This window comes from Staurois parvus, unplaced genomic scaffold (assembly GCF_062004578.1).
Source record: "Staurois parvus isolate SC_StPar_1 unplaced genomic scaffold, SC_StPar_1.0 ptg000017l, whole genome shotgun sequence".
Lineage (NCBI taxonomy): Eukaryota > Metazoa > Chordata > Amphibia > Anura > Ranidae > Staurois > Staurois parvus.
In genome coordinates, this window is record NW_028317813.1 from 17589203 (window position 1) to 17733381 (window position 144179).

At 42.4% G+C, this 144179-nt stretch overlaps 1 protein-coding gene across 1 annotated transcript; it reads right to left on the minus strand.

The window, feature by feature from the left end:
- Positions 1-2284: 2284 nt before the first annotated feature.
- On the minus strand, positions 2285-108241 carry TAC3 (tachykinin precursor 3). The gene is made up of 7 exons (XM_089681032.1): positions 108079-108241; positions 80743-80884; positions 18930-19032; positions 17138-17170; positions 11919-11972; positions 11759-11822; positions 2285-2987 (listed from the first exon to the last, which is right to left on the minus strand). The coding sequence occupies exons 2-7, from the start codon at positions 80851-80853 to the stop codon at positions 2969-2971; spliced, it is 384 nt and encodes a 127-aa protein (XP_089537158.1). The 5' UTR covers positions 80854-80884; positions 108079-108241; the 3' UTR covers positions 2285-2968.
- Positions 108242-144179: the final 35938 nt, after the last annotated feature.

The window sequence follows — 144179 nt, forward strand, 5'->3', positions numbered from 1 at the left end:
TTACCGGATGCTGTCCTTGCTGGGGCGAGGATGACATCACTCCCGCACATGTGTGGGAGTTCAGTCAGATTTGACATTGCTGAATTTGTACAGTGAGTTGTGCATACATGGCTCACTGTACAGGGGCGGACAGGCAGGTAAGTAACTTCAATGCAGAAGAGACAAAGCATGTCTCTTCTACATTAAAATTCCTGCCTGTTCTCCATTTTTCTTTTTTTACCTAAAGTTCCACTTTAATGGTGACCTTTTATTTGGAGAATAATTGAATAGCCATAACATCCCTTCCAATCGATTTAGTCTCATTTTTTAATTGGAATTACAAAACTGAGTTGATGGAGCAGGGAGTAAACTTACTGAACATTTTGCATCATCTGGCAGTACTGAGATGTGTTGGTCATGAATGTAATTGTAGTTCGAACAATCAGATTATGAATATGCATGTTGAATGCAGAGATACAATCGATAACACTGTTGAACAGGTAAAAAGTTTTGGGCATAAAATTAGCTAATCTTACATAATTTTGGGGTGCTGAAAACGAAAATGACCCTAAAAAATGTTGATTGGCTCTAGTTTCCATGATATATTCACCCATCTAATGACGTAAGCCATTCAAAATTATGATGCAACTTCAGCTGCATATTGCGCAATTGATACTGGTGACCAATAGAAAATTGCATGTATACTGAGATGATGCAATATTAGCCTTTAATTGCATCACTTCACTGCATAAAAGCTGCAGTATCTGTAGCTGATTGTAGTTCGACAGCGTCTTTACATTTCGTTTTATGCTTATATAGGCTACTCAGTAATGCCTCGAACTTGTGTGAATAAAGCAGATAATTTCTGCTATATCTGCGGTGAAATAACTTTTATCTCACAAAAAAGGAGGATAACAGGAATGATTAAGAAAGCCTACAACTTGTATTTTGGCTGCAAGATAGGAGACCAGGACAAGAGCTGGGCACCACATATATGCTGCAATTCTTGTGGGACGGCACTGGAGCAATGGTTGAATGGAAAAAAGGCATCTATGCCTTTCGCTGTGCCAATGATTTGGAGAGAACCAACAGATCATGTTAGTAATTGTTACTTTTGTATGGTGCCTCCAATTGTAAAAGGGCTAAATAAGAAGAAAAAGTTATCTGTGCACTATCCAAATATTCCATCGGCAATACGTCCAGTTCCTCATGGAGAGGGGCTACCAATTCCTAAAGCACCAGAATCCTTCGTGGTTGAGTCAAGTGAGGAAGAACCTGAAGCGTGTAGTCACGTGCAGTTGTAAGAGATAGCCCTTTCCTCGAATACAAGAGAAAAGCCAAGAGAAGCAAAACCGACACAAACTGAAGACAAAACTAGTGAGAATCCTAAGTATTAAAATGATTCAACTTAGCTTATGGCTATAATTTTTCTTGGTAATCCTATGCAATATATTATGCCATTTAGGTTTTGTTATGTAGTCAATATCACTTGCTTTATATTTGTGGAAAGACATCTATCTATATAATTATTGTGCATTATGTAGTCATTACGCCTATAGTAGAAAACTTTCCGTTTACAGAAAAACTAGAGCCAATTGACAAATTTCATTGTTATATTTGAACTCAGAATGTGAAATTCATTAAGAAATGGATCCTTTTGTTTCCAAAACTGGCAAAAAATAAAAATTTGTTGAACAGTGTAATGTACAGTTGTACCTTCCAGCTATTGCTGGAAAGCCCTTTCCCTGTGTGTGGCATATTGATAAATTGGGTTGTTGACTACAAAGTGATTATTCCTGTCAGGAGAGATTGATCAGAAAAGAAATTGATCATTTATAAATGTATATATGTCTACCAGATCAAGACCAATATCTCTTTTGTGGCATATTTGTTTACATCTCTCATAGGACCCTATCACATCAAGCATCAATGGGACCAAAACACTGGTTAAACTTCACAACAATCAATATCAATGCAGTTTTTGCAAAAAATAAAGGGGCACCCTGAGTTTTATCTGCAGTACTATATGTTGTTTTCAGAGTTCAGACAGTCACATACAACGATTCTTTACAAAATCTTTGTTTATGGGGAGCACATCCATGTTACTTTATGAGGGTATCAAATATAAATGGGATTTCACCTTTTTTAGGTCTCCATGACTGCTGTAATTTACAGTGAATTGTAGTAAGAAATCATTAAAGGATACACAAAATATGCACACTTTGTGTTCCAGTATGAAAATATATTATTATATGGCAGAAGACACACATCATTTGCTTTACAAAAGAGCAGTTTTATACCTCTGAACATTTAATCCATTTTAATTGTGTCATTATAGCTTCAGTGTTACTTTATATAACAAAAGATACATCATACTAGCTGAAAAAGACTCAACAACACACAAGATCATATGTAAAAATATTGTTATTATTTGATGTGATTGTTTTATCTTTAGCTACATTGTTGGGTTGAAGCTTGGCTGGTAAGGTGATAGGCACAAGATTATTGGTGACACTTAAGGGTACAATGTAGGACGTCATCTTTCACATGGAAATCCAAGCCTTTATTCTCTTTACAGTTTACATATGTTTACCATTTGTAAGCCTTTATTCTTCTTGTCTGATTAAATCTGGTCTTATACTCAGCCATATGGATGACAAAACCTACAAAGGAAAGGACTCAGTGGCACAATTGCCAAATTGTTTAACAAAATTAGTTGGCAATATTCAAATAGACCAAAAGAAAATATTTCTGTGGAATCAATAATTTATAGCTATGGACAACTATAATTCTGATGACGTTCACTTGTCATTTTCGTTTGACAAATGATATTGTAATGAACAGGATGATGGAGAGAAATGTGAAAATATATTTCAATGTAAGTGGGGCTTTTCATCCGTGGTATGAAATAAAAAATCCAGTGTGTTTGGCATTTGAAAGGTAATGTTTCTGCTCAGAAGATCTTCTAGGACCTTCAATGTTGCCCATCTTAAACTGAACGCCTGAACCTGTAGCAACAAAGAAAAAGAAAGTCAGCTACCAATATGAAGGTTATATGTCTGGTAGCAATATATTTTTCAGATGATACATTCAGAAAATAATTTCACCCAAACAGAAAACTCGAGAAAGTTGACTTATGTAAGCTCCTTTTTTCTTTATTGCAGTGCTTCCTAAAGAGAGCTAAACGTTCAAGGTCATCCTTAATATAAGTATTTTGTTTATATTCCCATTCATACAGATCACAAGATTCACAAACTTTCACTGACTTCATTAGTTCTAATGTAAACATCGGGGACTAGACGTTTAGTGATTATAGTGTAAAGTAAATCTGAAATCATGCTTTAAAACACTAGACTAGAACATTGACAATCTCTTAAAGTGGAGTTCCACCCAAAAGTGGAAGCTCTGCTTATCTGCCTCCTCTCCCCTCTGCTGCCACATTTTGCACCTTTTGTGAGGGAGCGGGTACCTGGTTTTGACAGGTACCCGCACCCACTTTCCCCTGCAGCCCTCTTGGAAACTCATCAAGTCCCATAGGACTATGGCCCATTCACAAAGCACAGTGCACTCTGCGCATGCACAGTAGGCTTTACTGCTAGTTTCCCTTAGTCAAGATGGCGGCACCAGCACCAGCACCAAAAAAGCCGATTGAGGAATCGGCTTGGGGTGAGGAAAGCACTGAATGCCTTGAAAATTTACTTTTTGTATACAATTCCTTTTAACAAATAGCATTTGCCCTTCTGTGCATAGGCCCTTGTGTGCTTTGAGCTGACTGTGACTGCTTGTCTCACAAAACCTAGAGAAAATTTGGTGCTATCACTACTGTGCTGCTCAATGTTCTTCTTGCTGAACAGAAATCTGTACCTGAAGACCAGCAATGCTAGGATTTCCCAGCTTCTGCCTCATTCTGTGGATCTGTGCTTTCTCCAACTCTCCTACTGCTGCTTGATTATATCAGTCATCATTCCACCAGGCGCAGGAAGAGCAGCACTGACATGAGGAAGCAAAGCCCTACCACGATGCCTTCCTTCACATAGAGTGTGTTAATAGTAAGTAAAGACGGCAATAGATGATGTGATTTTCTTTCCTGCAACCACAGGTTGCAGAAAAGAAAATAATTTGATTTTCCCATCAATACAGTCAGTGTTGATATGGGAATCTTTCCCATGGAGCTATTGTGTTCTCCTGGCAGGGATGGGGGGAGGGAAGCTGTCCCTGCCTGGAGAACACAGTGATTATTACCAGCGGCTTTAGCCACTGGCAATAATCACACGAAAAATCTGACAGGCTAGTTATAACCTAGTTGTACAGCAATCCATTTGAGTACAATCAGCCTGCTCAAAGATGGTTCGAATCTTGGCTGGTCCTTGCTGAATCATGGCTGACTTAAGTAATGAGGAAACATTACCTGCATGGAGATCAGATGCAATACCGGTGACTAGCGTTTTGTCTTTTATTTGCACAGCTTCCACAGTTCAGACCCTTTTCAGTTTTATAAATCAAACATTTACTCCCCAAAAAGTCATCATTTTTAACCCTTTTGTCGATCCAGGTGGACGTTATATGCCATCCTCCTGGATCGTCACCTCACATGCCCACAGTGCCCCGCTGCGGTGAGATCTGTCACCGGCTGTGTCCATTGTATGACTGATCTGTGTACTGGCCCGTTGCCTGTATCATGTGACAGCTGTGACCTGTCACAGCAGGTCACATGACAATTGTAAACAGCGGACGGCTTCCTTTCATGCCATCTATTGGACACAATTGTGTTGCTAGCTGTGATTGGTCACAGTAATCGCATGGTGCAGACTGGGCCAATCACAGCCCATCTGTGTGATTGGCTGTGGCCAATTACAGCTAATCACAACAAAACAAACTGAATGATTTCATTCAGTAAAATGCTTGTTTATAGCAATGAAATTCATTCCTCTCCAAAACCAAGCTCCTAGTCTTGCCCCCAGCCCGCGCACCCCCCCTACTGACTTCTCCATCACATCCAACAATGCCACTATCAGGCCCACCCTGCAGGCCAGAGTACTTGGTGTCATTCTAGACTCCAACCTATCCTTCCAGCCCCAAGTCCAATCATTAACAATCATTAACAAACTTATGCAGACTCCACCTCCGCAACATTGCCAAAATCTGCACGTTCCTAACCCCAGAAACCACAAAACAGCTCATCCACTCCCTCATCATATCACAACTCCATTACTGCGACTCCCTCCTCACTGGCCTGCCTCGCCACAGGCTATCCCCACTTCAGTCGATCCTGAATACGGCAGCCAGACTCATTCACCTTACCAACCGCTCCGTTTCCGCCACCCCCCTCTGCCAATCCCTCCACTGGCTTCCGATTGCGCAACGGATCAAATTCAAAATCCTAACACTGACGTACAAAGCTGTCCACCATACTGCCGCAAATTACATCACCAACCTAATATCCAAGTACCACCCAACACGCACACTCCGCTCCTCACAAGACCTCCTTCTCTCTAGTTCCCTGGTCTCCTCCTCCCATGCCTGCCTCCAGGATTTCTCCAGGGTGTCACCCATCCTCTGGAACTCCCTGCCCCAACTCATCAGACTATCACCTACTCTCCTCTCCTTTAGGCATACCCTGAAAACCCACCTCTTCAGGGAAGCCTACCCCACCCCCTGCTAATTCCCGACCTCCTCCACTCTTCCTACCACTCCATCCCCCACAGCTATTTCCTCCTGTACCACTATCCCCTCCCTCCTAGATTGTAAGCTCGAAAGAGCAGGGCCCTCAATCCCCTCATGTATTGCATTGTATTGCTACTGTACTGTCGCATGTTCTGTCCCCCTTTGTAATATACAGCGCTGAGTGAACTGTTGGCGCTTTATAAATACTGTATAATAATAATAATTTGCAAAATGACAGAAACAAAAAAAACTTTTTTTTTCAAACCTTTCAGTCTTTTTTCATTTACTCAGTAAAAAATAAAGAAACCAGTGGTGATCAAATACCACTAAAAGAACACTCTAGTTATGTGAACAAAATGATAAAATTTTAGTTTGGGTACTGTGTTGCATGACCACGCAATTGTCATTCAAAGTGCGACAGCGCTGAAAGCTGGAAATTAGCCTGGGCAGGAAGGGGGTAAAGGTGCCCGGTATTAAAGTGGTTAATATACTTATTTTAACAAAAAGTAAGAATTTTTTTGCCTTGTGTGATTCTGCTCTTTGTTTGAGTACAGATGAAATATGCCCAGAAATAATATCTTAGCTGATGTATTTTTAAACTCAACGGAGTCTAAACTTTTGCAATCTATCTGATGTATTGAATGTTAGTATAGGTCCTTTGTGGAAGGTGAGTATCATCCTAAAGGGAGCGGATCCTGGAGAGAAGGCAGAAATGGATTGGTGGACACTGTGTGGACAGTATTGTTTAGAATCATAACATGTGGAGATCATGAGTGGATATAAATGGACACTTTTTGAACATAATGGGGACAATTCACAAAGTAATATCCTATAACATCCAAGTATGTAGTAAGATACAGAACAACGTTTTTCAAAACATTTGTTGGCATTCACTAAAAAACACTACAAATATACTGCATGAGTTATTTTATGAAGTCTTGCTGTATTTTACTACTGAAAACATGCGGTAATGTAACGCCTGGTGGTAGCTGGCATACAGTGGGTATAGAAAAGAATCACTCCCCTTTAAAATATTCACATTTTGTTGCTTTGCAGCCAGAAATGAAGACAGACATAGTTTATGTTTTATCCAGCTGTATTTACTCAGCGCAATTATAACATCCAAGTGAAAGCTATAACACCAACATGTCAAAAAACAATTAAAAACATTTCAAAAACAGAATCACTGAGTTGGAAAAAGAATCACCCCCTTGTGTCAGTATTGTGTTGGACCACGTTTTGCTTTAATTACAGCCTTGCAGAACTGCTCAAGTTCACTTAAATTTCATGGTGACCATTTGTGGACTGCAGTCTTCAAGTAATTCTACAGATTTTCAATGGGGTTCAAGTCTGGGCTCTGACTAGTCCATGCAAAGACATTCACCCTTTTCTCCTGCAACCACTGTGTGGTCAATTTTGCTGTATGCTTTGGGTCATTGTCATTGTAAGCCGTGTTTCGGGGTGGGCTCCCCAGGATACAGTGAAGTCATGAACGAGGAAGGCAACCCCAACACCAGCTTTGGCCACAACAGAATTTTACTTAGATGTGGCAAATAAACACAACCGCAAATGCTGGAAACATACAATAAATTTACATACACCCAACCCAAAGGCTGAGACCCTTGTGTTGCACAGCACGGCACCTTCTGATGGATGAAGGTAGAAAGTGTAGTAATTTACCTACTGGCGGGCACAAATAAGCTGCCACACCTTACCTGTTATTACCCTAAAAGAGCAGGAATCAGTGTATGGGTGTATGGTATGGGCTAGCCTGCGGTGCAGCACAACAGCTTACAATCTTACACAAATCTACAGTATTCCCTCTCCCATAACTGGTCCTGCAGCACGTGCCTGAGTATTCCTTCTGAGCAAAATGCCAGTCTGGCTTGAGTTTGTGGGATTTTATCAGCTCTCCAATGTGAAATGTCACTTTAAGTTATGGAGTCCTTCCAATAATCAGTAACAACACTTGTGGCCTGACACAAACAGAGACCCTAACTAACTATCTATAGGCCTGGACTCAGTCTCAAGGTGCCAACACTGAAATGAGGTGCATGCACGATCTTACGACCCGGGTCTGCGTTGCATCCGCTGGTGACTCTGAATAGAACAAATGTCTCTCCAACAAGCATGCGGTATCGCAGTATATGCTGCTTAGTTCCTCTGCTCTCATCAGCATTCCTGGCAGCAATCTTCCTTTCTCTGAACAGGATCAGGGTCTTGGAAATGATCAGCTTCACTTCACTGCAGCTCTGGTTACTGAGGGATGTTCTCACACCTGGATGCCATCAGGTTCTCTGCTCACATGGCTCCTTCAGTCACCATCCTCTAAACATGGCTTCTCTCTCTTCTTCCTGTTCTCTCTAAACTGTGTGAAAACCCCACCTCTTCATGAATATAGAAATATCTATGTAGTCTGAGGCTGTGTTAGAAAAACAGTGACATCTTGGAGCTAAACCGCAGAATGTCAGTCAAAACATTTAATTTACTCCACACAAACAGTGTTCAAACAATGAGAGCTGTTTCCCCATCTCACATCATGTTGGAAGGTAAACCTTCTTCCCATTGACAACTTTCTGGCAGAAGGCTGCAGTTCCTCAGGAATGTGACAGTATTTTACCCCGTCCATTTCGCCTTCTATCCTGACAAGTGCTCCAGTCCCTGCTGCAGAAAAACATCTCTATAACAGGATATTACCACCTCCATGCTTTACTGTAGGAATGGTGTTATTTGGATGGTGAGCTCTATTGGATTTCCACCAGACATATATTTTAGTGTTGAGGCCAAATCATTGAATTTCAGTCTCATCTGACCATAACACCTTTTTCCATGTGGACTCAGAATCTTCAAGGTGCATTTTGGCAAAGCTCAGTCATGACTGCAAGTGGCCTTTCTTGAGGAGTGGCTTTTTTTTGCAACCCTCCCATACAAACTACATTTGTGGAGAATTTGTGATATTGTTGTCACATCCATACAATGACCACTCTTTGTCATACATTCCTTCAACTGCTTCAGAGTTGCTGTAGGCCTCTTGATAGCCTCTCTGACCTGTTTCCTCCTGATTCTTTCATCCAGTTTGGAGCGACATCCTGGTCCAGGGAGGGTCTGTGTTGTACCAAACATCTTCCACTGCTTAACAATAGACTTCACTGTGCTCTCACGTATTGATAAAGCATTTGCAATATTTTTGTATCCATCTCCTGACTTGTGAGATCTTTTGACAGTGCCTTGCCACCCATAATTGGTTGTTTGCTTCAGCTCCACTATCAGAGAAATGCTCCAGGAAAGTGCTTTCATGCTAATCTAATCAAAATGACAACAGTTGATCACAGCTGAAAGTCAAATGGTTTTCTGTGCCATTGAGAAAGTACACCTGATTGAGTTTACAAGTCATTTTTAGGAGGGGGGGGGGGTAATCCTTTTTCCTACTCAGTGATTTTGTTTTTGAGTTTTAAAAAAAAAATTCTGACTTGTCGGTATTATGTCTTTCACTTGGATGTCAAAAAAAATGCAGTAAGTATAATGAGTAAATACAGCTGGATAAAACAAAAACTGGGTTTGCCTTCATTTCATCCTGCAAAGCAACAACATCTGTTTAATTTAAAGGAGGGTGATTCTTTTCTATACCCACTGTATTTATTAATAGTAGTAATTACCGATTGTGAAGGAGTGGGTGGCCACTGGCGTCCTTAACAACCGATAAGCCATCAGCTGTCATCTGAAAATTGCTGGCAAAGGAAAATTAAGAAAAAAATGGAGTGGGCCCCCCTCCCCCCCAACCCCCAGTCCATACCATACCAAGTCAGGGAAGGGTTGAACCATACCAGGCCACATGTCCTCAACATGGGGGGGGCAAGGGCCTCTTCCCCACATCCCTGGCTGGTGGTTGTGGAGGTTTATCAGAATATGGGAGTCCCTTGTAACAAGGGGGCCCCAAGATCCACCCCCCATATGAACATGGTACCCCTACTCATTCACCAAAAAAAAGTAGTATAAAAAAACACAGGAGGCAATTTTTGACGAGTCCTTTACTAAAAAAAAAAAATATAAAAAGGTTCCCTGGTGTAGATCCATCGTCAATCACGATGTCCATGTCACTACCGACCCGAAAAAAAAAGAGCTCCACCCCCGACGAAGGCTCCCGCCATTTGACAGTTCCACCTTCTGACAATTCTTAAATAACTAAGGGGCGAGAGCCACCCGATGATGTCACAGGGGGGTGCCCCCCCATTTCCTGTCCTGCCGTGCTGAATGCTCAGCTTAGGGTCTGGTATGGATTTTGGAGGGGAACCCGACGCCATTTTTTAAAAACATTTTTAATTGTCAGCAATTCTTTTTTTACATTCAGCTGTCAGCAGGGAAGCCCACTGACAGCTGATGAGTCATCGGTTGTTAAGGACAAGGTGGCCGCCCGCTCTTTGCCAAAAAAAAGTCCTTTTTATGCGTTATTTATCAAGCGTTTTTGCTATTTGCAGTAAATACCGTATACCAACAATAGTGAATTGACATTGTCACGTGACCAACATAACGCATGCGATAAATTTTAGTGAATTGTTCTCATAGGGATTAATTTACTAAAGGCAAATAGACTGTGCACTTTGCAAGTGCAGTTGCACCAATTTTCTCTAGAGCTTGGTGAATGTGGTGAAGCTCTGCCCATTTCCATGATTCAATCATGTTCAAGCAAAAATGCTATTTTTATTTTCCTTGCTCCTGATTTGGTATTCTTTACAAAGTGTAGCTTTAGCACATTCATTAAACTCTGGTGAAAATGACTGCAACGGCATATGCAGAGTGCACAGTCTATTTGACTTTAGTAAATCAACCCCATTGTATATGTGCAGCCAATATTTGGTCATCATTTTGTTTTTTTGTGACACTGGTGTAGAATTATCTGCACTAGTAATGCGTATGGACACATAGTTAAGTTCACTGGTATATTGATGTTTGGTCACACATTGATGTAATAGCAGCCACTTGATCACTACTACACCCACCCGTCCCATCGGAGGACTTGTCGTGGCCCATGCTATCACAGGGGATGTTTCTCCTTGTGATAGCGAAAAAGTTGATCAAAAATTAAAGGGACAGTGTAAAAAACTTAATAAAAAATAAATATAAAATAAAAATGTAAAGTGCCCCCGTCCCCCCCATGCTCATATGGAAATGCGAATGCTTATGTAAGTCCTGCACATATGTAAACAGTGATCATACCACACATGTGAGGTATTGTCTCAAACATCAAAGTGAAAGCATTCATTCTAGCACCAGATCTCCTGTGTAACTCTAAACTGGTAACCTGTAAAGGCTTTTAATGCCACACCTATGGAGATTTTTAGGTAACGTAGTTTGGCATCATTCCACAGACGTATGCAATAATAAAGTGTGACATGTTAGGTATCTATTTACTTGGCGCAACATAATCTTTTATATTATACCAAAGAAATGAGTATTATGTTGTGTTTGTGTTCACTAAAATTAATTCAAATGTATATTTTCCCACCATTTTATTTTCTAGGGCCTCTGCTTAAAAATATATATATAAACTGAATTTCATATGTATGTGAGAAGTGTCAGAACTGGCCTGGTATTGAAGTAGTTAACAGGTGCAGCTGAATATCTTCTGACCTACACTTGACATGATTTGAGCTTACTTTGAAATCCTGTAAACGTGTATAGTGAGTAAAGTAGTTCTGACCCATAGACAAGCCTGTCAACACAGGCCTTAATATTGTTTATAAAGAAAAGGGCAGTCAAAGCTTTTTTGGCTATGCTTCTTTGGGTCACAGATGTGCATTTATTTCTGTACTCCTGTGACCCAGAATCAGAGGCTGACACCACAGAGCTGCTCCAGGCTCTGGAAAGATCCCGACAGTAATGTCAGGATCCACCTAGATGCCAGTTGCTCCTGCACCCTCCCCAGCCTAGCTCTTCAGTGAGCTCTGGAGGGGCAGAGCAGAGAGCAGTGACTGACAGTCACTGCTCTCTGCTTTGGGAAGACCAAGAACTGCACGATCAGCAGTCATGTGATCAATGAGTTCTTGGACTTAGAGCTGATGGGAAACAGCTGCAGCATAACCCAAACTTCTCCTTTGATGATTCACGATGAACTTACTTTCTGCATTTTGTTGGGTACCTGGAATCCGGTTCAACTTCCTTTTCTTCACTTGCAAAGTTTCCTTAAGAAAGACAATTTTAAAAAATTGATCTGTATTAATGACATAGAGTAAAGCAAGGGGTCAGGTTGTGTTATATGGGAAAGCATACTGACATACCTGTTTGTAAATTCCTCTTTCCCATTAAACCAACAAAGAAGTCATGCATGTCTCCTGTAAATTTATCAGTAAGAAACAATTATTCCCATGATAACTGCAGATATTCTATTGATAAAAAAGGACAGAATAGGATAAAGTCTAATGTTTTAAAACATTAAAAACAAATTTTAACCAGTGATTTCCACACTCCTTTTCCATTGCAATATGGCATTTTAAATCTGAACTCCAGGCAAAAATAAATACCAAAAATGCCAAAGGATTTGTAGTTCTTTTGAGCAAGTTTTGTAATCCAGGCAGCCCTTTTTGGACAGGATAGTTAGGTCCTGCTTGCCTGTGACGTCCCTGCAAACTGAAACTAAGGAGCTCATTTAGGAGGTAAACTGGGATCTTCTGCCTTTATAGATTTTTCTTCCAACACATCACTGTGCTTTATAAATGTGCACTGTTTTTTTCTTTTTAATTAATGAATTTCTTTTTTGCAGCCCTACCACTGTTTTTCTGAGCCCATAAGCAATAAGGGAGCAGTAATACACTGATTAGGTCATCATTCTACTGTGTTGAACCTCCCGGGGTTGGACAGCACTGTACAATGCAGTAAAGTTTGATTTGGCCAGCATTAATAGACCCAGCAGCTGCCAGCAACAATAGATCCCTCCCTCTCAGCAACATAAGACCCCATCAACAATAGACCCCACTGTCAACAACAGATTACCCCTCAGCAACATTAGATCCCCCAGCGAGGAATCAATGGACCCTCCAGCACACCCCAGGACCCTTATCATTACATTCCTTCAGTGCTGGAGGTGCCGGAACTGCAGTCCCCCACGTTCATACTAAAAAAAGCCCTGTGTTTTAAAATATCCCCCTCCTCTAACAATATTGGAAGTTCTTTTTTTTTTTGGAGGGGGGGAGCGGGTACCTACCAAAACTACCCATTTTGATGGAATTGCCTAGGCAATTCTACCAGAATTTTTTTGCCCTCCCTGCCCGCAACAGCTTGGGATGCATTACAGGACCCAAGAGGCTGCAAGACCATTCACAAAGTGCAGAGTGGCTTGCACATGTGCCGTGGGAAGCTGTCTGTGAAGCTACAAGGAGACACAGTCGGCTTCCCTTACTAGACATGTCCAGCAAAGAACTGACTTGGGTGAAGACGGCACTGGATCCCTGGACAGGAAAGTGTCCTTATATTAAAAGTAAGCAGCTACAGTATTTGTAGCGGCTGACTTTCAATTTTTTCTAAAGACTGAAGAACCACTTTAATGAACACAGAGCAACATTAATTTGTGTCCTTTATTTCAACCCAGAGTTGAGCTTTACCATAAGTAAATAAAACATAATCATTAAAGTACATGAAAAGACAAAATAAAAAACATATTTAATGAATCCCTGGAATACATGAATATTTGCACATTTCCCCATGGTTTATCCCTTTAAACATGCAGCATGTTAATGTGCCAGAAGTATAGTGTGCTCCTACCTTCTTCTTTGACATTTAGAATTTTTAAATATTTGTTAGCCCCGCTCAAACAATTTCTGATGGAGTATAAAAATACTGACCTCTTCTTATCCCAATAACTCCTCTTTGTGCTTCTATCTAAATTTAGTGTGAGTTGCGGTTGGGCTGTATATCCAGCCTGACTTATTGTTTACCTTTTCTGGGTTCTGTAGGTTTTCCCTAAGCCTGGTGGGTCAGTTGCTTCTGCCTTTTGCTGGAAGGAAGTTCCAGTAATCAGTATGGGAAGGATTAACCACTAGGTCATAAATATTTATCTGAGCCAATTCCTGATGATGTTGTTCAGAAGTATGGTCTATGGAGAGAATAAATGTTTGGGAGCACCCAAACTTAAGAGTAGCATCTTTGAGCGTCTTTCATGCGTTTTCATGCAGTGTTTTTTAAGCATTTGGCGTTTTTTTTTAATTTTTGTTAGTCCATAGAGAAAAATATAATCTGTTGCAACATTTGTTGCTAGGTTTTTCAGCTTTTTTAGCTTTTCCATCCGTTTTTATTTATTTGTTATTTATTTATTGTTAGGGTAAGGGGTTGGAGTTAAGGTTAGGTTAGGTTTAGGATTAGGGGTTGGCGGTAGGGTTTGAGTTAGGGTTAGGGGTTACATGTTAGGCTTAGTGGTTAAAGTGTTACTAAACCCACAACAGTAAAATCAGTCTGTATATGCAGTAAAATATACTTGTTATACTCACTGTGGAACATAAGGGGTTAATCCTCTGCATTGTGTAAAAAGGCCATTTGATCCTGTCTTCTCTGATCCTTCTCTTCTTCTACTGTCCCCAATCCATCTGCTGATAGTACAGAGCTCTAGGAGTCACTCTGCACATGCTCAGTTTAGTGTGTATTGCCAGAGAGTTTTGTTTTCTTTGGGAGAGTACATTTGATCAGCACAGGGCCAGTCAGCACTGTCCAGACAGAGAATCAGGGGTTATGCAGTCTCATAGGACAGTCAGAGGAGAATGAAAACAACTCCTACAAGCTTTAACCAGTGCTGGACACTGATAGAAGTCACAAGACTGCTATATATTGCTGATGAGGAAAGGTATTTAGCAGTTTATATTTACTATAATAATTGCATTTCCATGTTCTGTGTACTGTGGGAGACCAGATATAGTGAATGCAGTGTCCTGGGTTTAGTAACACTAAACTCATGTTAAGTAATTATAAATCTGATGTGATCACGTGGATGCATGTAAAAAATGTATTTACACAGCAGTTTGTGATAAAGGGCATGCAAGGCCATGCAGAGATAAGGAGAGGGAATATTATAATAGTTTTTTTGATAGTTAACCTTTCCTTCTCTTATAAGTACAGTTGCAAGAAAAAGTATGTGAACCCCTTGGGATTACGTGGAGTTTTGCATGAATTGGGCATAAAATGTGCTCTGAACGTCATCTAAGTCACAACAATAGAAGAACACAGTCTGCTGAACATAATACTACACAAACATTAGATGTTGCCATGGTTTAATTGCACATAACATGTAAACATTCACAGTGCAGGGAGGAAAAAGTATGTGAGGCCCTAGCTTAATGACTTCTCCCAGAGCTAATTGGAGCCAGGAGTGAGCCAACCTTGACTCCAATCAGTGTGATGATATTGGATGTGTTGCTGACAGCTGTCCTGCCCTTAAAAAACACACACCTGTTTTGGGTTTACTGGTTTCAAGAAGCACTGTCTGATGTGAACCATGCCTCGCAGAAAAGAGCTCTCAGAAGACCTACCATCAAGAATTGTTGACTTGCATGAAGCTGGAAAGGGTTACAAAAGTATCTCCAAAAGCCTTGATGTTCATGTGTCCATGGTAAGACAGACTGTCTACAAATGGAGAAAGTTTAGCACTGTTGCTACTCTCCCTAGGCGTGGTCGTCCTGTAAAAATGACTGCAAGAGCACAGCACAGAATGCTGCATGAGGTAAAGAAGAATCCCAGAGTGTCAGCTAAAGACCTACAGAAATCTCTGGCACATGCTAACACTTTTGTTGACACATCTACAATAAGGAAAACATTAAACAAGAATGGAGTACATGGGAGGACACCACGGAGGAAGCCATTGCTTTCCAAAAAGAATATTGCAGGACGTTTGAAGTTTGCAAAAGAGCACCTGGATGTTCCACAGCACTACTGGCAAAATATACTGTGGACAGATGAAACCAAGATTGAGTTATTTGGGAAGGACACACAACACTATGTGTGGAGAAAAAAAGGCACAGCACACCAACATCAAAACCTCATCCCCACTGTGAAACATGGCGGAGGGAGCATCATGGTTTGGGGCTGCTTTGCTGCCTCAGGGCCTGGATGGATTGTTGTCTTTGATGGGAAAATGAATTCCAGAGTTTATCAAGACATTTTGCAGGAAAACGTACGACCATCTGTCCGCCAACTGAAGCTCCGCAGAGGATGGGTGATGCAACAGGACAATGACCCAAAGCATACAAGTAATTCAACAAAACAATGGCTGCAACAGCACAGAATACGCCTTCTGGAGTGGCCCAGTCAGAGTCCTGACCTCAACCCAATTGAAATGCTGTGGCATGACCTTAAGAGAGAGATTCACACCAGACATTCTAAGAATATTGTTACACTGAAACAGTTTTGTGAAGAGGAGTGGTCCAAAATGACTCCAGATCGTTGTGCAGGTCTGATCTGCAACTACAGGAAACGTTTGGTTGAGGTTATTGCTGCCAAAGGAGAGTCAACCAGTTATTAAGTCCAAAGGTTCACATACTTTTTCCTCCCTGCACTGTGAATGTTTACATGTTATGTGCAATTAAACCATGGCAACATCTAATGTTTGTGTAGTATTATGTTCAGCAGACTGTGTTCTTCTATTGTTGTGACTTAGATGACGTTCAGAGCACATTTTATGCCCAATTCATGCAAAACTCCACGTAATCCCAAGGGGTTCACATACTTTTTCTTGCAACTGTATATAGCCACGGGGTAAAGCATTGCAAGTTTCATATGACCATATTACTATATTATCATAAAGCAGGGTCCTGGGTTTAGTAACACTTTACGATTAGGGGTTAGGGGTTAATATTTTATTTACTATCTTCTTATTTTTTATTTGGATGTCAATTTATTATTGTTATTAATATCAGCATTTATTTCTTAGGGTTAGGGTGTTTATTATTATTTTATTATTATTATTTTATAGAGTTAGGGGGTTAAGGTTAGGGGTTAATTATACATTTACATTTTTTTAATTTGAACAGCGGTTTGGAGCTTCGAGTTGGAGTTGGAGTTTGGAGCTTCAAGTGCGAATGGGGCCTAAAGTACATTCATACATATATTAGAGCCAATTTACCCACCAAGAAGTCTTTGGAGCATGGGAGGAAAACCATGTAAGTACAGGGAGAACATGCAAATTGCAGGCAGGTTGTGCTTTGAATCAACAAGCCTAGGGCTCCCAGACAGAAGTGCTAACCCCTTAGCCATTGTGGTATTCTGCCTCCAGAAGCCTTCTCTCCAGTTAGAGTACTGCAATAAATGGCTAAATAGACCCTAGTGACTGGACCAAATCATTGTCAGAGGTTGTCAACAGTTAATTATTGGATCCAGATACAGGGCAGGTAAACACATATTTCCAGCAGCTCCTTAGGAAGTCATTGCTATACTTGCTTCCTATATAAATATTTTTTTTTTTTATTTATTAAACATTTGGCTTCACTCATCATTTAAAATTAATGTGGATCTTACTTACTTTTTAAAGGCAATGAGGAGAATTCCTTAGAATCTGGAAAAGAGAAAATTATTTAAATTCACCGGTTATCCTTATGCTCTTTGCTGTGGATTTCAACATGATAGGGTCAATATGAAATAGGTAAAATGTATTGCCATGTTTCTTTACTGCACCTGCTGCTGCTGACATCTGCTTCCTGCCTGACTGCTCTTTATCCCTTCTACACATTGCTATCTATTATGTATAAATGTTACTTGTACTGCGTTTCCATGCCCCATTACCCTGCACCTCCATCTCCTTTGACATTTTATAAATAAACTAAAATAATAGGATTATTAATAACACATGCAACTCTTGTTTACCAGGGTGGTCACTCTACAACCAAGCTAGCTTTAGGTGTAAATTTTGATAAATGTCATTTTATATTTAAGGAAATGTTGTGTTTCCATAAATGCAGATTCAATTGGAACATTTTTTTACCTTAATGCATTCCCAGCATTAAGGTAAAACATGTTCCAGTCGACGTATCCCCCCTCACGCCCCCCCCCCCTTTCTCGATCCAGCGCTGTTCCCACCTGCAACGGTACTGGTGTGTCTCTCTCTCTCTCTCCTTATCTCTCTCCCCCTCTCTCTCTCCTCTCTCCCCCCTTCTCTCTCCCCCGCTCTCTCCCCTCTTTCTCTCTCCCCTCTCTCTCCTCTCTCTCTCTTCTCTCTCCCCCTCTCTCCCTCTTTCTCTCTCTCTTCCCCCCCCTCTCTCTCCCTCTCACCTATCTCTCCCCCTCTCTTCCTCTCTCCCCTCTCTCCCTCTCTCTCTCCCCCTCTCTCTCCTCTCTCCCCCCTCTCTCTCGCCTCTCTCCCTCTCACCTATCTCTCCCCCTCTCTTCCCCTCTCCCTCTCTCCCCCCCCTCTCCCCCATCTCTCTCCCCTCCCCCCTCTCTCTCCTCTCTCCCCCCTCTCTCTCTCCTCTCTCTCCCCTCTCTCCCCTCCCTACTGTAGATGTTGACTGCATAACTTGAGAAAATGCACAATGAAATGGACATATATGCATAAAAACACGTGCTGAAAAGTACTCGAAACAACACAAAAGCTTATAGGTCTGATGCCAGCCTTTCATTTTTAGAAGTTTAGTTCATTTTATCTTCCCCTTCCAGCAGTGACATGGCAGCCTGCCAGCCTTTTAATTTTAAATATAAACACAGAGCAGGAGCTTTGGGAGGGGAGAGGGCAGAGTGCTGAGAACCGACTTAATGACGTCACTGCTACTTTTGTGAACTGTGAGGATGAATTACTCCACAATACCTGCAGTTACAGATGTCAAGGTTGCCTTCTTTTAAAGCTAATTTACTTAGGAATATGTAAATGTTAGAAGGCTCATGGCCTGGACACAGATTCATTTTAAAGGAAGCCTCGAGTCAAAAAACCATAAAAACTACTATTGCTGACTTCTTTTTTAAACATGTTTATTGCCTGATTATCTTGCCCCCCCCCCCCCTCCGCCATCCACAACGCAGTGCTTAGTATGTGAAAAACATATTGCTATACCCAAGCAACCATAAACAAAAGAACCTTTGCCCACAGAAAATGAAAATGAAACAAGGAACCCATATGGTCACCATGGATAACTGCTCTATTTTTGGTTCTATCATAGTTTTTCTAGTTTCTAAACACAGGTTCCTATCCTCATGCTTTGACTACCATACGGAAGAGTAGAAACCACATTTGCAGTGGCACTTAAACCATGTTATATGGTTTCTGCTAGTTGGCAATACTGAGCCCTGGTGAATTTATGGTGCATTATTGCATGTTAATTTACCTGAATTTCTCCTTCCCATAAGCCCAACAAAGCCATCATATGAATCATCATCATAGAACCGCTTCAAGAGTGATGCTGGAAGTTTATAAATGTCTGAAGTTTTCTGCAAAAAGAGGAAACGAATAAATACTTCCATTACCTACATATATTTAAGTAGATCATCTTTTTAAATACCTATTTACATTTCATATCATATTCTTAAATATGTCAGTCTAATCAGTATCAAGCTAAGCTCCAGGCAGATGAAAAATTAGGTGTATTTTTAAAAACAACTATAATAAGCACCTAAATTTGACTTGATATTGGCCTTCTAATATTCCCTGTACAGAAGAGTATGAATGGGAGGCTCAGTACTAAAAGCCAATCAGACATGCTGCAATGTGCTGACATTAAACATGCTCATAGGAGGAGAGAGCAGGGTAAGCAGAGAGAATAACTTCATCAGTGTACTTCACTCTCCATTAACAGACTGCAGGTGGGAACATTACCTAGACATATTGCTTAACCAGAGTACCGAAAATTTAGGTCACCAACCACTGACTGTGCTGTCTGGCAGGACTGTGCAAGTCTAAGAAATGAATGATCAAAAATACAAAGTTTTTGGTAGGTAAAACAACAATCCTTTCTGTAATTCATCTGTGTAGTTATGTAAGGGAATTCCCGTGAGACGGCTGGCAAATAGACGTGCACATGCGCACAAAAATGCACGATCACGCACACACACGCACATGTGCACACGCTTGGCGAAGATTGGTGCCAGATGGACTATTTAAAAGGTGCCTCTGCCTGTGCTGAGTGCTGACTGGTCTTCTGCTGTTCCCCGTTTCCTGCTCGTTCCTGTGCGATTTCCTTGTTGCTGACCCGGCTTGTTCCTGACCTGACTCTGATTACTCTCCTGCTTGATACTGGTTCCTGACTTCGGCTCTGCTCCTGAGTTTGGCTTGCTTATGATTTGGTACCTCGCTGTCCGCCCGTTGATGACCGTGGCTATTCCTATGACATTGCTCCTGTCTCCCATCCCAGCTTCCTGCCTTGCTCTGGTGCACACCTGGCAACCTACCATACCAGCTCTGCATATCACTACTGTGCCTGAATCGGAGGTTCATCAGTCTTTCAAAGTCTCCAACTGCAAGAGCTGCAAACAACATCTGCTAGCGCTCTTGTCCCCCTGGTCCCTAGACACCCTCTGTTCCACTTCCAATGGGGTCAGGGCTATTGACACAAGTGAGGCCGACCTCGTCATTTCAGTCTTCAATCAGGTACGTGACAAGTTAGCTGTTTGCCTGGATTTCAGCTTAAAGCTTTCTCTTCAGCCAGATAGTCATTTCACTTCAGCCATTATCTAAACTCCAACACTTACTGATTCAAAAAATTAGGCTTTCCTAATCATACATAACAGAACACAGGATGGTTAAATCTTAGGCAATTGGAATAGGGAGGGCTCAAAAAGCAAACTCATTTGAGGCAAATGAATCCTCTGAAGACTTAGTTCTCTAATGTGTCTTCATCGCAACAGTCCATAGTAAGTTTTCTCACAGAGGTGGTCCATAAGAACTTTAAGCTGTTGCTACCTTCGGGGGCCCAAGGTGTCATGGTTGGGGTCCTTTCCATTGCATCCTTTTACTGAAGAGGATATGTACAAGGAATGGGCCCATATAAGCAGGGTATTTGCATCCCCTAAGTTATTTACACAACAATACCCAATGGAAGAGAGTTTCATGAAAATGTGGATGGTCCCTGCTGTGAACCTTGAGGTGTCTTACTTAATTAAGACCCTTACTGCACTCATGAATGATGTACTAGTGTTAAGGACCCTGCACACAAAAATTTGAGTCCCTTTTAACTGGATCTTTTTCCATGGCCAGTGCTGCATTGTAACCCACCATTGCATGCAAAGGTTGTTTTTTCAGGCTTTGTTACGGTAGGGTGAAAAGACATGGAACATTTTGGTCCAGTTCATCTACTAGTCAGCATTTGGATCTCTCTTCTAAAGCATTGTACTACTGCGTGGACAGACTAGGAGATTCTTTCTGGCAAGTCTCTCATTTGGGGCTTTTGTCAGTGCAAATGAGAGTGTTGTTGTTTAAATACTAGTCAGCCAAGATCCCTGCAAGCTGATGACTATAGAAGGTCAGGTTTCTGCCTTGGTAGTGCTCTTTTAGAGAGCACAGAACTCCAACTGTTTGGTCAGAGCCTTCGTGCCAGAGGGGGCTCAAATTATTACACTCCCTGCTAACTCCATGGACCCTTAATCTTTAGAGATCATTGTTTGAACCCATTTGGGATATCTCTCTCCCTCTCCTATCACACAAGGATGCCTTTGGTGTGGCTATCACCTCAATTGGTAAGGTGTCTAAGCATATGGCTTTATCCTTAAGCTTTTTCTTGTGCTTCACAAAGAAAAAGGTGGTGTTGAGACCAGGTACTTCTGTCCTACCTAAGGTGGTCTTGTCATTTCATGTAAATCAGGACATTACATTGCTTTCCTTTTGTCCAGCTCGAAAACATCCTAAGGATATTGTTCGCCACTACTTGGATGAGGGTAGGGCTGTGCAAGTCTATCTCACAGCCATGGCCTTGATTCTTCAATCTGATGCCCTGTTTGTGTTGCTTGAAGGCTTCTGAAATGGATAGGCTGTGAGTCAATCCACAATTGCAAGATGGATCGGGCAACTCATTATTCAGATTTACAATCTGACAGGTAGGATCACTGATTTTCTTGTGAAGGCCCACTCTACCATAAGTGTTGGTGCTTTGTTGGATTTTCAACATTAGGCCTCAGTTTCCCAGGTCTGTAAGGCAATCAGCTGGTTTTCTGCTCATACATTCACTAAGTTTTAAAAGGTGGATGTTCAGGCCTTGGCAGACACCAGCCTTGCTAGGAAAGTCCTCATTGGAGCCCTGTGAGAACCTTGTCAGTTATTCCTCTTCCTGTTCTGTTAAAAGAAACATTACTGTTGGGCCTCTTTGCAGTTTCCTGCCCCTAATGAGATTGCTTTTGGACATCCAATAGTCTAAGAATTACCTCTCCTGTATCCTGTGATGTACGATTAGGAAAATGGGATATTTTATTTACCTATAATATCCCCTTCCCTTGGGTTTCATTCCAAGATTGCTTGCTGAGAAAACTGTAGCAATGGTGTGGTTGGCTTATGCTGGGTATTGTCAAGCTTTCCAGTTTGCCAGTGTCCAATCATATGGACAATAACTCAATAATCCAAGCATCAACTCGCCTGTGTTCTGTGATGTACTTCAAGAAAGGGATTTTACAATTAAGTCATAAATCCTGTTACTTTGGCAAACTGGCAATTTGTTTCATGCCCGAGTATTTTGTAGATGATAGATTCTCTTTGTAGCATTATTTTCCAAATATATTTCTATGCCATTTAAAAGTAAATCAGCAATGATTTGAAGTTCATTTTCTGCAGGAATACTTTATCTATTAACATTTTAACTTTGCATTTATCTACTTTGAATATCTTTTGCTTTGGATTTATGTTCACATGGTTATTGTATTGGAAGCTGTATACTATTCACAGGACTATTATTACTTTTATAATAAAAGACAACTGTCTATGATTCATCCTTCGTTACAGCTGCTGTGTACCAAGAAAAATTGAGTAATCTTGGGCACAATTACAGAACAGCATTCACTTCTTCTCTTCGGATATAAACACCAATTTATCTGCAGCTCATGATGGTTTGGGATTAATGCTGGGCAAGCTAGCATTCATTTCAGTAAACTTTTATCTTCCAAACATTACAGATTCAGAGCCGTTTTTCCCACAAGACTCTTTAGTGGTTAGATTGCAATTCTTAATCAGTTATTTGGAAGACACATATGGATCTTGATGTTTTATATGCTCTTTGCATGTTCCCAGAACCTGTGTATTTAATCTACTACTGAATCATACATGCCGAATGCCCAGAAGCAGTTGCTTAATGTACATCTTTTCCTTAAAATATTTAACACTATTGTGTTTATTTAAGTATTATATTTTTTCTGTGTGGCATGGCTTATCAGAACTTGTTCCTGCATCTGACAAAGGTTTTGGACATCTAGTCTATGCTACTGGGTAAGGATGTAGGGGCTACACCATGGACTAACATGTATGCCCTGTTTTTGAATTTTCCCCTTGTTCCAAATAGACAAATTGACTGGAATAAAGATGATCAAGGCACAAGCCCAAATTGAGTTTTATATGTTATTATTTTAGACCCATATTTTAAAAGCAAAACTTACCAGCAGGTTTTGGATAAGTTTGTTGGATCAAAAAATAAAATGCTAAGGTCTGGACAGTAGTCCAGCACAAAGACTAATGCACAAGTGCACTAGAACTCTGTCACCAACTATGAGCCATCTGTTAAAACCAAAGCTTGTGAATAATGGCAAAACCAAACTGCAGAGGAATCAAAGCTGGCAAGAAGTTTACTATAATAGGCCATTCAAGGATCTAACTAAACTTCAGAGAAACAATACTGTTCAGCTAATGGACAATAATAACATGCAATGGCAAAATGCAATAGATGTGTTTAAACAAGGTCCTCTGAAGAAGTAACAGAGGAAGGAAGAAAGTTGAGAATAAATCATAGCCATCTAAATAAGACAGAAGAAAGAGTCAGAATAAGGCCAAAGACCAATGGCAACATTCCCATCACACACGTTCCTAGAGTATGCTTAAAGATGGCAGGTGCTGCAGCAACAACCAGCTGGAGCCTGGTAACGTCACAGATCAATGTACAGTACATATTTGCCAGTATACCAAGGAACTTCAAATACCGTCCAAAGGTTGTATTCAAAGTGATCACATCACAGCAGAAGAGTGCAATGTTTTAGGGCCACGTAGGATCTCTTTGTCAACTTGCTTGATGAAGGGGTGCTGCACAGCACTGAAATGTTGCAATCTTCTGCTGTGAGATGATCACTTTCTGTAAAAGACAAAGGATGTAGCCAGGGCTACCAATAAGGATGTTAACAAAGAAGTGGGGCTGGGGGGGGGGTGAATTACTAATACTGATTCACCTGCAGCAGCTAAAATCCAGCTTATACTCCTCTCCTGCCCAGGCTTTCAGCTGCTATAGGGGAATTGGCTCCAGTAATTGCCCCTCTTGCTGTACCGTTCACCCTCTTTATGCATATCCATTTCCCCATGCTTCCCGGGCCCCTTGCCATGTGTCCCTTCCCCCCTGCTGCGCTTTCAGCTTCCCTAATTTCCCTCCTGCTGGATGTGCACAGCATTCATGGTACAGAGGGGGTTGTTTCAGGATGAAGATCAGGGGAAGGGGCCAGGACCTTTTCTAAATGAAGAGTGAGTGATTGGTACTGACCACTCCCTGTGTTTATGCATAACTGAAGCATAGTAAACTGTATGTAGTATGCTTTATTTTGTGAATGAATAGGAGCCTCTGTACAGAGATCTTCCTGTTATTTCATCTTGCAATGCAGCTAAAGCTACAGAGAAATGATTGGGGATCTATGTCTTCAGTTCTCTTCTTCAAAAGTGAGGCATCAAACATTTGAGAGTGTGCAATACCTTTTAGCAAGAGCAACTGTCTAAACCAGGGTTTCTCAACCAGGGGTCCGTACAACCTAGAGTTTCCCGGGAAGTCCCCAGGTGTTCTGCCACAATCTACCTATGAATTGCAGACATCTGATAGGTAGATTGCATCCCAAATAAGATAAACTATAGGAGACGGGAACGCCACGGACCTCTATAGCCAATGCAGGACAGATTATAGAGCAGTGGTTCTTAACCTGGGTTCGATCGAACCCCAGGGGTTCGGTGAGTCAGTCTCGCGGGTTCGGCGGAGGTGAAGACCCACACCCGACTCATATGATTCGTGATGACATGCCCCGCTTGTCCATCATTGGCTGCAGGTGGTCACGCAACATCGCTTAGCCCAGTGGTCGGCAAGCCGCGGCTCGCGAGCCACATGCGGCTCTTTACACGCTTTAATGCGGCTCTTGTGTGCCGGGCGCCCGCTCCCCTCCCTCTTCTCAGGCGGCAGGGACTCTGCAGCGTGATCCAAAAAAAAAACAGCCAGGGCAGCGCGCTCAAATGCAATGATTGGCCAGTCTCGCTGCCACTCACATCCTGATAGCCAGTGATTGGCTGTCAGGATGTGTGTAGGCGGGGCAGCGTGACGAACGTGAGAGGAGCTAGGCTCCTCTCACAGTCCGCCCTGAAGACCGGAACGGCGCGGGAATACGGCGAGAGGAACGCGCGGAGCAAAGGTAAGTGAATTGACACAGGGGGGACTTGGCTTACTACTTGCTACTTACTTACTACTACTATATAAGGGATGAATTAATATGGGGGATGAATTACTATAGGGGGGATGAATTACTATATGGGGGATGAATTACTATATGGGGGATGTATTACTATATGGGGGATGAATTACTATATGGGGGATGAATTACTATAGGGGGGATGAATTACTATATGGGGGATGAATTACTATGGGGGATGAATTACTATACGGGGGGATGTATTACTATACGGGGGATGAATTACTATACGGGGGATGAATTACTATACGGGGGATGAATTACTATATGGGGGATGAATTACTATGGGGGATGAATTACTATAGGGGGGATGAATTACTATATGGGGGATGAATTACTATATGGGGGATGAATTACTATATGGGGGATGTATTACTATGGGGGATGAATTACTATATGGGGGATGAATTACTATATGGGGGATGAATTACTATGGGGGATGAATTACTATATGGGGGATGAATTACTATATGGGGGATGTATTACTATGGGGGATGAATTACTATATGGGGGATGAATTACTATGGGGGATGAATTACTATGGGGGATGAATTACTATATGGGGGATGAATTACTATGGGGGATGAATTACTATATGGGGGATATATTACTATGGGGGATGAATTACTGTATGGGGGATGAATTACTATATGGGGGATGAATTACTATATGGGGGATGAATTACTGTATGGGGGATGAATTACTATGGGGGATGAATTACTATGAGGGATGAATTACTATGAGGGATGAATTACTATGGGGGATGAATTACTATATGGGGGATGAATTACTATGGGGGATGAATTACTATATGGGGGATGAATTACTATGGGGGATGAATTACTATGGGGGATGAATTACTACAGTGGTTCTTAACCTGGGTTTGATCGAACCCCAGGGGTTCGGTGAGTCAGTCTCGCGGGTTCGGCGGAGGTGAAGACCCACACCCGACTCATATGATTCGTGCAGTAAATATTCATTATTATGTTTTTGTTTTTGTGTGAAAATCATGTTTTAATGGTTTTGTTCTTTGTCCTTAACGGTTTTGTTCATTTTGTGCACCAATGTATAAATATATACCTAAATATATACCTATGTTTTGAATTTTAAAAATCATATTTTATTTTTCCAATTAAGAAGGGTTCGGTGAATGCGCATATGAAACTGGTGGGGTTCAGTACCTCCAACAAGGTTAAGAACCACTGTTATAGAGTATACATAATCCTGCATGTGAAGGCTGCCAAATGCTTGCTGACTCCACCTTAGGTAAATAAATAACTTGGGTGTAGTCACCGAAACTTTTTTATATCCTCAATTCCATTTGATCCATCTATTCCCATGTATGTATGTGTGCGGTTGGATGAGCAGCTGCCTGATTGACTGAATAACGTTGTCTTTTTATTTTAGTGAAGTGTCGGTGGTGGTTGTTTACTTTGTATGTTATCTGTGCAACTTTTTTAAAACTTTTCTAATAAAGAAGCCAATTTTTGATAAAGCTGCATGGTCCCTTATGAAACTTTCTTTTGGAGTATTTTCTATTTTCCCCTTTCTTTTACTATGTAGATTGCATCCCCACTTAGAAGACTCTCCTATACTCTCACCTGCTTGCAGAGTGGCGCAGGGAAGCAACAAGTGTTTCCACTCTTCCCCTCGACCTCTCTTCCCTTCCTGTCCATCCCAAGTGCTGACATGTGACATCAAATGGAATGGACAAGAGAGAAGGGCGATTGGGGAACAGCTCGCAACAACGGGACCTGCTTCTGCACCACTCTGTATGTAAAAGAAACCCCTATCATAAAGTGCCCTGGTGTGCCCCATAATATGCCCTGCTGTGCCCCATAATGCACCCTCTTGCCCACATGTAAAGAGCCCTGCTGTGTCCCATAATGTTTCCTGCTGTGCCCCTGTAATGTTCCCAGCTTTGCCTCATAATGTGCCTTACTGCCCCCATTGTAGTGTTCCCTGCAGTGCCCTATAATGTGCCCTACTGCCCCCCATGGGATCTCTATTTCAAATTTGAGTATTAGACATTAACCACTTATTTAACATTTTAGGTGACTTTTAAATTAACATTTCATTTCTTTTAATTTACACAGCAATAGAGATGCATTATTTTAAGACAGTGAGCCAAACTATGGCACAGTATGGTACAAGGAAAAAGTTAAGATTTTTGTACATTTTATAGATTTTTGACTTTGCAAAGTAAGGAAGGAAAGCAGAAACATTACAAAAGAAATTGTCAGCAAAGCTGACATCTGAACAAGTTCCTCCACCTGTTGGTATACTGAGGAGTGACTGAAGGAGCAGCTGATTTATTTTGTGTTAATGGAGTGACAGCTACCGCTGTTTTCTCTTCTTTACCAGCACAAGAAGATGTATTGATATGTGCAACAACTACACCACAGTGGAAGTCTTGTAGGCAGTAAATAGCTTCTTTTGGGGTTGATATATAAACCTGAATAAATACCCCTATGCTGTCAAGGTAGCTGGTGAAATACATTATTTTATTTAATTCCTTAAAGCTGTAATATTTATTTTATTTATTTATTTCAGGTACGCAGCGGTTTACATATATATATAGTACATTCACATCAGTCCCTAACCCTCAAGGGGCGTACAATATAAGGTCCCTAACTTACATTCATACATACACATACTAGGGACAATTTAGACAGGAGCCAATTAACTTACCAATATGACTTGTTTCTGTGGTCAATTAATACACATTTTTATGAAGCAGTTTTCAGCAGAAGTTTCTGAAAGGCCACTTTCATATGTGCTGATTGTACAGCATACATGAAAGTGATGTATTTTGTAAGCAGAAATAATATTGGCTATATAATCCAAAAAGGTATGTTTTATGCACTGTAGCACAGTACCCAGGTGCTCAACATACAGTAATTACTTATCTATGAGTGTACCATTTACTGGGTAGAAAATTAGGTTACAATGTAAAGGGATATAATATTAAATCAAACAGGTAATGTAATCTGACTGTTGACAGACAACCTTGGAAGGCAATTTTCACAGACGTTTGAAGGAAAATAATCTCCATTGATTTAATCATTGCTGCTTTTCTGCGTTGCTGGGCTTCTTGTTCAAATAGTGCTATTAAGATGATTACCTTCTGAGCAAATTCTGTAAGACACACATACCCAAGACAAGAAATGTGTTCGGTGATATCAAGATACTGTATGCAGTGTAAAGGTAGCAATGTTCCATATTGTAGGCAGCATCTTCAGAGGCAAACAGCTCACCACTCCTGGTGCTCTACAATCCTTTCCTTTGGTCTCTCATTGTCACTCCTGTCTGCATTCAACGAAATTGATAAAAATAGAGGCAGTGTGGTTTCATTACCAAAGTAATTAGCCTTGGTGTAAAAAAAAAAAAAAAAGGATCACTTTATTCCTATACATTACTAATAGCATTGCCTGCTAGGAGAAAAATGTTTAAAAAGACACAGGGCAATGAACCTGCTGGCATTACTGAACTTTTGTGCAGTATTTGCATCAAGTGGTTAAACTATGAGCTAACACACAATTCACATGCTGTAATGCAAACAGTAAACATGGATTTTTAAAATTTGGAACTATAAATCAAAGAATTTAGGTAACCTTTTTTATTCTGAATTCTCTGACTCAATGCTTTAATTTTATAGGTGCTCATAAAAAATGTCTAACTTATATTTTCCCATCTGTACAATATCACATGAACACAGTGTCACTATCCTATGAAAGAAACAGGAAACAATAAGAAAGCTTGTCCTCAGACAGTTCAGCACTTTGATTGTATTTGTAGTCTCTTTCACTTGAATTGAAAGATTGTTCTGCTATCAATAAAGCTCCAGTAGCGATACCAGTAGAGGATCCCACAACCAGCTGGGTAAGTACAGGAGCAGGTCAGCCTGATGATGATGTGGGCTCACCTTAGGTGCAGGGTATAAGTAGTAACAGAGAATTACCAGAGCTCCTGATGGTCAAGATGGGTTTTGCTGTGTTTTGAATTCAAGCTGAAGCATAGTCAAGGAACAAGCCAAAGGTTGGTAATGAGTAATAGTGGAGATATGGACAGCACAATAATCTGGCAAACAGGAAGTGCATAAGCATGACTTAAGTAGGAAGTTCATGGGAGCAGTAAGGACTTCAAGGTTCACCAGAAGTAAGGTACAAGACAAGAATATTCAATGTATCTGACAGCATGCACATCTCAGGTGGCACAGAAAGAATAGTTACTTTCAAACACAGCAGAGGTCATGGGTTCAAATTCCAGTCCCAAGAATACATTTTTGGCTTTTTGTGCTTCTCACAATGTTTAGTCAGAGCCCCCTACATCAGAAGCTATCTCTGTATGAAAATCTGCCCCCACAAGTTCAATCAGAGTTGGGGGGAAACCTAATGTTTTTCACCGAGATTTGGGATGCTCACATGGCTGCTGCATTGTTGCTGGAGGTAATATTCATTGGTTACTAAATAGTGCCTGCCTTTTTCCTCCAGCATGATTTTTTTGTTTCATATCTTCCCATGTCTAGGCAACATTGGGCAGACTTTCTTTCGTCAATTCAGGAATTTTTGAACCAGGGGGTTATCATTCCAGTTCCTCCATTTGCAATAGTTTAACATTTTTAGTCAAACTTGTTCCAAAACATTTCTCCCCTCTTAGGTTCTCAGTGCCTTCATACATCCCACAAAGGTTTGGATGGAATCTACTTGGTTGGTTATTATCTCTTTGATGAAAAGATTTCCTTGCATCCACCAACATAAATTATGCATATTTACATATTCTCTTCCCATCAGCAATTTATTCGCTTTGTCACGGCCAACAGCCACCATCAGTTTGACTAGGCTTGCCTCACTCTCAAACGTATTCAAAAAGGTCCTCACCAGAGTTTTGGATTGCTTTCATCTCAGAGACAGTCCAGTCATTGGATCTTGCAAGTGCTGAGTTTATGATTCCACCTTCAATGTGGTCCAATTTTCTCAATTGCATGCCAGAACTTTGAAACAGAATGTTCTCATGGTCTGGGACAAATGCTACCTTCCTCTGGACAAGATCATCTGATTACATCCTTGAAAAAAGATCTCAGTGATGGTGGCTTCTGTTCTCAGTATTATTTTAGGTGGGGTTTTTGTCTTCCCTTACATCCCTTACACCCATTCCCTTAAGTTCTCTTTACTTCTTGGGAATGGTCACCAGTCTAGGTTCATGACATCAATCATCAGGAGAGCACCAGGGGTGTTACAGGGGTGATGGAAGTAAATTCTATCCTGTCCTGGGCAGAGTTTCATTTTCCTAGAAAATCCGTGGTGCACATTTCTGGACTTGGGAACTGCCAGGCAAATTTTCTCAGCGGACAATATCTGGACCTGAGGGAATAGTCTCTCTATCAGTAGCTGTCCTGGGACACGTCTGCATTGGGAAATGCCAGCTGTGGATCTCAGAGTTTCTCAGGTCAACAAGAAACAAGGCAAATTTTCTCCAGAAAGCATGGCTCAACAATAGAGGCAGCAGCTGCCCTGGTAGCACTGTGGGATAAGGTTTCCATGATCTATGCCTTTCTTTTATTGAAACTTATACCTTATCTATTTAAAAGGATCAAAACCAAGGGTATTTCAGTCATTGTCATAGCTCTAGACTGGCCTCTGAGGGTGTTATACCAACCTTGTCTGCCTTATGGCTAACACTGTGGCTATCAGATCAGCCAAATCTATTATCTCAAGGACCATCCTGCTTCTTAATTACCTGCTTTGACAGCCCAGGCTCTGAGAGACTGGGAAATTTTGGATTTAGTGATCCCAACCACACTTAAAGAATGTGGGAAAACTTGTTTTCACTGGTGGGTATCTCTGGGGGATTTCCCACATGCCTTTTTGGTGGTTCAAGTTCTTTCTTTTCATCATTTAGCACAAAACTTGAGCCCTGGCTCCATCAAGGGTTAGATGTCTGCCTAGTTTGATTCTTTTCAGCACACTCTCCCACCAGGGGTTGCATACATTGTTGCCCTTGTTAGCCCTGGGATTTAAATCTAGTATTATAGGTTTTACAAGGATTTCCCTTTGATCCTATTTGGGTCATCATCTTGGTGTTGTAAGCTGTAAGGTGTAGCCTATCTTGTAGCTGTTGATTCAGCCGGAAGAGTTGATAGGTTTAGCATTGCCCTGTGGGGAGCCACATTTGATCTTACATAAAAATAAGATTATTGTAAGAACAGACTACATTTTTCCCCAAGGTAGTCTCTGCTTTTCACCAAAATATGTTATTGTGTTACCTTCCCTGTGTCTGGCATTGGTTTTTCCCAAGAAAATCCTTATGCATTGTCTGGATGTGGTAGGGGTCATCAGGATTTGCTTTTCAGTCACTGCTTCTTGTAGGCATATGTGCTCCTTGTTTTTCATACCAGAAGGTCATACAAAAAGTTCTTCTTCTTCCAGATCCCTTATTTCTAAGTGGATCAGGCAGGTTGTTGTGCAGGCCTATAAGTTACAAGATAAAGTGCCTCTTTTTTAAGCCCACTCCATTAGGGCAGCGAGTGCTTCTTGAATTTTTTTGCCATTATATCTTTGTGTCTCAGATCTGTAAGGCTGCAACCTAGTTTTCCGTACATAAGTTCTCAGAATCTTACAGAGTTTATTTCTTCTTTGTTAAGTGCTAGTTTTAGCCAAAGGATTTTAAAAGCGGCTGTTTGATGTCCTTGTTTTTCGTTTTAGTTTTCTCTTGTTGGGTTGGTTTGCTTGTGTTTGTTTTGATATGCCTGCCCCTCTATTTATCTATAAAATCATTTTCTCTGGGTCCATTGAGGGACACTGCTCCTTCCCCTTTTAGGCTATTATTCTCTGTTGGACTGCTTGCTAAAACTGAGCAATTGTGAAGTGGGAGAGGTTATAGCCTTCAAGGAGCTGGCTTTCACTTTTAATGAGCCTAGTGTCCATTTCTCCTATAGGCAGCAGTATAAGGTTGCTTAATTATTATACATTTGTATCTCGGGGGAAAATCATATCTTTTTACACCTATAGCTGCTCCTAACATCCCAAAATCATGTTAATACAGGACACCCACCACCCTTCCAGGACACCAGAGCCAGTAAGACATTTGTCTCAGCCAGTTCTGTTGTGAATAGCAGAAACAAGCAATTTTCATGCTAGTATATGTGTTTTGTGTGCACTATGCTTATTTTTCTGGTCAATACTTTGGATCATAAGATTTGGAAAATTGTTTTAACACAGTTCCTAAAATGGTGCTAATTTAGCAAGAAGAAAGAAAAAGTGGAGTTGTCATACAAGCATGCTCAGTTATGATTCAACAGAGGTAGAACTTTCTATTATGTGAACTAAGCAGAATTATAATCAAAGCTATAGGAAAGCAGCTAAATATACTCTTGAAATACAACATACATTTGCACTGTTTTACTTGTCCAAAGCTTACCTTAAATGAATACATATAAATGTATAAAAAAAAAACCTGAAATGCTTAAAATAAAAACATAGAGTTTTCTAATTTATACTTGCTAAAATTGAATTTCTATACGTGCATTGAGTATTTAGGAAATGCATAGCATCATGCACAGGTATTGAAGAGGATTTCCATGTTCTAGTTATTGCTGCTCTACCTGTGATTAGGATACAGCAGGTCACTACTCTGCACTGTACCAGAAGAAAAGCAAGGGCTGGATTAGGGGCAGTGGGTATTCTGTAAACATTTGACTTTTGTTTGCAATTACAAAATATGGGACAGTGATCCTATAATTCCAAATAGAGAGAGGCCTACAGAGAGGATGACATGTATGACATTTCATATGTTAGGTAATGGCATATATATTCTTTTTGGACTGACACAAGTGTAGGTGTTTTCTGGTGAGATTAAAGTGGACCTATCCCCAGTCGCTCACCTGGCACGGCTGCCATTCACAGAATGTCTTGTATTTTTTCCAGTGAATACAAGGCATTATCTGATTGGATAAGGTGGAAAGGCGGGGCAGTGAAGTCACATCCTCATCCAAATGGAGAACACCTCGTATTCATGGAAAAAAATACAAGGCATGCTGAGAATGGTGACCATGCCAAGTGAGAGACCCCCTGTCTTCACTATTTAGAAGAGCAGCCACTCAGTACAGGATCCAGAGAACTGTGGTAATCACTGTAGCAGCAGTGACTACTACAGTGATTCTCTACTTCCCCAGTGGTTCAACAAATATGGAATAAGTATACTTACATTGGTCCATGTTGGGCCAATCTAACTATGCCATAAAAACCTTACCTGGAGTTCACTTTTAACTTACCAATAGATACAACTGGAAATGAGAAGAATTCTCTCCAAAGTGAAATACTCAGACAATTGTCATTGGTCACAAGTATATCTACTGGAAGACTTTCCCTGTATTCCTGTTCTAGTCAAACTCAAAATTGTTGATTTTCCCTTTTATTTAGTACTGGTGACAATGATCACCAGGACCTGTAAATGAGTAACAAATATGACAGTTTGCTAAACCTATTCTATCCACAAATAATAAAAACAGTTTTAGCTTGAGATACATATTAAGTGCTCAGGCATATATTAAGCATTGGAAAAGAGGTTAAAAGCTAAGGCATTATTTAAAGTTTTAAGTAGAGTGTTAAAGCATGAAAGCAAGAGAAGGGATAAATACTGGTGGTTTCTTTAATGTCAGGTAAACTTTGCAACATGTGAAGAGAAGGGGAGGTAAAATTCTCAGTGGTGATTGCCGTGTGCCAAAAACTACCAGTACTGAGCTGTACTGAGCTGTCGATGTTGAGACCTAATATACGTAAGATATTAGACTGTTATTGTTACCAGCATAGTACCTGGAAAGCCAAGGTGGTATAGTACTTGCAAAAAGAGCCTAGTGTATTTTATTAAAATGTCTTCTCTGCATTCAGAGTCAAAAGCAGAGACTGTCTATTTTTGGCTTATTTTCCTTAAGCAAAACTTACCTGGTCAGAATTTTCTAGGTGAGTTTAAAAAATGATTTTGAAACAATCTGCATGAGGTAGAACTTCAGAATCTAGGAGGTCTTCTCCAATCTGGGGTTTACAGGTCACCAGAATCCAATGCATATCCTTCTTTTAAGGCCTTTGGCGCATGTAGGAGAAGAATTCCCACCCTAGTGATGGAAGCAGCCTATTAAGGAAGGTACAACTTTGTAGGTTTTGAAGCATGGTGACTGTTCTTCTGGATAACAGTGCAACTTAATAAACAACTGTAGTGCCCTTATCTGGTTAGGTTTCTAGCTAAATTTCATTTTTTGGCTCCACTGTTGTGAATAGAGCAGTGATTGATTGTGTTGGTTTCAGGGCTTCTTAATTCTTAAGCTGACGGTTTGATTACTCCCACCTGCTTCTGAAAGAAGTGTCCAGAGCACAGGACTGCCGAAAGATTCAAATGATCAATTGAATATTTATCATGCTCCAGTCAGTCCCTAGAAAGAAGCAATTCAGAAGGCATCTGGGGTGGTGATAAATGTGCAGGAGGCCTGAAGAGAGTGATCTTTTTTCTTCTTCTAGGAGGGTTTTAGTCTCCTGGGGGTTGTTGCCCATGGGAGATAGCCAGAGAGACAAAAGATTGCAGTCTGGCCATCAGTAGCTGCTAGGCTGAGGGCCTGGGGAAGATTGCCTGAGGAGTACATCTGCTGGAGGGCACTGCACTGAAGTCCCAGTCTGGAGAATGTTCTTGTTATCTCTCTCTCAATAAGGATCTACCTGTGGATGCTGAGTGGCAGAAAGCTCCTGGGACACTGTGAATAAAGACCTTGCTAGGGATTGATAACCGTGTGAGTGCTATAAACAACCTAAGTGCCTGAAGTTGCTGTATGGGCTGCTGCTGTAGGGTCCTAGATAGGCTGGCCATTTCCTGCTACCTCCAGAAAAGCTGCATTTGGAAGATTAGAGAGAGAAGTTTCTCCTCCAACTGTTGTTACTGATTGTTTTGGAGCATCCTGTGCCATAAACCCCTCCCCTTTTAAAATTCGTCAGCAATGATTACTAAAAAGACTTTCCCTAGACTGGGCCTGAGTTGTTGGTGTGCATGGGACTGTGCTTGTATCACTGGCAGCCTCTGTACTATTGTGGGAGACCTAGGTACACTCTCAGTGGCCCCTTTGGGGGTAATTGCTACATAACTGACATCTAAGGTTTTTAATGTACTATGCCCTCAAATAATCAGAAATAAGTTATCTAGACATCTGAAAACATAACATGCTGTTCTTGCATTACAGAAAATCGAATGTGCATAATTTGTTACTGGACCCAGACAATGCTAGGACATTCAGAATGCTAGGGCATTCAAGGAGTCTCAGTCCATTCCTGCTCCAAATGTTGTGTTTTCTATACTCTAATATTAAATTTTTTAAGTAGGGATAGGCCTTTCTTGAGCGATCTCACTACCAACCAATTTTGCTTTTATTAATTAAAGACTTGGTAAGAGGAAGCAGTTTGTTGTTTTGATGCAGTGCCGTCACTAGGGTTGGTGTCACCTGGTGCAGTAAAACACTGTGTCATCCCCCCTCCCCCGCAGACATGATACAAGAGATAGCCAGAGATAATGGACATGATACAAGAGATGATCAAAGACTGCAGACATGATACAAGAGATGGTCAGAGACTGTGGACATGATGCAGGAAATAGCCAGAGATAGTGGACAAGATACAAGAGATGGTCAGAGACTGCAGACATGATACAAGAGATGGTCAGAGACTGCAGACATGATACAAGAGATGGTCAGAGACTGCAGACATGATACAAGAGATGGGTAAAGGCTGCAGATTTGATGCAAGAGATGGTTAGAGACTGTGGAAAAACCACAAACCTTCGTGGAGTACCTACAGTATAAGTCGGTCAAATTACCAACAATGCATTATAGTCAGTAAGGATCAGTAAGAAAAAAGTAATAAAAAAGTAATTCCCAGGTAAATTAGAATTAAATACACATTTATTGTCGGTGGAATCGGGTGAATGGAGTCACCCAGCAGCCTTGGGGGATGCTGCTGTGGGACCGGAAGTGATGTCAGAAGTGCTGCAAAAAGCTGACAGGAGGATGCTGGATGTGGTCAAAGAAGGTATTAGAGCTGCCTGTGGAATGTGAACTCCAAAATGACCGAGCATGTCAAAGCCCACTTGGCTTTGGAACTGCACATGCGTGGTTCAATAGTCATCTCGAGTTTTTTTTTTTTCTTTTATGGACGGTTGGCAACCCTGGTGTCACCCCTCTGGCGGGTTTCTCCCAGGTGCGGTGCTCAAACCCCGCACCCCCATAGCAACGCCACTGCTTTGATGCACAGTGGTTTGGAGATTAAGAGATTTTTTGAAGAGGGATTTGGTAAAACTAGATCTTTGGTTATCACTTCCATTACTGTTACCTTGATACGGTAAAAATGGTTGTGTACTAACTTGTGGTAAGTGTATCAAGAGGAAGTTATGGTTAGATAGCTCTTCTCTTTTTGTTGATGACCAGGTCATGGCTTGAGTAATCAGAGCAAAAACATCGTGATCTACAGTATGTATTTCCTTAGGTCTGTATGCAGTATTGCTTTAAATATGCATGAAATGGTAAATTATTTCACTTTATGCTGTCCTTCATGCCAGAGTCTTAAATTATTCATTGCCATTTACACTTTATTGAGTAAATTCATCAATGCGCTGCTGTAACATCTCACAATTTTAATTGTACCATTAAAAAAGTTACATTTTGACTTAAATTCCTCATGCAAAATAGCAATGATCTCTCACTGCCCAAGCACTCCTATGCCTACAGCCTTAAAATTGTTCCTCTGCCATGTGAGATAATTTAATTGTGCTTGTGAATGCTAGTCTCACAAGATGTGGGGGTTATTTGGTCATGTCACTGCTAAGCTGCTTACTGTCCTAGTTGCTGAGGAGAAAGCTGTACCTGAGAACTTGTAGTGCAAAGATACCCCTGCTTCTTTTTTAATAATTCTGTGGATCTGATTTCTGAACCTCTTCTGTCTCTTTTTACATATTAGTCCACCATTCAGCAAATCACATGCTTCTCTGCTAAAATGGCTATCTCCACAAAGAGACATGTTGTAAAACAAGGCATGGAACACCAGTAATGGATAAAAGATCTGCTGCAGGGAAACCACAAGTTGTCAAAGTTAGTAACTAGACTTTTCAGCTCTGCTCTCCTTTTATGGACACAGCTTCCACAGGCATGCAATGGGAACCCTCCACTATCTAACCTGACAGGTGTACTTTAACGGTGAAACATATTTAGGAAAAATAATTGTAAATCACTGAAATCTCCCAATAAATATCCTTCTACCAAAGCGTAAATGAACTTAATGACGAACCCTAAAAATTTTCATTACTACGAAAATGTTATTGAAACAACCTCAGTAATCAGATATGCAATTTACATTAGCATCTAATACGCAGTTTACAGCAAGATAGCAAACACAGATCTTTATATACAATTTAAATGTGAAATTAGAGATTAATTTACACCAGCAATGAACTGTGTCTGACAGATGAAACTCATCACTCAACAAACGTGTTGTGTATTGTTGTGTATCATTATTCACATTGAATAATTAATAACTCTTTTGTGTTTTATTGTCAATGATAGCTTCTTAGTAAGGGCAAAAGAGTTATATTTGGGAATTGAGGATTTAAATTTTTTGCCAAAAGCATGATTGCTTGAAAAGTGTGTAATTTTGCTGTTTGAAGTAACTGCTGCTGTATTAAAGTAGCATTCCAGTCATAACCAAAAACCTCTAAACCTACTCCCAACCCACATTTTAAAGCTATTCTATCTGCCCCTGTAAAGAAGAGATTGCTATATTTACCTATTCTGAAGCCGCTCCAGTCCCAGGTTGAGCTGTCAGCAATGGCTTCTGTGTAGAGCAGAGGCGGCAGATAACAGATGCTCCATAGATGCTATACTTACCTTTTCGGAAGCTGCGCTGGTCCAGTCTCCAGCAGAAGCTTCTGTGTAGAGAGAGAAAGCTGACAATGGATGGAAAATGAATAGATGATGACATCACTCATAGACTTACTATGGGGCATCCATTGTCTGCTGCCTCTGTAGCCTCCTCTGACAGCTCAGCATGGGACCGGACAGGAGCACCTTTAGAATAGGTAAGTATAGCAATCTCTTCTTTTTAGGGTTAGAAAGAAGAGCTTTAGAATGGGGGTGGGAGTAAATTTAGAGTTAGTTAAGTTATCACTGAAATACCAGTTTAAACTTGAGCACACAGAATCTGGTGCATCTGTGCATAGTCACCAATCAGCTTGTAACTTCAGCTTGTTCAATTAAGCTTTGACAATAAAACCTGGAAGCTGATTGGTTATTATACACAGCTGCTCCCAATTCTGTGTGCAGAAGTTTAAATAAATCTCCCCCTAAGGCTGGCCATACATTATACAATTTTCTTGAGATTTTTGGTTTAGATTTACCAAAAACCAGATAATAGGAGGTCAAACCTAACAACGCTTTCAATTGTATCCAATTAGGTAGGCTCGTGCACTACATAGTTGAGGGTAAATCTACAGGAAATTGGGCAGAAATTGGACAGAAAATTGTGCAGTGTATGGCCAGCCTTAGTGTACTAAGTTGCACCTTTAGCCTGGGTTCACAATTGTGCGTTGTGGCATATCACATGTGATTCACACAGGAACTGCACCGCATTCCTGTGCAAATCACATGCGAATTCTGTGGAGTACGAATTGAGCCATACATTTTGAATGGCTCAAATCACACCGCATCCGCACCAAAAAGGTGAAGGACCCTGTTTTTGGTCTGCACTAGAATCGTATCGCATGGGTATTCACACCCATGCGATCCGATTCTGCACATCGCACCGTGTTTTGCAAACCGTTTTTGGGATGTTGTTAACTTAACATACGCATCCGCAGTGGTTTGCATGAACGGGGTGCTATTTGTGATGCGGTGTGGAATTTGCAAAGAAACTGCTGCGAATCCTGCACCGCATCAGTGTGAACCCAGGCTTAAAGTGACTCTGTTGCTATTTTCAAAAGATGAAATAAAGTCTTTCCTACAAAGCAAACAATACTTACCTGTCCCACTGCCCACTACACCAAATTCCAAAGATTTGAAGAGATATTCTTGTTCAGAGCTTCAGCATCCAGAACACTTCGGCTGTATCAGATGCCTGGTTCCCCCATTGGGAATTGTGGTTTCTTTTGCCAGTCCCTAGATTACTACTATGTCCTGTAATGATATAAGGACTGGTGGAAGAAACCCCAGAATGCAGAAGGGGGAACTGACTCCCAATCCTCCAGGGAGTGTTGAATGCAGATCTTTGAGCAGTGTTATCTAGATGATGAAAACATTCAATCTCCTTAGAGACTTACTGGATAATACCTAAAATATTGGGTTCCACCCCCCTCTGTCTCCTCATTGGCTCACTGGCTGTGATTGGCAGCAGAAGGAACCAGTGGCTCCTACTGCTGTGTGAGCCAATGAGAACAGAGAGACTCGGCAGAGCCGCTGCTCTTGTGCATATCACTGTATCAAAATAGGGCTCAGGTAAGTATAACAGGGGAGTTTGGGGGGAGCTGCACCAAGAAGGTTTTTTACCTTGCACAGAATGCATTAAGGTAAAAAAATCCTTCCGCCTTTAGAACCACTTTAAGCCGGCCATACACGAATTGAAATTCAGCAAGGACTGGATGATGTTCGATCCATGTATGGGCAGGGTGGTTGCAAAGAAATACAAAAATATAGTAATACTATTTACTTTTTTAAAAAAAATGCTTTCAAAATCAATATTTTATTACATTTTAGAGAAGCCAGTGCCATTCTTAATATTCTTTCCATTTTCATTATTCAAAAAAATGTAAATGTGTTATTGGTCTTGAATATATCATTATCATGGTTGAGTTAATGATTAGATAATCTACAGTTATTATCATGTAGATAGCTTGTTAATGACTGTGTGCTTGGCTGTACAGAAAAGTTCATCAATATGATAATCACATCTTTAAAGCTAAACTGCATGTCCAAACACGAGATAATGGAACATCCCAAGGAATTTTCTGTGGCTTGTACCTTTGTGGTTGATTATCAGCCAACTAATTATACTGTGGTTATTTATATATCAAACAGAGATAAAGGAACAGCAATAGCATCCAGTCACAAAGAAATCTCATTAGTTGTTATGTGCAACTACTCCACATTTGTTGCTGATACACAAAAATGTGTTAATTCACAGGCCAACAAACATTTTGGTGCCTTGAATGTTGGGTATATTTAACCCACTGATTAAAAAATGGCGCCAATTTTTCCCTATTGCTTCTAGTTTTTGAGATACAGCATAAATGTCATATACCACTCTCCACGCTGGTCACATATTAAAAATCTGGATATTTTAATGTAGCATGAAATTCATAAAAAAGTAGCCATAACCTCTACTGTGCTCGATCTGCAAAAATTAAATGACACAAGTGGAAATATACACACACCTCCTATGTAGTGATGGGCCAAACACCCCCCTGTCTGGTTTGCGGTCGAACATTTGAACCTAACAAAAGTTCGACTGCGAACTTCGAACAGAGGGGACAACTCATTAAGGGTTATCTTACCGCATCTGAGTATGTAGTAACATACTGCACAGCTACTAAAATACCGAGTTATATTATTAAGTCATGCAGTATTTTAGTAGTGAAAACATTCCTTCCTGTTTCAGCTGTAGGGGGGAATGTAAAATAAATTGCTGGCATTGCCCAGGAATTAAAATGAAAAAACAAATGTGTGGGGTTCCCCCCCATCCACACAAAGTCCTTGGGGACTGGTATAGATTTTGAGGGGAACTCCCACATCAAAATTTAAAAGAAAATGGCTGGTGTGTCCCCCTAAAAAACATACCAGACCCTTATCCTAGCATGCAACCCAACAGGTCTGGAAAGGGGGGAACAAGTGAGAGCCCCCCTCGAACCATACCAGGATACATGCCCTCAACTTGGGGAGGATGCTTTGGGGCAGGGGGTCTCCCCACAACCATGGACAGTGATTTATCAGAATCTTGAATTTATCTTATCGGAATCTGGAAGCCCCCTTTAACAAGGGAGCCCTCAGGTCCCAGCCCCCCTAAGTGAATGAGTATGGTACCACTACTCATTCCCCCAAAAAATGTGTAGTGTACAAAATGACAGTATAAAGTCTTTGTCAAGTCCTTTTTTAAAAACAAAAATATACGTAGTAGATTCAACATCAATGACGATGCCCACCGCCACTGCCGACCCCCCCAAAAAAACGCCCCACTCTAGACACTGGCTTCCGCCATCTGACAGCTACGTCGGGAGGACAGTCCTTAAATACTGTGATGACATCACAAGGGGGCGGGGTCACCCCGACCCAAAAAAAGAAAAAATGCACCGCTCTAGATGCTGGCTCCCGCTGTCTGACAGCTACGCCAGGATGAGAGTCCTTAAGTACTGTGATGACATCACAAGGGGGTGGGATCATCCTTCCCCCTTTTGACATCATCATGCTCTGTGATTGGCCAGAGCACTGCACCTGACCTGTTGTCAGGTGCATTGCTTTGGCCAATTACAATGCACTGTCAGGGTGCAGTGCATTGTTGGGCACGGTGGGTGAACAGCCTGCTGAATGCCCTAACTGTTTATGTGTTCACTGAACACATGAACGGCCGATGTTTGAGTCTATCATAAGTTGGAATCAAACATAGGACGTTCGTGTGTGCCCAACACTGCTCCTATAGGATCATAACTATAAAACAGTTAATAATAACTTACACTTTGGAACCCATTGTTTCCAATGTAACCTTACAGTTAGAAGTACAGTTGTGCTCAAAAGTTTACATACCCTGGCAGAAATTGGGAACTTTTGCCTTTGATATTGAAAATATGACTTATCATTCCAAAAAATGCTCTTTTATTGAAGGATGATGATCATATGAAGCCATTTATTATCAAATAGTTGTTTGGCTCCTTTTTAAATCATAATGATAACAGAAATCACCCAAATGGGCATGATCAAAAGTTTACATACCCTGGAATGTTTGGCCTTGGTACAGACACGCAAGGTGACACACACGGGTTAAAATGCCAATTAGAGGTTAATGTCCCACATCTGTGGCTTTTTAAATTGCAATTAGTGTCAGTGTATAAATAGTCAATGAGCTTGTTAGCTCTTACGTGGAAGCACTGACTAGGCTAGATACTGAGCCATGAGGATCAGAAAACAACTGTCAAAAGTCCACGTAACAAGGTAATAGAGCTTTATAAAGATGGAAAAGGACATAAAAAGATGTCCAAAGCCTTGACTATGCCAATCAGTACTGTTAAATCACCTATTAAGAAGTGGAAATTTCGGGGATCTCTTGATACCAAGCCAAGGTCAGGTAGACCAAGAAAGATTGCAGCCATAACTGACAGAAGAATTTTCTGGGATTTTAAGAAAAACCCACAGGCAACCTCAAAAAAAATACAGACTGCTCTGGAAAAAGATGGTGTGGTTGTTTATAAGGAGTACAATACGGTGATACTTGAACAAAAATGAGTTGTTTGGTCGAGGTGCCAGAAAGAAGCTTTTACTGCACCAATGCCACAAAAAAGCCCGGTTACAACATGCCTGACAACACCTTGACATGTCTAACCAGGCCTTTTTGTATCATTGATGTAGTACAGGCTTCTTTCTGGCACCTCGACCATGCAGCTCATTTTTGTTCAAGTGTCATCATATTGTGCTTCTTCAAAACAACCACACTGTCTTTTTCCAGAGCAGCCTGTATTTTTCTTGTGGTTACCTATGGGTTTCCCTTTGTATCCTGAACAATTCTTCTGGCAGTTGTGGCTGCAATCTTTCTTGGTCTACCTGTACGTGGCTTGGTATCAAGAGGTCCCTGAATTGTCTGCTTCTTAGTGGATGTGATGACTGGCATATTCAAGGCTTTGGACATATTTTTATGTCCTTTTCCATCTTTATAAAGTTCCATTACTTTGTCATGCAGGACTTTTGACAGTTCTTTTCTGATCCCCATGGCTCAGTATCTAGCCTAGTCAGTGCTTTCACGTAAGAGCTAACAAACTCATTGACTATTTATACACTGACACTAATTGCAATTTAAAAAGCCACAGATGTGGAACATTAACCTCTAATTGGTATTTTAACCCTTGTGTGTCACCATGTGTGTCTGTACCAAGGCCAAATATTCCAGGGTATGTAAACTTTTGATCATGGCCATTTGGGTGATTTCTGTTATCATTATGATTTAAAAAGGAGCCAAACAACTATTTGATAATAAATGGCTTCATATGATCATCATCCTTCAATAAAAGAGCATTTTTTGGCATTATCAGTCATATTTTTAATATCAATGCCAAAATTTAACAATTTCTGCCAGGGTATGCAAACTTTTGAACACAACTGTATGTAAACTCTCTCACTGTATCTGCTAACTGTTGATGTGGCTGCTGATCAGCAAGCTCTTTTCAAAAACTGTCTGAAAATGGACCATATCTAAGAAACTAGAACTGAAGATGTCTAGTCAATGCAATTTTCTGAATCAGTGCCCCAAATAACCCACAAACAGATTTAAAAAGGAAAAAGATTTGAGGTGTAATTTATATTTTCTGATCACTGCTGACTTCATGTTGTTTCACATGAAACTGCATTGGAAATGATGTTTAGTTTTGTGTTCTTGAATTGTGTCAAAAATAATTGTATGTGGAATGGAGAAGGGGTAATGTGCCGTACTGAACGGTTGTCAGGGGAAATGCCATGGGCATTGTTATGTACTTGAAAGGTATTTTGCTTTCTTTCTTTTATGAGCATGCTCACTAGTTAGTAATAAAGGACTCCTGAGATACTGGGATGTTTAGTTCCCAGCACCTGGCAGGAATAATACTTCATACAAAATGCATGGGGATTTTTGTAAAAGTATATTATCCCTGTGTAGGCACAGTTGGCTGTTACTAAACAGATGTTTTTTTTTCTACTGAGCATGATGGTAAAATGTTTCTACTTTCTACCAAAATAAATCTGACCTCACTATTCATAGATAGAAAAGGTTTGGCAAGCTGTTTTGCTGATATTCTACCTTTAAAGTGGAACTCCAGCTGCATTAAAATTGCAAAGTCAACACCACCCTCCCACCCTGAAGTCCCTCCACCAGTACTTTTTTAAATCACTATACAGTACATTCAATCTCTCCGCAGCCTTCAACACGGTTGACCACCCCCTCCTCCTTAAAAAACTATACTCTCTTGGCCTCAGAGACTCCACTCTCTCCTGGCTCTCTTCCTATCTATCCCAGCGCTCCTTCAGTGTTACCTATAACGCTGCCACCTCCCCCTCTCTGTTGGCATCCCTCAAGGCTCTGTCCTTGGGCCCCTTCTCTTCTCCATCTACACCTCCTCCCTTGGCCAGCTGATACACTCCCATGGCTTCAATTACCATCTCTACGCAGATGATATGCAAATCTATCTCTCTACCCCTCGCCTCACCCCTTCAGTTTCCGCCCGAATAACTTGCCTACTGAATGACATATCAGATTGGATGTCACTCCATTTCCTCAAATTAAACCTTTCCAAAACCGAGCTCCTAGTCTTCCCCCCAGCCCGCGCCCCCCCCCCCAACCTCTCCATCACGACCAACAACACCACCATCAGTCCCACCCCGCAAGCCAAAGTTCTAGATGTCACTCTAGACTCCAATCTGTCCTTCCAGCCCCATGTCCAATCGCTGGCAAATTCATGCAGGCTCCACCTTCGCAACATCTCTAAAATACGTTCGTTCCTAACCCCAGAAACTACTATACTCATTCACTCCTTTATTATCTCACGACTCGACTACTGCAACTCCCTCCTCACCGGCCTACCTCATCACAGACTATCCCCGCTTCATTCTATCCTGAACTCTTGCGGCCAGACTCATCCACCTTACTAACCGCTCCGTATCCGCCACCCCCCTCTGCCATTCCCTCCACTGGCTTCCGATTGCCCAACGCATAAAATTCAAACTGCTAACATTGACGTACAAAACTATCCATAATACTGCCCCAAACTACATCACCGACCTGATATCCAAATACCACCCAACACGTACTCTTCGCTCCTCACAAGACCTCCTACTCTCTAGCTCCCTGGTCTCCTCCTCCCATGCCTGGCTCCAGGACTTCTCCAGGGCTTCCCCCATCCTCTGGAACTCACTACCCCAATCCATCATATTGTCACCAACCCTCCTCACCTTTAGGCGCACCCTGAAAACCCATCTCTTCAGGGAAGCCTACCCCGCCCTTACCTAACTGCCAATCTCCTCCACTCCTCCTACTCCACTCCTCCTACCACTCCATCCCCCACAGCCATTTCCTCCTGTACCACTATCTCCTCCTTCCTAGATTGTAAGCTCCAAGGAGCAGGGCCCTTGAACCCCTTGTGTATTGTATTGTTATTGTACTGTCTCATGTATTGTCTCCCATTGTAATGTACAGCGCTGAGCAAACTTTTGGCGCTATATAAATATTGTATAATAATAATAATAATACTTTTTTCCTGCAGTCTTCAGGCCAGTCCAATGATGTGGCGAGTTCTTCCTCTTCTTCCTTGGCAGTGACCGATCATTTCTCTTGGACTGAGCAGCACTCACATAATGACCTGTGAGCAGGGCTTAGTCCAGAATTACATCACAAGGCATATTGATGATAACCTTGGGCTCACTGATAACGGGTTGAGCAAAACCAGTCAGTGACTTGAACAAACATACAGATCAGGATTCTATGAGAGAATGGTCAAAGGACGTTATAGGCATAATGGTTGTAAGTCATTGACTCAACAAATTGAAGTAAAAGGGGCCAGCATGACAGCCAGGCAATAATCATTTTTAGGAGTCTCCTTTCTCTCTTTCTCTGATCCGTGGTTTTGCTTTAAAAAGCAGTTTCAACCAACATTATAATTAGTTAGTAAGATACAAAAGCTGTCTTGTAAAAACTGCAACTGTGCTAAAGTAAAGGAAAGTTTAATTAGTTCACCCTAAAGTGGTTGTAAAGTGTGTGTGTGTATATATATATATATATATATATATATATATATACACAGCATATATATATATATATATATATATATATATATATACACACACCGATATATATATATATATATTTTTTGTTCTAAATAACATACCTGTTATACTTACCTGCTCAGTACAACAGAATCCACAGAGCAGCCCCGATCCTCCCCTTCTCAGGTTCCTTAGCGGGGCTCTTGGCTCCTCCTCTTCTTAGTTTATCACCATAGGACACTGCTTCCTATTGTGGCACACCTGCAGACTCAGTCCTGAGATGTGCTGCCTGCAGCCATAGACACAGACAACACACTTTGGCCCCACCCCCTGCTCCCTTGTCATAGGATATGACTGACAGCACTAAGAGCCACTGGCTCCTGCTGCCACAGCAAAGCCCCTGAGAGCGTGGAGAGTTGCTACAGATGGGTTGTATGAGGGCAGTTACTGGCAATTTTAAGCTGCTAAGATGCCCAGAGTACCTTACAGGATCAGTGGTAATGAACTTTCTGAAGTACACCTGAAAAGTATGACTTCATCTCTCTGCTCCTTGTATAACCAGTCGCATTCAGACTTCCGAAGTCCATTGAATTTGACTGGTGACTAGCAGAAACTATTTCGTACTGACATTTTATTAGCTGTGTTGTATTATTATTGCAGGAGATGCCTAATAATTGAATTGTAACTCAGTGAAATGTACAGAACCCATTCAGACTGCCATATTACAAGGAAGCAATGTTTGATTTTTTTTTTCAAAATGTAGAAAATTACACATGCTGCAAAATGAAATGCAATGGCAACTTTAATAGCAATTTAAAGTGCTATTAGTAAATATCTCATGTTTCAGCTGTATATCTTATATTAATTTTTTTTTTAGGGAATGTTGAGTTTCCTTAGAGCTGGCTACAAATGGCTTGTTTCTCTCTCCTTCTATGTGGGTGCTAAATGAGAGAAAGTCCATCCATTTCCCCACCCACATAGCAGTGTAGATGGAGGAATCTTCATTGATGGCTATTGTTCAGTGACTGCATATATAATGACTGCATCTGACAGGATGTGATCACAGGTCAGTTGATACTCTGACTCAATTGATTTTTAAGTCAAGTTGCAGAAGTTTGGGTCCCCCTATAGCCCTGCACAGCCAGGCAACACGCATTTTCACATTGACTTGCATCCAGGAATCAGTAACCAGTCCTTGAGCTTGTTTTGAAGTTTTATTAGGGGAATTGAACTTGGATGGGGTAAGGGGTGCATGGGATGCCCAATGGAATAGAGAAACTGAGGACAACTTTCTGGAACTATTTACAAGTCTTTACAGCAAAACTCTCTTTTGGAGAGCTAGCCAGCATCTCCTGTAGTACCACCCCAGACCCCAGATAAATCGTCTTCTTTACTCAGCTGTCTGGAGGAATCCCTGAGCAGGGCCAGGAAGTGTCTACCACAAATTTATTGAAACAGTCCTGGGTGGAAGGCTAATCCAGCTTCCCACTAGAGTGCTTCCTTCCCCTTTCTGTCCCAGTGGGTGCAGGTTTACTCACTCAGTCCTTGTGTGGGACTGCTGGGTTGGTGGCTGCTACCAGGACTTCTAGCTGGACCGCTCTTTCTCTTTTACACAGGTGGTCCTCTCTCTGGGGACGGTGAAGTTCTGAGCTTTCTTCCTTCCAAGTTCCACTGCCTGTAGGTGAGCCCCTCTCCCATCTGGGCCCCCTCCTACGCTCCTCTCTCCAGCCTCACATCCTCTGTATCTTCCATCTGATCTTCTACAACTGATCTGCTGTGTCCAATCACAGCACAGAGTCCTGTGTTTACAAACAACACATGGTTCTGTATAGAGAGCAACGATCTCGCTATTTCTTCTCCCTGCAAAGCAGGGAGAAAAAACAGCCAGGTACATTAGTAAAAGCAGCACTTATCACACACATTACACATTGTTAGGCTCACAGTTAACCCTATGATTGTCCCTAGATGTTAACCCCTTCCCAGCCATTGTCATTAATACAGTGACAGTGTACAGTATTAGCACTGATCACTCTATTAGTGTCAATATTGATGTCAGTGTCAGTTAGTCAATTAGTGTACCTCCCTGCCAGTGTCATCTAGTGCCAGATTTCTCACTACACTATCACAGTCCCACTATAGGTGGCTGATCACTACCAGTATACCGCCATAATTGCGTAAATTCCAGTATACAGTATATACCATAGTTTGTAGAAGCTATAACTTTAGCACAAACCAATTACTAAACACTTATTGGGATATTTTTTACCAAAGACATGTAGCAGAAAACATGTTGACCTACATTTATGAAGAAATTCGATTTTTTGCATTTTTTATTGGATATGTTTTATAACAGAAATTAGAGAATATTTTGTTTTCCAAATTGTCATTTTTTTAATTTATATAATAAAAAATAAAAAAAACAGTCGTGATCAAATATTATCAAAAGAATTGCCACTGCAATTGCCAGTTAAAGTAGCTCAGTGCTGAACTGCAAAAAAATGCCCTGGTCATGAATGGGGTTAAACCTTCTGGAGCTTACGTGGTTAAGCAAAAGTCATAAATGAATTTTCTGGATGTAATAATTGAGAATGACATAATCACACAAATGAGGACAATGTCACACTGTTAAGCAAGAAAATAAAACTGGTTAAAAGCAGTATTATTTCAGTGTGTTTTTTTTTTTGTTTTGCTGACCTGTGACCTATTAAAACTGCTAAAATGTCAAAAAGTGTAAACAACAGATCCTGCAAAATGCAGGCAACTGACTTATTTATTATATTCTCCAAAAGGGAGCCAAAGAACAAGAGCACATCCAAAAACATAGAAAAGATGGGTGCACAAAGGAAACCCAAAATACAAGACCAGATCTTATAGGCTCAATATGGGAGACAATACAATATGTAAAAAAACAAAATCTTCAATCTCTCCCTCTCTACTGGCGTATTCCCCTCCCCCCTAAAGCACGCAACCTGAACAACCTTAGACCCATCTCCCTGCTGCCATTCACATCCAAGCTCCTTGAGCGCTTAGTCTACAATCGCCTAAGCTCCCATCTCACTGACAACAACCTCCTCGATCCTCTACAGTCTGGCTTCCGTCCCCTACACTCAACCGAAACCGCCCTACTCAAAATCACTAACGATCTGCTAACCGCCAAAGCTAATGGCCACTACTCAGTCCTCCTACTCCTCGACCTCTCCGCGGCCTTCAACACAGTTGACCACCCCCTCCTTCTTAATAAACTACACTCCCTTGGCATCAGAGACTCTGTTCTCTCCTGGCTTTCCTCCTATCTATCCCAACGGTCCCCCAAGGCTCTGTCCTCAGGCCCCTTCTTTTCTCCATCTATACCTCCTCCCTCAGCAAACTGATACACTCCCACGGCTTCAACTATCACCTCTATGCCGATGACATGCAAATTTACCTCTCCACCCTTCACCTCACCCCTTCAGTCTCAGCCCGTATCACCCACTGACTGAACGACATATCAGACTGGATGTCGCTCCATTTCCTCAAATTGAACCTTTCCAAAACTGAGCGCCTAGTTTTCCAGCCAGCCCGTCCCCCCCCATCCTCTCCATCATGACCAACAACACCACCATCAATCCCACCCCGCAAGCCAAAGTTCTAGGTGTCACTCTAGACTCCAATCTGTCCTTCCAGCCCCATGTCCAATCGCTGGCAAATTCATGCAGGCTCCACCTGCGCAACATCTCCAAAATACGTACGTTCCTAACCCCAGAAACTACTAAGCAACTCGTTCACTCCCTTATTATCTCACTCCTGGACTACTGCAACTCCCTTCTCACCGGCCTACCCCAACACAGGCTATCCCCGCTTCAGTCTATCCTGAACTCTGTGGCCAGACTCATCAACCTTACCAACCGCTCCACTTCTGCCACCCCCCTCTGTCATTCCCTCCACTGGCTTCCGATTTCCCAACGCATTAAATTCAAACTACTAACAGTGACATACAAAGCCATTCAAAACGCTGCCCTAAACTACCTCACCGACCTGATACCCAAATACCACCAAAACCGTACTCTTCGCTCCTCACAAGACCTCCTACTTTCTAGCTCCCTGGTCTTCTCCTCCCACGCCCGACTGCAGGACTTCTCCAGGACTTCCCTCATCCTCTGGAACACTCTACCCCAATCCATCAGACTGTCACCTACCCTCCTCACCTTCAGGCGCACCTCCTACCCCACCCTCATATTCAGGGAAGCCTACCCCACCCTCACCTAACAGCCGATCTCCTCCACTCCTCCTACCACTCCATCCCCCACAGCCACTTCCTCCTGTACCACTATCCCCTCCCTCCTAGATTGTAAGCTCGAAAGAGCAGGGCCCTCAAACCTCTCGTGTATTGTCTTGTTACTGTATTGTCTCATGTACTATCCCCCACTATAATGTACATTATTATGTAATAATCATAATAAAATACATTTTGTTGTATACAAAAAAATTTAGAATAATGTCCAAGCATAGAAAAATGATAGAGTCTGTAGGCTTCCGGACAAGGGTCAACACTAAGAATGGACCCGAGTTAGAAGTGATAGACTAACCACAACTCCCTCTGCCTTTGCTTTACATGATTTGAACTCACTTGGTCATCGGATATCCACACTAAAAGTGTGTATATCTACTGAAACAGAATGGTGTTTGATGATTATTATGAAGAAGGGGACAGGGCTCATTAGTTTTCCAGATTTCCATGTTTCTAACACTTTGCATGCTTTCTGTTTTCAGATAGTTGCCTAGAAGAGTGTAAAAAGTGATGATGGCGATGAATGTAATGAGTGCAAAGTGCCTTTGCTTTTTTCAGCTAAGCATGTTTTTCATATGTTTGCCCTATTCAAAACTCTTGTTCCAGCCATAGAAAGAGGCTGCTGGGTTTAAAATTGGTTATTATTTTCCCCAAAAATAGTTTTTTTTAATTATAGAGCAGTGGTCTCCAAACTATGGCCCAGGGCCGTATGTGGCCATTTGCTTGCCTTTATCTGGCCCTTGGTGCACTATTCCACCAACTGACACAAATGAGGGAGGACCATTCCTCCAAATGACACCATCATCGGGGCATTATTCCTCCCATTAAAACCAACAATGGGGCACTATTCCTCTCATTAAAATCAATGATGGAGCACTGATGCCAGGGCATTTTCTACTCACACTGGCCACAATATGCCCCCCCTAAAGCCTGAAGGACAGTAAACTGGCCCTTTGCTTTGAAAGTTTGAAGACCCCTGCTCTAGAGCAAAGCGCTCTGTTAACAGTGGTTACAGTGGTACTTAGGTGATCCGAGTGGAAGTTCTTGTCCCCCCCCCCGTACCTGCAGCTTTCGGGACATGTCACAGGTCCAGAAGGCTGCGGGGCCAGTTGGGCAGTTGTCTAGGAAGTGCGAGGAGTCACAGCCAGCTGCCCATAGTTACCATGCTGGCGACGGGACCCAAAGACTGGTGAAGGACCTGCTAGAGTGGAGAGGGCGCTTGATCCCTGGACAGGTGAGTGTCTGTTTATTAAAAGTCAGCAGCTGCAGTCTTTTAGCTGCTGATTTTAAATTTTTTCCTGCTTTAAGTAGCATGCAGAATAGTAGTAGGTGTATTTGAAGTTGGTGTAACTAATAGTTTACTAAGGGTACATTCACATGCATGGTTGAACTGAGCCATGTCCAAGTTTGACTGCCCCCCCCTCCTCACTCCTCCACCAGTCTGCATGGACATTGGGCTATAAGCAAGTGTTCCTAGGCACACTTACCTCATCACCTCTGCCACAGTGATCTCTGCTTTTGTGCTCAGTGATCTATGGAGAATTTTATGCTCAAGCACAGTTTGCACTCATACTGAAGCAAACCATATTGGACCACAAGTGAACTGTGCCCAGTATCACCTCTTCCAAGTGGTCCCAGCTCTGGTACACCTAACCGTTCCTGGGCACATTCAGCGTATTCAGGTAGCACAAATTGACTGAGCCTGGGCACGGTTAAAACTGCAAGTGTGAGTGCACCCTGAGTGTAATGAACCGCCTGACGGTACCTCTAGTAACCCACCGAGGATTCCCCAGAGCGCGGAGTCTAAGTCCCGGTCTGCTTGTTCACCAGGGCCCCTGATGGTGGGGATGGACTTGGAGCGAACCGAGACCAGGTCGCGGCCCCTGAGTACACCTACCCGTGGTAGAGGGATCCGCCAGAGGTATCTGCAGGGTGAGAGCCTGATGTGAAGAGGCGGATGTGCCAGAGCAAGGTGGATGGATGGATGAGCAGGAGCGTGGTCAGACAAGCCGAGTCGGTAGCCGTGGGAGCAGTGCGGTACAAAGCAGCGGGCAGAGAATGGTCGGGTCACATGCCAGGTCAGCAACAGAAGATCAGATCCAATAGGGGACATCCAGGAGGGAGGTCAGGCAAGCCAGGGGTCAGAGCAGGAGAGTACAGCACAGTCAGGGACAATCCGGGTCAGCAACAATCAAGAATCACGAGTATACAGGATCAGGAACACAGAGAGACCAAGCGGCAATTCATGTCAGCGCAGGGTGGATTTAAATACCGTGCCCTGCACTGTCATTGGTGCCAGGTGCACACCTGCGGCTCCGAGTGCGCATGCTCGGGTTCCGTCTCCGCCATGGCCGGCCAAGACCTAATGCCTGTACACCAGCGTGAACGGGCACACTGCGCCTGCGCCGAGCCGCATGTGGCAGCGGCTCCTGACACTGAGTATGGCTGAATTATAATAATCATTATAAGTAGAGATGAGCGAAGAAATGAAAAATTCGATTCGACTGATTCGGCGAATTCGTGGACAATATTCGATTCGAGTCGAATAAATTCGCTGTGAATTTAACTTAAAAAAGGGTGTTTCTAGGCTTCAGAGAGACTTAATATTAGTGCAGAACACTGTACCTTTAATTTAAATGCCCTTGGAGTCTGCTGGGGAAGAGAAATAATACTGTCAGTCAGTATGACATGCAGATGAGTGCCGTCGATCTTAGAATCACCGCACACTTCACTCATTTGGGCAGTCACGGGGCCAAAACCAGAGTGTGGAGCCACAGTGTGGCGGTGGAGGCAGCAGCAATGGGAGGCCATACAGCACCCTATGACAAAAATGGAAACCACCAGCAGTGTGAGGAGACCTGAAAGTGGCACATGGCAGAGTGTGGCGATAGAGACAGCAGCAATGGGAGGCCGTACAGGGACCCATGACACACTCTGGACCTGGCAGCAGCATGAGGAGGCGGTACAGGGGCCCATGACAGATTACGGGCCTGGCAGCAGCATGAGGAGTCGGTACAGGGGCCCATGGCAGATTACGGGCCTGGCAGCAGCAATGGGAGGCCGTACAGGGACCCATGACACACTCTGGACCTGGCAGCAGCATGGGGAGGCGGTACAGGGGCCCATGACAGATTACGGGCCTGGCAGCAGCATGAGGAGTCGGTACGGGGGCCCATGACACACTCTGGACCTGGCAGCAGCATGAGGAGGCGGTACAGGGGCGCATGACAGATTACGAGCCTGGCAGCAGCAACTTGGACAGGAGGACGTTCAGCTTCTGCACCGTCGGGTGCGTGCTCGCAAACTGTTGTCTCTTGGAAACGGATTCCAAGAAAGACTGCTGACGGAATCCGTGAAGAGGAGTAGCAGGAGAAGGAGCATCTGAACGAGCGGAATATGCCAACAAGCGACAACAGTGGCCCATGACAGATTACGGGCCTGGCAGCAGCATGAGGAGTCGGTACGGGGGCCCATGGCAGATTACGGGCCTGGCAGCAGCTATGGGAGGCCCGTAATCTGCCAGCACCCTATGACAAAAAATGGAACCCACCAGCAGTGTGAGGAGACCTGAAAGTGGCACATGGCAGAGTGTGGCGATGGAGACAGCAGCAATGGGAGGCCGTACAGGGACCCATGAGAGACTCTGGACCTGGCAGCAGCATGAGGAGGCGGTATAGGGGCCCATGGCAGATTAGGGGCCTGGCAGCAGCTATGGGAGGCCCGTAATCTGCCAGCACCCTATGACAAAAAATGGAACACACCAGCAGTGTGAGGAGACCTGAAAGTGGCACATGGCAGAGTGTGGCGATGGAGGCAGCAGCAATGGGAGGCCGTACAGGGACCCATGAGAGACTCTGGACTTGGCAGCAGCATGAGGAGGCGGTATAGGGGCCCATGGCAGATTAGGGGCCTGGCAGCAGCTATGGGAGGCCCGTAATCTGCCAGCACCCTATGACAAAAAATGGAACACACCAGCAGTGTGAGGAGACCTGAAAGTGGCACATGTTTGGGGCATGATTCATGGCGGATTTAGTCAGTTGTGTCAGGAACTGGTGGTTTGAAATCCAGACTAATCCACGCCTGATTCATTTTCACAAACGTGAGTCTCTCCACACTTTGGGTGGACAGTCGTGTCCTCCGCGGAGTTGCAATACCTCCTGCCGCACTAAACACGCGCTCCGATGCCACGCTACTGGCCGGGCATGACAGCCTTTCAAGGGCAAATTCAGCTAGTTGGGGCCAAAGGTCAAGTTTCGTTGCCCAGTAGTCAAGGGGATTGTCTACCTCGGTTGGCAGGGTGCTGTCCAAGTAGGCCTAAGCCTGTTGTTTGAGCTCCTGCTCCAGGTCCACCTGATGCTGCTGCTGCTGCTGCGGCTGGTTAGTAGTTTCCTCACTGCGCTGGTGAAGAAAGCTACTCATCATCGACTGCAGACTGAGGCAGCCGCTGCTGGTGGAGCTGCCACTGCTCCTACCACCCCACCCCTCCCCTGCTGCCATGGCAGCGGAACACGAGCGCACAGGGCCCACAGTGTCTGAGGATGGACGTTGGCGCAGACAGGCAGAGACCAGCTGACTACATAGGTGTTTTTTATAGTACGTTATTTTGGCCTCCCTCTCAGCAGGTGTGAAAAAGGCCACCATTTTTGAACGGTAGCGAGGGTCCAACAAGGTGGACAGCCAAAAGTCATCCCTCTGTCTAATGGTTATTATTCGGCTGTCGCTACGCAAGCAACCGAGCATGCTATGGGCCATTTGTGCCAAGGAATGCGAGGGACTCCCTGCCTCCATCTCCACAGCATACTGCCACGGTGCGTCTAGGTCCTCTGTCTCCTCTTCCTCCTCCTCTACCAGATGCTCCTGCTCCTCCACTCCTGTCCGCTGAGTGGAAAAACCACCCATTTCACTCAATAATTCCTGAGCACCAATGTCCTCCTCTACCTCCTCCTCTTCTTCCAGTCCTGCCCCCACAGGGGCCATGTGGCGTTGAGATCTGTGCGCCACGTCTACCGCACCCTGACCAGCCATTGTTAACAGCATTTGTTCCAGGACGTGCAACAGAGGAATGACGTCGTTCATCCCATAGTCCTGCCGACTCACGAATAGCGTGGCCTCCTCAAAGGGCCTGAGCAAGCGCAGGTGTCACGCATGAGCTGCCAATGGCTGACATCTAAGTTACACAGGGAGTACCTTTATCTGCTTTTAACATCAGGAAATCTGTGATGGCCTTTTGCTGTTCGTAAAGGCGGTCTAACATATGTAGGGTTGAATTCCACCTTGTTGCAACGTCACAGCATGAGGAGTCGGTATAGGGGCCCATGGCAGATTAGGGGCCTGGCAGCAGTTATGGGAGGCCCATAATCTGCCAGCACCCTATGACAAAAAATGGAACACACCAGCAGTGTGAGGAGACCTGAAAGTGGCACATGGCAGAGTGTGGCGATGGAGACAGCAGCAATGGGAGGCCGTACAGGGACCCATGAGAGACTCTGGACCTGGCAGCAGCATGAGGAGGCGGTATATAGGGGCCTACGGCAGATTAGGGGCCTGGCAGCAGCTATAGGAGGCCCGTAATCTGCCAGCACCCTATGTCAAAAAATTCAACACACCAGCAGTGTGTGAGGAGACCTGAAAGTGGCACATGGCAGAGTGTGGCGATGGAGACAGCAGCAATGGGAGGCCGTACAGGGACCCATGACAGACTCTGGACTTGGCAGCAGCATGAGGAGGCGGTATATAGGGGCTTATGGCAGATTAGGGGCCTGGCAGCAGCTATAGGAGGCCCGTAATCTGCCAGCACCCTATGTCAAAAAATTCAACACACCAGCAGTGTGAGGAGACCTGAAAGTGGCACATGGCAGAGTGTGGCGATGGAGACAGCAGCAATGGGAGGCCGTACAGGGACCCATGACAGACTCTGAACTTGGCAGCAGCATGAGGAGGCGGTATATAGGGGCCCATGGCAGATTAGGGGCCTGGCAGCAGCTATAGGAGGCCCGTAATCTGCCAGCACCCTATGTCAAAAAATTCAACACACCAGCAGTGTGAGGAGACCTGAAAGTGGCACATGGCAGAGTGTGGCGATGGAGACAGCAGCAATGGGAGGCCGTACAGGGACCCATGACAGACTCTGGACTTGGCAGCAGCATGAGGAGGCGGTATATAGGGGCCCATGGCAGATTAGGGGCCTGGCAGCAGCTATGGGAGGCCCGTAATCTGCCAGCACCCTATGTCAAAAAATTCTACACACCAGCAGTGTGTGAGGAGACCTGAAAGTGGCACATGGCAGAGTGTGGCGATGGAGACAGCAGCAATGGGAGGCCGTACAGGGACCCATGACAGACTCTGGACTTGGCAGCAGCATGAGGAGGCGGTATATAGGGGCCCATGGCAGATTAGGGGCCTGGCAGCAGCTATGGGAGGCCCGTAATCTGCCAGCACCCTATGTCAAAAAATTCAACACACCAGCAGTGTGTGAGGAGACCTGAAAGTGGCACATGGCAGAGTGTGGCGATGGAGAAAGCAGCAATGGGAGGCCGTACAGGGACCCATGAGAGACTCTGGACCTGGCAGCAGCATGAGGAGGCGGTATATAGGGGCCTATGGCAGATTAGGGGCCTGGCAGCAGCTATGTGAGGCCCGTAATCTGCCTGCACCCTATGTCCAAAAATTAAACACACCAGCAGTGTGAAGAGACCTGAAAGTGGCACATGGCAGCAGAGTGTGGCGATGGAGACAGCAGCAATGGGAGGCCGTACAGGGACCCATGAGAGACTCTAGACTTGGCAGCAGCATGAGGAGGCGGTATATAGGGGCCCATGGCAGATTAGGGGCCTGGCAGCAGCTATGTGAGGCCCGTAATCTGCCTGCACCCTATGTCAAAAAATTAAACACACCAGCAGTGTGAAGAGACCTGAAAGTGGCACATGGCAGCAGAGTGTGGCGATGGAGACAGCAGCAATGGGAGGCCGTACAGGGACCATGACAGACTCTGGACTTGGCAGCAGCATGAGGAGGCGGTATATAGGGGCCCATGGCAGATTAGGGGCCTGGCAGCAGCTATGTGAGGCCCGTAATCTGCCTGCACCCTATGTCAAAAAATTTAACACACCAGCAGTGTGAAGAGACCTGAAAGTGGCACATGGCAGCAGAGTGTGGCGATGGAGACAGCAGCAATGGGAGGCCGTACAGGGACCCATGAGAGACTCTAGACTTGGCAGCAGCATGAGGAGGCGGTATATAGGGGCCCATGGCAGATTAGGGGCCTGGCAGCAGCTATGTGAGGCCCGTAATCTGCCTGCACCCTATGTCCAAAAATTAAACACACCAGCAGTGTGAAGAGACCTGAAAGTGGCACATGGCAGCAGAGTGTGGCGATGGAGACAGCAGCAATGGGAGGCCGTACAGGGACCCATGAGAGACTCTAGACTTGGCAGCAGCATGAGGAGGCGGTATATAGGGGCCCATGGCAGATTAGGGGCCTGGCAGCAGCTATGTGAGGCCCGTAATCTGCCTGCACCCTATGTCAAAAAATTAAACACACCAGCAGTGTGAAGAGACCTGAAAGTGGCACATGGCAGCAGAGTGTGGCGATGGAGACAGCAGCAATGGGAGGCCGTACAGGGACCATGACAGACTCTGGACTTGGCAGCAGCATGAGGAGGCGGTATATAGGGGCCCATGGCAGATTAGGGGCCTGGCAGCAGCTATGTGAGGCCCGTAATCTGCCTGCACCCTATGTCAAAAAATTAAACACACCAGCAGTGTGAAGAGACCTGAAAGTGGCACATGGCAGCAGAGTGTAGCGATGGAGACAGCAGCAATGGGAGGCCGTACAGGGACCCATGAGAGACTCTAGACTTGGCAGCAGCATGAGGAGGCGGTATATAGGGGCCCATGGCAGATTAGGGGCCTGGCAGCAGCTATGTGAGGCCCGTAATCTGCCTGCACCCTATGTCAAAAAATTAAACACACCAGCAGTGTGAAGAGACCTGAAAGTGGCACATGGCAGCAGAGTGTGGCGATGGAGACAGCAGCAATGGGAGGCCGTACAGGGACCATGACAGACTCTGGACTTGGCAGCAGCATGAGGAGGCGGTATATAGGGGCCCATGGCAGATTAGGGGCCTGGCAGCAGCTATGTGAGGCCCGTAATCTGCCTGCACCCTATGTCAAAAAATTAAACACACCAGCAGTGTGAAGAGACCTGAAAGTGGCACATGGCAGCAGAGTGTGGCGATGGAGACAGCAGCAATGGGAGGCCGTACAGGGACCCATGAGAGACTCTAGACTTGGCAGCAGCATGAGGAGGCGGTATATAGGGGCCCATGGCAGATTAGGGGCCTGGCAGCAGCTATGTGAGGCCCGTAATCTGCCTGCACCCTATGTCAAAAAATTAAACACACCAGCAGTGTGAAGAGACCTGAAAGTGGCACATGGCAGCAGAGTGTGGCGATGGAGACAGCAGCAATGGGAGGCCGTACAGGGACCATGACAGACTCTGGACTTGGCAGCAGCATGAGGAGGCGGTATATAGGGGCCCATGGCAGATTAGGGGCCTGGCAGCAGCTATGTGAGGCCCGTAATCTGCCTGCACCCTATGTCAAAAAATTAAACACACCAGCAGTGTGAAGAGACCTGAAAGTGGCACATGGCAGAGTGTGGCGATGGAGACAGCAGCAATGGGAGGCCGTACAGGGACCATGACAGACTCTGGACTTGGCAGCAGCATGAGGAGGCGGTATATAGGGGCCCATGGCAGATTAGGGGCCTGGCAGCAGCTATGTGAGGCCCGTAATCTGCCTGCACCCTATGTCCAAAAATTTAACACACCAGCAGTGTGAAGAGACCTGAAAGTGGCACATGGCAGCAGAGTGTGGCGATGGAGACAGCAGCAATGGGAGGCCGTACAGGGACCATGACAGACTCTGGACTTGGCAGCAGCATGAGGAGGCGGTATATAGGGGCCCATGGCAGATTAGGGGCCTGGCAGCAGCTATGTGAGGCCCGTAATCTGCCTGCACCCTATGTCAAAAAATTAAACACACCAGCAGTGTGAAGAGACCTGAAAGTGGCACATGGCAGAGTGTGGCGATGGAGACAGCAGCAATGGGAGGCCGTACAGGGACCATGACAGACTCTGGACTTGGCAGCAGCATGAGGAGGCGGTATATAGGGGCCCATGGCAGATTAGGGGCCTGGCAGCAGCTATGTGAGGCCCGTAATCTGCCTGCACCCTATGTCCAAAAATTTAACACACCAGCAGTGTGAAGAGACCTGAAAGTGGCACATGGCAGCAGAGTGTGGCGATGGAGACAGCAGCAATGGGAGGCCGTACAGGGACCCATGAGAGACTCTAGACTTGGCAGCAGCATGAGGAGGCGGTATATAGGGGCCCATGGCAGATTAGGGGCCTGGCAGCAGCTATGTGAGGCCCGTAATCTGCCTGCACCCTATGTCAAAAAATTAAACACACCAGCAGTGTGAAGAGACCTGAAAGTGGCACATGGCAGCAGAGTGTGGCGATGGAGACAGCAGCAATGGGAGGCCGTACAGGGACCATGACAGACTCTGGACTTGGCAGCAGCATGAGGAGGCGGTATATAGGGGCCCATGGCAGATTAGGGGCCTGGCAGCAGCTATGTGAGGCCCGTAATCTGCCTGCACCCTATGTCCAAAAATTTAACACACCAGCAGTGTGAAGAGACCTGAAAGTGGCACATGGCAGCAGAGTGTGGCGATGGAGACAGCAGCAATGGGAGGCCGTACAGGGACCCATGAGAGACTCTGGACCTGGCAGCAGCAGGAGGAGGTGGTATATAGGGGCCTATGGCAGATTAGGGGCCTGGCAGCAGCTATAGGAGGCCCGTAATCTGCCAGCACCCTATGTCAAAAAATTCAACACACCAGCAGTGTGAGGAGACCTGAAAGTGGCACATGTTTGAGGCATGATTCATGGCGGATTTAGTCAGTTGTGTCAGGAACTGGTGGTTTGAAATCCAGACTAATCCACGCCTGATTCATTTTCACAAACGTGAGTCTCTCCACACTTTGGGTGGACAGTCGTGTCCTCCGCGGAGTTACAATACCTCCTGCCGCACTAAACACGCGCTCCGATGCCACGCTACTGGCCGGGCATGACAGCCTTTCAAGGGCAAATTCAGCTAGTTGGGGCCAAAGGTCAAGTTTCGTTGCCCAGTAGTCAAGGGGATTGTCTACCTCGGTTGGCAGGGTGCTGTCCAAGTAGGCCCAAGCCTGTTGTTTGAGCTCCTGCTCCAGGTCCACCTGATGCTGCTGCTGCTGCTGCGGCTGGTTAGTAGTTTCCTCACTGCGCTGGTGAAGAAAGCTACTCATCATCGACTGCAGACTGAGGCAGCCGCTGCTGGTGGAGCTGCCACTGCTCCTACCACCCCACCCCTCCCCTGCTGCCATGCCAGCGGAACGCGAGCGCACAGGGCCCACAGTGTCTGAGGATGGACGATGGCGCACAAAGGCAGAGACCAACTGACTACATAGGTGGTTTTTATAGTACGTAATTTTGGCCTCCCTCTCAGCAGGTGTGAAAAAGGCCACCATTTTGGACCGGTAGCGAGGGTCCAACAAGGTGGACAGCCAAAAGTCATCCCTCTGTCTGATGGTTATTATTCGGCTGTCGCTACGCAAGCAACCGAGCATGCTATGGGCCATTTGTGCCAAGGAATGCGAGGGACTCCCTGCCTCCATCTCCACAGCATACTGCCACGGTGCGTCTGGGTCCTCTGTCTCCTCCTCCTCCTCCTCTACCAGATGCTCCTGCTCCTCCACTCCTGTCCGCTGAGTGGAAAAACCACCCATTTCACTCAATAATTCCTGAGCACAAATGTCCTCCTCTACCTCCTCCTCTTCTTCCTGTCCTGCCCCCACAGGGGTCATGTGGCGTTGAGATCTGTGCGCCACGTCTACCGCACCCTGACCAGCCATTGTTAACAGCATTTGTTCCAGGACGTGCAACAGAGGAATGACGTCGTTCATCCCATAGTCCTGCCGACTCACGAATAGCGTGGCCTCCTCAAAGGGCCTGAGCAAGCGGCAGGTGTCACGCATGAGCTGCCAATGGCTGACATCTAAGTTACACAGGGGAGTACCTTTATCCGCTTGTAACATCAGGAAATCGGTGATGGCCTTTCGCTGCTCGTAAAGGCGGTCTAACATGTGTAGGGTTGAATTCCACCTTGTTGCAACGTCGCAGATCAGGCGATGCTGTGGAATTCCGTTCTGCCGCTGCAGCTCAATGAGGGTGTTCTTTGCGGTGTAGGAATGGCTGAAATGCATGCACAGTTTACGTGACATTTTAAGGATGTCTTGCAGTGGGATGGTGGATTTTAGGAACCGCTTGACAACCAGATTGAACACGTGAGCCATGCATGGCGCATGGCACAACCTTCCTTGACGCAGAGCAGACACCATGTTCTTTCCGTTGTCAGTCAACATGGTTCCGATTTTTAGTTTGCGCGGAGACAGCCATCTGTCGATTTCTCTGTTCATTACACTCAGCAGTTCCTCCCCTGTGTGACTACGTTCGCCAAGGCATACCAGGTGCAGCACAGCGTGACACCGTTGCGCCCTGCACATGTGATATGCCGGTCGGGTAATGGGACTTGGCACGGGGGTGGCGGCTGAGGACACGGCGGAAAAAGAGGTGGTAGAGGCGGACATGCTTGCTGGACCAAGGACGTGCAAACGTGGAGGCAAAAGCGTCGTGACCTGTCCAAGTTGCTGGTGCGGCTGTGCCGGCACCACGTTCACCCAGTGGGCCGTAAATGACATGTACTGTCCCTGACCGTAGTTACAGCTCCACACGTCGGCGCTGCCGTGCACTTTGGCAGAGACCGACATGCTCAAAGACTGGCCCACCATCTCTTCTACATGTGAATGCAGGGCTGGCACTGCCTTTTGGGCAAAGAAATGACGGCTTGGCACTCTCCACCGCGGCGCGGCACAAGCCATCATTTCTCGGAAAGGTGCTGAGTCCACCAGTTGGAAAGGGAGGGACTGCAGCACCAGCAACTTGGACAGGAGGACGTTCAGCTTTTGCACCGTCGGGTGCGTGCTCGCAAACTGTTGTCTCTTGGATACGGATTCCAAGAAAGACTGTTGACGGAATCCGAGAAGAGGAGTAGCAGGAGAAGGAGCATCTGAACGAGCGGAAGATGCCAATGAGCGACAACTCCCCTCAGCAGAGGTGTTGGAGCCTTGACTGGCTGATAGAGGGCGATTGACGACGTCGGGTGACGGAGCAAGTAACGGAGCGGGTGATGGAGCGGGGGCTGGGGCAGGCAGAACCGCCGTATGTTTATCACGGTTTTCCCAGGCCACCGAATGGTGACGCTGCATATGCTGACGCAACGCTGTAGTCCCAACATGGGCCCCCTGGCCACGCTTGCATTTCTGGCCACATAGTCGACATACGGCTACGTTTACTTCCTCGGGCGGCTTGAGGAAAAATTGCCACACCACCGAGTAGGAAACTTTGCCCCCGCTACTCTTCACTGGCTGACTGCTACTTCCTCCGTGCGCACCGGCACCACTACTGGCCGTGGTGGTAGGCTGCAGTGGAGCTGGTGCTCTACTCCGTGGACGTTTGGCTCCACTGACACTGATGCGACCCTGCTGCTGTCTCCTGGGCAACCCACCGACTGTTTTGCTCGCTGCCAAGCTGCCACCCTCTTCTCCTGATGATGCGGAAGAAATTGCCTGATGACGACGAGGCTGCCAAGTGCGATCAACCTCCTCATCATCAAGTAGGGTCTCCGCCTCACTACTAGCCCCCTCGGCTGCGTCTGGGTCAGGAGACAGACCTGTCTCTAGACCGGCTACCGAGCCACTCTCCTCGCCAGTACTTGTTCGCTTGGCTGCTGAAAAGGCCGATGTCTCCCCCCGTTCCTGACCGCCCTCTGTTAGCTCTTCCTCACTGTACAGTGGGGCTGAGCCCACAGCATGCGATACTTCGCTTGGTGAGGGAACAGCAAAGGACAGGGGCAGGTAGAGGACACGTGATTTCAGTGGGCTTGGTCCCGGGCCATGCCAACTAACGGTTGTGTCTGACGTACCCACCGACCGTTGGCTGTAGGTGTCAGAGGTGACCTGGGAAGAGGAAGACGACCGAGCCAACCAATCAATGACGGCAGGGTTGTCGGTGGAGACACGACCGCTGGATGACACCGGGAGCACTGGCCTCTGGCTGCGAATACTGCTGCCTCGACCCCTTCCTCTGCTGCCACGTCTGCTCGCTCCTAAAACATTGCCTCCTCTGCCACTCCTCTGCATGTTGTCTGACATACTATTTAATTCAACGATTAGGTGTCCCTGAGTAACAATTCTCTGGCACTCAGTAACAATTCTGTCTGTCCCTGAGTAACAATTCTCTGGCACTCAGTAACAATTCTGTCTGTCCCTGAGTAACAATTCTCTGGCACTCAGTAACAATTCTGTCTGTCCCTGAGTATGAATTCTGTGGCCCTGAGTAACAATTCTGTGTCTGCGCGAGTAACAATTCTGTGTCTGTGCAAGTAACAATTTTGTGTCTGTGCGAGTAACAATTCTCTGGCACTCAGTAACAATTCTGTCTGTCCCTGAGTATGAATTCTGTGGCCCTGAGTAACAATTCTGTGTCTGTGCGAGTAACAATTCTGTGTCTGTGCGAGTAACAATTCTGTGTCTGTGCAAGTAACAATTTTGTGTCTGTGCGAGTAACAATTCTCTGGCACTCAGTAACAATTCTGTCTGTCCCTGAGTAACAATTCTCTGGCACTCAGTAACAATTCTGTCTGTCCCTGAGTAACAATTCTCTGGCACTCAGTAACAATTCTGTCTGTCCCTGAGTAACAATTCTCTGGCACTCAGTAACAATTCTGTCTGTCCCTGAGTAACAATTCTCTGGCACTCAGTAACAATTCTGTCTGTCCCTGAGTATGAATTCTGTGGCCCTGAGTAACAATTCTGTGTCTGTGCGAGTAACAATTCTGTGTCTGTGCAAGTAACAATTTTGTGTCTGTGCGAGTAACAATTCTCTGGCACTCAGTAACAATTCTGTCTGTCCCTGAGTAACAATTCTCTGGCACTCAGTAACAATTCTGTCTGTCCCTGAGTAACAATTCTCTGGCACTCAGTAACAATTCTGTCTGTCCCTGAGTATGAATTCTGTGGCCCTGAGTAACAATTCTGTCTCTGTGCGAGTAACAATTCTGTGTCTGTGCAAGTAACAATTTTGTGTCTGTGAGAGTAACAATTCTCTGGCACTCAGTAACAATTCTGTCTGTCCCTGAGTAAGAATTCTCTGGCACTCAGTAACAATTCTGTCTGTCCCTGAGTAACAATTCTCTGGCACTCAGTAACAATTCTGTCTGTCCCTGAGTAACAATTCTGTCTGTCCCTGAGTATGAATTCTGTGGCCCTGAGTAAGAATTCTCTGGCACTCAGTAACAATTCTGTCTGTCCCTGAGTATGAATTCTGTGGCCCTGAGTAACAATTGTGTGTCTGTGCAAGTAACAATTCTGTGTCTGTGCAAGTAACAATTTTGTGTCTGTGAGAGTAACAATTCTCTGGCACTCAGTAACAATTCTGTCTGTCCCTGAGTAACAATTCTCTGGCACTCAGTAACAATTCTGTCTGTCCCTGAGTATGAATTCTGTGGCCCTGAGTAACAATTCTGTCTCTGTGCGAGTAACAATTCTGTGTCTGTGCAAGTAACAATTTTGTGTCTGTGAGAGTAACAATTCTCTGGCACTCAGTAACAATTCTGTCTGTCCCTGAGTAAGAATTCTCTGGCACTCAGTAACAATTCTGTCTGTCCCTGAGTAACAATTCTCTGGCACTCAGTAACAATTCTGTCTGTCCCTGAGTATGAATTCTGTGGCCCTGAGTAACAATTCTGTGTCTGTGCGAGTAACAATTCTGTGTCTGTGCAAGTAACAATTTTGTGTCTGTGAGAGTAACAATTCTCTGGCACTCAGTAACAATTCTGTCTGTCCCTGAGTAAGAATTCTCTGGCACTCAGTAACAATTCTGTCTGTCCCTGAGTAACAATTCTCTGGCACTCAGTAACAATTCTGTCTGTCCCTGAGTAACAATTCTGTCTGTCCCTGAGTATGAATTCTGTGGCCCTGAGTAAGAATTCTCTGGCACTCAGTAACAATTCTGTCTGTCCCTGAGTATGAATTCTGTGGCCCTGAGTAACAATTGTGTGTCTGTGCAAGTAACAATTCTGTGTCTGTGCAAGTAACAATTTTGTGTCTGTGAGAGTAACAATTCTCTGGCACTCAGTAACAATTCTGTCTGTCCCTGAGTAACAATTCTCTGGCACTCAGTAACAATTCTGTCTGTCCCTGAGTATGAATTCTGTGGCCCTGAGTAACAATTCTGTCTCTGTGCGAGTAACAATTCTGTGTCTGTGCAAGTAACAATTTTGTGTCTGTGAGAGTAACAATTCTCTGGCACTCAGTAACAATTCTGTCTGTCCCTGAGTAAGAATTCTCTGGCACTCAGTAACAATTCTGTCTGTCCCTGAGTAACAATTCTCTGGCACTCAGTAACAATTCTGTCTGTCCCTGAGTATGAATTCTGTGGCCCTGAGTAACAATTCTGTGTCTGTGCGAGTAACAATTCTGTGTCTGTGCAAGTAACAATTTTGTGTCTGTGCGAGTAACAATTCTCTGGCACTCAGTAACAATTCTGTCTGTCCCTGAGTAACAATTCTCTGGCACTCAGTAACAATTCTGTCTGTCCCTGAGTATGAATTCTGTGGCCCTGAGTAACAATTCTGTGTCTGTGCGAGTAACAATTCTGTGTCTGTGCAAGTAACAATTTTGTGTCTGTGCGAGTAACAATTCTCTGGCACTCAGTAACAATTCTGTCTGTCCCTGAGTAACAATTCTCTGGCACTCAGTAACAATTCTGTCTGTCCCTGAGTAACAATTCTCTGGCACTCAGTAACAATTCTGTCTGTCCCTGAGTAACAATTCTCTGGCACTCAGTAACAATTCTGTCTGTCCCTGAGTAACAATTCTCTGGCGCTCAGTAACAATTCTGTCTGTCCCTGAGTATGAATTCTGTGGCCCTGAGTAACAATTCTGTGTCTGTGCGAGTAACAATTCTGTGTCTGTGCAAGTAACAATTTTGTGTCTGTGCGAGTAACAATTCTCTGGCACTCAGTAACAATTCTGTCTGTCCCTGAGTAACAATTCTCTGGCACTCAGTAACAATTCTGTCTGTCCCTGAGTAACAATTCTCTGGCACTCAGTAACAATTCTGTCTGTCCCTGAGTATGAATTCTGTGGCCCTGAGTAACAATTCTGTGTCTGCGCGAGTAACAATTCTGTGTCTGTGCAAGTAACAATTTTGTGTCTGTGCGAGTAACAATTCTCTGGCACTCAGTAACAATTCTGTCTGTCCCTGAGTAACAATTCTCTGGCACTCAGTAACAATTCTGTCTGTCCCTGAGTAACAATTCTCTGGCACTCAGTAACAATTCTGTCTGTCCCTGAGTAACAATTCTCTGGCACTCAGTAACAATTCTGTCTGTCCCTGAGTAACAATTCTCTGGCACTCAGTAACAATTCTGTCTGTCCCTGAGTAACAATTCTCTGGCACTCAGTAACAATTCTGTCTGTCCCTGAGTAACAATTCTCTGGCACTCAGTAACAATTCTGTCTGTCCCTGAGTAACAATTCTGTCTGTCCCTGAGAATGAATTCTGTGGCCCTGAGTAAGAATTCTCTGGCACTCAGTAACAATTCTGTCTGTCCCTGAGTAACAATTCTCTGGCACTCAGTAACAATTCTGTCTGTCCCTGAGTAAAAATTCTGTGGCCCTAATAACGTTTCTGTGGCCCTAAGTAACAATTCTCTGGCACTGAGTAACAATTCTGTCTGTCCCTGAGTATGAATTCTGTGGCCCTAACTAGCGTTTCTTTGTCCCTAAATAACGATTCTGTGGCCCTCATTAACAAGTCTGTGTCCCTGAGTAATGGTTCTCTGTCCCTAAGTAACTTCTCTCTGTCCCCAATTCTCGTTTCTGTGGCCCTAACTCTGTCCCTGTCCCTAGTACAGAGCGGTCTGCCTCTGTTCAATGACTGCAGGCAAATGAAGATTTCCAAAATGGCCGCTATATATACCTCGACCATTACACAGTGCTGGCTGGCTGGCTGCTGATTGGCTGATGCGATCACATGTCGTTGAGGAATGCATTATGGGGCAGCGCGCCTTGTCTGCGCGCCTTCCCCGACATCCCCGCTCCGTCGCCGCACATGTCAGCCGCCATTTTCGGAAAAATTTCGATTCGCGCGTCCGAATTAGGCTGTTTTTCGGATTCGGCACGAATCGAAATTTTTCCGATATTCGACTCGAATTCCACTTCGGATACTTCGATTCGCTCATCTCTAATTATAAGCATAGTTTGGGGAAAACATATCTTTTGATCAATAAACTGCTAAAAGGTATTTCCATGTAGTCTCTTCCAAGAGAGACTGTTAGAGTGTGCAATAATTATTACCATTACGTACTAAGTTACTGGCTTCCTGCATGAGCTGCTTCAAAAAGCATGTAATACCAAGGTGAATTCTAGTTTGTTACAACACCATTACATGTGTAGTTGCAATGCATTATGCAAGTATAATTCACGTGCAAAAGGGGTGTTATGAGTCATGCAGTGAATTGCCCATCATACACATAGTTAAACACTTTGGAAAAGTAAGTAGTAGAACAATAATCTGCATGTAGGTTTCTACATGCACTATAAGATCACTGTGAAATATTTAAAAACAGCATAGTAGCCGGGCTAGACAGACGGAGAGGATAAAGGGTGGTCTACTGGGCAGACCAGCATTATGGAACAAGCACATTTTATCATTTATAATTTATCTTGCTTGCAGTAGCTCATGCTCCAGGCTCCAGAGCAGGGGAATCACTAAATTAATTCATATATATTGTTTCATTCATTCAATTCTCACCAGCTTTCACACAAGCTCTGAGGCTCAGCCATTGCCTGCTGTCAATGCATTGCACTTCTGTTTTTCTTTTTTATAAAACATTGATCTTGTACAGTATGACCTGATACCTCTCCTTACCAAGAATCAATTAGCACATTCCCAACCAGCAGAATTGTACTAAGGGATTTTTGTTGTTCCAAGTGGCACATGAGGCTCCATGTGATGTGCCTTGTTGCAGGGAGCATGTCACTGAACAAAACTTTGAGTGCCAAGGAGACAAGTGATGTACAAAGTAGTTGGCTTACTGTGACAAGGTAAAAATATCAATATGTAGGCAGGTGCAGTCTAGTTTCTCCACTATAGGTGGCGCTAGTCCGGAGAGGAAGTGCAGCTGGAGGGGGTAGTCAAAAGAAACTAGTTTTCTCTATGATTCCCTTGGTTCCCTGAAGCAGTGTTGGCTATGCTGCATCCAGGTAACCCTGGTGGCCATATGTGTCATGCAGAGTCTTTTTAGGTCTTTAGGGCTCATTTGTGAAGTGGCTGTCAGGGACAGCACTAGCAGTAGGGACAACTCAGGGCCTACATCTGCACTTCAGCAAGCTCCCTTTTGGGTCAGACTGGCCAGGCTGCACTCCACCCCCTCTTGGTAAGCTCTGTCTTCAGTTGGAGCCTACTACTGCTGACTCCTACATTGACTGTAGGTTCCCGGTCCAGTGAGCTCCCGCTCCAGATCGTTGTACTGTTTGCAAGTTCTTCAATACATCAGATACGGGCCTCTGTGTGTTTACTGCCGATGTAAAGCACTGCACCTACCCAACAAATATCTTGGATTTTCCTGCAGGAAATGGAGATATTTGGGCCTATAGTACAACAGCTCTTTATTCTGGGATGCATTCAAGGCAAGTACAAAAAAAGCAAGGCAACAGAATCCTTGTCTATAATTTGGCACATGCATTACCAGTGCAGCCTAACATACAAAATGTCACTGACAGATATTGTTTAGAGTGTAAAAATTGTAATTTAACTTGTGTCAGTTTTTTTTAGAAAGCATAAGGAACGCAGGCCGCAGTGCTCTTGGTTGGTTGTTAAAGACGTACACTTGTAACATGACTTAAGTGTGAAAGTGTCAGGAACAGAATACAACTGTGCGCTTAGTAAGAAAATATCAAGGATTTAATAAGTGTCAGCCTTGTTACCAAGTAAAAAATTACATTCAGCCTGGCAATCTCCTCTGTGGACTGTTTGGAAAATGCATTAAACCTCTGGCAACTTGGATGAGTCTTGGATGCAGAATATTACTGGTGACTTTTTTTAATCTTCAAAAGCATATCTATGGCCAAAATGTAAAATTTTATTAATTTCTATATTGTATTTAAAGTGTTACTAATCTCATGACCCTGCATTCACTATATCTGGTCTCCCATAATACACAGAACTTGGAAATGCAATTATTTTTGTAAATATAAACTGCTAAATACCTTTTTTCGTCAGCGGTTAGAGCAGTCTTGTGACTTCTATCAGTGTCCAGCAGAGCACTGGTTAAAGCTTGTAGGAAGAGTTTTCATTCTCCCCTGATTGTCCTATTGGCTGCAGGACCTCTGACCCTCTGTCAGAACAGCTCCATAGACACACAGCTCAGGAGCGAGCATGCAAAAGCGTCACACAAAAAAGGAGGAAGAGGAGGAGCCAGGATCGCTAGCGGGGGACCTGAGAAGAAGAGGATTGGGGCCACTGCATAGAGCAGGTGAGTATAACATGTTTATTATTTTAATTTTTTTTTAAAATTTGCCTTTATTATTTCATGCACTTATATAGCGCCATCAATTTACACAGCGCTTTACATATATATTGTACATTCGCATCAGTCCCTAACCCTCAAGGGGCTTACAATATAAAGTCCCTAACTCACATTCATACATACACATACTAGGGCCAATTTAGACAGGAGCCGATAAACCTACCAGCATGTCTTTGGAGTGTGGGAGAAAACTGTGGTACCTGGAGGAAATCCACACAGGCACAGGGAGAACATGCAAACTCCAGGCAGGAGGTGCCGTGTCTGGGATTCAAACCAATGTCCCTAGTACTGCCAGGTGGAAGTGCTAACCATTTAGCCACTGTGCTGCCCATGTTTAGTAACACTTTAACAGTAAGAAGCAACCAACCAGCTGAACTGGTAATATTTTTTAGCTAGACCTGAAATCTAGCTGATGTGCAACCATTCATCCTTGAATACCCTCAACTTCCCCACGTAGATTTTGGGAACAGAAGGTATAAAGTGAAACAACCCAAGATTACTCCTATGAGATGATGATGTCATTAAAATAAATAGATTTTTGGCAGTCAGAATGTTTGACAACTAGTAATGTATTCATAATAAATATAAATTTGGTGGCTTTGGTCTCGGCTTTTAAACAATTTAATGAAGCCTCCATTCACAAGGTAGACTTTCCCAAAATGGATTCCGCTACCCCTTCCACAAAAGTGAAAAGCTGGCTTTTTCTTCTTTACGTTTATGTATTCTTTCTTTTTTCACTCTACTATGTACCCTGCCCCCATTCTCACCTAGGCAAGAATGACACGTCCCTGCTTCTGGTGCCTCCTGGGATATGCATGCCACATATCTGAGAAGGCTTCATTGCTGGAGGAGGACAGACACAGGGCTGAAGAAGGAAAGACCTGGCACAAATGATAAGGGCTTTCTGAACCTGAAAGCGATAACCAATGAATGGAGCCTTATACAGAAACCTAGCTTTCTCATACAGTATGCACAATACATCCATGGATACAGAGTTTTATGAGAACAGTGTAATAATTGAGATATCTCTCCAGAGGAATCCTTTAATGTATCTGGATTTTGAATTCATAATGTTGATTTCTTATGATTGATTATTCATAAAAAGACTATATATGCTGAATGATTGCATTTCTCTTTTGTCAAGTTGCCAGGTTCCGTGCTTGATATATTACATAAGACACTTGTCTACAATACTTGCTTTATGGTGGACTTGTGTCCTGAATGACAGATAAATTCCCCTGTGAGATTGTTTGTTTGGGGAGCTTGGTTTGTTTGCATTCCAGCATGCTTTCTCTCCTCTTGAAGCCTGCTGTGTTATTGGTGCATGGAGACTGTTGTGTGAAGTGTTTGTGTTCTTTTCATCTCAGGAAGAATAAGTGGTTCACATATCACACTGGGGTTCAATAAAGGTAATCTATAGTCTTTGTAATGTTTTTAAAGTGATGTGATCAGTTTAATATATTAAATTCTATCAGTTTATGTTAATATGTCCTCTTTGTATAGTTTTTATTGGAAATGGCAGCATTAGCTGGATGTTCTGCGAACATGGCAAACTAGGACTGCATCATACACCTCGATCAATAGAGTACAGTTAAGTCCATATATATTTGGACACAGGCACAATTTTATTTTTTCTTCAGATATTTTGCAAAACATATTCAAGCTATAGTTAGATAATGGATATGGGCTGAAAGTGCACACTCTCAGGTTTAATTTGAGGGTATGTACATCCAAATTGGAGGAAAGGTTTAGCTCTGAAGAGTAGTCACCCCCCCTTTTTCAAGGTACCAAAAGTAATTGGACAATTGTATCAAAAACTGTTTTATGGCCAGGTTTGGATTACTGCTTCATTATTTCTTCATTAATTAAGCAGGTAAAAGGTCTGGAGTTGATTCTAAGTGTGAGATTTGCATTTGGAATCTATTGCTGTGAACCTACATCATGTGTTCAAAGGAGCTGCCCATGCAAATGAAACAGACCATTGTAAAGTCTCAAAAATGAAACAGTTTAGTAAATTCTGAGGAAAGAAGAACACACTAGTGAGCTCAGCAACATAAAAAGGCATGGACGTCCATGGAAGACAACAGTGGTGGATGATCACAGGATCCTCTTTATGGTAAAGAAAAACCCATTCACAACATGCAGACAAGTGAAGGACACTCTCCAGGAAGTTGGCGTACCATTGTCAAAGACTACAATCAAGAGAAGACTTCACGAGAGCAAATACAGAGGGTTTACCACAAGGTGCAAACCATTCATAAGCCTGAAGAATCGAAAAGCCAGATTAGACTTTGCCAAAAAAAGTCTAAAAAAGCCAGACCAGTTCTGGAAAACTAAGATCAATCTGTACCAGAATGATGGGAAGAAAAAAGTGTGGAGAAGGCTTGGAACAGCTCATGATCCAAAGCACACAACGTCATCTGTAAAACATGGTGGAGGCAGTGTGATGGCATGGGCATGCATGGCTCCCAGTGGCACTGGGTCATTGGTGTTTATTAATGATGTGACAGAAGACAGAAGCAGCCAGGTGAGTTCTGCAGTGTTTATAGATATACTGTCAGCCCAGATTCAGCCAAATGCAGCAATGTTTATTGGACGGCGCTTCACAGAACAGATGGACAATGATCCAAAACACACTGCAAAGGCAACCCAGGAGCTTTTGAAGGAAAAGAAGTGAAATATTGTGCAATGACCGAGTCAATCACCTGATCTCAACCCAAATGAACATGCATTTCACTTGCTGAAGGCAAAACTAAAGGCAGAAAGACCCACAAAGAACAACTGAAGACAGCTGCAGTTAGAGCCTGGCAAAGCATCAGAAAGGAAGAAACTCACTCTTTGGTAATGCCCACAGGTTCCAGACTTCAGGCAGTCATTTTCAGTAAAGGATTCTCAACAAAATATTAAAAATTTACATTTTATTTATGATTATACTGTATTCATTTGTCCAATTACATTTGAGCCCCTGAAAATGGAGGGACTGTGTATAAAAATAGTTGCAGTTCCAAACATTTGTACTTGATATTTATGTTCAACCCCTTAAATTAAAGTTGAAAGTCTGTACTTTAAATTTATTTGAATTATTTCATTTTAATTTATTCTGGTGGCATACAGAGCCAAAAGTATGAAAATTGTGCTTGTGTCCAAATATATATGGACTTAACTGTATATAGAGCTAGTAGGTGCAAGGATTGCAATTGTGTGTGATATGTACACATTCCATAGCAATTTAGGAAGATGTATTACTTACCTTACACCCCACTCCGACATGCTCTGGTGTTATCTTCCTCTAGCCTGGGCGGTTCCTCAGTGTCACAACATACAATACGGTTAATCTTGTATTGTATGTAAAGGAGGCAGACGTGCAACCACATCTGGAAGTGCATTAGAGAGGTGGCTTTGTAGGAACGGTTGCTCAGATGGAGGGAACCTACCAGCCTTGACTGTGACAAAAAATAGGCCCGGGTATTTTAGACTAAGCAGCCCATTTTTTTAAAACCAAATTACAAATAATGGCAACTATTCCAGGGACTGGGGGGGGGGGGAGGTGGTGGGTCGGTCCCCTTTATCTCACAGTGTCCCTTTACATTACAGTGCCCCTAGCAATCGCAGCTCCCCATCACAGTGCCCCTTGCAGTCATGTCCCCTCTTTTCTCTCTAATCACAGTGCCCCCCCCTTACTCTGTGCCTCCCCTGCACAGTCTTACCCTGCCATTGATGTCATCCGATCAGCGGGGTGGGGGGGAGCTGCAGATCTGGATCACATTAACAACGGATGACTACGGCTCTCTGTCTCGCTCTCTTCAGCTCCTCCCGCCCCTTGCTCTGCTGTTAGGATGACATTGATGTTGGGACAGGAGAACCAGGAGAAGAGACACAGGCATGGCCACATAGTGGGAGGTGAGTGACAACCGCGGGGTGTGTTAGCCCTGTCCGGACCACAGTTGCTGCTTACCTCCCACTGTGTGGCCCGGTCATCAACAGGCCAGGGACTGATATCCTATACTATACAATATAGTGAGGGTTGTAGTAAACAACGGCCCCCACACACAGATACGAGGATGGGGAGAGTACAGCGTCTCCAAATGACTTTCTCTATGTCCCATCTTTATTCTGCTATTAATATTGGGGAAATTCTAGCAGAGACTGCACATTTCTGGGATGGAATTTTCCATAAATATTGATCTGCACACATTCTATTCTGAAGGAAGAGCAGAGAATTACAGATAGACATCTGTCCCATCAGCCCCCCGTCTTAGTCTGATCAGTGCCAATTCACTTTGATGCTGGGCCCTGACTCTGGGACCCCACTGACATTAGATGACACAGAAGGGGCCACTCCTTTATAAGGGGTCACGTCTCCCACCAGACCCTCCATCTATCATACACTGAGAAGGATGCAGCAGCAGAAGTGAGACTCCACAGAGTGTGTGATGAACTTCAGGAACCCCCCCTTCCCCCATGTGATGCCAGCTCAGAAAAGCAGTTGTTCCAGGAGTTGGGTTGCCATGACAACAGCTTTGCTACAGAGTAACCAGGTCTAGGTGTGCATGGTCATGAGGGGGAGATCGGAGGAGCAAAGTAACATGTAACAAATAGAGATTGGAGAGATACGGTGTTTACAAACATCCAGAGAAAGCCATGTATGACTCCTGCACATACCATGGCAGTGTACAAAGAGGGCAGACACTGGGATAGAGAAGGGGTGACCCCACAATGTCATCCCGATCCTCCATCACTGATGATACAAAGTTACCCCAATGTGTTAACCCATAGTACAGAGGGGTAGGTAGAAGGGAGGGTAGATCGGTGGGTAGGAGGAGAGGGGGAGGAGATTGGTACCTACCTAGACAGCAGAGTTTGGAGTAGAGGTGTCCCCGCTGTCCGTCCAGCAGAATCTCCCTCTTATACCAATACCAACTGGAGGAGAGCAGCTGATCTGCTATCCTGCCGGCCCAGAGTCTCCCTCCTCCTGCTGCTTTCCCTCCTCTACACAGATCTACTCTCCATGTCTGCCCACTTCACCTTGCCATGACAGATCATTCCCACACCGATCTACCACTGTACCTCCCCTGACTGATCCACTGCACAGTGCGGCCTGGTGGCCCTGGTAGGAAGTGGGAATGGACTACAAGCACGCTGACCAGCACGCTCGCAGTCCATTGAAACCACAAGTCCATCTGCCGTGGGGACAGATGGGACTTGTAGATATTACTTCATATATCCCTGTGAATGAATGACATGGCTGTGTGGGCAAAGCCCCACAGAGCCATGCCAATTGTAAATGTAACATTGGCTCTGTGGAAGAGGTACCCTCGTCCATTGTCACAGGCAAGGGGGGGTGGGGGATCTGCTTGAACATGTATGTTATATGTTGCGCTTTGAATAGGGGTGTATTATTTACCATGTGCAAAATGTGAACCTATCCTTTAACAAGCATTTAACTCTTGCAGTGGGGAAGATGTGGGATTTTTTGTTGTACTCACAGTTGGGCTTTAAACTGGAAGAAACAATAAAGTGCAGTTACCGTGAAACACTATCACAAAAGAACAGCCTGCACTTATTAATAAGCAAATAAGGCCACCAAATATATATGTATCTATGTCTTCTGTTTTGACAAAGTGCACTAATTCATCTATATATCAACATTTTAAGTTAAAAAAATCAAATAAAAAAAAAACCCACTAACTGGACTGGCTAACTAAGCAATAAAATGGGCCAAGCATGGCATAAAGTCTAAAAAAACAAGCTTCTTAATAAAATATTTGTTTTACAAATGAACATTTGCTTTCATGACGTAGGACTCATTTTTAGACTTTTAAAATAACAAACACTCTATAAAAGCCCTGACTGAACAGAGTGTGAAGAGAGGAAGGGGGATGAGTTAGCCTTCTGATTCATTAATTTTTATGTGTAAATTGGAATTTAAGCTACTGAGCTCTTAACTAGAGACTTTACTGCTGAGCAGCTAAGAATTGACAGGCAGATGCAGAAATAGAGCTGAGAGCTCCACCTACTGGCTGATGATGAAAATACAAAATACAGTAATAAATGTACAGTGGGGATCGAAAGTTTGGGCACCCCAGCTAAAAATTTGTATTAATGTGCATAAAGAAGCCAAGGAAAGATGGAAAAATCTCCAAAAGACATCAATTCACAGATTAGACATTCTTATAATATGTCAACAAAAGTTAGATTTTATTTCCATCATTTACACTTTCAAAATAACAGAAAACAAAAAAATGGCGTCTGCAAAAGTTTGGGCACCCTGCAGAATTTATAGCATGCACTGCCCCCTTTGCAAAGCTGAGACCTGCCAGTGTCATGGATTGTTCTCAATCATCGTCTGGGAAGACCAGGTTATGTCAATCTCAAAGGTTTTAGATGCCCAGACTCATCTGACCTTGCCCCAACAATCAGCACCATGGGTTCTTCTAAGCAGTTGTCTAGAAAACTGAAACTGAAAATAGTTGACGCTCAGAAAGCCGGAGAAGGCTATAAGAAGATAGCAAAGCGTTTTCAGATGTCAATATCCTCTGTTCGGAATGTAATTAAGAAATGGCAGTCATCAGGAACAGTGGAAGTTAAAGCAAGATCTGGAAGACCAAGAAAAATATCAGACAGAACAGCTCGCAGGATTGTGAGAAAAACAATTCAAAACCCGCGTTTGACTGCACGATCCCTCCAGAAAGATCTTGAAGACACTGGAGTTGTGGTACACTATTCCACTATAAAGAGATACTTGTAGAAATATGGTTATCATGGAAGAGTCATCAGAAGAAAACCTCTTCTACATTCTCACCACAAAAATCATCGTTTGAACTTTGCAAATGAACATATAGACAAGCCTGATGCATTTTGGAAACAGGTTCTGTGGACCGATGAGGTTAAAATTGAACTTTTTGGCCGGAATGAGCAAAGGTACGTTTGGAGAAGAAGGGGCACAGAATTTAATGAAAAGAAGCTCTGTCCAACTGTTAAGCATGGGGTTGGATCAATCATGCTTTGGGGTTGTGTTGCAGCCAGTGGCACAGGGAACATCTCACGAGTAGAAGGAAACATGGATTCAATAAAATTTCAGCAAATTTTGGATGGTAACTTGATGCCATCTGTGAAAAAGCTGAAGTTAAAGAGAGGATGGCTTCTACAAATGGATAATGATCCTAAACACACCTCGAAATCCATGGGGGATTACATCAAGAGGCATAAACTGAAGGTTTTGCCATGGCCTTCACAATCTCCTGACCTCAACATAATTGAAAATCTATGGATAGACCTTAAAAGAGCAGTGCGTGACAGACAGCCCAGAAATCTCAAAGAACTGGAAGACTTTTGAAATGAAGAATGGGCAAAGATACCTCAAACAAGAATTGAAAGACTTTTGGCTGGCTACAAAAAGCGTTTACAAGCTGTGATACTTGCCAAAGGGGGCAGTACAAGATATTAACTCTGCAGGGTGCCCAAACTTTTGCAGACACCATTTTTTTGTTTTCTGTTATTTTGAAAGTGTAAATGATGGAAATAAAATCTAACTTTTGTTGACATATTATAAGAATGTCTAATCTGTAATTTGATGCCTTTTGGAGATTTTTCCATCTTTCCTTGGCTTCTTTATGCACATTAATACAAATTTTTAGCTGGGGTGCCCAAACGTTCGATCCCCACTGTATGTACCTGATGGAAATAAAGTTATCTTTGTTATATTTTAGCCCTGACAATAATATACAAAGAAAGAAAATGCATACAAACCTAAATACACTCCCTTTAAAGAACACTTTTCTCCAAGAGACAATAGACACTAAAGAATGGTAAGACAATAAAATGCAATCTGACTGCAAAACCCTCTAACACAAGAGGAACACAGTTTCACTCAGCTGACAGACTACAGTCTGAGTGATAGATATTCTTTAGTCATCTTTGTCACTTCCTGTCTCGGCAACAACACAGGAAGTAAAAGGGAATTTTCCCAGTAGGGTCTCACACACAGCAGTCGGAACATGACCAAAGAAAAAACACAATAAAAGGTGGAAATCGGAGGAATAACACAGTTTGTAAAGGTTATAAAAACAAAATTGTTAATAGTCAACCAAGTTTTTATTTCCTCCAATGCCTACAATCCAAAGGCTGCAATGGAGAACATTAGGAACAATTTATAAAATTGAACATCAGGTTTTAGTGAATGCAAACCCAAGTGAGAAGAATAATATCTGCCAGCGCAAGACCTTAAGAGCTTGTTCACACTTGACTTCTTCCCAAATGCCCCTATAGCGTTTGACAGGCATTTGGGAAGTGTTTTTAACGCTCCCCGAATGCCCTAAGAGCATTTTTGAGGCATTTTGTAAGTGTTTTCCAAGCGTTAAAACTGCACCACAAACGCCTATAATGATGTTAATGGTATTAACGTCCCGCAAACACCTGCTAGGCGTTTGAGGAGCGTCACCATAGACTTAAATGGGAGGCATTGAAAGGCTTCAACTCCTCCTGGCTCAATTTTGACACAATGCTAAAGCAGCAGTGTGAACAGCACTTTGTGCTTCCATGTGTATAATTAAAAACACCCCTCAAACACCTGCAAAATGCCTGCTTACAAAGCTAGTGTGAATTTAGCCTGAATGTTATTTAAATCCAAAAAGAAAAATCTAACATATTTTACAGCTTACCAGTCCTTAGATGTGGTGGCTGCATTCATTTTCAGGCTAAGAACATTTTCAGCAAGTACAGACAGTGCCCATGCCTTGCCAGAAATTCAGTGCTCTTGACATTTCTTTTGAGCACAACACAAAGGGTGGAGAGGCCTAGTGCCTTACCATTAACTCTTTATTGGGATATGAAAAACAAATGAGTGCATACTTACAAAATCCAAGAAGTAACAACACTGTAAAAAACCCAAGAAACAGAATGGTGATCCAGAAGATGGTACTCTCAAGGTCCTGACATGAATCAAACTGTTGCTGACACGTTTGGAGGAACACGCACCCTTTTTCAGAGCGAACTCTCTGAAGGAGGGGGCATGTCCCTTGAAACACATCAACCAGGGGTGGACTGACAACTCATGGGGCCCCCGGGCAATAGGGGATCATGGGGCCCCTGTGTCCTCGTCCACACTCAAACCACACCCAAAAAAGCCTTTGAAAGTTACCAGGGGCATCTCATGGGGCCCCCTACTGACCCAGTGCCCTCGGGCAGTGCCCGAGTACCCGAATGGTCAGTCCGCCCCTGACATCAACTATAGTTTGACTCATATCAGGATCCTGGGAGTTCCATCTTCTGGATCACCATTCTATTTCTTGGGTTTTGTACAATGCGGTTACTCCTTGTCTTTTGTGGGTTTTTTATATCCCAATAAAGCGTTGACAGTAAGGCACTAGGCCTCTCCATCATTTGTTTTGTTTGTGGTATTCAAGATTCCCCAATCTCAAGAGAGCAGCATTGGCAAAACATTTCCGTCTTGGTACAGAGTTGCTGGTCATCATCCACCATGAATCCTTTGGTCCCTCAAGAATCCCGTAGCACTACGGTGTCAGAGAGTTGTTTTGGTTGTGTGACAACTTTAGGATTCGTTCACACCAGCATGCTGCAGTTAAGTGCTTTATGCATGTTGGTGTGATGTGGTGGCATTCCTTCTAAATGGCACTTGATTACTCCTTCCTACTGCACTTGTGTTACAGCACACTGCGATGGGTAGTAACCAGGGGCGGACTGACCATTCAAGCACTTGAGCACTGTCCGAGGGCCCGGAGTCAGTAGGGGGCCCCATGAAATGCCCCTGGTACCTTTTTATAGGCTTTTTCAGGTGTGCTTTGAGTGTGTTCAAGGACACAGTGGCCCCATGATCCCCTATTGCCTGGGGGCCCCATCAGTTGTCAGTCCGCCCCCGGTAGTAACACTTTACCGTGCATTGTGGTGCTCTGCTCCAGAGAAAATTACATATGTGCGACTTGTGGTGCATTAGGCAGTCTTTTCAAAATGAATAGACTGCCTTAACACAATGCACATTATGGGATGTAACATCTGTCAACAGTGTGCACTTAACGCACTGCAACAAATATAAATAGTGTGAATGGGCCATTAATATTTTGCAGTCCCTTATTAAATACTGCTGTAAATGTTTTCATGCTGATTCCACATCTTCTCCTTTATTTATCTATTAGTCCTGGGTTATTTGCAGCACCTTTTATTTTAGTGTTCAAACAAACTTAATATAGGCTGACATTTATTAAACTGGCCAATTGGATATCCAAATTCCTAAGGTCCATGATTCCATTGAAGCTCCGTTATTTTAACGAGGTGCTGATTTCTACTACCTTACTAGAATGTAGTTCCTCATAGAGATGATTTTATGCGGTATTGCAGTAAATTGAAGTATTCACATAAATAGCTTTTTGATGTTGGCTGTTATTAATTTCTTGGGTATTGTACGATATGGCATTCAGTAGAACAGAGAAAAGCTTTTTTTTTGCGTCATTGCATCTTATGATCACCTTGTGTCCTACCTTGTACTGAACACCTGAGCCCTGTGTGTCTTGTGGCTCTGCACAGCCTCCATGACATGACTGGACTGCCATGAGGAAAAGAATTGCCAGACCAACTGCAGAATTCCTCATTTTCTCGATGTCTCTCAATTTCTTGCTTCACCTGTTGGAAACAGAAGCCCAACACATCTTTATTCAAGCAAACAGTAATCAGTCTTAAAGCTGCAACACTAAAACATAGATAAAAAAAAAATCATCCACAAGAACAGCTACAGGTTTATCTACTGCTGTTTGCCTGTAAAGACGTTACAAGACTTATGCCAGTGTTTCTCAGATGTGCTCTTAAGAGCCACTAATAAGTCATGTTTCATTTATTATAGGTATTTATATAGCACCGACAATTTACATAGCGCTTTTAAATACTGTACATTTGCATCAGGCCCTGCCCTCAAGGTGCTTACAATCTATGGTTCCTGCTGGTATATAGCACCAACAATTTATATAGTGCTTTTGCATATTGTACTTTTACATCAGGCCCTGCCCTCAAGGAGCAAGGTCTTACAATCTATAGTTCCTGGCGGTATATAGCACCAACAATTTATATAGCGCTTTTGCTTATTGTACTTTTACATCAGGCCCTGCCCTCAAGGAGCAAGGTGCTTACAATCTTTAGTTCCTGGCGGTATATAGCACCAACAATTTAGATAGCACTTTTACATATTGTACTTATACATCAGGCCCTGCCCTCAAGGGGCTTACGATCTATGGTTCCTGGTGCTATATAGCACCAACAATTTAGATAGCACTTTTAGATATTGTTCTTTGACATCAGGCCCTGCCCTCAAGAAGCTTAAAATCTATAGTTCCTGGTGGTATACAGCACCAACAATTTACCGTATATAGTGCTTTTACATATTGTACTTTTATAGCATGCCCTGCCCTCAAGGAGCTTACAATTTATAGTTCCTTGCAGTATATAGCACCAACAATTTAGATAGAGCTTTTACATATTGTACTTTTACATCAGGCCCTGCCGTCAAGGAGCTTATAATCTATGGTTCCTGGTGGTATACAGCACCAACAATTTATATAGTGCTTTTACATATTGTACTTTGACATCAGGCCCTGCCCTTAAAGAGCTTACAATCTATGGTTCCTAACTAACATTCATGCATACACACATACAAAAGGGGAATAGGCAAACTCCGTTCTTGTAGTGTCCTGGTTGGGGTTTAAACCCAAGACCCTAGTGCTGTAGGGCAGAAATGCTAACCACTAAACCGCTGTTTCCAACATAGAAGCACAGGTGTATTTAAAGAGCAACTTCACTCTCTCAATCAACATGGACTATTTTTAATCCTTATGCTGATAACATTAGTAAATAGATAGTAACGTATATCATATTTACTTATTTTTTTTAACATTTCTTCTGTTACTTCCTGGTTTCCTTGCCTAGGCAAATCATACATCCCAGCAGTCTTCAGGAGGGGAGGGAGGGTTCTCAGCCCAGCCTATGCCTGAATTAAGGGCAGATGGATTCTAGAAAGTAAATAATACATTAATCATCCGCACTTACTCAAGATGGCCACTGCCAGAAATACCAGGGGGGTGTTTTTCAAAATGGATTCTCAGCAATATAGAGCATGGAGACATGGATGGATGGGCGAGTTTTATTTGAATATTAAAAATGAATTAAATAGCATTTTTGGTTTGTGGTTCTCAGATGCAGTGCAGTTCCACTTTAGGTGGACCTATACTCAAAAAGTGACTACTTGCTGTCTTATAAAGGAGATGTAGAATGGTTATTTTTTTCTAAACATTACTCTAAAAATGTACTTGCTTTTTGCCTTAAGGCCCAATGTGTAATTGCAAATGTGGGAAACCCTGTGGGGGTTCTACGTGCTTAATAGCAAAAGCCCCATTCGCAAGTGTAAATGGGGCCTAAAGTACTACTGAGAATCAGTAGTGCTGCCTCTGACTGCAAGTCTCACAAGATATAGTAAAGTTTGGTCACTACTAAGCTTGCTGTAGAGGGATCTGTAGGCAGGTACAGTTTGTCCCCCATCCAGTAGTTCGTGCTGTGCTACTATACTAATAGAGAGGAAAATTGTTCCATAGCTGCCACAGAGGATACAGCTGTCTGATTGAATGCTGCAACTTCTGCTGACCTCTGGCAGCCATTTTTTTGGTGGGTCTCTATATATATTCGAGTACCTGCACCATTCAGGTTTGTCATGAGTGAGTGGATATGTTTGTTAGTAAAAATATCAGTGCAGAGAGAGATTCCTGGTCAAGTAGGGACAATTCAGGGACACATGTGATTTCTCTTCAAGCATTCTGAAATCTGTAGCAACATTTGGGGAATCTCTGCAACAGAACAGAGTGCCGCTACCTTATGTCATTATCCACCACCCCATCTCATGCCTGGATATACTGTCTCATTGTAATACAGTGCTAGTGCTGAATGAAATAAATGACGCCATTGCTGAGTAATCTGCTCTTGCGATACTGTGCCACTGTAAGAATCGCTTCAACACTTCCTATACCCCTATAACTATATGAACACCCGCAGTGTGATACTTGAATACTAGTGTCTGAATCAAATAATTGCATTTACTTCTCTTAACTATATTACAATATACAAGAATCTATACAACTTCCTAGATTGTGTGTGTGAATTCTCCTCAACCCCTTGCCCCACTTACAGATTTGTATCTAAGGATTTATTGATATATGGATTTTTATGTGTACTTTCTAGAGTCGGAGCGTTACACTATCATCTAGCATGTCAGACAATGTACTTAGCGAGTCTGTCAAATGACTACTGTGAGAAAATCAATTACAGTGTATGCAACCTGGCAATTTCTTCTTCTAGTGTGTGCAGTTCTAGCGGGAAAGACTTTGTCTGAATTTTTAAGGACCAATATGTTACATCCCTTTCCTGCCTAGGCCATTTTTGCAATTTTCAGTGGTGTTTGACTGACAATTACACTGGACAGAACTGAATTTTATATAATTTTTTTAGAAAGAAGGGGCATTCTTTTGGTTGTATTTAACAACCACTGTTTTCATGTTTTACTATATAAAGGAAGAAAGAAATAAAATGAACATATAGCATATCAAAACAAATTCCAGAACAGTAGGAATTCTTTTTTTGTAAACTGGACACCCCAATGTTATCCTTTTTATTGCCACAATTTACTGAAAATGAAGAAACATGTTACTATTGAGGTAGTTAAAAAATAAATTAAAATGATTGTAAAGTTGAATATTTTTCATGTTAACATGTTATACTTAATTGCTCTGTGCAGTAGTCTCCAAAGTAACCCCAAACCACCTCTTATGAGGTCCCCCCACTGGCGCTGTCCTCTTCTCCATCTATCACATAGCAAACCGCTTACTAAAGGGGCAGAAATGTGGGCTTGATCCTGGGCTGTTTGTGTCTATTAACACACATAGTGCAACCTACCCATGTTCCATACCCCATAGTGAGGAGAAAGAGACCAGCATCACTGCTCTCAGGCACAATGCTGGGTCAAGATTGGGCTCGGGTAAGTATTTGGAGGGGCTGGGGAGTAGCAGGCCATGGAAGGTTTTCTACATTAATGCAGAGAACTCATTAGGGTAAAAAATCTTAAGCCTTTGCAACCACTTTAATGCATGCTTAGGCTGTAAAAGTCACCCACTGAAGCCGTGTGCAAAACTACTATTATTAGCAGAAGAAAGTTAACAGGATGACATGTTAAAAGGGTGCAATGGTTAAATGTCATGGACAAACTCAAAACACCCCTTCTGGGGTCCCCTGCCAGCTGTCTGCTTCTACTCTTCTCCAACTGCACCGTCAGACAATGTGCTTGGCAAATCTGCAGGGCAGATGGAGACGAGCATACCATAGCAAAACACTTGGTATGGGGGCAGACATGCGGGCTTGATCCTGGGCTGTGTACATCTGTTGACACACACAGTACAGCCTGGCCCCATCCCCCACTCCCTCCTCACATGATTTGATTGACAGCAGCAGGAGCTCCCGCTGCTGCTTCCATTTCTAGTAAGGAGAGAGAGCAGAGTCACTGCTCTAAGGCACAATGCTGGGTCAAGATTGGGGCTGGGGGGTTGCTGACCATAAAAGGCTTTTTTTCACCTTAATGCCGAGAACTCATTAGGGTAAAATATCTTAAGCCTTTACAACCACCTTAAGGCAAACTTAGGCTGTAAAAGTCACCCACTAAAGCCATGTGCAAGTCCATCATTATTACCGGAAGAAAGTTAACAAGATGAAAAATTGAAAGGGTAGCCATTGCATTGCATGCATTGAATACCCCCCCCTCCCCAAAAAAACAAATCCCACAACTATTGGTGGTCAATGACACTTTAAGAACCTCCCAAAACAATCCCACAATCACTGAAAGTTAGAAGCATTTTAAAACACCCCTATGGTTAGTGGCACTATGAATCCACCCCTTCCAAAACAATGCCACAATCATTGGTGATCATTGGCATTTTACATCTCCCACCTTCTCCATTTGCAGACATTGCGACTCTGAAGTGGAGATAGTTCCACTGTGATGACACAACTTTTTTTAATGAATCACAGTCTAGCTGTCTGTAGACTTCCAATGACATAGGAAAGTTAGGCATAAACACTGTGCCATGCTCCTACACAGGAATGAGCAAATGAACATCACCATGTCCCATGCTGAAACTCAGGCAGAAAAAAAATCATCATTAACATATCATTACATTTATTTTTGTGAAATGCAAGCACTGTAAGCACCTGAATTTGACTCCAATCCAGCCTCCTGTGGTCCACTACACAGCTAGCTCAGACTGGAAGAGGAAGAAACAGCACAACGAGCCAGTCAGCTGTGTTGTAGTACAAGGGGCATCCAGATAGGAGAAGAGAGCAGAGTGACATAGAGACGAGTTAATCAGTGTGATGCATCTCCTTTCAATGTCCAGTCACTGGCTTTGGTTAAGGACCTACTTAACTACACAGGAGAAAAATTAGGTCTTCTGCCCCAGGATGTGTTCTGTGGCAGAGTTGTGTAAATCTCGGAACTGCAAAAAAAAATCATCCTTGGCAAGTAAAACAGTATATTTAGCTGTTTACCGGAAGTTCAGATTTAATGCTTTTCGGTATACTGTATCTGCTTTGGTACCTTATCTTATTCTGCCATGATTTGTTATAAACTGTTTAGTGAAATATCTGTTTTATGTGAAATATAGCATTTTATTTTGCTAGCACAGAAGGGAGCTTAATTTTTTTGAAAACATATTTTAAAGGTACAGGTTCCAAAGCTGTTATTTTCACCCTTTTTCTTTGCTTGGTAAGTTGCAGACCTGAACATGTGTTTGGTCAGAACACCAAATATGCATGTGCTTGTCCTGGGCCACTGAATCAATAAATAGTGTAGCAAGGAAAATAATGATTGAATGCATATTCAAAAACAAGTCAGAAATAATTGCTGTATTTCTAGCTTGACAGGCTCCCTTTAAAGCAAATGCAATAAAAATAAAATCTAAGTAACCTGGTCAAAATGAAACTCAATCATCCCAGACTTCTTACACACTGGTTTTATCATTGCTTTGAAGGGCATCCCCTAGCTGACTGTTCTGCCCTTTCATCTAAAGTCAAAAGCAACAAGGACCCCAGGGTGCTATCCCAAGACTTCCGTGACATCTGTTGCTATATCTTTTAACGTAGGATTAAAGATCCTTTGAAAAGAAGAGGTATATTTATATGATGAGCCAAATTATCTATTTCTTCAGCCAATGAGTTGCAAGACCCACATCGCATTAAGGCATGCTTTCCTGAATGATGAGAAGAGAAGAAAAAAAGAATTATCCAAATAAGTATTGCTAGATATTTGAGGGCAAATAACCAGGGCCCCTGGGTTAGTGCGACAAATGTCAATTCCTTAAAAATTAATTAGGTACTAAGGGATTATTCACACCTATTCTCTCTGGTGTTTTACATAAAGCTTGCATGTTGAAGTGATTGTAAAGTCCTATTTTTAAAAATAACAAACATGTTATACTTAACTGTTCTATGCAATGGAAGTGCACAGAGCAGCCCCAAACCTCCTCTTTTCAGGTCCTCTGCTGGCACTCCTGGCTCCTCCTCTTCTTTCAGTGCCCCTATAACAAGCCGTTTGCTATGGGGGCAATGATGTGGGCTCGATCCTGAGCTGTGCTGCCTGCATCCATAGATACAGACAGAGCGGCTTAGCCCTTCCCCCTGCACCCTCATCACAGAATTTGACTGACAGCACCAGGAGCCAATGGCTCCATCTTCCTCAGCAAAGCCTGTGAGAGCAGGGAGAAAGGACAGAGCCGCTACCGAGTGGTACAGCACTGGATTGAGAGGAGTCCGGTAAGTATAAGGGGGTGAGGGGGCAATACTTCTACCTAAACATTTTTTACCGTAATGCAGGGAATTCATTAAAGTAAAAACTATTTAGGATTTAGAACCACTTTAAAGTGCATTGTGTTGAGGCAGCCCATTTATTTTTAATAAGCTGCCTATGTGTCGTAACAGAACTATATTCATATAGGTGCAATAGGGTACTATTTAAAAAGAATGTCACCTCAACATTTAAACGGTCATAAGGTGTGTAGCACCCTCTAGTGAGCTACTAGAATAGTGTAGTGTATTATAGGCAAACTCATATTGTGATTCATGGAAGTTGTGTGGGTCATAAGATTAAGGTTGGGTTATTGCAGGTCAACTGGATGACTCGATAGGTTGTAGCTGTTTTGCCTCCTCCTCACTCTGGAGGACCAAATAACCTTTCAGAGGTAGGTAAGAAGGAAGGGGTGGAGGCCTAATCTGCATATTCATGGGGGGGGGTCCAGCCAATTCTAGGTTTGGAGGCCCTGACAGAGTGGTGAACTGGCCTATAAATATGGGAAAGTGAGGCTGACAGAGCAGTCCAGTGAAGATGGAGTGCTGAGGAGACTGTTGGTATCTAAAAAGGGATCCCCTAGGTCTTTGGAGGGACTGGCCTCTAGGCTGGACTCTGGCTTGCTCAAGAGGATACATTCTGTGGAGAGGCGCAGATGAGATCAGGCCTGGAGCAGCAGGGAGCAAAGAAGACAGTGTGAGTACAGCAGTACACTTTGGGATCTACAGGGGGAAAAACTGTGAAATGTAGCAAGCTTTCAAAGGGCAGCATTGAGCTAAATCCTTTACCCTTGACCTGGGAGATTTTCCTAGAAGCCAGGAGGGCTGGTAATGCCTGCAGGCTGAAGAGTTGGGAGCAGCTCCATAGAGGGAGAGAAGACATCCCTACACGTAGCTATGACAAATGAAGTGATTTTTGAGGGGCTGCTAGTTCCTTGCCCATAAGGGGCAGCTGCTACTGATCTACAATGACTGATGGCTTTCAGGAAAAGAACAGTTCAGGATCTGATTTGTACATCAGTGTCCCCCTTCCATTGCTTCAAGCCAAATTGGGCATCCCATAATCCCTATTACCCTTTCCAAGTTGAAATCCCCTAATAAAACAACAAAACCAAGTTCATGGGCTGGTTATTGTCTTTGGATGTAAGTCTGTGTGACAAATATCTGCTGTCTGGCTGTGGAGAGGGATGCTTAGGGATACCCACAACTCATTGGCCCTAGTGAGGGTAGTGCTACAAGTGTGTTACTGTGGGTTGCGGTAACATATGTGATAATCAGTGTATTGCCACAATGCAATGGTCTGAATTCAAGCAAAAAGCCACGCCTTCATAGAATATAGCGTAGCCTTCCTGGCAGTATTCTCGAGTGTAGCTCGGGGTAAAGTTTCAGTACCACAAGCGGTAACCGCGAGTTACACTCAGGCTTACCATGCGGCGCTGCTCTGGGATCTGTTCTTCTCTTACCTTGTCCTGCGCTCCCGCGATGTCCCTCCTGCAGTGTCCCCTGTAATGTCCTCTGGCGGCATCTGTCTTCTGGGTTCCATCCCCTGCGACGTTGGGACGTACAGGGGCGGAGCGGCGGGAAATTTGAAAATGACAAAAAGTGAAATTCACTAAATTCACTAAAATCACATAGTAAAACATTACTGTTTCAAACCATTTCACATACTTTTTGTCCCTAGTGCTTTGTCCTGTGCCCTGCCTACATTTTTACTGTTCTTTCTGCCTGGAAACTGAGAAATGTCCATGGCGCCCAAAAAGTGTCCCTTTAGGTCAGGGGTGTCCAAACTTTTTTCAAAGAGGGCCAGATTGGATGAAGTGAACATGGTGGAGGGCCGAACATTTTTCCAAACATTCTTTGAACCATTACAATTAAATGCAAATAAATTATTTTATGCCAAGTTACCGTATTTTTCGCCGTATAAGACGCACCTGACCATAAGACGCACCTAGGTTTTAGAGGCAGAAAACAGGAAAAAAAAAATTCTGAACTAATGGACTGAAGACACAGTACAGGAGATGACCAGAGACTGCGGACAGCACAGGGATGACCAGAGACTGCGGACAGCACAGGGATGACCAGAGACTGCAGACAGCACAGGGATGACCAGAGACTGCGGACAGCACAGGGATGACCAGAGACTGCGGACAGCACAGGGATGACCAGAGACTGCGGACAGCACAGGGATGACCAGAGACTGCGGACAGCACAGGGATGACCAGAGACTGCGGACAGCACAGGGATGACCAGAGACTGCGGACAGTACAGATGACTGCTGACCTTTGGGGAGGTGGGGAGTGGGTACCTGAATTTGACAGGTACCCGCTCTTACTTCCGCAGTTGTTCTTTGATCGAGGAGGGTATTCCTCGATCCAGCCGCGCGCTGTCTTCCCGGCTTCTGTAATGGCGCTCGGCATGACAGCCGGGTGCCCAGTGCGCATGAGCGAGAAGCACTTGCGCTTTGTGATTGGTCCGGCGGCTTCTGGGATCTGTCATGTGTCCCAGGTACCGCCTTACCATTCACAAAAAGCACCGCTTCTTGCGCATGCGCACTTGGCACCCGGCTGTCATGCCCAGCGCCCACACTACAGAAGCCGGGAAGACAGCGCGCCGCTGGATAGAGGAACAGGTAAGGTCCCGCTGCAGAGCTGAGCGGCCGGCCCGGTATTCTGACACGGCTGCGGTGGAAATACCGGACCGGCCGCTCCATATTCGCTCCATAAGACACACTGACACACTGACATGGAGGGCCGTATTAAACCGACCCTCGGGCCGTAAATGGCCCACGGGCCGGACTTTGGACATGCCTGCTTTAGGTCAAAATCGGTTTAAGACCAGCTAGAGACCAGTGATAGTAAATTAGAACTACTTGCAGAATTGAGTGATAATGATTCGTGGGGAAATTCGTCATCAGACACTGAAAACGATTTTGCGACTTTGCTCAGTGATGTGCGAACTTGGCTCTATATTTCAAAATTCAGTGTTTTTGGTTTGATTATATTATTCAATTAAATTTATTATTATATTATTATTTTTTATGATTATATATTAAATTATAATGTATGATTTCGTGTTTCAAATTTTAACATACCCGGGATGTTTACTAGACTCTTGTTCGGACAGATTTCAGTGAGTTATTCCTAAAAATTAAGGCCTACAATAAAAAAATACATATTTACATGCAAAAAATTGTACCGCTTTAAGCACAGAAATATGGACATAATCAGACCGACCGCTAGGGAGGTTAAAAGAGAAGTACAGTGAAAGCTCTTTTGGCTGTACTTCTGTGGATCACAGGAGTGCAGTTCACCGAGGTATCATTGTTTTCAGCTGGTGATTCTGAAGCTGGTAAAAGTAATCTAAGCGGCTAAAGAGCCACTGGATTACTTTTAGAGGTGGCAGAAATGGCATCCAGCTCCAGGCACACAGTGAGAGGAACTGATGTTGTTCCTCCTACTGTGTGATGTCAAAAACTAGAAGTGAAGAGGATTTTGTCACTTCTGCTTTCGGTTCTTTGTTTACTTGGCCAATACCAGCCAGGGAAGCAACTGGATAGCCTATCAGACCGATCACACCACATATGTAAGCTATCGTAATATCAGACTTTTAAATTGTCACCTAGGAGGATTTTTAGGTACCATAACTTGGCTCTGTTCCACGGTTAAACGCAATTTTAAAGTAATACATGTTTTGTATCTATTTACGTGTTGTAACATCATCTTTTATAATTTACACAAAAAGGGGTATTATGTTGTGTTTTACTGCATTAAAATTCATAAAAGTTTATTGTTTTCCAAAAGATTGCATTTGAAAAAAACGCTACACAAATACCATGTGACATGTATTTTTTTCTCTAGATCCTCTACTTAAAAAATATATAATGTTTGGAAATTCCAAGTAGTTTTCTAGCAAAACAATAATGTTTTATATATGTAGGAGAGGAATGTCAGAATTGGCCTGGCTGGAAGTGGTTAATGTGAAAATTGTTAAATAGCAACAAAATGCAAAACAGGACACAAAAAAGGTGAGAGAAAGTTTTATTAACTTGTTTTTAGTATACTTTATTATAATAAGATATTTTCATCACAGTATGTGTGATTACATGGTTCTGTTTCTCAAAAAAGTCATGTGATCCTCATATGTAAGTGTGCAGTGTGATCTCATTGATTGGTTGATTAAGAAAGTCCTGTAATACATACGGGTTTGTTTATCAGCAAATCCATGTCACAATGCACAAGGTGCAAATTGGTTTCACTAATAAACAAAGCCACAGCATGTAGCAAATGGTAAATTGCTGATTATGCTGTGAAATCAAGTTTTCCAGAATGATTATGCTAATTTTAAGTTTTATTCACCTATGGTTATATATATATAAAATGCTGGCAGTCAATTAGTTGTACTTTTTTTTGGTTAAGTGATTTTCAACAGCGTGATCTACTTCTTTATAATATTGCCTGTGTGATGTTTGTTGAGGCCTGTGTGTTGTATGTGTGACCATGGATTGTTCTCAGAAATTATATACAGAATTTGCACTTTATATGTTTTTTTCCTTTTGTTTATAGTGACACTAAATAATATCCTTATTCTCCAAAAAAAACCCCTTACACATCCGTTATTTAATGGCCTTGTAATCTATTTTCATTAAATTGTTTATTACTGTGTTGTTCTGCTTTCCTGTAATATCCTCCATGTAAACCAGGCCCAGATCTAGCCTGCCCGGTGTAGGGGTGCAGTAAAAAATGTCAGGGGGGCAGAGAATGTGAGGTCAGCAGGGCAGTGCATTGGAGTCATTAGAGCAGTGTACAGTGGTCAGCAGGGCAGAGAATAGGATCAGAATTTTTTAGGGCAGAGTACAGAGACCATTAGTTTGTAGGTCAGTGTACAGTGAATTATCAAGGCAGTTAGCAGGGCAGCAGACAGAGGTCAGCAGCAGAGCGTACAAGAGGGCAGTGTACAGGTGGTCTGTAGGGCAGGGGACAGGGGTCAGCATGGCAGAGAACAGGGGTCAACAGAGCATATGACAGAGGCCAGCAGGATGGAGAACAGGTGTAATGAGGGCAGAAAAGCAGGGTACAGGGATCAGCAGAAAGGAGGACTGGGTTTACTAGTGGCAGATCACTCAGCAGTGCTCCTACTCCCATCCCCACACTGCACATAGCCTGGGCACTCAGCCAATCTCTCCCTCCTCACACAGGACACAGCTCAGATCGGATTTCCTTACAGACATAGCCTTGATCTGCAGTGTGTAGCTGGCTACCGCAGCTGTGCTGCCATTCAGATCTGGGAATTGCACAGGTCAGATCGGCAAGATAGCAGCCAGCTATACACTATGCAGATTGAGGCTGTGTCTGTAAGGGATCCCATCTAAGCTATGTACTGTGTCGGGAGGTGGAGATGTGTTGAGTGCCTTGTGTGTAGCGTAGGCAATGCTGGGACAAGGTCATCTAGCGCCTAGAGTGAAGATGACAAACTGCACCTCTGAAGTGTACACATCCTGTCTCATCATAAATTCCTCCCCATCAAAAAAAAAAAAAAAGACTGCACTAATTAGTAAACTCTCCCCTAAGCATAAATTCCATCTGCAAGCTAAAATTCTTTCACCCAAAAAATACAAAAATCTCCCTCCTCCCAGGATCAAATCCACCCTCCCAGTACAAATATTTGCCCTCCAATCCTGCTTTCCAGCTCAAATCCCACACCAATTCCCTCCTCCTAACACAAATTTCCATCACCCCCCCAAAAAAAATCACTCCTCCTAGAAAACATTCTTTCTTCTCAAATTTCCCATCCTAGCACAAATTATCTCCTGAAAATTCCCCCCTCCTATCATAAATTGCACAACCTCCCCCCCAGTCACCCCTTTTATCCCAAATTCCCCCACACCCTCCTGGCACAAAATTACCCCCCAATCCCCCCTCACAGCACAAATCCTTTCCCCCCAATCCCCCCTCCTAGAACAAATTCTCCCCAAATCTTCCCCCTAGCACATACCATCCCCTCATCCCTCCTTTTAGCCCCAATTCCCTTCCCCCAATCCCTCTACCTAGCACAAACCCCTACAAATTACCTTTCCCAGGACAAATCCTCCTTCCCTGCCCAAACCCCCCCCCCCCCATCCCCCCATCTTACCACAACCTCCCAGCACAAAAATTCACCCCAATTTCTCCTCCTGGCTCAATTCTCTCCAAACCCCCCTCCTAGCACATATCATCCCTCCCCCATTCCTCCTCCTAGCACACATTCCCAAATCTCCTCCAACTCCCCCTTCCTAGCACAAGCTCACCCCCCCCCTTTCCCCTCACTTTACAAGGGGGGGGGGCTGCTACAGAGCCAGGAGCAGGTGTGGGTTGTGCTTTCCCCTCCTATCAGAACAGTGTTCCTTCATGTGGCAAATAACACAGGATCGCTCTTCTGTCGGCCTGCACACGTGGTTTGATTACCACGTATGTGTCCTGCTGCCGGGTGATGAGTAGCCCTTGGAGGACATACGGAGAGGGTAATCAAACAATATGTGCAGCCCAACAGAAGAGTGAACCTGTGTCATCTGCCACATGGAGGAATGCTGTTCTGATAGGAGGGGAAAGCACAACACCTGCTACAGCCTCTCTCCTCTCTGCCACTCCTCCTTTTCAGGCTTTCCCTCTCCATGTAGGCTTGTGCTGAGTGCGGGGCTAGAGGGAAGTAGACAGGCGAGTGGCTGGCCTGGGGGGGGCACAACGGAAATATGGGGGGGCGTAGCTCACCCCAGCACCCCCTAGATCTGGCCATGATGTAAACCTCTCTTTTTCTCCCTCACTTCTGTTTGTTTGGAATGAGCAAGGCATTTTGGTTTCAGTTATGTGCACTGTTCAAGGCACACTACAAATCCCATAGTCCATCTTGAGAGCGATCAAGAGAAAGTGGCTATGTTCTTAAATACAGTGGGACCATGGAGAACAAACCTAGGGCTGAGAGAAATAAAAAGCACTTTTTTGAATTAGGATTACTTACATGAATATACTTTTTTTTAAAACCTGAGTTTAGTGTCACTTTAATGGTAGTGTGTTTTTAAACATTTGTGGGAAGAAAGGCTTTTATTACAAATGAGACATACTATGCATTTACTGTAATAAAGGATTCTTATCTTTCTCCTACATGCCTTCTGATACTGTACACTGATCTGTACATTAACAACTCAATTTACAATTCCAGCATCGGACGGGTGTGAGGATAAATTATTTCTCTAGCACATGCGCTGGCGTTATGGCTAGAGATGAGCGAATCGAACCAGGCGAACCGGAATTCGAGTCGAATTTCAGGAAATATTCGATTCGCGTCGAATCCGAAATTTTGCCTACTTCGGGTGCGCGAATCGAATATTTCCCGATCAGCCGGCAAAAGTGTCCCTGCAGTGAGCTCCGCTATTTCTGACAGTTCTCTGACAGAAGGAACACATGTTTAGCGGTTGAAACATTGTATCTATTAGTTTCCATTTAGGATACAGATGTTTCAACCGCTGTACATGTGAAGAAGCTGTCAGAGAACTGTCAGAAATAGAGGAACTCTGCACATACACTTTTTGCCGGCTTGGAATTATTCTTATTTTCATCCTACTTCTTCTTCTTCTTCATCCTCTTCTTCTGAGGATGAGGATGAGGATGAAGAAGAAGAAGAAGAAGTAGGATGAAAATAAGAATAATTCCAAGCCGGCAAAAAGTGTATGTGCAGAGTTCCTCTATTCTGCAGATACACTTAGAGGAGCTCTGCAGATACACTTAGAGGAGCTCTGCACATACACTTTTTGCCGGCTTGGAATTAATCTTATTTTCATCCTACTTCTTCTTCTTCTTCATCCTCATCCTCATCCTCAGAAGAAGAAGAAGAAGATGAGGATGAAGAAGAAGAAGAAGAAGAAGAAGTAGGATGAAAATAAGAATAATTCCAAGCCGGCAAAAAGTGTATGTGCAGAGTTCCTCTGTTCTGCAGATACACTTAGAGGAGCTCTGCACATACACTTTTTGCCGGCTTGGAATTAATCTTATTTTCATCCTACTTCTTCTTCTTCTTCTTCATCCTCATCCTCATCCTCAGAAGAAGAAGAAGAGGATGAGGATGAAGAAGAAGTAGGATGAAAATAAGAATAATTCCAAGCCGGCAAAAAGTGTATGTGCAGAGTTCCTCTATTCTGCAGATACACTTAGAGGAGCTCTGCAGATACACTTAGAGGAGCTCTGCACATACACTTTTTGCCGGCTTGGAATTAATATTATTTTCATCCTACTTCTTCTTCTTCATCCTCATCCTCATCCTCAGAAGAAGAAGAAGAGGATGAGGATGAAGAAGAAGTAGGATGAAAATAAGAATAATTCCAAGCCGGCAAAAAGTGTATGTGCAGAGTTCCTCTATTCTGCAGATACACTTAGAGGAGCTCTGCACATACACTTAGAGGAGCTCTGCACATACACTTTTTGCCGGCTTGGAATTAATCTTATTTTCATCCTACTTCTTCTTCTTCTTCTTCATCCTCATCCTCATCCTCAGAAGAAGAAGAAGAGGATGAGGATGAAGAAGAAGAAGAAGTAGGATGAAAATAAGAATAATTCCAAGCCGGCAAAAAGTGTATGTGCAGAGTTCCTCTATTCTGCAGATACACTTAGAGGAGCTCTGCACATACACTTAGAGGAGCTCTGCACATACACTTTTTGCCGGCTTGGAATTAATCTTATTTTCATCCTACTTCTTCTTCTTCTTCTTCATCCTCATCCTCATCCTCAGAAGAAGAAGAAGAGGATGAGGATGAAGAAGAAGAAGAAGAAGTAGGATGAAAATAAGAATAATTCCAAGCCGGCAAAAAGTGTATGTGCAGAGCTCCTCTAAGTGTATCTGCAGAGCTCCTCTAAGTGTATCTGCAGAATAGAGGAACTCTGCACATACACTTTTTGCCGGAAACCGCTGTATGGAGGGAATGTCCCAGAACTGTCAGAAATAGACTATTTATGACAGTTCTGGGACATTCCCTCCATACAGCGGTTGAAACCGCTGTATGGAGTGAATGTCCCAGAACTGTCAGAAATAGACTATTTCTGACAGTTCTGGGACATTCCTTCCATACAGCGGTTGAAACATTGTATCTATTTGTTTCCATAAATGGATCCATTTATGGAAACAAATAGATACAATGTTTCAACCGCTGTATGGAAGGAATGTCCCAGAACTGTTAGAAATAGTCTATTTCTGACAGTTCTATGACATTCCCTCCATACAGCGGTTGAAACCGCTGTATGGAGTGAATGTCCCATAACTGTCAGAAATAGACTATTTATGACAGTTCTGGGACATTCACTCCATACAGCGGTTGAAACCGCTGTATGGAGGGAATGTCATAGAACTGTCAGAAATAGACTATTTATGACAGTTCTGGGACACTCACTCCATACAGCGGTTGAAACATTGTATCTATTTGTTTCCATAAATGACATTCTGCAGATACACTTAGAGGAGCGCTGCAGATACACTTTTTGCCAGCTTGGAATTAATCTTATTTTCATCCTACTTCTTCTTCATCCTCATCCTCATAAGAAGAAGAAGAGGATGAGGATGAAGAAGAAGAAGAAGAAGAAGTAGGATGAAAATAAGAATAATTCCAAGCCGGCAAAAAGTGTATCTGCAGCGCTCCTCTAAGTGTATCTGCAGAATGTCATTTATGGAAAAAAATAGATACAATGTTTCAACCGCTGTATGGAGTGAATGTCCCATAACTGTCAGAAATAGACTATTTATGACAGTTCTGGGACATTCACTCCATACAGCGGTTGAAACATTGTATCTATTTGTTTCCATTTGTTTTCATCTCCAAGGGCATTTAAATTAAAGGTACAGTGTTCTGCACTAATTTAAAGGCTCTCTGAAGCCTAGAAACCCTTTTAATAAGTTAAATTTGTAGCGAATTAATTCGCATCGAATCGAATTTCATACTGGAATTCGCCGAATCAGCCGAATCGAATTTTTGAGAAATTCGCTCATCTCTAGTTATGGCCAATAAAAATGGCTTAAAGTGGTTTAAGGTTATAGGTAATAGGTTAGCGGGCAAGTCTTTGGGATCCTAAAGTGGAATTCTGGCTTGACATCTAATTAGTCCTAAAACTGCCCCTCCCCCTTACTAACACCTATGCTAACTAACCTGTATAAGAAAAATGTATATACTTACCTATTTTCAAGCTACTCCGGTACAGTCGATGTGATCCATCTCCCCTGCGTCATTCAATGCAGCTGTAGAGGAGAGGTGGGTGCACAGACAACAGATGGGCCATTGAAGCCTATTGTTGATGTCACCGCTTCTGCCTTTACTAGTCATTGTCAGAGCACACTCACCTCTCTGACACAGGGAAGATCATTTTACACACAGCTAGATCATTATTCATTCTTCTTCCTCCTGCTGGTGATCACTCTAATGATGCAATTTGGTTTGCTTTCCTCACTGTCAGCCCACATTGGTCGTTTTGCAATGATCTGAAATAAACCTCCTCTAATATTTTTTGTCTGTTGTTCTGGCCAACATTGTGCTCTCAATATTGTACTCTGTCAGAAGATTCTTTTTTCCTTAAACTCATTATTCTGCATTTAAAAATGATGAACTGTAGTTTCCTCTTATTTAGTCAATTCTCCAGCAATGCCAAATAATGTTCCATGTTATAAACACCTTGAAGAATATCACCATTAGTGCACACTTTTGCGTTATCAGAAAAAAGACATACCTTACCCACCAAATTTTCAGTAATGTCACAAAGAGATTAACAAAAACAGGAACTAGTACAGAGCCCTTTGGTACATTAGTAGTGACCAGTCTCTATTCTGAATGTATCCCATTTACAACCACCAGGGCAGCCATCAGAAATTTTGGGCCCCTTACACAGCTTTACGCCTGGGACCCCCAGGCCTGACCACCAACATTCCCAAGGGCCCGCCCACTGGCCATCCCACCGAATTCTCCCACTGGCCATCCCACTGAGTCCTTCAGTGCACCCATTTTCATTTTAACACACAACTTACAACTAAATATATGAAAATGAAAAGTATATTCCAAGTCATCAGTGCTTATATCCCCATATGTTCAGCAAAGAGATGGCCCAATTCAGCAAAGCGACATCCCCATATATTCAACAAAGAGACAGCCCAATCCAGGAGAGAGACATCCCCATGTATTCAGCAAAGAGACATCCCAATCCAGCAAAGATACACCCCCATATATTCAGAAAAGAGACATCCCAATTCAGTAAAGAGACAGTCCCATATATTCAGCAAAAATACATCGCCATATTGCAATTGTAATAGAAGATGGCACATTCAATACACACAGCCAGGTCCTTCTAATGGGCACCTCAATACTTTTTAGAAGGAAGACCCCCCTCCCTGCACACACAGCCATCCAAGTCAGAGGAATCCCCCAGAAGGAGCTGGACTTGAACCTGGACAACATGAACAAAGCAGCTCCATATCACATGACAGGGCAATAGGACTTCCAATGGTCTAACGCATTTCGAGGTCTTGCCTCTTCCTCAGAGCCAACTCTGGCTCTAAGGAAGAGGCAAAACCTTGAAACACGTTAGCCCATTGGATGTTCTATTGTCCTGTCTTGTGATATGACGAATACTGGACTGGATGTTGCTGTTTCTATTTGTTGAGCTTCTATGCATTTGTCATTTTGTGATTATAATACCTACCACTTTTATTTAAAATAAAATAATGTTTTAAGGATAATGCACTAGGCCTTCTCTTTTGCTTTATGGTTTCACTGCACCCCAACCCCATGGAAATCTCTGTATTTGTTCTGACATTTTCCAAGCTTTGTTAAAAAAAAGAGCATGGGTAGCAGGACACTGACATGGGGAGCATGAACCAATACAAAAAAAAGACAACATTAAAAAAACTTAAAAAAAACGAAACTATTGCCCTTAAATGACAGCTCCCTGGCAGATTTTTTTCTAAAAAATGGAGTGGAGTCCCCCTCAAAACAAACACCAGACCTTTGTGCACTTTATAAGGGAATGTAATTTGTAATGTGTTGTTTTTAATAATGTATTGTCTACATAAATTGTGTACAGCTTAACCACTTCCCCTCCGCCCTATAGCAGAAGTACTGCTTCAAGGTGGCATGGCTGCGCAAAATCACGTATGTATATATATGTGTTTTTTTATTTCTGGGTAGGGGGTGCGCTTGCGGCACCCTACCCACGCCGCCATTGGCAGCTACGGCTGTCGATCACCAGGCCGGAGATTCCCTGTTGGCACCCAACAATCGCTGAGGAACATTGACAGGGGAGAGGTCTTTTATGTAAACAATACAGATCTCTCCCCTGTCAGCACCAGTATGCTGTTTTGTATTACTCTGCATAGCAGAGCAATACAAAGCAGTATGCTTACATAGTAAAGCACACAGCACACATAGTAAAAGCACACAGCACACAGTTAACCCTGTGATCACCCCATATGTTAACCCCATCCTGCCCAGTGTCATTAGTACTGTGTGAGTGCTTTTTATTAGCACTGATCACTGCATTAGTGTCACTGGGGATGTCAGTGGCAGTTAGTCAGTTAGTTAGTTCCCCCCAGTGTCAGAATGCTCACTGCAGTCCCGTTATAAGTCACTGATTGCCGCTATTACTAGTATAAAAAAAAAAATTCCAGTATATATACCACTATTTGTAGACACTATAACTTTCACGTAACCAAGTCATTTACACGTATTGGAATTATTTTTAGCAAAGACATGTAGCAGAGTACATTTTGGCCTAAATTTATGACGAAATTTGATTTTTAACATTTTTTTTACTGGATATGTTTTATAGCAAAAAGTCTAAAATATATATATTTTTTTCAAAATTGTCGGCCTTTTTTTGTTTATAGAGCAAAAAAAAACGCACAGGCGATCAAATACCACCAAAAGAAAGCTCTATTTGTGGGAAAAAGGACATAAATTTAACTTGGGTACAACATTGCATGACCGCACAATTGTCAGTTAAAGTAACACAGCGCCGTATCGAAAAAAATGGCCTGGTCAGTAAGGGGGGTAAATCCTCTGGAGGGCAAGTGGTTAAGGAAAAAAAGTAATGTGGACTCCCTATTAAAATCAATACACCACAATGATCTGCCACTGCTACCACTGTCGCAATTGACAGCTCCTGAGTGACGTCATTAACCAAATATAGCCATCAGTTGTAATTTGAGATGGGGAGTAGTGGCAGGAGAAGCAGTGGATCATTATGTCGGCAGGTCATTGTTCATCATGATTAACAATGCATTTCCACCAGTGGCCAGTGTAATTATCATTGGATTTACATCATAGGACATGGTTTATTTTTGAATAAAAGACCCTTTCTCTTCTGGTTGTTTTTATTTATTATTTTACTTTTGTTGTGAATGAGTAACAAGGAGTACTATGTACTCTTTACCCATTCACATGGAGGGGAAGTTACCTTATTTTAAATTATGCTTCTAGATTTAATTACGGTAAGTCCCATCACCACAGACCCTCACATCCAGCTGGACATAAATGTGGAGATGTAGCCCTTGTCCCCATCAACATGGAGACATTCTCACAAACAAACAGCTATGCTTGCAACCTCTGTATCATCTTTTCAATCAGAAAGCACACTATTGGGCCCCATTCACACTTGAAAATGGGACTGTTAGCACTTACATGCAGGAGACACAGTGGGGGTTGTGGGTAGCAGCCCCATTAAAATCATCGGGATGCTGACAGCTCTCACAGCTAAACACAGCCACTTGCATTTAATTTCTCATGGAGTGATTACCTGCAAATGATCAGCCCTGGAGGCAGACAGTCTGTGTCCAAGGCTGATCATTCATGGGTAATTGCTCCATCAGAGATTACATGTGAGCGGCCATGATTAACTGTAGGAGCTGTCAACCTTCCATTGTTTTCAATTGGGCTGCCACCTTCAGCTAATCTCTGGGAATCCCTGCTTGGTCACCCACACTTAGTCGACAACACTATTTGCAAGTGTGAAAGGGTTGTACAGTGATGCACCAAAAGCTGCATGTTTATGGTCCACAGTCTTCATTCCACCAGACCAAACAAATGTACACATTGCCCATCTCAGTCTTTGAGGAAGAGGTCCTTAGATAGCCTCTTGATCTCAGACTGAAGGGCACAAACCAAGGAATCCAGACAAGCAGTGTAAACATGTAGCCTGGAAGGCTGCATAGAGAAAGAACAGCAAGACAGCTTCCAAAGAGTACCATGAAAAACAATTGCCAAACAAGTATTGCATTGAACTGAATCAGATATCTAAAATGTTTTACTAAATCAAACACAAGTACTTACCATAGACCAATGTTTCTCAACCTTTCTCCAGCCAGGGCGCCCTTAAAAATTATTTTCATTCTCGAGGCCCCCTAGTTAAGGCTTGGTTCACACTACTGCACGTCGGGGAATGCGTGCATTCCCAACGCAAACACAAATGCACTCTTTAGCAGACGCACAAGGAAGCGATTCATCCCTAATGTTACTCCCATGCATTAGCAAATGCAGTGCATTTTCGGTGTGGCGCAGTTTGAAAAAAAAAAATGGTGTGGGGAATAGTGCCAGTTGACATCAGAACGTACTACAGGAAAGGAGCACTCTGTGCGCATTTCCCGCACTGCAGGGGATTGCATTGCCCTTGCGATTTGCATGTAGGTGCCAATGCATTATTAACAGCACCCCAAACACAGATCGCAAATGCAGTGTATTTGAAGGCACCAAATTGCATTCAAATGAATGGGCTTCAAAATCACACTACATGTTCCCCTTTCTGCTAGCCTCTGCACCCTAATACCACCCTGCCCACCATTTTACCCCAATCCCCCTGCTAATCTCTGCACAACAAAACTCTTCTGCTCACCTCCGGACTGCAACCCCCCTCTCTTCTCACCTCCTCACCCCCTCTCTGCTCACCCCCCCCCCCCGCTCACCTCCTCACCCCAAAACTCCCTCTCTGCTCACCTCCACACCCACAACCCCTCTCTGCTCACCTCCACACCCCAAAACCCCCTCTCTGCTCACCTCCACACCCCCAACCCCTCTCTGCTCACCTCCACACCCCAAAACCCCTTATCTACTCACCTGCATACCACAAAGCTCTCTTTGCTCACCTCCACAACTCCCTCTCTGCTCACTTCCACCCCCCCACTCCTCTGCTCACCTCCATGCCCCAAACCCCTCTTATCACTTTCACATCCCCCTCTATGCTCACCTCCACACCACAAAACCCCCTGTTAGCACTCCTTTGTACACCACTCTCCCTTCTAAACGCTACAAGCTAACCTCCACCCTCCCTTTTGATCCCCTCTGCGCCCTGCTTTCCGCTTACCAGAGCCTCGGGTCAGGCTAATCATCTATTGCAATCTACGCAGCTGTGGGTGGTGCTGGCCGGGTACTGTCCTGTAGGGGGAGGTGGAGAGCTCAGGATTCAGAAAGCTGCCTCCCCACACCACTGCTTTGCACTGCCGTGGCACCCCGGTTGAGAAACGCTGCCATAGACAGTCCAAAAACCTGCTGTTTTCTGTTTGCTGTTTTATACATTTACTAAATACACCTAGCAAGAGATAACCAATAGCAACAACCAAGATACTAAAGTAAGCAAATTAGGAAAAACAATCAGAAATACTTTATACCAGGGACGGACTGACAACTCATGGGGCCCCCGGGCAATAGAGGATCATGGGGCCCCTGTGTCCTTGCCCAAACTCAAAAAAGCCTATGAAAAAGGTATCAGGGGCATCTCATGGGGCCCCCTACTGACCCTGGGCCCTCGGGCAGTGCCCGAGTTTCCAAATGATCAGTCAGCCCCTTTTTTATACTTATGTATTCAACTACTGATGTTCACACTATGCTCTTTTGTTCACTGCACTTCTATCCTGATACACTCACAATGAGAAAAATCTAGAGTTACTAATCCACTTAACTACCACACTGATTAGGATACTAGTTTACCCATCTCACACATGCTAATTAGAACACATCCAGTACTCCCAACACTTAGTCAACCATAGAAAATGATGCCAGCATTAACAAAACACAGTAAGCAATCATGAATAGCAACAACAACCCTGCAACAGCCACAATACCAAAGTAAGCAAGTTAAGAAAAAAATTCAGACATACTTTATACTTCCTGTATCCAACTACTGATGTTCAAACTATGGGCTTTTGTCTGCTACACTTCTGTCCTGATGCACTCACAATCAGCAAACTCAACAGAGTTACTAATCTACGTAGTTACCACAGTGATTAGGATACTAATTTACCCCTCTTACATATGCTAATTGGAGTATACTTAATACTCCCAACACTTGAGTGGGTCATACACAAAGCAAATTTTGGACACTTCCTATTGAGTCTGCTTAAATTTGCTCCGTAGGCAGGGCTGTCTTGACCTTCCCACCCAACATCCTTTGGTGTAAAATCAGAGGAGTTGATATAGAGATGTTGGTCAAACAGCACCTTCATCCACTCAGCTGCAGACATTGTTTTGGTATTTTGACAGTCAGTGGCACGGGCTGTCAGAATACAATAGCTGCATTGAGAAATATGTCTATCTGGGTAGTTTAGTTTACATTGAGGAATCTGTTTTTTTTTTCCTTCAGCCTTAAGGTTGAATGAAAATAGTCTATGGGGTTGATTTACTAAAACAGGAGAGTGCAAAATCTGGTGCAGCTCTGCATAGAAACCAATCAGCTTCCAGGTTGTATTGTCAAAGCCTAATTGAACAAGCCTAAGTTAGAAGCTGATTGGCTACCATGCACAGCTGCACCAGATTTTGCACACTCCAGTTTTAGTAAATCAATCCCTATGTGTGTGACCAGCTTTAGTCAGCATTAGTCAATCACTTCAGTACTAACCACACATATTAAGCAATCACAATTAGCAACAATAACCCAACAACAACCACAATGCTCAAGGAAGCAAATTAACAAAACAATCAGAAATACTATATACTTACCATATCCATCTACTGATGTTCAAACTATGCACTTTTGTCCACTGCACTTCTCTCCTGATGCACTCACAATGAGCAAACTCTACAGAGTGACTTGTGGCACAAATTAATTACATCAGGGGTCAGCTCTAGATTAAAGGTGAGTAAGGTGCCTTTTAATAGCTCACAGGGGACATTTCAAATAAAAACAAAAATAGACTGCAGTTGGGTTTTACCGTGAGCATTAGATAAGCTTCCCAACGCATATACTGTAGGATATTAAAGAGATATAGAAACCATGCTGCAATCCTGCACTGCAAAGTTCTGCACTGCAACCTGAGCCATGCCTCAGTTAATCTAACTTTACCTACACAATCTTCTCCTTGCAGCAGTTAACACATACTGTAGGTACCCAACCTACTACAGACATTTGCTATGGTGTGCTTTGTCAAACCTCCACTTAATTATTACACACTCTGGACTTTATTCTTTTTTTTTCTGAGGAATCTTTAAATGCAGAGGTTCATTTCTGTTCACCATGTTGTCATGTAAGCAGGGGCGGACTGACAACTCATGGGGCCCCCAGGCAATAGGGGATCATGGGGCCCCTGTGTCCTTGCCCAAACTCAAAAAAGCCTATGAAAAAGGTACCAGGGGCATCTCATTGGGCCCCCTATAACCCCGGGCCCTCGGGCAGTGCCTGAGTTTCCAAATGGTCAGTCCGCCCCTGCATGTAAGAATTATAGAAGTTGTTCAGGAGAACCACACACAGAACTTGGCCTATGTTGGCAATATATCATTTCAAATGTTACCTCAAATCGATTAGTTTATTAAAAGCTGATTTCTGATGACAGCTGTAATACAGCATTGTCAGCTGAGGTATTTTTGCTGTAGGAAGGAATAATTCAATCTGACATGAAAATTATTGCCGTGATATGAAAATTTATGTCTGGGCAAAAAGAAAATATATATATGTATATTATATCCCTATAACATTTTTGCAAGTACAGGAATTCCTGTTGATCTGCCTGAACTACTACTCTTTGAGTACTCTTCGCATGCCTCTGCTAAAGTGTGCAAGCAATGCTATCAGCCCTGTCCAGTTTTTTTCTGATGGACTACAGAACACCTCACTCTCTCCTCAACTCCATAAGTTAAAGGAAAAGTAGGGCCAAAGCTCTTTTGGCCCTACTTCTCCTATGGAAAGATTCTGACTTTAATGTTAGGATCCATCCAGATGCCTGGACAGTGATATATCCTTAAATAGTTTTTACTGTCTCAATTTCTGAATAGTCCTGAAACCTGTGACACTAAAAATGTGCGCACTGATGCAAACGCCATCCTATTTTTGAGAGCACGAGAAGCTGCACGGGGCAGAGTTTTTGACAAAAACTACTATTGCTACTTAAACTCAGATTAAAGCTATGTTCATGCTAGATTCATAATGTTTTATATGATATATGAATGCACCATTTAATAGAGAAGAATGCGGGTCAATACATCGGGATTTTATTGCAATGTAAATCCGTGCAACATAATAGTATTAACATGGTTACAGAGAAGAATGGATTTTAAAGAAGAACTAAATCAGCTGTAGATCCCTAGAGCAATCTCCATTATGTGCATGTTTGCACATTATGGTAGACTTACCACTTAGTTTGGCACCCACCAGCGATGCAAGGCCTACATTCCCACTCATTGCTTTGTCCACTGCTGCTGCCATTTTCTACAGTTTTAATTACATCCTAGCATCTTTTGTCTTCAGCCATCAGCTGACCACTGATGATGCTCGCTGGGAATACATTGCCCGGCATCCAGCTCCAGTCTCTAAAGCTTACAGATGCCTAGAGGGGGCCGGAAGTATACTCTGCACTGCATATGTGTCACAGCCAGTGCACATAAATAAATAAAACACACAGAGTCTCTTCTACCAAAAAACTCCATCTGCTAGAAAAGTTTGTTACAGTTTAATTCCACTCTAACAAGTACTTGGGATATGCTGGAGAAAGCAGCAAATTCTACAAAAGTGCTCCAGTTAAAATAATTCCTTTTAAAAACAGTAATCTTTCTGTTAGCACAACTTCAACATTCCCACTCTTGTCTTGTAAAATACATTCTTTTTTTATGTTACCACTCATGTTTTAATTTTTTTTTGTAATGAAAAAAACCCAAATTTTTTTATACAAGTATCACTTTCAGCAATTATAGTGCGGAGTCAACTTTGTTATATAGTCAGTTATATGGTCAGTTCTGTTATCACTCAGACCAGTGAAGAGCTCAAGTCAACTCAAAATGAAAATGTCAGGTATAAAAAGTTATAAATAAATTATCATATATCCATATTGCTATGAAAAAATATGCAATACCCACAGTAGTAGTTAATACGATGTTTTAATTAAGCCTGGAAAGAAACTTTCTCCATGGAGGTCTGCAATAATTAAACTAGAGATGTCTTGAGTTTAGACTACAAACGTAGCTCCGCAGGGTAATCATGAAATAAAGCTTGGCACTTCTGTATTAGCATGGTCATTTAGACCATCATATCATGTAATCCTCCCTGGTACCAGGTCTCATCTTCCATGAAGTTAAGTATAAATAATTGATTTATTAAACTCTAAAAATTAAATAAATAATCTAATTTAAACCAATATTGTGAAGATTTTAGAACACCGACAGCTAAAAAAAAGGATTACTATTACCTGTTTGCAAAATGCACCTTATGACCCTTAATCCATAGAATACTTATGCCAGTAATGTGTTTATGAGTGCCTCCACCTCTGCATGTAGCAATAGCAATTTGATTCTAGACCTATTACACTCCTTCTCAGTTCTTTCTCCATATTATACACCTACCTTCTCATTCACACTTCATTTAAGAATGTGATATGTATATTATGTTTGATGGGAGTTCATAGAGTTCATAGACCTCTGATGTTTCCTTGCTCTAAAATAATGCAATATACATTCTCTTATTCTCTGCAACTAAATGATATAAAATAATTAAAAAGCTATTAAAGAATTAAAATTCCCTGAAGACATTTGCTCCTCAAATCTAACCCTGCACAACCTAATTGTGTAATTTATATTGCTAATTCTAACATGTCCCAAGTGTACAACATAGAAGGGGCAAGCAAAGTTTACATTTTATTCTAAAATAATTTGATGACATAAATCATACTATAATGATATACAAAATATCCCCCCTTAGCAACCACAAGTTTGTGTGAAAATGAAGTAAAAGAGTTTAATAACCAAAGCAGTTAATTAGGTATAGCCTAAGCTTGCTTCAAATACCCATTCAGGGTGTTCGCTTTCATACTGATTGCATAAATAAACCTACAATAGGGTAAGATGTACTCCTTGAGCTCTTTGAGTAAATTCGCTTCATATAATATATATATATATATATATATATATATATATTATTATTATTTTTTTTTCATTAATTAACATTTTAACTTAGCTTATCCATGTGTGACTTTAAGTTTTCCACTCGTAGTATGATTTATAGTATAGTATGATTTATGTTTTAGTTAAATAAATCAGAAATATATATTCAAACACAATCTAGTCAAATGTATAATAGATTTAGCAATTATCACCAAATTGTTATACAATGTGTATTAATGCTAAAAAGTATGTTAAAGAATAAACAGAAAAGACCCACAATTGTTTCACATCTCCACATATTGTGGTCAATCCAATGTGCTTTTCACATTTAGGTAGACATGAAGCAGGGCATGACCAAGACTGTAAAATTCTGGTTAAAACTAATATAATTAAACATTTTTGATATTCAGTCTATTATATTTATTACACTGTAAATTTTATTTGTAGAGAGTTTTACTTGACATGCAAAGAATATTTTTAATGTGTTAGCTACTCTCATATAATCTACAAATTTAAAGTGCCAAAATGTTCTAAAATGCAATACATGAAAAAGACAAAGTTGCTGTAATACAAATGTCTCCAGTAAGATGTAATAGCAGTGCTCTACCTGTGTGTGCTGCAGTCACGCTGATCCTCTGCGCTGGTTGAGCTGTGAGATGTCTTGAGGAGTCTGAACTGCGATCTCTGCTTTTAAATACAGACACGAGTCCTTGGTGATTCGATGCTCCTGTCACTCAGTTCTTCTCGCTCTTTTCAGCATAACTCATCCTATTTCTCCTTTCCTCCCAACTTCTCTCTCCCTCTGCTCATCTCTCTAGCTTTCCTTTCCCTTATACCAGTCTCTTTTCATGTTCATTTATTTCTTAATTTTTCTTCTTTCTCACATGCTCTTCATCCCTCTTGTCTATCTCTGTATCTCTTTCTTCATGTCTGTCACATTCTATCTCTCTTTATCTACATGTATCCATTTCTTCCTCAATATGTCTCTTCTAACACTTTCTCTCTCCCCTTGTCCCTCTTTTTTCTTTCCTTTCATCAGTCCCTGTACTCTCTCCAATCTCTCCAGGCTTTCTCTCCTGGTCTCCCACTCTCACTCCTGCCTCTATCACATTAGCTGTTGTCTTGACTTAAACATCGTTTATGCATAGATTGTTCCCATTTGGGCTGCATTTTCTTTGTCAGTGTGTTGAATTTTCTGTAAAAAGCAGTTTTCATTTATGCTCAGTCATCACACTACACCTGTTCCCTCTAAAGAATACACAGTGCGGCCCCCTATGAAATAAAGTGTTTATTATTAATTAGAAATCCAAACAGCTTTATCATCAAAACTATAGAAAAGTTTTGTTTCTGAAAGGCGTTCTTTTTTAAAGAGTAATTAATTCCAGACATAACAGGCCATACTTGTTCACTAAACAGTTGCAAAGTTAGAAACAATAATTATTATTATTATTATACAGTATTTATAAAGCGCCAATAGTTCGCTCAGCGCTGTACATTACAAAGGGGGACAGAACATGTGACAGAACAATACCAATACAATGTGATACACGAGCGGTTCGAGGGCCCTGCTCTTTCGAGCTTACAATCTAGGATGCAAGATGCAGGATGACAAACAGTAGGCATACACTGTGGAATTTTACAAAACAGATTATGAAAGCTGCACGAACATGGACTCTTCACAGCAATGTCACTGTGGTTCAGTCAAAGTAACCTAGATTTCTATAAGATTTTACAACAAAGAATCTTGCTGAGAATCAATACTTCAGTAAAACAGTTCAGAACACAGACAACTACCTGAGATCGTCATAGAAACAGCATCCCTATCAGTGAAATCAAGGCCAGATCTGGTAACAAAGGCAAACAACTGGAGGGATACAAAGACAAACAGCCGCCCAACTAGAACTGGAGTACTCTGGTGGCAATTGGGGAGAGGCTTCCCAGAGTACCTGGGTTTTCTAGAGAAGCTGCATGCTATTCGGCTCTTTCCCAGCTGTCTGCACAGCAGTTATGACAGTGGAGGGCCACTTGCCTGGCTGCAGATCACCTTCTCAGCTACCTTGGCCTCATTAGGTTTATCTTCACAGAGCTGTAAATGGAGGGAAGTTGAGGATAATATCTTCCCTGGGTGTGTCCAGGAACCCAGGAAGTTGTGGCAAATGGAGTACAAGTTTTCGAGACCTGCATATGGGCATGATGAGTAAATGGGCACACCGTTACACTTCACCCCACTTGAGCTTGCTGTCCCTGGCAGCGTAAAGGAGGAGAGTGCTATAGAAGGGTGAAGATCCGCTTTAACCACTCTTTGCTCTGAAGAAGGGGGACAGTCCCCCAAAACATGTCAGCTGGTTCTATAATTCATTTGGACCTATGAGGGTAAACATTATTATTCTATTTTGGTTTGTGAGTATAATTTGTATCTTTTACCTATCAATAGAGTGTTTTAGATAATGCACTAGGCATTTGCTCCTTTTTGATTTTTGTTTTTTAACTATAACATGGTAGGATGAGTTGCCTGTCAGGAAATGTACTGTGTGGTTGTATTTATGTATGTATGTATGTATTTAATATCTAGGGAATGGCACCATTCTTGCTTCCATACCACTTGGATGGCAGTCTTGCTGGTTTGTTTGTATGTCGGTAATGCCTCCTCAAACTTTGCAAAGTGATCTACTATAACTAGAATGTGATAGTATTCATCTTCTGACATGTAGAAAAGTCAATGGGCACTGCTTCTAGTGGGGTTAACATGTGCCAAGTCAGAAGAGGAATTCAGGTCAGTAGCTGAACAGGGACATAGATAAGGGAGGGGAGCAGGGGGGTTCAACCCCCCCCCCAGAGCATAAGTCAATGACATGTCAGTTACGGCCTGTTAGTTTACTATTCTATCAGACCGGGACTCAGGAGAGTGTAGGGCAGGGGTCGCCAACCTCCGGCCCCCTTGATCACACTTGGCACATAACAGCAATCCTGGAAAAGAAGTGGGTGGGGAGAGAGGTGGGCATGCACCAGCTGCACTGCTTTCCCTACATACGGCTGGCTTTCATGTGCGGGAGGGGGGCCTGAGACTCACCTCTTGCACATGAAAGCCGGCAAGGTATTGTGGCTGCATTTAGGGAAAGCTGTACAGCTGGACGCTGGTGTAGGTTGAGCTCTTCTTCTTAATCTGTGCAGTGTAGCGGTTGGATTGAATGGCCCAGGACCAGAGAGTGCTCCTTTTGTTAATGGTAAATCATTTGATTTATTCCTCTACAGCACGAGAGGAGACTACAGCAGTCTTCTAATCAGCCAGCTCATGTCCAGGCTTTTCTAATCAGTGTGCACCTGTTGCCTCTGGTCACTTATCTCCCTCAGCCGCCCTGTGCATGGCTCAAGCTGAAGGCAAGACTGTCACCGTCCAACCCAGAAAAGTTGGCTGTGGCTGTATTTGGCAAGGAAGAGTTTAACAGGCTTTGTAAGCACTACTAAAAGTACTGTTCTGGTGGCAGGATGGGGGCTGGTTGGGCACTGCTCATCCATTCACAGGAAGCCTTGTATTTTATCAACAAATACAAGGCTTCCTCTAATTGACTGAGGCGGGCTGTTAACATCACTATCTCCCTCCAACTTTGTATGTGTTGATAAAAGACAAAGCTTCCTATGAATCAGAGTGATGATGAGAGGCCTTCAGCCACCCTTATTTGTATCATATTTTTTTGTTGCCACAGCGATTTGCTGCCACCTGTAGAGTTCTGCCTAAAGGCAATTGCATATGTTAGGCAGTATATGACATACTACTGACCCTTGCATTATTTATGCTGTATTGTACAGATGCTGGTTGCTCAGCAGTCACTGTTAATGAAGTTCATCTTCATGGTAGAAAAGCATATATAATGGCAGAGCTTCATATTTTACAGATCAATGTGCTAAAGTTTGTTTATGTCTGTTAGACTCTCACTTGTAGCACAGTAAAGCACATTTATTGAGTACAAGGACTGTCATATGTTACTGTGTACACAGAGAATAGGGTCAAGTTTTAAGTGCAATTTGTCACACCTATAATTTGTCACATCGTGACAGGTGTGCTGTCAAATTATTGTACCTTAGGTGCCCAAGGCTGAATCCCCCTTGGGAAAAAAATTATCTACAGCCCTTTAGCTGAACTACCACCATAGCTGCTACTATGGGGCTCAGGCAAAAGGGGGGCTGGTTGAGATCCCAGGGATTAGGGATGCCTTTGTAATTTATTGGGACTGTCTATCCATCCAGATGCTACTGCCTACCATAATGTTTCCTATGTCCTGATGTCAGGTGATAGATAGCTCATTCCAGTGGCAAGACATTTTTCATTCCACTGACACATATTGTTTTTCTCCCACTAACATTGGATCTTTTTTTCACATTAACACCATGACATTATTTTCAATAAATGACTCTGGAGTATGTTTTACACTGACAACATGCCCTTATTACAACTACTGACATCAGAGTAATTTTTTCCTCCCACTAATTCTGGGGAATTTTTACTCCCACTGACAACTGGCAACAGGCATTTTTTCCTCTGCTGATCAATGATACCTGGAAATGTTTCCTTCTCTGATTAATAATGCCAGGCATTTTTCCTTTCATTAAACAAGAATGCCAGGCAATTTTTCTTCCAATGACCACCAACAGTGAGACGTTGCATTTTCTCCTACTTACCAATGAAGGTGGGTATTTTTCCTCTCATTGACCAAAGAAGCTGGTTATTTTTCCCACTGACTGGAACGGAGTCCATATGCAAAAAAGGAGTTTTAATATACCTCCAATAGTAAACTTGTACTAAAGCAATCCAGTAAAAAATTTACATAGGAAATTGACAGAATTTTTGTAATATTAGTCTACAGAATATACAAAAAAGAGAAAGTCTATGCATTTTGCAGACTGATCTGCTTCTTTAGGACTCTTCTGGTCTCAAATGCATGTCATATACAGTATCTCACAGAATTGAGTACACCCCTCACATTTTTGTAAATATTTCATTATATCTTTTCATGTGACAACACTGAAGAAATGACACTTTGCTACAATGTAAAGTAGTGAGTGTACAGCTTGTATAACAGTGTAAATTTGCTGTCCCCTAAAAATAACTCAACACAAAGCCATTAATGTCTAAACCGCTGGCAACAAAAGTGAGTACACCCCTAAGTGAAAATGTCCAAATTGGGCCCAATTAGCCATTTTCCCTCCATGGTGTCATGTGACTCGTTAGTGTTACAAGGTCTCAGGTGTGAATAGGAAGCAGATGTTTTAAATTTGGTTTTATCACTGTCACTCTCTCACACTGGTCACTGGAAGTTCAACATGGCACCTCATGGCAAAGAACTCTCTGAGGATCTGAAAAAAAGAATTGTTGCTCTACAAAGAGATGGCCTAGGCTATAAGAAGATTGTCAAGACCCTGAAACTGAGCTGCAGCATGGTAGCCAAGACCATACAGTGGCTTAACCGGGCAGGTTCCACTCAGAACAGGCCTCGCCATGGTCGACCAAAGAAGTTGAGTGCACAAGCTCAGCGTCATATCCAGAGGTTGTCTGTGGGAAATAGACATATGAGCAGGGGCGGACTGACCATTTGGAAATTGTTGTCACATAAAAAGATATAATAAAATATTTACAAAAATGTGAGGATTGTACTCACTTCTGTGAGATACTGTATTCTTAGTTCTATATAAAAAAAATGTATCATTTTATAACAAAACCCTTATATAATTCCATGCAAATTAAACCTCAACCACCTGGCATATTCAAGAGGGGAGATAAAAAAGGGGAGAGAGAAAAAGGGAGGGTGATAACTTGCACCTCACCAATTTATCTCAGACGCCAACTCAGGAAAATGAAGCTGGTATCAAAGGGCAGTCAAAAACAGACCCACCCAGCCCACACCATGCTCCAGCCATCAAACCAGATGTATATATCAATCTGATTTTAACAGATAACTATCAAGATACTAACCTCACAATGAATAACTATTGACCACAATAAAACGGAAAGGGAAGGGGGGGGGGAAGGGAGGGGGGAGAGCAGAAAAGAAAAAGAAAGAGGGGAGGGAGGAAAGGGTGGATAAAGGTAAAAGATGGGGGCACAGAAAAAATCATGATAAAGGAGGAACGAGAGGACACAAGAGGATTACAGACAAAGCAGCAAATTGATTGACTATTGAACGCAGGCTCTACAGGGCACACATTAAACATAGGAGACTAGCCATATGGAAATCTTATAGCCATATAGAAATCTTTTCATATAATTTGTTATCTCATGTAGATTAAAACAAGGACATCCACAATTAAGCTCCCACCATTCTAAAATAAAACATGTTCACCTTCATGCACAAACCAATGTTCAAGAATAGATAAAATGACCAACACACCATAAATATGCAGATTCTTCATGTTGGTCCTAATGCATATCTCACAAACTCCATGAATCTCAGCAATGGTCTTATATAGCATGCAGGTGCACTGGTATTGGCTCCCCAGAATGAAGGTCCACCCCCATGGGCGGGACCAGGCAATAGAGCCTGTCCATAGTAGCATCCTTGGGAGCCTATAATAACTATCGTGCTTCAGGATGCAAAAAGTTAATTTATATAGTGCTAATCAGGTCAGGTTCCAAAGCTGCAAATAAAAAATTGTGTATATTCCATTGTACATTGTGTAACAGCTTCATTTAGCAAAAAGCAAATACATAAAAATGGTAAATATGATACCTTTGCATTGGTTAAATACAACATGGTATTTGCTAATATTCTTTGGTAATGAGTTTCTTTCTTTTTATTGCTTTATAAAGTACAACTTTTGGCCAACCAGGCGCACCCAATGGTGCAGACATTGTTTCCCGAAGACCAAGACAATAATTCTCTGATTCACACAGCTGGTGTTGTCAAATCATGATGAGCATGCAGACGAAGTCTTGCACCTTCCCTGGGCACCGCAGTTGACCTCAATATCATAAAGCCACTACGGTCAATTTTGGAAAACAAGGTCCAGGCTTGTTTTCTGCCTCTGGCATCTCTGCTGGAACTGGAACAATTTTCATATGAAGAGTGGTATCAGATTTCATTATCCACTATCCAAGACTTATATTTGTCAATTCCCAGGAGAATTCAGGCCATCTTGGATGCCAAAGGCAGTCCACTACTATATTAGGCAACAATTGCATTCTTTTACCTGGTGTTTCCATAATTTTGTCCAACCCCAGTAACCAGCAGAGTACTATACAAACTACATATTTGCTGTTTTCAAGGGATCAAGTAAAAATACAGAAGAGATTTTTAATTACAACATTTTTTTTTATTGATATGAAATACACATAAAAACAGAAATCTTGTATACTTGTGTGTTAACTGACCAATAGAACAATTTTGTGTATTTTCAATACACATTCCAAAATACTGTTGTGTGATTCCCATGTAATTTTTTTGCAATTTTAACATTTTTACATGCATGCTGGTGTTTTCATGGGTTTAGTTAGTTTTGCAGATTCTTTCCTCAGTCAGCCATCTGTATATCTGTATATCATGTCCTGAGTAACTGCTGAGACAACAGGATAAGCCACCTGGAAATTGTATTACTGGAGCACAGAGCCATGGATAATGGGGTACCACTAGTCCTCCTGTATGGGGCCCAGGCAAGCAGGGGAGCCCAGATAGCTGGTTGATTTGGATGTGGGCAGGAAGGATGATTGGCACAGTGTGGGGGGGGCAATTACTGGAGTCGATCCCCTGTATGGATCTCTCTGCAGCAGCTGAAAGCTTCTTCTCCTCTCCCTCCTGCTGGCTTTCAGCTGCTGCACAGAGAGCCATACAGGAGATTGGTTTTAGTAATTGCCCCCCCACCCCCGCTGCACCCATCACCCTCCCTGTGCACAATACGTTTCCCCCTGCTGCCCAGGCCCTCCTTTGTGCCTCATCCCCACAGTGCTGCTGGTTTCCTACCCCTCTTTCCCACCGGCAGCTGCCAGCACACAATAGGATCCTTCAGGATGGAAAGTGTGGGAAGAGTTCGGTAAATATGTCACACTTATCAGCCCTTTTCTTTCCTGAATGTACACAGTGAGTGATCGGTACTGATCATTCACTGTGTTTGTTCATAACTGAAGCCTAGTAAACTGTGTTTTTTTGTGGGGCTGTCATGTTGGCTGTATGGGGCCCTGTGGTTTCTAACAGCAGCCCTGCTGGAGAATACTGCCTTGCAATGAGAAGAAACAATAGTAAAGACTTGCAAGATAGTAGTATTATTCATCTTTTTGTATAGTTATAATTATTTTTTGTTCCTTTATAAACTTTTCATATCCCAATTTAGAGCTTTACTGCATTCAGTCTGTGGGAAGCAGAGAATGTGTGCTACATTTGTATAGTATTCGTATTCATATTCACTCTCATTGTTTCAGACAGGCAGCTACAAAGCAATTGAGTAAACTAATATCTACTATAAAATTGCTACTTAGTGGGTTTTAATTCATTAGCTATAATGAACTTGGGGTACCATTATATAATTTTTATATTCTGCACACGAATGGTTATTCATACTTAATGCAGCTATACCTTACCAGAGTACCTTCGGATACTCTCGTTTCCTCCCACACTCCAAAGACATGCTGGTAGGTTAATTGGCTCCTGTCTAAATCGTCCCTCGTATATGTATGAATGTGGACCTTAGATTGTAAGCTCCTTGAAGGAAGGGACTGATGTGAATGTATAACATCTAAATATATTTATGTAAAGCGCTGCGTAAATTAATGGCACTATATACTGTAAGTACCTGCAAGAAAACTTCTAATGGTATTTACTAAAATAACCTACATTTACATTGCAGAGTTTAAGTGCACCTGTGCTTAGACTATGTGCATGAAGTTTTTACATATTCTCACAAGTGGTAAAATACATTTAAAATCGGCCATCCTTGACCTCTCTAGCTGCATGTGCTGTGAGTCCTGGTTCACACTGACGCGAATCTGATGCGGTTCTGATGTATTCCAGAGTGCCTAGATTCGCATGTCAAGGGAGATAACATGGCTTTCTATGGGGGTCAATCAAACCTATGTGTTCCAAACAGAATGTGATTTAGGAAATGGTCCTGTGTGTGTTTGGTGTGATGTGGTGCATTTTTGAGCCCCAGAGACTTGAATTGAAATGGCAGTGAAAACACATAGGTGCTCAAATGCAATACGATTTCAGTGCAAATTCGCCCATGTCTAATGTCGCAAAATTAGCCAGAACAGAATTTGCAGCAATGTAAAATTGCAGCAGAAACGCTGCGGAATCACACTGCAACTGCTCCTGAAATCAAACTTGAAAGCCCATAGAAATTGCACTGCATCAGTATGAACCAGGGCTGAAGTAGATAAACCTTTAAAGTGTTACTAAACCCACAACAGTAAAATCATAATATGCAGTAAAGCATGCTTGTTATATTCACTGTAGAACCTAAAGTGTTAATACCCTGCATTGTGTAAAAAGACAGCTTGATCCTGACTTCTCTGCTCCTCCTCTTGTTCAAATGTCCATGTCTTATCTCCTGATAAGACAGACTGAACTGTAGCCATTCTGCACATGCTCAGTTTAGTGTGTATTGCTAGAGAGGTTTTTTTTTTCTTGGAAGAGTGCATGTGACCAGCACAGGTCCAATCAGCAATCTGTCCAGACAGAGGTCAGGGGTTTTGCATCCTCCTCAAGCAGAAAGAAAACTCCTCCTATAAGCTTTAACCAGTGCTCTGCTGAACACTGATAGAAGTCACAAGACTGTTTTAACTGCTGATGAGAAAAGGTATTTAGCAGTTTATATTTACTAAAATAATTGCATTTCCATGTGGTAGACCAGATATAGTGAATGCAGGGTCCTGGGTTTAGTAACACTTTAAGATCACAACACAGACGTTTAAGGTCTAGTTCCCACTTGTGTGATTTTTGCCGAGTCTGCCATCAAGCTGTAATACATGACAATGAAAATCACATTGTTCTCTATGGTGCATGCTCACATGAAAGCAACATGGTACAGTGTGAATTTTAAAAAAGTGCAGGTGATTCTTTTGGTGCAGCATGGTGTGTTTTTGACCCTAAAGACATCAATGGAAACGCATGAAAAACACATTTACATACACTGCATGAAACATGAAAATGCATCACAAACACATGAAAAAATGTACAAAAAAGTGCTACAAAAATGCATTGAAAAACACGTAATTATGCAGCAACACTAGTGTGAACTGAGGCTAAAGGTGATTTTGTTTGGTTTCAAACAGCTTAGAAACATTTTGTAAGTTTGGTAGGCTGCCAAGGGGAAAGGAGATGTGATTTCATTACCTCTGTTGTGAAATTTGAAGATGAATTCTCCACAATGCTTATATCTACAGAGTTGAAAAACACATTTTTAAAGTGCTTATTCTGCTTGTGTAGAATATGTAAATACTTCATTAAATGGGCACACTTTTGATAAATAACACTAATTGACTACAAGCACAGACACAAATAGAAAATAAATAAATAATAATTAAAAAAAAAGCTAAGATTATCTTTAAGACAGTATTGTAGAGTTCAAGAAAAGTTAAATAATTTATGTATTACCACAAAGATAATCTCCAGGCAAAAAAACAAACAAACATTTTCCCTACCCATTTTACATGCCTGCAACTAATCATAAAAAAAAGAAAAGAATCCTAACCTCTCTGATGTATAATTATAAAAATATTTTTTGTATCTGTAAGCTGCAATAGTACCATGAGATATTTATCAAAGTAAACACCAATATCAAAATATATCTGTTGAGCTAAATCATTATAGTTTTAGTTTTAAAAAACTAAAAAGCTCCAGTTACCAACTTGAAACCATGATCACCTAATATAAGGATCCAAATTCCTCTTTCTTCTAGTCTGTAGCATGGAAAGATCTTTATTTTCACTTTTTGTTGATGTAGATGCAGCCCATTGACTGTCAAAAGTGTCTATCACTTGTCTTCCAATGTCAACATCACGATATCCTGATGCAAGGGGTGGCAACATGGCTGGTCAGTAGGTTGTATAAGCCTCAAATGTGGTTGTCTAAGTTTCAAACGTTTTTCAGGGTAATAGTGCGGCCTCTTGTCACAATATTATGTACTGTTCAGCTTCCCTCTCACTACCTGAGAGACATAAAAGAGCCTACAATTATTTCAATTACAAATCTGTAGCCTATACATTAACAGGTTCAGGAACTTGTGTTCTCAAAGAACTAGGTTTGCCTTGTTCATAGGGTTTATGATGTTTTTGCACCTGAAATAGATGATTTTGCAACTGGTTTGTGTGTTTGGTGAACTGTAAGCCCAGCCACCAGATTTCTAAAATGTCTAGTGCATTTTTAACATTTAATTTGATGTACTAGTTAAAATTTCATTCAACTATTTACAGTCCCAACCACTCTGCTCCAGGCGCTCCAACCCTCTGCTCCAACTAACCCTTTTGCTGAGTAAAAGAACATCGGATTCACCGCACATTCTATGAAAACACCTTTATTCAAGAATTCTATGTAAAAATACTTCCACAAAACATACATGAACAGCTATCTACCCTGCATTTAAAGGTACCTTTAAACTGAAGCCAATGGGAGGGTGTTAGTGTTCTTGCTGGAGTACAATAGGTACCTTTAAATGCGGGGTATATAACTGTCCATGTTGTTCACATGTGAAAAGAGGTCAGGCCTCGAAATTTCCACTCACCTGGTCGCATTTGGCGAGTGCAGATAATGTGGGAGTGAATGTGTGCTGATACTCTGCACAAGACAGGAGGCAGGCAGCGGCGCGCTGGGCTGTATATTATTCCCCAGCGAGGAAGGAACAGGCAGGGCCATGAGCTCCACTGACTCTCTGATGAATTCTAGAGCAGGAGGTGGGATCCATTCTGGTGTACGGGGACAGGATGAGTGTGACTTGGCATGCAGTGGCCGCTCTGATCCCAAGAATAGGACACACTACCATGCTGGGATCCCAACATTTCACCCCGCATGGCACTGCGGTTCCTGGAGCTGAAGGAGGGATGAGAAGCCCAGGTACTCGGGGAGAGGATGGGGGACACTCCACTTGGATAGATGACAGCCACTGATAGCACAAGTAAGAACCTGTCCAGGCCCCTGAACTCTGGATCTCTGTGCTGGCACACACCATCTTTATGTGGGGACTCAGCATTTATATCAGTGAGGGAATTATACCCTGTCATCGGTATCAGTAAAAGGGACAATGCCCCATGGTTGGTGTTAGTGGGAGGAATGGTGCCACATCACTGGTGTCAGTGGGAGGCATAGTGCCACGTCATTGGTGTCAGTGGGAGGAATAGCACTCCATCATTGGCGTCAGTGGGAAGAATAGTGCCCCATCATTGATGTCAGTGAGAGTAATAGTGGCACATCAATAGTGTCAGTGGGAGGAATAGTGTCCCATCTTTGGTGTCAGTGAGAAGAATAGTGTCCCATCATTGGTGTCAGTGGAAGGAATAGTGCTACATCATTGGTGTCAGTGGGAGGAATAGTGTCCCGTCATTGGTGTCAGTGGGAGAAATAGTGCCCCATCATTGGCGTCAGTGGGAGGAATAGTGTCCCATCATTGGTGTCAGTGGGAAGAATAGTGTCCTATCATTGGTGTCAGTGGGAAGAATAGTGTCCCATCGTTGGTGTAAGTGGGAAGAATAGTGTCCCATCATTGGTGTCAGTGGGAGGAATAGTTCCCCATCGTTGATGTCAGTGGAAGGAATAGTGCCTCAGATTTGGTATCACTAGGAGAATTAGTGCCTCAGCATTGGTGCCCCTATTGATGCAAAGCACTTTTTTTCCTTTTATGTTTACATTGTTGTTGTTAATATTTATTTTTGTAACTTTATTCTGAATAACACGTTTAACAGTGTAATTTAATGAGGTAATTAAGAGGGCATGTTTAGGGGTGGAATTATGTGCAGGGCAGGGTAGGTGCTGGGTGGGGCAACTGGTGGCGAATAACTCTTAAGGCCTGGCTAGTAGCTCAGGACTTCAAATTTTGAGCACTGAAAGATGTGATATACATTCCACAAGGAAGGATAAGGGATATAAGATGTTTTCCATTAATAATTGTAATACAAAAAATGTGGTTTATGTTAATAACTGTGAAATTTGTTCCATACAACATGTGGGTCGCACAACCCGCAGATTGAGGGATCGGTTGCATGACCACGTATATGATATAAGTAAAAAACCACTCTACCAACATTGCAAATCCTTTTAATGGATGCCAGGGAGGTAATGTTTCAGCATTACACAGGGATGGAAAAAACTGTAGTACCTAAAAGAGCGGACGATAAATTCAGACTGTTATGTATAAAAGTTTTTTGGATTTTCTGTTTGGGTACTAGAAAATCATTGGGGTTAAATTATGAGTAGGATGTCTCACATTATTATGAAGAAGAGAGTTTGTCGTTTATATTTATGTCACAACTGATGATTTAACTTGAAAAATGGTTTTGCTCATCTCTCTACCCAATATATTTAGGATTTTTTACTTATTCGTATGAAACTGTCTTCCATAGTTTTTTTTTTTAAATTTGTATGTTTTTGTTTTTTAGTTTTAATGAATAAGGTAGCAGCTGTTTATGATTGTCAGCTGCATCTTAAAGGATACGTTCACCTTTTGTAGCATGTTACATGTTACACCCATATTCATGGTGTAACATGTTATGATCAGACCGACCCCCACTTCCCTCGCTCCCCGCTTTGACAGATAGTGGGGGATCTTCTCCGTCCTCACTAGCTGTCAAATGTGAAAAAAAATGCACGAGTGCGGGGCTCCACCCACATGGCCGCGTCACTCATTTACAGTTCACTGTGAATGAGAGACTACAAGTCCTGGCAGCCTTAGCGGTTGTCGGCTTGTGGTCCTCAATGAACCACCAGGGCGCTGTGGAGTGCCAGGTTAGTTCATTCATTCTTCCTGTCAGTATATCTGCTTGCTCATACATCCAAATATACTGACAGATCTGCAGGAGACCTGCATGGCACCAGGGTGCAATCTTTTACAGGCTCCTGCAGACAAAAATAATAAATGCACATTTTTGTACCTGCAATTATTATTTTTTACTAAAGGTGAACTTATCCTTTAACTGTCTTCTCAGGTTTATTTAATCGCTTCCCTGCCGCCCTACAGCAGATATACTGATACAGGGTGGCAGGGGTGCATAAAATTACATACAGTTGCAAGAAAAAGTATGTGAACCTTTTGGGATTATGTGGAGTTTTGCATGAACTGGGCATAAAATGTGCTCTGAACGTCATCTAAGTCACAACAATAGAAGAACACAGTCTGCTGAACAAAATACTACACAAACATTAGATGTTGCCATGGTTTAATTGCACATAACATGTAAACATTCACAGTGCAGGGAGGAAAAAGTATGTGAGGCCCTAGCTTAATGACTTCTCCCAGAGCTAATTGGAGCCAGGAGTGAGCCAACCTTGACTCCAATCAGTGTGATGATATTGGATGTGTTGCTGACAGCTGTCCTGCCCTTAAAAAACACACACCTGTTTTGGGTTTACTGGTTTCAAGAAGCACTGTCTGATGTGAACCATGCCTCGCAGAAAAGAGCTCTCAGAAGACCTACGATCAAGAATTGTTGACTTGCATGAAGCTGGAAAGGGTTACAAAAGTATCTCCAAAAGCCTTGATGTTCATGTGTCCACGGTAAGGCAGACTGTCTACAAATGGAGAAAGTTTAGCACTGTTGCTACCCTCCCTAGGCGTGGTCGTCCTGTAAAATAGACTGCAAGAGCACAGCGCAGAATGCTGCATGAGGTAAAGAAGAATCCCAGAGTGTCAGCTAAAGACCTACAGAAATCTCTGGCACATGCTAACATTTTTGTTGACACATCTACAATAAGGAAAACATTAAACAAGAATGGAGTACATGGGAGGACACCACGGAGGAAGCCATTGCTGTCCAAAAAGAATATTGCAGCACGTTTGAAGTTTGCAAAAGAGCACCTGGATGTTCCACAGCACTACTGGCAAAATATACTGTGGACACATGAAACCAAGATTGAGTTGTTTGGGAAGAACACACAACACTATGTGTGGAGAAAAAAAGGCACAGCACACCAACATCAAAACCTCATCCCCACTGTAAAACATGGTGGAGGGAGCATCATGGTTTGGGGCTGCTTTGCTGCCTCAGGGCCTGGACGGATTGCTGTCATTGATGGGAAAATGAATTTCAGAGTTTATCAAGACATTTTTCAGGAAAACGTGCGACCATCTGTCCGCCAACTGAAGCTCCGCAGAGGATGGGTGATGCAACAGGACAATGACCCAAAGCATACAAGTAATTCAACAAAACAATGGCTGCAACAGCACAGAATATGCCTTCTGGAGTGGCCCAGTCAGAGTCCTGACCTCAACCCGATTGAAATGCTGTGGCATGACCTTAAGAGAGTGATTCACACCAGACATCCCAAGAATATTGCTACACTGAAACAGTTTTGTGAAGAGGAATGGTCCAAAATTACTCCAGATCGTTGTGCAGGTCTGATCTGCAACTACAGGAAACGTTTGGTTGAGGTTATTGCTGCCAAAGGAGGGTCAACCAGTTATTAAGTCCAAAGGTTCACATACTTTTTCCTCCCTGCACTGTGAATGTTTACATGTTATGTGCAATTGAACCATGGCAACATCTAATGTTTGTGTAGTATTATGTTCAGCAGACTGTGTTCTTCTATTGTTGTGACTTAGATGACATTCAGAGCACATTTTATGCCCAATTCATGCAAAACTCCACGTAATCCCAAGGGGTTCACATACTTTTTCTTGCAACTGTATATATATACGTAATTTCGCATTTACGGGTAGGGGGGCACATGAGCGCCCTACCCATGCCGCCATTTGCACCCGCGGCTGTCAATCACCAGGTCCCAGCCGGTGATTACCCGCCGGCGCCCAGTGATTACAGAGGATCTCCAACGGGGAGGAGGGCTGCTTTGTTTATTAACAGTCCTCCTCCCTGTCGGCTCGGGCACACTGCCCCCCAGTAAAACAATCTCAGCACACAGTTAACCCTTTGATCACCCCTCAAGTTAACCCCTTCCTGCCCAGTGCCATTAGTACAGTGTCAGCGCTTTTTTTTTTAGCACTGATCACTGTGTTGGTGTCACTGGGGATGTCAGTGACACCAAGTCAGTTCCTCCAGTGTCAGAATGCCCATAGCAGTCCCTCTATAAGTCGTTGATCGTCACCATTATTAGTGAAAAAAAAAAATTCCAGTATCTATACCACCATTTGTAAATGCTATAACTTTCACGTAAACCAATAACCAATTAATTTACATGTATTGGGATTTTTTTTCAGCAAAGACATAGCAGAATACATTTTGGCCTAAATTTATGACGAAATTTGATTTTTAAAAATTTTTTTACTGGACATGTTTAATAGGAAAAAGTCAAAAATATTGTTTTTTACTCAAAATTGGAGGTCTATATTTTTATAGTGCAAAAAAATTAAAAACACACAGGCAATCAAATACCACCGAAAGAAAGCTCAATTCATGGGAAAAAAAGGATGTAAATTTCATTTGGGTGCAGCGTTGCATAACAGCACAATTGTCAGTTAAAATAACCAAACAACTGTAACGCAAAAAATGGCCTGGTCAGGAAGGGGGGTAAATCCTTTGGAGGGCAAGTGGTGAATTAAGAAATTGCTTTGTTTACATGTTTCTATATATATTTATACCTGTGTTTTTGTTTTCTTAAGTTTATGTACCTTGATGATTTTCCAAACGGGTACAATAAACACAAAAGAAGGCTCTTGTAGCAAAAGGGTTAAAAAGGCACGGAACAAACTTAAGAGAAGAAGTTTGTTACTAGCCAGATCACGAGGTGAAGATAAAATAAAAACTGAAAGCAAGTGCAGCTATGATATCTAAGGATATCTAAGGACTGGTAAGTTGCAATTTAAAGTTTCTATATATGCTTTAATATGCATTTAGGGTTTTAAAACTTATTTTATTTAAAATATCTCAAAATATAAAAACACATTTTTTACAATAAGAATTCCAAAAAGTAAATATCAGAACACTTTTCACACATAATAAGTTGAAAAATTTAATAATACTGAAAACACTTCTTATGATGATAATAATGATAATAATAAGCACACAACAAAACTATTCCTACACTAAAAACTTTTCATTCAAACTATTTCCCTCCGACTACACATCACACAACCACATTCTGCGCTGTGCCTCTCTTTTGCTTAGTCTCTTTTAGGTTACTTTGCAGTGAAGCTTGGTTGTAGAAACCCCTGTAGTATATTAATATGCTTTACTAAACAAGAATGTTCTACATACAAACTACTTACAACCGTAGGAATACACGATATACAAACTATTACAAATATGTGTACAACACACATTTACAAGCTGCCTAACCTGCCTTGCAAATGAGTATTGACAAAGTGATACACTAAAAAGTTACTTAGCTTGGATTAAAGTTTGTGAATTCCACAACAAACTGGACTCCTGTTCTTTGCAAGCGATTTAGCATCATCCACAGGTGAAGTTTAGTCTTGTGAGGTCCCTCCTGCCACAGACCTTCTTTTTTAGTTGATAATAAAATATATAGTAAGCGCTCATCAACATGTTCCACCTCTGAAGAAGTGCTTGCGAACGAAACGCGTCACATGGAGCCCAGGACGCCGTTGACACTAAGCCGTCGGTGCCACGAGGAGGCCCGGCGGCCATCTTGATTTCTTAAAGGGTCAGTGTGTTTGCTCATACTTGGCTATGTGATACTCATTATGCACCTGTGTTGTCTGGAATAAAAGTTTTACCTACTACACTATGAGTGCTTCCCTATGTCTCCTGTGAGGAGCTTCTTCCATCCTTGCAGCCCTAGTGATCCCTGTGTCAGCTCCTTTGGAGGCCTATCCAGATTGATACTGCTCTGACCTTTTGGACTACTTTCTCACCACATGAGGGCGTAGGATCTCCATCCTTCCCAGCTATTTCCCTGACCAGACCTGAGAGGAGAGGGGGATCTTCAGGATATATATATACACATGCGTATTACCCATGCGCTTTCTGGTTAGTGTGAATTTCTACCATTTGCACTGGGAATCAAGGAGCACTGTTTTCACCGGACTGTGTTTATCATTACTTTTTTATAAGAGCACTGCATTTCTTCTTTTTTAGTTCTTCTTGCAATGGAACCCCCTTTTCCGCTTAGGCTGCTGTTCATTTTTTTTTTTTAGAAAGTTTGGGTAGCCATTCCCACATGAGTGTATCCCTTTTCCTCTTCATTTCTACATCAGTTTCTATGAGTCAAACATTTTCTAACTCAAACTTTGGATGGCATTGTGATATCATAAATGCAATAGATCAAATATGTCAAAAGGTTAGTCTATTGTTCAATTTTATTGACATAGCCTGGGCGCAGTGTTTGAGCACAACTTGTAGGACTCCTCCCCACCCTTACTTTACAAAGAAGTTCATATATCTTCAAGACAAAATCCCACCCCTACACAAACCAATCAAATATTTACCTTTATTCCCACCTCCCCCCTGCCAGCAAGAAATTCACATCTCATCAAAGCGTAACCCACCCATTCCCGAAACCATTACAAACCAAACCTTACAGCCATAAGAAAAACTTCTCACCACACTCCACCCAATACAATTTATATTCTCCACCCATACATTTACAAAAACAACATTAACCATACCAATATCTACTCCACTCCCTCAACCCACTCAATTTCCATATCTTTTGTGCCTCTTCATACTTAAAATTCTTACAATCACAATACACCTATAAATAAAGCCTTTCGCGAATCATGAATACATTCAACTCCTCTCTCCTAAATATTCAAACATCCCACAAATACGCATTTAGGTACACTTTAATAACTTTACATACTGTTGGAAAAAGTACAATAGCTGTTTGCCTGGAGTTCAGCTTTACTATTTGCAAATTACTTTAAAATAATGGCGAACACAGTAGAAAATTAGTTTTTCATAAACTCCCAAGTAATACATTTTGAATGCATTAAAAATCAAGTTGATCAAATTAATATTTTGGAAATTCATTTTTCAATCAAACAGAATTCTTTTCATTTTACTTACTTGTGTACTTCAAATGATATGTTTGAATCTAGAAATTCTCATACTCCAGTGTAGTGATGGGTATGCAAATTTTGAAAAATCTTCTAATTAGTAAGAAGCTAGGACTGTTTAATAAAAATGAGAGAAATAGCTGTAGGTCAGATTCTAGTAGCAGATGGGATTCATATTTTGTTAAGTGGCATGTCAGAAATAATGTCACACAAGGGTATATATGTCCTCCAGGGAGATGTAGTTAGAGAGGTTTGCTGTTGGAGATGTACAAACAAGAGGAATGACAACACTTTACAAAAAGAAAACTGTTGCCCATAGCAACAAATTATAGTTCTTATTTTCTCAATGAATTTACTCATTGTGCAATGTAGAAAAGATGGGCGTTGTAGTTCTGTTTTTCATTTTTTCCAATATTTGCCAAATATTTTAGATGTAAGAAAGGATTCAGTAAAATGCAAATAGTTCATTTTAAATGTTGTACTAATATGATCAGTTTAGGTGTGCACATTTATACCTGATCCAAGAGTATACCTATTTGTTTCTTACTTCATCATTATTTATCAAGACTAAAGGTTACAGATTTAATCAGTTTTATTTACAATGCACAGTTCATTAACCCCTTCATAATGAAGGGTAAAACAAACCGTAACGCCCAGATCCAATTTTGACATGTGTTAGTACAACTGTACATCTGATTGCAACTACTGTATCCAGGTGGTTTATACCTTGTTTTTTTTCAGGACAAATTGGGACTTCATTTGGTGGAAAATGTTAATAGATATCGGATTTTTTTTTATTATCAGGAAAACTGGCCTAAATCTGTTAAATGTTTTAAAAATGTATTTGTATATTTCTAATACCATAACTTACCACCAAAGAACAACCTAAAACTCATTCTCGTGCTCCTGATGATCGCAGCAATACCACATATGTGTATGTTAGTTTTGTTTGTACCCGTAGTAGGGCCCAGAGACAATAGTGCTCTTTTGTTTTTGTTTTTTATCCAACCTAAAACACACTAACACTGACCCTGACCTTTGATCCTGACCTTGATCTGTGAGCCTTGTCTAGTTCCTAACACTAACCCTGACACTGACCTTGATCATACCTTGATCTAGCTATTTTTGTCTTAATTTTTTTCTTTTTTTTTTTTTTACACACTGTTGCTTGTTTACATCTTTCTTTTGTGCAAGGACAGTGAGATATAATGTATCTTTCTCTCCATTCCGAAAGAAAACCCAGGGGCAGGCTGCACAATGACTGATCATTGTGATAGCCAGCCAGAGTCCTGGGTCCCAGTTGTTAGTACGAGACCCAGGGCTCTCAGTGAAAGTTCAGTCTCTGTGCTGGGATCAAGCTGTGCTGCAAGCTCCCACTACAAACACAGGAACACATATATGCGGTGCCCCCAGGTTTAAAGTCCACCTCCTGGATGTTGCATATACAATATGTGTTACTGTGTCCTTATGGAGTTAATTAGGAAGTGAGGTGTAACAAAATAAGTAGTGCAGTTTGTAACAAATTTATTTTGCTTGTTTTAAGTCCCTATTTATGCTATCTACAATTTAAAGTGCTCAGAAACTATCATATGCACCCATATAGCCCCTACAGGTATTCATACAAATGTATGTGACTTTTTATATCACATTTTACAATGTTATTGTAAACCAGTGGTCTCCAAACTGCGGCCCAAACCTTTTTTTTTTTTTATATTTTCTCTTTTTTCGTTTATAGTGCAAAAAATAAAACACCCAGTGGTGATTAAATACCATCAAAAGAAAGCTCTATTTGTGTGAAAAAAATTTATAAAAGTCATATGGGTACAGGTTGCATGACCACACAATTGTCATTCAAAGTGCGACAGTGCTGAAAGCTGCCCTGGGCAGGAAGGGGGTAAAAGTGCCCAGTAAAGTGGTTAAGCAACGGACTTGTGGTGTGAACGAGCCCTAACAGAGTTCAATTGTTCAATTGAATTTAATACAAATTGCATTTTATGCATTAAACATATCATTTTTAATGTATATTGTTAAAAGCAATTAAGGCAGCATCTACAATTAGATAAGTGGATGAGTGACCATTACATAAGAGACTCATTTGAGCATGATGAAATACATGTGATCAATCACAATTCATCTAGATATTGACATCAAATTCCAATACATCACAAACCAGTGGATTGGTGTGTTCTTCATGGATCAATGTGCAGGAATATAGATTTTTGACAGCGTGTTCACAAGCATCTCCCTTTCAATTTGTATGTCCAAATGCTTCTATGTATATAAACACAGCCATGTGTTTCTCCCAGGCACCAAAAGAAAAGGGGTAAGCAGGAGATCCCTTTAGGGCAGAAACACTCCCTTCAGATTGATGGAGTTTATGGTGTATAAATTGATGTGCAAAGTCCAGTTCTGGAGAAACTTTATGCATGCTTAATCAGTAGAATATTTACTTACAGTAAATAATATGTGAAACTTGTTTATCCATCAACCAACACATTCTGCAATGATATGAGATACTGATACCATGTATAAGTATATTTCTGATAAAAGGATCACGTAGCATATTTGTATTCTGTCTTCATTTATATTGTGCATCCCACAGTTTTCAAAATAAAAATGATTAATCTATTTCTGACTGCTCCTCATGCCAACAAACGTGGAATAGATGGTGTAGGACTGAATTATAATTTAAACTGCTCTCCAGAATTAATGCTATTTACTTTAAAATTACTTCACTTGTGTGCTTTTTATTTTATAGTTTTCTTTTCCAGTCACTTGTATTAACTATTAGGAATTTAATGTTTTGTATGTCATGTATGTTAGTTGTACTTTTTATAAATAATTTTATATTTTTTTTCATGAGGAAATGCTACTATGTTATAAAGAATATTTCATCATCTAATCTTAGATTAACCGTGGACTACAAATTACTAGAGGGGGTTGCTTCAGTATTTTTAGGAGCACATGGAAAGGAAAGAGTAAGGCATCCTTTACAACATTGCCACATGCCCACATGGCTGCCAATGCACCACAATGATTCATATCTATGCACTAAAACATGTGCATTGAGGTGTGCTGGCAAGATGTGTTGAATTGCTATTCAAAATGAATGTCAACACATGGCTGATAGTGTGTTAACGTGTGTTACTGCAGCACATAGGTAAATCAGCCTACACTGACATTTTCTCAGATATGCTATGTGAAAATTTGGACTATAAAAAAACTGGGTATTACAAAAAAAGGAGTTCATTTTGTAGATTGTTTATCTTGTATCATGTATTCTTAATCTTAGTACCCACAGAAAGCACTGTCATGCCAACCCCCTTGTGTTTTCCTCAAATGTGGTGCTCTTGAGCTATGAAGAGCATTTAAAGGCTATAGGTACCATTATCGGCACACATCCCCAACTATTAAAATTGTTCATTTTTCTCAAGACCCACTGGTCCTAAAAGAACTGAGCTCTATTATTTCAAAGCCATTGTTTCTCATTTTTAGGGACCCTTTAATGACTGGCATAGTACCAATGGATTAACGCAATATGGTGCCCATATTTAAAAAGGGGTCAAAGTCTTTACCAAGTAATTATAGACCTGTTAGTTTAACTTCTATAGTTTGGAAGATACTGGAGAGTTTAGTTAAAGCACCACATAGATAATTTCTTGCTGGAAAACAACATTTTAACCTCCCTGGAGGTATTCCCGAGTGTAGCTTAGGGTAAAGTTTCAGCACCGCAAGCGGTAACCCCCCGAGCTACACTCGTCCTGCGCTCCCGTGATGTCCCTCCTGTAGTGTCCTCTGCAATGTCATCCGACTGATGCCGGCATCTGTCTTCTGGGTTCCGTCCCCTGCGACGTTGGGACGTACGGGGGACGGAACTGGCGGGAAATTTTAAAAATGTTAAGAAGTGACATTCACTAAATACACTAAAATCACATAGTAAAACATTACTGTATCAAACCATTTCACATACATTTTGTCCTGTGCCCTGCCTGCATTTTTACTGTTCTTTCTGCCTTGAAACTGAGAAATATCCATGGTGTCCAAAAAGCGTCCTTTTAGGTCAAAAGCTGTTTTAGACCAGCTAGAGAACAGCAATAGTAAATTAGAACTACTTGCAGAATTGAGTGATAATGTTTCGTGGGGAAATTCGTCATCAGTCACTGAAAATGATTTTGCGACTTTGCCCAGTGATGTGCAAACTTGGCGCTATATTTCAAATTTCAGTGTTTTTCGTTTGATTATATTATTGAATTACATTTATTATTATTATGTTATTATTTTTTATGATTATTTATTAAATTATAATTTATGATTTCGTGTTTCAAATTTTAACATACCCAGGATATTTACTAGACTCTTGTTTGGACAGATTTTGTGATTCAAATTTTAACATACCCAGGATATTTACTAGACTCTTGTTTGGACAGATTTCAGTGAGTTATTCCTAAAATTACAGGCCTACAATAAAAAAACTACATATTTCCATGCAAAAAAAGTACCGCTTTGAGCACAGAAATACTGACATAATCAGACAGCTAGGGAGGTTAAGCAACAGACAGCGTGGATTCATGACAGATAGAAGTTGTCAAACAAATCTAATATTTTTTTTATGAGGAGGTGAGCAAAACCTTAGACAAAGGAGTGGTTTTGGACATGGTATACTTGGATTTTGCAAAAGTGTTTGACACAGTGCACCACACACGGCTAATGTGTAAGGTAAAGTCTACATGCTTGGTAAAATCAGTTTGTAAATGGATAGAAAACTGGCTAAAAAAATGTATTCAGAGAGTAGTGGCTAATGGTTCATATTCTGAAAAGTTTAAGGTTATTAGTGTTGTACCCCAAGGTTCAGTGTTGGGACCCTTACTTTTTAATATATTTATAAATTATATAGGATCTGGGATTAAAAATACAATTTCAGTGTTTGCAGATGATGCCAAGCTATGCATAGGAATAATGTCCTTACAGGATGTCTCCAACTTACAAGCTGGCCTAAATGCACTGTTTAATTGGGCAACTATGTGGCAAATGAGGTTTAATGTTTATAAATGTAAGGTTATGGAATTGGGGGCCTAAGATCATGCATGCATGAAACATACTAGAGGGAGTTTAACTGGGGGAATCAATGGTGGAGAAGGATCTGGGAGTTCTGGTAGATCACAAGCTAAAAACAATGACATGCAACACCAAACTGTGGTTTCCAAAACAGGCAACATCCTTTCTTATTTGTATTAAGAGAGGTATGGACTGCACAGAAAGAGAGAGATTTCATTTTTGCACCTGTACACATCATTAGTAACACCTCCTCTGCAATATCCAGTTCAGTTTTGGGCACAATTCACAAAAAGGATATTGGGGAAATGGAGAAAGTACAGAGAAGGGCAACCAAACTGATAAGAGGCATGGAGGAGCTCAGCTATGAGGAAAGATTAGAGGAACTGAATTTATTTTCTCTTGAGAAGAGGAGATTAAGGGGGATATGATCAACATGTATATTTACATAGGTGGTCCAAAAAGTGAATAGACGTGCAGAATAGAAAAAGTTTTTCGTTTTGGATAAATTCGTCATGTTACTTATTTCAGTTTGTGGATTTGTTTTTATTCATTTTCTTACAAATTTAAAAATTTCAGAACGATATGATTTCAAATGTATTGTCCGATCCAAATTATGTGTAAAGAATAGCTGGTTGTTGAGGAAAGGGAAGCTGGTGGTTGTGGGGTCTTCCGGGGGGTATAATGGGAATCTGGATGCCCCCTTTAACAAGGAGGCCCCCTAGATCCCACCCCTCCATGTGAATGAGTATGGGGTACACAGTACCCCTACTCATTTACCAAAAAAAATTAGAAAAAACCATACTCATTTACATGGGGGGGACAGGATCTGGGGGCCCCATTGTTAAAGGCCTCCACCTGCAAACCTCCACAACCACCACCCAGGGTTGTGGGGAAGAGACCTTTGTCTCCATCAACATGGAGGCAAGGTGCTTTTGGGGGAGAGCCCCCCTACCCCAAAGCACCCCCACATGTTGAGGGCATGTGGCCTGTTATAGTTCAGGAGGGGGGTGCTTGCTCATCCCCCCCCACTTCCTGACCTTCCAAGCTGCATGCTCATATAAGGGTCTAGCCTTTTTTTAAGAAACAACTTTGGTGTGGGGTTCCCCTTAAAATCCATACCAGACCTGAAAGGCCTGGCATGGATAGGGAAGGGACACCACACTCTTTTTTTCTTTTTTTTTCATTGCGGGCAATTCTTTTTTTTTACAATCAGCTGTCATCAGTTGTTAAGGATGCAATGACCAGCTTCCCAGCCTTCACCAGCTATTCTTCACACTGAATTCGGATCAGTCGATACATTTTCGACCAATTCTAATTCAAATCGTTCTGAAAATTTGGAATGCGTTAGAAAAAATTAAATGGAACAAAACTAATTTTAACAAAATGTGTTACTATTGTTATTTGGAAATTCGAATACATCCCAATCTCTGAATAACCAAAAATGTGTCCAAATCTAGATTTGGACCCAAAAAATTGCACATATCTAATAGTGCACTTGGTGTAGAGTTATTCACTTTAAGGTCATCACGGAGGACAAGGGGGCACTTACGTCTGGAGGAAGAGAGATTTAATCTCCAAATACAGAAAGGTTTTTTCATTGTAAGAGCTGTAAAAATGTAGACTAGACTCCCTCAAGAGTTCGTTCTGGCCAGCTCAGTAGATTGCTTTTAAAATGACTTGGAAACTTTCCTAAATGCATATCATATAACTGGATACTAACATTTATAGGTAAAGTTGATCCAGGGAATATCCGACTGCCTCTTGGGGGATCAGGAAGGAATTTTCCCGTGCTGGAGCAAATTGGATCATGCTTTGCTGGGTTTTTTTGCCTTCCTCTGGATCAACTGTGGGTATAGGATTGTGTATATAGGACAGTATAAATATTTTTTTCCTTTTTTATTGGTTGAACTAGATGGACTTGTGTCTTTTTTCAACCAGACTAACTATGTAACTATGAAGTCTACTACATTAAGGACAGAGAAGAATCCTATGTAGAGAAAGATATCTAAAGGCATATTTTGGTGTGATGATAAAAGTCACATAATTAAAAAGTAAATGTGCTGTTGTCATAAAGGTTCATTGCAGCTAAATAGCATTATCATTAGCTGTTTTATCTACATCAGAAAAGTAAAAGGATTGAGGGGGGGGGAAGTCATATGAATTTATATGTGTTACATCATTCAATGCCAAGTTTTAGTTTAAAGTGATTGTAAAGGATGAAATGTTAGTTTTTAAAAATAACAAACATGTCATACTTACCTGCTCTGTGCAATGGTTTTGCACAGAGCAGCCCTGATCCTCCTCTACTTGCTGCTCCCCCCTGCCAAGTGCCCCTATAACAAGTGGCTTGCTCCGCTCTGGAGCCACTCATGCATGCTCGCTCCCGAGATGGCTCTGTGTATCCATTGACACACAGATCTGGCTACGCCCCGCCCCTCCTCACTGGCTGGGATTGACAGCAGCAGGAGCCAATGGCTCCAGCCTCCCAATTTTGCCTCTCTGTCCAATAAGGAAAGAGCGAGCCAAGAGAGCCCCTGCTCTTGTGCACATTGTTGGATTGAGATTGGGCTTGGGAAGGGGGGGAGGGTCTCTGCTTGCTGAAGATTTTTTTGCCTTAAATCAAGGAATGCATTAAGGTAAGAAAAAACACAGACCACTTTAATAAAACTACCCTGTTTCCCCTAAAATAAGACCTACCCCAAAAAAAAGACCTAGTACTATTTTTGGGAACTGCTAAAGTATAAGACCTACCCCGAAAACAAGACCTAGTTGTGATAACAGCTTTTTTTTCCAGCCGGAACATGACGGAACGCCATTCTGCTACCTCCGGCACTGGCCCTGCGCACACCCATATCTACTGTCTCTTATAAACACAGACGCACGGCTGAAGTGACTGTGTCAGGGCTCCGGGTATGACCAGAGGTGTGTGGACTGACACAGGGAAACGCAGGCTTCAGGTATAGTGTAAATAAGACAATTTATTAAGACTAAACAATACAAACGCAGTGCAAGGTAAACATAACACAGTGCAAACAACCCAAACTCCAACAGATAACCATATATACAATCAAATGTAGTCGGGCAGGCCGGGTCGGTAGCAAACGGGCAAACAGGGTACCAGGAGCGAGCGGAAGAGTGGTCAGGAATAGCCGAGGTCAGGACAGGCAGAGTTCGTTAAGATTCAGGATCAAAGCAGAGTCAGGATCAGGCAGGAAGCAGACAGGATGCAGGTACAGGGGCTCATGGGAAACATACACCAAGGCACTGACTGCAGGTCTGGCCATTCCTTAAATACACACTGTCAGGAATGGACTTGCCAATAGTGGTGGGACTCACCTGCCTTGTGGGCTGCAGTACCAGGGTTGGCCAGCGGGTGCTCTCAACAACCAGAGGTTCACTTCGGCAATTAGCCATCACCTGGGGCTGATTGCAGGTGTATTTAAGGGATGGCCAGACCTGCAGTCTGTGCCTTGGTGTGTGTTTTTCCATGGGCCCCTGTACCTTGTAACCTGCATTTCTGTTCCTGTTTCTGCCTGACTTGTTTCCGACCCTGCCTGATGCTGACCTCTTCTGACTTCTCCTGTTTTATCCCTGGCTTGTGACCCTGACCATTCTCTCCGCCTGCTCCTCCTGTACCTACCTGCCCGATAGTTATCGACCCGGTCTGCCTGACTACGTTGTGCTCTATATGTGTATGTACCTGTGTATCTATATCAGTTTAGGTTTGGGTTTGTTTCACCTTGTTGTATGTATTTGTGTTAGCTTGGGGTTTGGTGCACTGCGTTTCTATTTGTATTGTTAGTCTTAATAAATTGTCTTATTTATACCATATCTGAAGCCTACGTTTCCCTGTGTCAGTCCACACACCTCTGGTCATACCCGGAGCCCTGACACACCTCCTGCAATCAGCCTCAGGTGATGGCTGATTGCAGGAGTGGTTGCTGAGAGCACCCGCTGGCCAACCCTGGTACTGCAGCCCACACGGCAGATGAGTCCCACCACTATTGGTGAGTCCATTCCTGACAGACTGCACCATCCGCTCCCACAGAACCTCCCTACCTCTGTACTCACTGTAGGACAGGGAAGGAACAGATATATGTGGGTGCAGTGTGTTTAGGGGCGGGGCATCTCATCCTGCAGCCTAATGCATGGAAGCCGATGCCCCAGGGGTGAGTAAGTGCACCTGGTGCACTGTGTGGGAAGATAGGACCCGAAACGGGAGTTACTATAGAAAGGGGCCGGCTGCTGACAGCTGTGTTTGCAAAGCTAGCTAACCATATGAGGTCAGTAGAGGGGGAGGGGGGTGTGCAAAGGTGAGCTGCAGTCAGGTGTTGCAGAGGTAAATTGAGTTAGGGGAGTTGCAGACAGGGTGCATAGGTGAGCTGCGGCTGGGGGGGTGCAGAGGTGAGCTGTGTTGCAACCCACCTCTGCACCCCCCAGCCACAGCTCAGTTCTGTATCCTGGCCACAGCTTGCCTCTGCACCCCCCAGCCACAGCTCAGCTCTGCATCCCATGTCTGCAACTCTCCCCTGCACCCTGTCTGTGGCTCATCTCTGCACCCTGTCTGAAACTCACCTGTCAAGTCACCCCTGCAACACCTGAATGCAGCTCACAACTGTCATCAGCCGGCCCTCTCTATAGTAACCCTCATCCACAACTGCCTGCAGCTCACCTCTGCACCCCCTGTCCACACCTTGACATTTAAAAAATAAGACCTACCCCGGAAATAAGACCTAGTGTGTTTTTTTGAGCAAAAAAAAATATAAGACAGTGTCTTATTTTCAGGGAAAGCCGGTATGACTGCATGGTGGAAAACCTTGGTAAATGACTGAATTCTATAATGAACAGTATATATTTGTCTATGCTGTATCATAGGGGTTTTAATCAATAATTGCAGGAAAGATGCATTTTAGGTGTTATGCAGTATAATAATATGAAGATGTGAGCTTTAGTTTCCAATTATTAAAAGTGATTATTAGTTTTATTAGTTTCCTAATTGATTTTGTTGAATTTTGGAAAATTCTTAACTCATTGAAAGTTTAAGAAGCATGAATCGCAGAATTAAATATGCACTTACAATTATTATGTATGATAGGAGCTTCTGAGAAAACTGGAGGTAATGGTAGTAGTATTTTTGTTCTGAAGATTTAGGGCACAAGCTGATAATCCTCATTTGGCCTAAAAATGCTGAAAACATAGATTAGTACTTTCCACGTTGTATTTCAAGCACTGAAATCAGAGCTTCCTCCTCTATACACTTTTAAGTGGACATTTCCTTTCATTGAAGAAATAAGAAAAGAAGCTTCTGGAAAGGGAATTATTTTTATAGAGCTTAACATAAATTACATTTGTCACCACACCCTACATTTCTATCAGACAAAATCTCATTGCATGGGATGGGTAGGTAAGTAGGGAAATGGTATTATTCATATAACTGACCTCTTTTTATAATGTTCATCCCAGTTTCATAGGTTACAGAATCAGTGCTTTATGAAGCCAGCGGACAGGAAATGATAACTGTGAGGCAATGATTTCCAGAACACTAATTACATTCCAAGGTTGCCAGTGAATAGGGAGTGCTAATTTAGTACATATTGTTTCACACCCAGTTCGAGAACTGCTGACTTTGACCACTATGTAACATTGTACACTGACCCTCCGCATCGCGGTTGATATTAGACAATGACATTAGTTAAATCATTCCTTCATTACATCAACAGTAAAAGCAGGATTACATTAAGTATTCATATATGATCTTGGTTGGAAACCTTTTGTCCAAGATTGCCCTTCCTATGCATCTCCTTGCTGGTGAGGAGTAAACTTTTAAAAATCCAAAGTCCTTCAGTCACATCTTGAGGTTATTTGGTAGAAATCTACATTCATACAGACCAATTCATTTATCTCTAGCTGTGATAATTTGAGGACAGTGGATAAAATATAAAAATCTAGGCCTCTTCTTGATCTACAAATTATAGATTTGGGGTGATCTGTAGTGAATTGGATTACATTATATCCAACCTAGAATGTATTTGTTTCTGTATTTTGCATTTGGTCAAATACATATGTGATTTTTTACTACTGTGGTCACTTTCAGACCATATATTGTACATGGTGCTGATGTTTTGCAGCACGATAGTGTCTGTTTAACCACTTTCCTGCCGCCCTGTAGCAGAAATACTGTTACAGGGTGGCAGGTGTGCACAAAATCATGTATATATACGTGATTTTGCATTTCTGTGTAGGGAGTGCGCGCACCCTACTCGCGCCGCTATTTGCGGCCTTGGCTGTCAGTCACTGGGTCCCAGCCGGTGATCTCTCGCCGGCACCCGGTGATTGCCGAGTGTTACCGACGGGGGAAGAGAACTGTATGTAAACAGTACACTTCTCTCCTCTGTCAGAACCAGCACACTGCTTTTTATGGCTCTGCATAGCAGAGCAATACAAACCAGTGTGCTTACAGTTGAAAGCACAGGCACAGCTTACTGTGAAACAGCACACAGCACACAGTTAACCCATTGATCGCCCACATGTTAACCCCTTCCTGCCAGTGCCATTAGTACAGTGTCCGTGCTTTTTATTAGCACTGATCACTGTATTGGTGTCACTGGGGATGTCAGTGACACCAATTCAGTTCCCCCCCAGTGTCATAATGCCCACCACAATCCCGCTATAAGTCTCTGCTTGCCGCTATTACTAGTATGAAAAAAAAAATTCCAGTGTCTATACCACCATTTGTAAATGCTATAACTTTCACGTAAACCAATTAGTTTACACGTTTTGAAATTTTTTTTAGCAACAACATTTGGCCTAAATTTATGACAAAATTTGATTTTTTAAAATTTTTTACTGGACATGTTTAATAGCAAGTCAAAAATATAGTTTTTTTCCTCAAAATTGTCGGTCTTTTTTTGTTTATAGCACACAAAAATAAAAACCACACAGGCGATCAAATACCACCCAAAGAAAGCTCTATTTGTGGGAAAAAAAGGATGTAAATATCATTTGGGTGCAGCGTTGCATGACCGCGCAATTGTCAGTTAAAAGAAAGCAGTGCCATAACGCAACAAATGGCCTGGTCAGGGAGGGGGTAAATCCTATGCAGGGATTACATGATATTACATGATACATTTCTCATGGCCAATCAGCAGGCTTGAGCGCAGTTATATGACAAAGGGGTGACATTACTGCTCCCTCTGAGCTCCAACAATAGGTGTTTTGGTGGCAGCTGTAACAAAGAATTGATCGGCAGAGCAGATATACTAATTTGTTGTTAAATAACAATTCACACACTGTATAAAGTATGCATTTCAATAGTGTATTTATCATTTGCCATTCATTCTGCTTTAATATTATGAGACTGTTTTGACATGCTCACCCAGGTAAAACATTTGTTTGAAAGAAAATTTACCACTGTTTTTTTTCTGTTACCTAAAAATATTTTGTTGAATTATTCTTGACATTTAACAGTGGCATCCTTGTCTGTTAATGAAAGTGAAGAGAGAATGTTATTTAAGGGATTACAAGCAGCAATGGTCACCGTGGTCTCTTGCTGAGCACTGCAATGAAAAATTAAATATGTTGCTACTCTTAATTGCCAGGCCACAGAAGGAGGCATCTGGATGGCAGGGAACCCATATGATGCAATGTATGATAATCATTTATAAAAGGCATGACTTTATGAGACATATTGACTTAAAGTGGAACTGCACTGCATCTGAGCATCACAAAGCAAAAATCCTATTTACTTCATTGTTAATTTTCAAAACAAAGTCACCCATCCATCCATGTCTCCATGCTTTATTTTGCTAAGAAATAATTTTGAAAAACACTCCTTAGCATTTCTGGCAATGACCATCTTGAGTAAGGGCAGATGATTCATGTAGCATTTACTTCCTGGAATCCATCTGTCCTTATCTCAGGAATTGGCTGAGCTGAAAACCCTTCCTCCCCTCCTAAAGACTGCTGGGATGTGTGGCATCATTTGCCTAGGGAGGAAGCCAGGAAGCAACTGAAGACATGTAACAAAAATTTGGATAAGTAAATATGATATACTTTCCTATCTATTTACTAGTGTTAGCAGCATAAGAATTAAAAATAGTCAATGTTGATTGAGTGAGTGAAGTTCCACTTTAACTACTTGCCTACTGGGCAGTTTTACCCTTTATGTGCCCAGGACAATTTTCAGCTTTCAAAGCTGTCACACTTTGAATGACAATTCAACATTGTACCCATATGACCTTTTTATAATTTTTCACATAAATAGAGCTTTTCTTTTGGTGGTATTTAATCACCAATGAGTGTATTATTTTTTGCACTATAAACAAAAAAAAGCAAAAAATTTGAAAAAAAAAGTTTTCTTTGTTTCTATTATAACATTTTGCAAACAGGTAATTTTTCTCCTTCACTGATGTGCATTGATGAGGCTGCACTGATAGGCAGCACTGATGGGCACTGATAGGCACTGATAGGCAGCACTGATAGGCACTGATAAGGTGGCACGGATAGGCAGCACTGATGGGCACTGATAGGCTGCACTGATGAGGTGGCATTGATGAGGCCGCACTGGTGGGCATTGGTGAGGAGGCACTGATGATTCTGCACTGATATGCGGCAATGATGGGCACTGATAGGTGGCACTGATGGGCACTGATAGGCGGCACTGACAGGTGGCACTGATGGGCGCAACTGATAGGCAGCACTGTTGGGCACTGGTGGGTGACACTGTTGGTTGGCACTGCAGGGCACTGATTAGCAGTGCTGATCTGCTCTGTGACAGCTTCCAGTTATCAGCAGTACTTTCCTCACGCTGTGACAGTGTGAGGAAAGTGCTGCAGATAACTGGCAACTGTATTTACATTGTGATCTGCTGTGTCATTGGACACAGGTGATCATGTGGTAAAAGGCCGCTGTGATTGGCCTTTTACCTCATCATGTGATCACCAGTGTCCGTAGGACATAGCGATCATGGAGATCGCCAGGTGCGCACCGCTGGGGGCTTGTTCTGGAAGGACATCATATGAGACCCTCCCAGAACTGGACAACCTCGCTGTAGCCATCATTTGGCTATAGCGCGGTAAGGATGTGGTTAACTATACCAAAGTATTCATTTTGAGTGAACAAAAAAAGATACTGTGGCTTTGGAGCAGGTTACCAGAGGCAATCAATTTCTGAAATAGGTATGTCTGTCTTTTCATTTTAACACTCCAATATATTATTATGGTTTTATGTATTGCTCTAAGGATATCGTTTTTGTTATAGTATTTTATAATGAATATAAGCATAATGCTATGAGTGAATGGATGGTATATGTATTCCTTGGCAGAAACCAACATTATTTGCTACATTGCACTGATATTACCTGAGGAGAACATGAAATACAAAGGGGCTAATTTATATTTCCATTGTGTACCACTGAAGGCACTACAGCACTCAAGCTGCACTGTGAAAGCAGCATTAGCAGTTTTGATGCACAGCAAAGCATTTGAGTGTAGCTGGGCTCTTACACATTTTTCTTGTGATTCTATTTTAAATCCAGGGTCAGGGACACAGCTAATACAGTTTTAGGGAGAATAGAGCTTGCATAGATTTCCTCCCACACTCCAAAGTCATGTTGATAGGTTTATCGGCTCCTATCTAAACTTTAGTATATGTATGTGTGCATGTGAAATAGCGACTTTAGTTCAAAGATCCTTGAGGACCGGGATGTAAAGCAATGTATTAATTGTCAGCACTAAATAAATACCTGTAATAATATTAGCAATAGCAAGAAATGAACCCGATTACCTAAAGCTGGCTTTAGGCTTGGTTCACATCTGTGCGGGTGGTGCCGCTGTGGGACCCACAGAAATACCTTCAGCCACACCACCCACACAGAGGAATGCGGGACCCGCGGGCGGGTGCAATTAATTCTATTAGCATGCTGCCCGCAGTGGAAATCTCAACCGTACTGGGAACCTCAGTTCCCGTGCGGGCTGCGATTTCCGAAGAAGTGCAGGGACTTCTTCCCTGCATGTCCCAGTATATGGGAGTCCATTCAAATGATGGGTTCTTGTGCCCGCACATACCGCAGCCCACATGGCCGAACATATGTGAACCTGACCTTAGTATAAATTGTAGTCAAGAACTCACCAGCTTATTAGTTTTAAACTTTTATGGAGAATATGTGTCTTGAGGTTAATACAATACATTGTCAAGTCTTTAAAGGTAAGCACTCCAGTGAAACAAGACTTTGGCTTAAGCTAACTACTTGAAAACTAGCATGCTAAACCCCCTTCCTGTCCAGGCCATTTTATCAGTTTTCAGCACTCTGAAGCTTTGACTGGCAATTATACAGTCATGCAACAATGTACCCGAATGAAATTTATTTATTTTGCTGGTATTTAAAGTGGTTGTAAATGCAAATATGAAAAAATTTACTTTTTGCCATAAATTATTACATTTTAACCACTTTCCAACCACCCTGTAGCAGAAATACTGCTAGAGGGTGGCAGGGCTGCGCAAAATCATGTATATATATATGTGATTTGCATTACCAAGTAGGGGGCACACGAGTGTGTGCGAGCCGCCCTACCCACTCCCCTATTCATTTTTTAGTATAGTTATTAAAATGTAGGCCAAAATGTATTAATTTGCATGCATTTTCTTGGTTAAAAAAAGAACTATTACCTGTATACTATTTAGATTGTGTTAAAGTTCTCTATCTATATTTACATATACTGTATATGGTATATAAATCTATATTTTTTAAATTGATCAGTTCTAATATTCTGAGTGCCTATCTCATTTCATGATGATCTAAAATGCCAGGACAATACAAACACCCCCCAAAATGACCAACTTTGGAAAAGTAGACAGTTCAAGGTATTAAAAGGCATGGGGAGTTCTTTGAAAGCGTATATTTTTGTCACAAAAATGTTTATGAATTTTTTTCCCCCGAATAATTTTTAACACACAGTATAGGCATGCTCACAATAACACCCCAAAATACATTTCACACCTCCTGAGTATGGGGATAAAACATGTGTGAGAGTGCTTTGTTGTCTAGAAGGGCCTAAAATCCAAGGAGCACCTTCAGACCTACTGGGGGCATAGATTACTCTAGATAGATACAGATCTAGTTTGCCTGAATACCTATCACATTTCCTGAGACTCTAAAGGGCCAGGACAGTTGAAATGCCCACAAAATTATGACATTTTGCAAACCAGAACCTCTGAGATAATTACTAAGAGGCATGGTGAGTCTTTTGGAGATCCCCTTTTTCTGCTACAAGTTTCTGGCCAATGAGGAAATAAATAGAAAATGTATTTTTTACACAAAGTTGTCAATCAATAAGATATTTCTTACATTATACAAGCAAATTCTTAGAATTACATTCCAAAGCACAAGTATACAAAGTAACTGTAGACCCGTTAGTTTAACTTCTATAGTTGGGAAGATACTGGAGAGTTTAATAAAGGACCACATAGATGGGTTTTTGCTAGAAAAAAAACATTTTGAAAGACAGAAGTTGTCAGACAAATCTGATTTCTTTTCATGAGGTGGTGAGCAAAACCTTGGACAGAGGCTGTGGACTAGATATACTTGGATTTTGCAAAAGCGTTTGACACAGTTCCCCACACATGGCTAATGTGTAAGATAGAGTATACGGGCTTGGAAAAATTAGTTCATAAATAGATAGAAAACTGGCTAAAAGGCTGTACTCAGAGAGTAGTGGTTAATGATTCATACTCTGAATGGCATAAGTTTGATAGTGGTGTACCCCAAAGTTCAATGTTGGAACCCTTACTTTTTGTATATCAATGTTTTTATTAATTTATAAACAGTTTAAGACAGGAGCAACAAAACACGCCCACGCAGGGGCTATCAATTGCACATAATTTTTTTTTTTAAAAAACAGTGTTTTAACACCAACAGAACAAAAGGTGCGCCTATGCAGGGGCTATCAATGGCACATAAATGACAAAAACATTAGTATAACACTGACAGTAACTCAAACTAAAGGCAGCTATCCACTGCCACACCAAAAACAAACAGAAAAAGAAAAGGAAAGAGGAGTACAAAAGAAAAAATATAAGAAGACCAAGAGCAGGGGTCCAAGAACGACAATACCGAGCAACATCACAACCCCAGACTAGCCGGGGGGAGCATGGGAAAGGAATATTGCAATCACGGCTCCCATATTTTCAAGAATTTCCATTGGGAGTCGTTACAGATACTCAACATCTATTCATTGAGCATCATTGTGGTCATACGGTCCCACACCCCCTGAAGAGGGACAAACAGGCTCTTCCAGGCTTGAGCAATTGTTCTAGTGGCCGGCAAAAACAAACAGTTAGCCAACTTCTGCTGGTGAGCCAAGAGGCCTGGTGTGGGACAATGAAGCAAAGCATACCGAGCATCCCGGCTTATGGATGATATCATCTACCAGAACACCCAGATCCTTCACCTCCCCCCGTTGTATTCCCCCTAGTATGTAAGATGCATGTATGTTTATAGCCCCAAAGTGCATAACTTTACATTTATCAACGTTAAACCTCATTTGCCACACAGTT

Coding starts and splice junctions, on each gene's coding strand:
- TAC3 (XM_089681032.1), bottom strand. CDS start 80,853: ATGAGGAATTCTGCAGTTGGTCTGGCAATTCTTTTCCTCATGGCAGTC. Junction 17,171..18,929: donor TATGGGAAGGAGAAATTCAG/GTAAATTAACAT, acceptor TCTCTTTTCCAG/ATTCTAAGGAATTCTCCTCA. Junction 11,973..17,137: donor CTCCTCATTGCCTTTAAAAA/GTAAGTAAGATC, acceptor ATAAATTTACAG/GAGACATGCATGACTTCTTT.